The 121,896-nt window shown below is 53.0% G+C and overlaps 2 protein-coding genes across 4 annotated transcripts; one reads left to right on the forward strand and one right to left on the reverse strand.

Moving 5' to 3' along the window:
- The first annotated feature begins 35,658 nt into the window (after window positions 1-35,658).
- On the forward strand, window positions 35,659-66,943 carry slc46a1 (solute carrier family 46 member 1). Of its 2 annotated transcripts, XM_087977159.1 has the most exons (6): window positions 35,659-35,680; window positions 35,720-35,969; window positions 44,162-45,014; window positions 45,536-45,619; window positions 63,285-63,441; window positions 64,992-66,943. In XM_087977159.1, exons 2-6 carry the CDS (start codon window positions 35,730-35,732, stop codon window positions 65,131-65,133), a joined length of 1,476 nt encoding a protein of 491 aa, XP_087833285.1. In that variant the 5' UTR covers window positions 35,659-35,680; window positions 35,720-35,729; the 3' UTR covers window positions 65,134-66,943. The 2 variants fall into 2 exon arrangements, with proteins under 2 accessions (XP_087833285.1, XP_087833286.1); XM_087977160.1 differs by lacking the exon at window positions 63,285-63,441.
- A 4,825-nt stretch (window positions 66,944-71,768) lies between these two features.
- sarm1 (sterile alpha and TIR motif containing 1) lies at window positions 71,769-120,810 on the reverse strand. Of its 2 annotated transcripts, XR_015752314.1 has the most exons (10): window positions 120,389-120,810; window positions 107,768-108,383; window positions 107,203-107,415; window positions 105,485-105,576; window positions 100,733-100,968; window positions 97,427-97,529; window positions 94,772-94,961; window positions 86,185-86,306; window positions 73,219-74,859; window positions 71,769-73,107 (listed from the first exon to the last, which is right to left on the reverse strand). XR_015752314.1 is itself a non-coding variant. In XM_087977161.1 (9 exons), the coding sequence occupies exons 1-9, from the start codon at window positions 120,793-120,795 to the stop codon at window positions 74,730-74,732; spliced, it is 2,109 nt and encodes a 702-aa protein (XP_087833287.1). In that variant the 5' UTR covers window positions 120,796-120,810; the 3' UTR covers window positions 71,769-74,729. The 2 variants fall into 2 exon arrangements, 1 of the variants encoding a protein (XP_087833287.1); XM_087977161.1 differs by having other exon boundaries at window positions 71,769-74,859.
- Window positions 120,811-121,896: the final 1,086 nt, after the last annotated feature.

The raw sequence follows: 121,896 nt of genomic DNA on the forward strand, positions 1-121,896 counted from the left end.
CTCGGCACTGATCCTCCGACAGTGAGTCACTCCTCAGCACTGACCCTCCGACAGTGCAGCACTCCCTCGGCACTGACCCTCCGACAGTGCCCACTCCCTCTGCACTGACCCTCCGACAGTGCGGCCCTCCCTCGGCACTGATCCTCCGACAGTGAGTCACTCCTCAGCACTGACCCTCCGACAGTGCAGCACTCCCTCGGCACTGACCCTCCGACAGTGCCCACTCCCTCTGCACTGACCCTCCGACAGTGCGGCCCTCCCTCAGCACTGACCCTCCGACAGTGCTGCTCTCCCTCAGCACTGACCCTCTGACAGTGCGGCACTCCCTGAGCACTGACCCTCCGACAGTGCCCACACCCTCAGCACTGACCCTCCGACAGTGCAGCACTCCCTCAGCATTGACCCTCTGACAGTGCGGCACTCCCTCAGCACTGACCCTCTGACAGTGAGGCGCTCCTTCAGCACTGACCCCCCGACAGTGCGGCACTCCCTCAGCACTGACCCTCCAACAGTGCAGCACTCCCTCAGCACTGACCCTCCGACAGTGCAGCACTCCCTCAGCACTGACCCTCTGACAGTGCGGCTCTCCCTCAGCACTGACCCTCCGACAGTGCGGTGCTCCCTCAGCACTGACCCTCCGACAGTGCGGCCCTCCCTCAGCACTGACCCTCCGACAGTGCGGCCCTCCCTCAGCACTGACCCTCCGACAGTGCGGCACTCCCTCAGCACTGACCCTCTGACAGTGCCCACTCCCTCAGCACTGACCCTCCGACAGTGCGGCCCTCCCTCAGCACTGACCCTCCGACATTGCGGCGCTCCCTCAGCACTGACCCTCCGACAGTGCGGCCCTCCCTCAGCACTGACCCTCCGACAGTGCGGCGCTCCCTCAGCACTGACCTTCCGACAGTGCGGCGCTCCCTCAGCACTGACCCTCCGACAGTGCCCACTCCCTCAGCACTGACCCTCCGACAGTGCAGCCCTCCCTCAGCACTGACCCTCCAACAGTGCGGTGCTCCCTCAGCACTGACCCTCCGACAGTGCAGCCCTCCCTCAGCACTGACCCTCTGACAGTGCGGCACTCCTCAGCACTGACCCTCCGACAGTGCGGCACTCCCTCAGCACTGACCCTCCGACAGTGCCCACTCCCTCTGCACTGATCCTCCGACAGTGCGGCTCTCCCTCAGCACTGACCCTCTGACAGTGCCCACTCCCTCAGCACTGACCCTCCGACAGTGCGGCACTCCCTCAGCACTGACCCTCCGACAGTGCGGTGCTCCCTCAGCACTGACCCTCTGACAGTGCGGCACTCCCTCAGCACTGACCCTCTGACAGTGCGGCGCTCCCTCAGCACTGACCCTCCGACAGTGCGGCTCTCCCTCAGCACTGACCCTCCGACAGTGCGGCTCTCCCTCAGCACTGACCCTCTGACAGTGCGGCACTCCCTGAGCACTGACCCTCCGACAGTGCCCACACCCTCAGCACTGACCCTCCGACAGTGCAGCACTCCCTCAGCACTGACCCTCTGACAGTGCGGCACTCCCTCAGCACTGACCCTCTGACAGTGAGGCGCTCCTTCAGCACTGACCCCCCGACAGTGCGGCACTCCCTCAGCACTGACCCTCCAACAGTGCAGCACTCCCTCAGCACTGACCCTCCGACAGTGCAGCACTCCCTCAGCACTGACCCTCTGACAGTGCGGCTCTCCCTCAGCACTGACCCTCCGACAGTGCGGTGCTCCCTCAGCACTGACCCTCCGACAGTGCGGCCCTCCCTCAGCACTGACCCTCCGACAGTGCGGCCCTCCCTCAGCACTGACCCTCCGACAGTGCGGCACTCCCTCAGCACTGACCCTCTGACAGTGCCCACTCCCTCAGCACTGACCCTCCGACAGTGCGGCCCTCCCTCAGCACTGACCCTCCGACATTGCGGCGCTCCCTCAGCACTGACCCTCCGACAGTGCGGCCCTCCCTCAGCACTGACCCTCCGACAGTGCGGCGCTCCCTCAGCACTGACCTTCCGACAGTGCGGCGCTCCCTCAGCACTGACCCTCCGACAGTGCCCACTCCCTCAGCACTGACCCTCCGACAGTGCAGCCCTCCCTCACCACTGACCCTCCAACAGTGCGGTGCTCCCTCAGCACTGACCCTACGACAGTGCAGCCCTCCCTCAGCACTGACCCTCTGACAGTGCGGCACTCCTCAGCACTGACCCTCCGACAGTGCGGCACTCCCTCAGCACTGACCCTCCGACAGTGCCCACTCCCTCTGCACTGACCCTCCGACAGTGCGGCTCTCCCTCAGCACTGACCCTCTGACAGTGCCCACTCCCTCAGCACTGACCCTCCGACAGTGCGGCACTCCCTCAGCACTGACCCTCCGACAGTGCCCACTCCCTCTGCACTGACCCTCCGACAGTGCGGCACTCCCTCAGCACTGACCCTCCGACAGTGCGGTGCTCCCTCAGCATTGACCCTCTGACAGTGCGGCACTCCCTCAGCACTGACCCTCTGACAGTGCGGCGCTCCCTCAGCACTGACCCTCCGACAGTGCGGCTCTCCCTCAGCACTGACCCTCCGACAGTGCGGCTCTCCCTCAGCACTGACCCTCTGACAGTGCGGCACTCCCTGAGCACTGACCCTCCGACAGTGCCCACACCCTCAGCACTGACCCTCCGACAGTGCAGCACTCCCTCAGCACTGACCCTCTGACAGTGCGGCACTCCCTCAGCACTGACCCTCTGACAGTGAGGCGCTCCTTCAGCACTGACCCCCCGACAGTGCGGCACTCCCTCAGCACTGACCCTCCAACAGTGCAGCACTCCCTCAGCACTGACCCTCCGACAGTGCAGCACTCCCTCAGCACTGACCCTCTGACAGTGCAGCACTCCCTCAGCACTGACCCTCTGACAGTGCGGCTCTCCCTCAGCACTGACCCTCCGACAGTGCGGTGCTCCCTCAGCACTGACCCTCCGACAGTGCGGCACTCCCTCAGCACTGACCCTCCGACAGTGCGGCGCTCCCTCAGTAGGAGGCAGGCATCCCTGGAGTGCATACAGGAGGGTTGTGTAAACCAATACATTGAGCGTCCATCTAGTGAACAGGACACCCGGTATGACACAATGAGAAAGCAGTACGGGGAATGTGGCTGTGAGACAGCCCTTGGGGTGAATGACCATAACATGATCAAGGTGGAGAGTGGTATTGCTGACTACGGTGTTAGATATTCAGAAGGGCTTCTCCCATCGATGGGGTGTGTGTTTGCTGTGATGCATTGGGAAATGTTCCTGCTAGAAACAAAAACAGAAGTTGCTGGAAAAGCTCAGCAGGTCTGGCAGCATCTGAGGAGAGAAATCAAAGTTAACGTTTTGGGTCTGGTGACCCTTCCTCAGAGGCAAACCTTGGCTTATGGGGAAGTTAGAGATGGAAAAGGTGGCATACAAATTGGTAAGAAAAATGAATTGAACTGATTTGAATTTATTGTCACATGTACCGAGGCACAGTGAAAAGCTTTGTCTTGCGAGCAATACAGGCAGGTCACAGAGTTAAATAGTGTAGATAGTAAATAATAGGTAAACAGCGGCAAAAACAAAAACACAGGTACAGGCGAATGTTAAGAGTTTGTGAGTCCATTCAGTACTCTAACAACAGTAGGGTAGAAACTGTTACAAAACCGGCTGGTGCGTGTGTTCAGGCCTCTGGACCTTCTCCCTGATGGTAGAGGTCGTAGAAAAACATTGTCAGGGTGGGATTGATCTTTAATAGACCTGAAGGTTGGGAGGTGTTCAGAAGTCAGCAAGGGAGGATCAAGGTGAAACAACCCCACACAGGCCAGCATCCCATCACCAAGTCACCCTTTATTTACACATGAGCAGTCCTTGAATCGAGTACGGCCTCATCAAGAGGCTATCATTCCTGATGAAGGGCTTTTGCCAATGTTTCCTGCTCCTCGGATGCTGCCTGACCTGCCGTGCTTTTCTAGCACCACTCTAATCTTGACTCTAATCTCCAGTATCTGCAGTACCCACTTCTGCCTCATACAGAGTCAGCTCTCAGAGTGTCAGTTTCTGGAATATTCCCCTTTTTATCTGTCATTCAGGGCTCCCTAATGGGACCAGATTTACAGCCCCAATCAGAGAACTCCTATTCTATAAGGGTCCATCTGGCTGCCCTCGTTACAATCTCAACATAAGGGATTGATTAAGAAAGGGAAACTAGAGTCTAAGAATATGCATGTGGGAATCACAGGAACAGACTGTAAAAGCATCTGTAGATATGGAGGGAGAAAAGATTAGATTAGATTAGATTAGATTACTTACGGTGTGGAAACAGGCCCTTCGGCCCAACAAGTCCAAACCGCCCCGCCGAAGCGCAACCCACCCATACCCCTACATTTGCCCCTTACTTAACACTACGGGCAATTTAGCATGGCCAATTCACCTGACCTGCACATCTTTGGACTGTGGGAGGAAACCGGAGCACCCGGAGGAAACCCACGCAGACACGGGGAGAATGTGCAAACTCCACACAGTCAGTCGCCTGAGGCAGGAATTGAACCTGGGTCTCTGGCGCTGTAAGGCAGCAGTGCTAACCACTGTGCCACCATGCCACCCACTAAGGATTAGTGAAATCTAATGTGGGCCCCTTAGAGTCAGGAGAAAGTGAAGTCTGCAGATGCTGGAGATCAGAGCTGAAAATGTGTTGCTGGAAAAGCGCAGCAGGTCAGGCAGCGAAGGGCTTATGCCCGAAACGTCGATTTTCCTGTTCCTTGGATGCTGCCTGACCTGCTGCGCTTTTCCAGCAACACATTTTCAGCTCTTAGAGTCAGGAACAGGAGATATTTATAATGAGGAAGAAAGAAGTGGCTGACAAACTAAGTTCAAACTTTGTATCTGTATTCACAAAGGAGGACATAAATAAAATACCAAAAAAGGTGGGGAACACAGGATTCAGTGAGAGGGACTAACTGAAGCAAATATGTATTAGTAGAGAAATGGTGTTGGAGACGTTGATGGATTGATGGCTGATAAATCCCCAGGACTGGATAATCTACATCCGGTGTACTTATGGAAGTGACTTAGTGGATGCAATGGTGGTCATCCTCCAAGATTATTTAAACTCTGGAACAGTTCCTACAGATTAGAGGGTAACTAATGTAACCGCACTACCTCAAAATGGAGACAGATAGAAAACAGGGAATTATAGAGCAGTGAGTCTGAAGTCAGTAGTAGGGAGGATGCTACAGTCCATTACCAAGGATTTTATACCAGAGTACTTAGAAAACAGTGGTAGAAGCAGACATAGTTAGCATGGATCTACATCATGCTTGACAAACTTCCTGGATACCTTTGAGGATGTAATTGGTAGAGTTGATCATGGGGAACCAGTGATGTGGTTTATTTTGACTTTTATAAGGCTTTCAACAAAGTCCCATGTAAGTGATTAACGTGTAAAATTAAAGTGAATGGGTTTGGGCGTAGTGTATTGACATGAATAGAAAACTGGTCAGCGGAAAATAAACAATGAGTAGGAATAAATAGGGCTTTTTCTGAAAGGCATGTAGCCACTAGTGGGATACCATAGAGATCACGAGTGGCACGGTGGCACAGTGGTTAGCACTGCTGCCTCACAGCGCCCGGGTTCATTTCCCGCCTCAGGCGACTGACCGTGTGGAGTTTGCACATTCTCCCCGTGTCTGCGTGGGTTTCCTCCGGTTTCCTCCCACAGCCCAAAAATGTGCAGGTTAGACAATAATAGACAATAGGTGCAGGAGTAGGCCACTCTGCCCTTCGAGCCTGCACCACCATTCAATATGATCATGGCTGATCATCCTTAATCAGTATCCTGTTCCTGCCTTATCTCCATAACCCTTGATTCCACAATCCAACTCTTTCTTAAATGAATCCAGAGACTGGGCCTCACTGCCCTCTGGCGCAGAACATTCCACACAGCCACCACTCTCTGGGTGAAGAAGTTTCTCCTCATCTCTGTCCTAAATGGTCTACCCCGTATTTTTAAACTGTGTCTTCTGGTTTGGTGAATTGGCCATGCTAAATTGCCCGTAGTGTTAGGTGAAGGGGTAAACGTAGGGGAATGGGTCTGGGTGGGTTACGCTTCGGCGGGTCGGTGTGGACTTGTTGGGCCGAAGGGCCAGTTTCCACACTGTAAGTAATCTAATCTAAAATAAAATCAGTCCTAGGACCCCAACTGTTCACAGTATATGTTGATGATTTAGATGAGGAAACTGGAATGAAACATCTCAAAATGTGCAAATGACACAAAGCTGGGTGAAAGAATGTGTTGTGAGGGAGATGCAGAGATGTTGCAGCATGATTTGGACAGGCTGAGTGAGCCGGCAAATGCGTAGAAGATGTACTACACTGTGGATAAATATGAGGTTATCCACTTTGGTAGCAAAAATAGGAAGGCAGATTATTGTTTGAATGGCTGCAAATTGAAAGAGGGCAATGTGCAATGAGACCTGGGAGTTCTTGTGCACCAGTTGCTAAAACCATGCAGGTACAGTGGGCAGTAAAGAAGACAAACTACATATTGGCTTCCATAACGAGAGGATTCGCGTATAGGAACAAGAATGTCTTGTTGCAATTACACAGGGCATTTGTGAAACCACATCTAGAATATTCTACGTAGATTTTATTTCCTTGTCTGAGGAAGGATGTTCTTGCAAGAGAGGAAGTTCAGTGAAGGTTCACCAAATTGATTTGTGGCAAGGCAAGACCGACATGGGACAGATTGGGTCAGTTAGAATTGTATTCACCAGAGTTTAGAAGAATGGGGGGGGGGGGGGGGGGGGGAATAGAAACCTGTAAAATTCAAACAGGGCCCGACAGGGTAAATGCACAATGATCCCAATAATGGAGAGTCCAGAACCAGGTATCATCGTCTCAGGATACTGGGTAAACCATTTCACATGGAGACAAGGAGACACGTCTTCATCCAGAGAGTGGCAAGCCTGTGGAATTCACTGCCACAGAAAGTGGCTGAGGTCAAATCATTGCGGTTTCAAGGAGGTAGATATAGCTCTTGGCTAAAGGGAGCAAGGGATCCGTGGGGACAAGGCAGCATTAGAGTATGGAGTTCAATGATCAGCCATGATCATATTGAAAGGCAGGGTAGGCTCGAGGGGTTGAAAGGCCTCCTCCTATTTTCTATGTTTCTACACCTCTATTCTCTGACAATAATTCATCTGGAAATATTTCCCCTTTGTTCTCGGTACTAAAGTAATTTAGTTATAGTCTCATGTACTTAAGTTATAGCTTTCCACATATAACTGGACTTGTGGTGAATGTTTAACTCATCCATATAATGTTGCTCTGATTCACTGCCTAACACACAATCAATTAGCAATTCCACAACACAGAGTCTGATACCACACAACCTATAGAACATAGAACAATACAGCAAAGTACAGGCCTTTCGGCCCTCAACGTTGCGCTGACCTGTGGAATCTATCTGAAGCCCATCTAACCTACAGTATGCCATTTTCATCCGTATATTTATCCAATGATCATTTAAATACCCTGAAAGTTGGTAGGTCTACTACTCATAGAGTCATAGAGATATACAGCACGGAAACAGACCCTTCGGTCCAACCCGTCCATGCCGACCAGATATCCCAACCCAATCTAGTCCCACCTACCAGCACCCGGCCCATATCCCTCCAAACCCTTCCTATTCATATACCCATCCAAATGCCTTTTAAATGTTGTAATTGTACCAGCCTCCACCACTTCCTCTGGTAGCTCATTCCATACACATACCACCCTCTGCGTGAAAAAGTTGCCCCTTAGGTCTCTTTTATATCTTTCCCCTCTCATCCTAAACCTATGCCCTCTAGTTCTGCACTCCTCCACCCCAGGGAAAAGACCTTATCTATTTACCCTATCCATGCCCCTCATAATTTTACAATCTTCTACAGGGTTACCCCTCAGCCTCCAACGGTCCAGGGAAAACAGCCCCAGCCAATTCAACCTCTCCCTATAGCTCAGATCCTCCAACCCTGGCAACATCCTTGTAAATCTTTTCTGAACCCTTTCAAGTTTCACAACATTCTTCTGATAGGAAGGAGACCAGAATTGCACGCAATATTCCAACAGTGGTCCAACCAATGTCTTATACAGCCACAACTTGACCTCCCAAGGAAAGCATACCAAACACCTTCTTCACTATCCTATCTACCTGCGACTCCACTTTCAAGGAGCTATGAACCTGCACTCCAAGGTCTCTTTGTTCAGCAACACTTCCTAGGACCTTACCATTAAGCACCTTGTATTTATTTAAATTAAACTCCATCTGCCACTCCTCAGCCCATTGGCCCATCTGATCAAGATTCCATTGTAATCTGAGGTAACCTTCTTCGCTGTCCACTACACCTCCAATTTTGATGTCATCTGCAAACTTACTAACTATACCTCTTATGCTCGCATCCAAATTATTTATATAAATGACAAAAAGTAGTGGATCCAGCACCGATCCATGTGGCACTCCACTGGTCACAGGCCTCCAGTCTGAAAAACAACCCTCCACCACCACCCTCTGTCTTCTACCTTTGAGCCAGTTCTGCATCCAAATGGCTAGTTCTCCCTGTATTCCATGAGATCTAACCTTGCTAATCAGTCTCCCATGGGGAACCTTGTCGAACGCCTTACTGAAGTCCATATAGATCACATCTACCACTCTGCCCTCATCAATCCTCTTTGTTACTTCTTCAAGAAACTCAATCAAGTTTGTGAGACATGATTTCCCACGGGCAAAGCCATGTTGACCTATCCCTAATCAGTCCTTCCCTTTCCAAATACATGTACATCCTGTCCCTCAGGATTCCCTCCAACAACCACCGATGTCCGGCTCACCAATCTATAGTTCCCTGGCTTGTCCTTTCCACCTTTCTTAAATATTGGCACCACGTCAGCCAACTTCCAGTCTTACGACACCTCACCTGTGACTATCGATGATACAAATATCTCAGGATGCGGCCCAGCAATCACTTCTCTCGCCAATGTTGCAGGCAGTGTGTTCCACACCCCTACTACTCTCCGAGTAAAGAACCTACCTCTGACATCTGTCCTATATCTATCACCCCTCAATGTAAAGCTATGTCCCCTCATGCTAGTTATCACCATCCAAGGAAAAAGGCTCTCAACTCCTTCATTAATGTCACCGATTCCAACTGGTATCAGTCAGTGGATTACACACAAACACACACATACATATTTACATGTACACACACATTCTCTCTCACGTGCACACTGTCCTACAACCGAGGTACACACAGATTCACACTCATACATAAGTGAGCACATATGCACACACAAACACCTGTGCAGAGATTTACACACACTCACAGAGTACCACAGCACACACATGCACATGGGTGTGGAGAGGAGTGGTGGCAGCAAGATTTCCATCCCCATACCCAATTCAGTTTTAGATTAGATTAGATTCCCTATAGTGTGGAAACAGGCCATTCGGCCCAACCAGTCCACACCGACCCTCTGAAGAGTAAACCACCTAGACCCATTTCCCTCTGACTAATGCACCTAACACTATGGGCAATTTAGCATGGCCAATTCACCTGACTTGCACATCTTTGGACTATGGGAGGAAACCCACGCAGACATGGGGAGAATGTGCAAACTCCATACAGCCAGTCGCCCAAGGCTGGAATCAAACCTGGGTCCCTGGTGCTGTGAGGCAGCAGTGCTAACCACTGAGCCACCATACCACCCATATTCTTGGTGATGGTTGTGTCTCTAGCTTCTTGAGTCAGATTCCCAAACAAATGGCCACACCACTTCATTCTCACACAAATATGGGTGTCGCTGGCTGGGCCCAGCATTTATTGCCCGCCCCTAGCTGCCCCGGGGAAGGTGACAATGAGCTGCCTTCTGGAACTGCTGCAGTCCACTGTGGAGGGGGGTGGGGTGTAGGGGCAGTTACAGAGGGAGTTCCAGAACGTGAGACCCAGGCAGCTGAAGGCTCGCCCACCAATAGTGGGGCAAAGGAAACTGGGGAGGGTCAAGGGGCCAGAACTGGGGGAGAGTGTGGAGTAACTGGAGGGTAATAGGGGTTTGAGGAGATAAGAGAGATAGAGGGAGGGCAAAAGCCATGTAGCGATTTGTGAACAAGGATGAGAACATTCTGATCGCTGCCCTGATTGAGAGGCAGTTTGTATTATTGTGGCCTGTTCCTTTCCAGGTTAATGGTGGGGTTCATGGGTGTGACAGCCTTCCTGTCGATGTGGATCAGTAACACAGCAACCACTGCCATGATGGTTCCCATTGCCCAGGCCGTGCTAGACCAGCTCCACAAAGCAGAAAGAGGGCAGGCAACGGCCTGGTGGTATTATCACCGGACCGTTAAACCAGAATTCTAATTCAACCACCGTGGTGGGCGGCACGGTGGCACAGTGGTTAGCACTGCTGCCTCGCAGCGCCAGAGACCCGGGTTCAATTCCCGCCTCAGGCGACTGACTGTGTGGAGTTTGCACATTCTCCCCGTGTCTGCGTGGGTTTCCTCCGGGTGCTCCGGTTTCCTCCCACAGTCCAAAGATGTGCAGGTCAGGTGAATTGGCCATGTTAAATTGTCCGTAGTGTTAGGTAAGGGGTAAATGTAGGGGTACGGGTGGGTTGCGCTTCGGCGGGTCGGTGTGGACTTGTTGGGCCGAAGGGCCTGTTTCCACACTGTAAAGTAATCTAATCTAATCTAATCATCTGCCAAAGCAGGATTTGGACCCTGGTCCCCAGAACATTACCTGAGTCTCTGGCTTGATAGCTCAGTCCTCCCCACCTGCACAGCTCTGCTCTCTATGATAACGAAAGGGCAAGATACAACAAAGGATTTACAAGGAAGGAACCAGCCTTTGAGAGATAGCAGTTATCACAGAAGATTGGGCACGATGGAACTTTAATCTTTAGAAAAGACATACTTCAGCGATTGATTGAAAGTTATGAATGAGTTTGATAAAGTTGGGCGTCAGGAAAATGTTTTCACTTGTTAGAGAACTGAAAACAAGAGGACACAAGTACAAGACTTTCACAAACAAACCAACGGGAAATTCAGGAGGACAGTCTTTCTGCAGAGTGTGGTTAGAATGTGGAGCTCACACCCCACAAGGCATGTCTGGGGAGTAGGGTTTGGAAAGGAAACCGAAATGTACAAGAGAGGAGAGAGAATAGGAAGGTTTCTGAAGAGTCAGAGATACGGTTGATGGTAACGGGGTGTGAATTGTCTGAAATATAAACAGCAGCACTGGGGTGAATGCTCTGTTTCTGTGCTATATATACTCAGTACTTGTAATGAATAAAATAACAACATTTCAAAACTACATACTCTGTGTCTAAAAGTGCTTCTTAACATCTCTCCTGAACAGTCTGGCCATAATTCTCAGACTATGTCCCTTGTTCTAGAATCCCCAACCAGGGGAAATAGTTTATATTTACCTTCCTTGTCTTTTCATGTTCATATCTTGACAACTTGGATCAGATTATCCTTACACCGAGAGAAAACAGGCCTAATTTGTATAATCTCTCCTCGAACCTTAACCCCTGAACCCCAGGGATCATTCTTGTAAACCCATGTCGTACTCCCTCCAAGGCCAATGTATCCTCCCTGAGGTGTGGTGCCCAGATCCCAGTGGGATCTAACCAGGGTTCTGTATAACCATAGCGTAACATCTGTGTCCTTATACTCCAGTCCTCTCGATAGAAATACCAGCATTCCATTGGCTTTCTGTATTATTTTCTGTAACTCGTCATGACATTTTAAACATCTACACACCTGAACCCGCAAAGGTCTTTGGATATCCATTTATTTTAACTCCATACCGTCTAGAAAGTTCCCTGATCTGTCCTTTCTCAGTCCAAAATGGATAACCTCACACTTACATTGAACTCCATCTGCCACAGTTTTTCCCATTCACCTAATCTATCAATATCCCTGTGTAATTTTATGTGATCATCTACACTGTTTACAATGCCACCTAACTTTGTGTCTTCAGCAAATCTGGAGCATGTGACTTTGGAGGCCATTATCCAAGTCATTAAAAATAATGCGAATAATTGGCAGCCTAATACAAATCCTTGTGGAACACCACTGGTCACTGTTGTGATTGTAACAGGGTCAACTAACTTGACCTCGTAGAATAGGGGTTCCCTGATTGGGGCTGTTAATCTGGTCCAATCAGGGAGCCCTGGCTAACAAAAATAGACAGGAGTGTCAGCCATCCTGCTGACTCTGAGAGCTGGCTCTGAAGGAGCTGGATCAGTGTCAAGGACTTTCAAAGCATAAATAAAGGGTGACTTGATCACAGGATACCAGCCTCTGTGGAGTTATTTCAGTCACATCCTGCCATTTTGAGTACCTCCCCATTATCCCTGCCAGGTTAGTGACTTGTCCTCAATTCGTGGGCTGCTACTTTAGTTAACAAACTCTTACGTGGGACTTTATTAACTGCTTTCTGGAAGTCCATATAATCAACATCCATAAGCATTCCACTACTTCAGTCACCTCTTCAAAAAATGCAATGAGGTTTGTCAGGCATGACCTACCTGTCATGAATCCATGCGGGTTCTCCTGGATTAACTGGAAACTTTCAAGATATTCAATGACCCCCATCTTTGATTATAGACTCCAACAACTGCCCCACCACAAATGTTAGGCTAACTGGTCTGTAATTCCTTGATTTTCCTCTCTCAACCTTCTTAAAAAAAATGGAGTGAAATGCAATTTTCCAACGTGGAGGGATGACTCCTATATCTAGGGAGCTCGAAAAGCACATCTTAAAATCTGCTCCCCTCCTTCCTTTAACTCCCTCTGATGGAAACCATCAGGTCCTGGGGATTTGTCACTCTTTCATTCTATTAATTTCCTCAATACTGATTAGGTTAGATTCCCTATAGTATGGAAATGGGTCCTTCAGCCCAACAAGTCCACACCGACCCTCTGAAGAGTAACCCACCCCGACCCAATCCCCTAGCCTACATTTAGGTAAAAACAGGGTAAGAACAAGGACTGCAGATGCTGGAAACCAGAGTCTAGATGAGAGTGGTGCTGGAAAAGCACAGCAGGTCAGGCAGTATCCGAGGAGCAGGAAAATCGACGTTTCGGGCAAAGGTCCTTCATCAGGAATAGAGGCAGAGTGCCTCAAGGATGGAGAGATAGCTAGAGGAGAGTTGGGGTGGGGAGAAAGTAGCATAGAATACAATAGTTGAGTGGGGGAGGGGATGAAGGAGGTGATAGGTCAGGGAGGAGGATGGAGTGGATAGGTGGAAAAGAAGATAGGCAGGTAGGACAAGTCATGGGGACAGTGCTGAGCTGGAAGTTTGGAACTGGGGTGAGGTAGGGGAAAGGGAAATGAGGAAACTGTTGAAGTCCACATTGATGCCCTGGGGTTGAAGTGTACCGAGGCGGAAGATGAGGCGTTCTTCCTCCAGGCATCGGGTGGTGAGGGAGCGGCAGTGAAGGAGGCCCAGGACCTCCATGTCCTAGGCAGAGTGGGAGGGGGAGTTGAAATGTTGGGTCACAGGGCAGTGTGGTTGATTAGTGCGGGTGTCCCGGAGATGTTCCCTAAAGTGCTCTGCGAGGAGGTGTCCAGTCTCCCCAATGTAGAGGAGACCGCATCGGGAGCAACGGATACAATAAATGATATTGGTGGATGTGCAGGTAAAACTTTGATGGATGTGGAAGGCTCCTTTAGGGCCTTGGATAGAGGTGAGGGAGGAGGTGTGGGCGCAGGTTTTGCAATTCCTGCGGTGGCAGGGGAAGGTGTCAGGATGGGAGGGTGGGTTGTAGGGGGGCATGGACCTGACCAGGTAGTCACGGAGGGAACGGTCTTTACGGAAGGCGGAAAGGGGTGGGGAGGGAAATATATCCCTGGTGGTGGGGTCCGTTTGGAGGTGGCCGAAATGCAAGAGGATGATGCGGTTTATGCGAAGGTTTGTAGGGTGGAAGGTGAGCACCAGGGGTGTTCTGTCCTTGTTGCAGTTGGAGGGGTGGGGTCTGATGGCGGAGGTGCAGGATGTAGATGAGATGCGTTGGAGGGCAACTTTAACCACGTGGGAAGGAAAATTGTGGTCTCTAAAGAAGGAGGCCATCTGATGTATTCTGTGGTGGAACTGGTCCTCCTGGGAGCAGATACGGCGGAGGAATTGGAAATACGGGATGGCATTTTTGCAGGAGGTAGGGTGGGAAGAGGTGTAATCCAGGTAGCTGTGGGAGTCGGTGGGTTTGTAAAAAATGTCGGTGTCATGTCCGTCGTCATTAATGGAGATGGAGAGGTCCAGGAAGGGGAGGGAGGTGTCAGAGATGGTCCAGGTAAATTTAAGGTCAGGGTGGAATGTGTTGGTGAAGTTGATGCTCCCCACCTCGGGAGCACGAGGTGGCGCCAATGCAGTCATCAATGTAGCGGAGGAAGAGGTGGAGAGTGGTGCCGGTGTAATTAAGGAAGATGGATTGTTCTACGTAGCCAACAAAGAGACAGGCATAGCTGGGGCCCATACGGGTGCCCATGGCTACCCGTTTGGTCTGGAGGAAGTGGGAGGATTTGAAGGTGAAATTGTTAAGGGTGAGGACCAGTTTGGCCAAATGAATGAGTGTGTCGGTGGAAGGGTACTGTTGGGGACTTCGGGAGAGGAAGAAACAGAGAGTTTGGAGGCCCTGGTCATGGTGGATGGAGGTGTAGAGGGATTGGATATCCATGGTGAAGATGAGGCGTTGGGGGCCGAGGAAACGGAAGTCTTGGAGGAGGTGGAGGGCGTGGGTGGTGTCTCGAACGTATGTGGGGAGTTCCTGGACTAGGGGGGATAGGACAGTGTCGAGGTAGGCAGAGATGAGTTCAGTGGCAGGAGCATGCTGAGACAATGGGTCGGCCAGGGTGGTCAGGCTTGTGGATCTTGGGAAGGAGGTAGAACCGGGCAGTGCGGGGTTCCCGGACTGTGAGGTTGGAAGCTGTGGGTGGGAGATCTCCTGAAGTGATGAGGTTCTGTATGGTCTGGGAGATGATGGTTTGGTGATGGGGGGGTGGGGTCATGGTCCAGGGAGCGATAGAAGGAGGTGTCCTCGAGTTGGCGTTTGGCTTCAGCGGTGTAGAGGTCAGTGCGCCAGACTACCACTGCGCCCCCTTTATTTGCTGGCTTGATGGTGAGGTCGGGATTGGAGCAGAGGGAGTGGAGGGCTGTGCGTTGTGAGGATGAGAGGTTAGAGTGGGGGAGGGGGGTCGACAGGTTGAGGGGGTTAATATCTCGGTGGCAGTTGGAAATGAAGAGGTCGAGGGCAGGTAATAGGCCAGTGTGGGGTGTCCAGGTGGATGCAGTGTGTTGGAGGTGGGCGAAGGGGTCCTCGGAAGGTGGGCAGGAGTCCTGATTGTGAAAGTAAGCTCGGAGGCGGAGGCGGCGGAAGAATTGTTCGACGTCACGGCGTGTATTAAATTCATTGATGCGTGGACGGAGGGGGACGAAGGTGAGTCCTTTGCTGAGGACTGATCATTCGTCCTCAGTGAGGGGGAGGTCTGGGGGGATGGTGAAAACTCAGTAGGGCTGGGAGCTGGCACCTGTGTAGGTGTGGGGGTGGAGCCTGTAACTGGATGGGTGTGATGGTGGGGGGAATGGAGGTGGTGTCATGAGCAGGGGTAGTGTTCCCCTCAGGGTTCTGGGGGGGCGGGGATGGTGACAGTGGGATCTGTGGGGGGGCGTGTCAGCAGAATGCAGGTGAGTGGCGTTGGTGGGGGCAGAAGTGGTGGCAAACACGGCAGTAGGGGTGGCGGAGGTCACTGAGCATGTCCCTGACACTACGGGCAATTTAGCATGGCCAATTCACCTGACCTGCACATCTTTGGATTGTGGGAGGAAACCCACGCAGACACGAGGGAGAATGTGCAAACTCCACACAGACAGTCACCTGACGCTGGAATCAAACCCGCATCCCTGGTACTGTAAGGCAGCAGTGCTGAGCACTGAACCACTGTGCCATCCCTGATCTTTTACCTACTTTAATTCTTTTCAGGCCCTGTTCCTGATCCACGATTAATTTCCCCCAGACTTCAGGCATGCTGTCATCCTTTTCTACTATAAATACTGAGGCAAAGTAATTATTCAATATGTCTACAATTTCCCCATTATCATTGGCAATATTCCCACTTTCAGTCTTTAGTGGACGAACATTGTTCCTGATCACCCACTTTCCCCTAATGTAACTATAAAATTTCTTTTTAATTTTGATGTCCCTACCAAATTTCCTTTCATAATCCCTTTTAGTTGCTCTTATTTGTCTTTATTGGTCTTTGTATCTTTTTCATTCAGCAGGATCTTTGCTGATCTTAGCTTTTGTGTTGAAGTAAGTCCTTTCTGTTAGTTTGATGCTGTCCCTGATCACTTTAGTTGTTTGTTTTTGGGAAGTGCAGCTTTCCCCTCTCGGTGTTACCTTGGAGATGTACTCGGTTGAACCAAACTCTGGCGGATCTCCCAGCTCTATTTAAGAAACTCACAAACACGGTCAGTGTGTCTGAACAGGGACAGGATTAGGAGCAGGTCACACATACTCCATTGTTTGTTAATCAAACTATTCTCAAAGTTCAAACATTTATAATTATCACATTTATAACAGTGCAGTAAATCCCAACAATTCTGAACTAGTTGTCCTGGCTTCTAGTCTCAACCCATTCACATTTACTCACCATGCCATGGTCCCTTCGTAACAGAGAGTGCTGAGTATCCACATTTATGTTAAAAAAATCCCAAAAGAACTGCAGATGCTGGAAATCCAAAATAAAAATTGTTGGAAAATCTCAGCAGGTCTGGTAACATCTGCGGAGAGAAGTCAGAGTTAACGTTTCACATCTCATGACCACCGGTCAGAACTGAAGGGTTCTGAAGAAGGGTCACTGGACCCGAAACCAAATATCTGTTCATTTTTAATGTAATTAACCCCGTACTGTGAATGTCCTGGTAGCGTTTGATAGGGACAGTGTAGAGAGAGCTTTACTCTATATCTACCTCAGTGCTGTCCGTGTCCTGCGAGCGTTTGACAGGGACAGTGCAAAAGGAGCTGTACTCTGTGTCTAACTCCGTGCTGTACGAGTCCTGGGAATGTTTAATGGGGACAGTGTAGAAGGAGCTTTACTCTGTGTCTAACTCCGTGCTGTACGAGTCCTGGGAATGTTTAATGGGGACAGTGTAGAGGGAGCTTTACTCTGTGTCTAACTCCGTGCTGTCCCAGTCCAGGCAGTTTTCGATGTGGAACAGTATAGAGGGAGCTTGACTCGGTGTCTATAGATATAGAGTAAAGCTCCCTCGATACTGTTGCCTACAAACACTCCCAGAACAGGGACAGAGTACCTGAAACGTCACAGGTGGGAAGTAGGGGGCTTGTGGATGAGCTTTCACTTCAATGATTGAAGAACTGATTAAAGTATTCAATAAGCAAGAACAAGATGGAAGGGGGTACAGCTTTTCAGAATCAGTGATGACCAGTTTGTTGGAGAAAGGCTGTATCAAGTCTGAGCCACAGCATCCATAATGAGAGGTCACCCTAAATAACTGGGACAGTTCACAAACATTGGAGATCTAGAACTTGCAAAAGACATTTGATAAAGTTCTGCATGGAAGACTTCTTAATAAAGCTGCAGAATTATGTTCCAAAGATGAATCTGACATATTAAGCTCTGTGTTGTTATTCTTTATGCAAGAGGACAGAGTCTGTTTGGAAGCCTCTGAGTGTTACTATCTATGAAAACTAAAATGTTAGTTCATCACTTCTAAATGAGGCATAATTCTTGAGATCTGAGTTGTTAAAGTTTATGACCTGATAGAAATCCAAGGACAAAAGACAATTCTGAGGACACTTCCCTGAAAACAAACTATCTCATAAAACTGCTTAATGATCGTCAGCTACATTTATCTGACAATGTTATTGCTCGTGCCTGGTCTCTGCCTTCCAAACTTCCGAAATCTCAGCTCAGCCAATGCCCGCTCTCAGTACACACCCAGTCCTGCTCTCAGTACACACCCAGTCCTGCTCTCACCCATCACCTGCTACACCTGTAAGCCTACATCGACTCCCCATTATTATGGGACGTTACATATTTCCTGCTTTATAAGAAGGATGACATTTCCAATTGGCTGTATTGCAATTTGGGATGCTCTGAGGTAGCAAAAGGTGCTAGAGAAATGCAGGTTTTTCTTTCTATTTTCATGTTCCCAACGCTCCTTTGGATGTTGAACCTTTCCTTAAGCCTTACACAAAGGATTTGTTCCTCAATTTAGAAGAGAATATAGAAGGAAGGATTAGGTCATTCAGCCTTTGCAAGCCTGTAGTCTGTTCTCATAGCGAAAGCTCTCATCCTGGTATCATCACAAAGAATCTGTGCTGAGTGGAATGCAATTATTTACCTCACCGGGGCAAAGAGCTTGAGGAGCCTCAGTCAGCAATAACCTGTAAGAAGTTATTAACCAACTCAAGGGCCTGGCACAATCATCCAAAAAAGATTACACTTCTTTGTGTTATCGGAGAGTATGGAGATGACAGAATTTGGAACTGTGCCCTTATTCATTATAAAGTGTTTCATAACAAAACCTGGAGACAGGGCAGGGCAGCACTCGACTGAGTGTGGCATTAGCAAAACTGGAGTCAACAGGAACAGGGGAAAGCTCTCCCCTGGTTGGTGTCACACCAATCACAAGGTGCTACGTAAATGCAGTCTCCCCAACTTTGTTTCTCCAGGGAGAGTCAAATGACAATGTCAAACATTTCTGTTTTACTGGTTTGTAATTTGACCAGGTTTTAACAGATTCAGATCACTCTGATGGTAATTAACGTAATATTGCAGGAACCTTGAGAAGATAGTGTGGACGTTAATTCGCAGGATCAGTGAGTGGTATGCAGTGGGAGTGAGGGGAGGGGAGAGGTGGGTTTCACCACTGGTGAAGCTGAGATGCCTTGCCTCATGACAGAGTCCATCTCCCCAGAAGCATGAGTGACATTTCAAAAGTAACAGACAACTTCGCTAAAATGTATAAAGTCCCAAGGCTCTTTTTGGGACAACTGAATATACTTGTGGCATTGTTCGTGTTGTTGTGCTTTGATAAGTTTAGGGTGAGAGGGGAGAGATTTAAAAGGGACATAAGGTGTTACTTTTTCACGCAGAGGGTGGGTGCGTATATGGAATGAGCTGCCAGAGGAAGTGGTGGAGGCTGGTACAATTACAACATTTAAAAGGCATCTGGATGGGTATATGAATAGGAAAGGAATTGCTGGCAAATGGGACTAGATTAATCGAGGATATCTGGTTGGCATGGGCGAGTTGGACCGAAGGGTCTGTTTCTATGCTGTACATCTCAATGAATCTATGTGGAGAGGGTGTTTCTTAGTAATCTAGAAACGGGGTCACCATTTAAAAATCAATGGTCACCCATTTAAAACAGAGAAGGGATGACATTTTTTTTCTCAAAGAGGAACTTGTGTCTTTAAAACTGTCTTCCTGTAAAGGTGTTACAAGACAAGTCTGAATATTTTGGAGGCAGAAGTGGATAGATTGTTAGCAAGTTACAGATTGAAAGACAATCAGGGATTGGCAGGAATGTGGATTTCAAATGACAATCAGATATGATCTTATTAAATGGTGGAGCAAACTCATAATGATGTTGCTCTCTGAAGAACTTTTGTGTGTGCAAATTAGCTGTCAAGTTTTCTACATCACAACTTGGCTACATTTCAAAAGTAGGAGAAAGTGAGGACTGCAGATGCTGGAGATCAGAGCTGAAAATGTGTTGCTGGAAAACACATGACCTGCTGCGCTTTTCATCTACATTTGCAACACATCTACATTTCAAAAGTACTTCAACCCATCTGGTTCACTAATGTCCTTTTGGGAAGGAAATCTGCCATCCTTACCTGGCCTTGCCTCCACGTGACTCCAGACCCACGGAAATGGGGTTGACTCTTAACTACCCTTTGGGAAATTATGGATGGGCAATAAATGCTGGGCCTAGCCAGTGATGCTCACATCCCATGGATGAATTAAAAAAAATTGTAAACACTTTAGAAATGTCCTGAGGTAATGAAATGTGTAACAGATATGTACTGAAAACAACAAATGCTGGAGATCACAGATGGGTTTGGTTGGAATTATGGTGCAGCCATAATGATCCTACAGCCTTCCATCACCTACTTGCCTTTGAGCTCCAGTTCCAGTTCTGATGAGCAAGTCTCAGACAGACTGGCTCTGCCCCCATTGGAGTTTAGAAGATTCAGAAGTGATCTGATTAAAAGATCAGAGATCCTGAGGAGAGACTGAGATGGTTATTCCCCTGTTGGGGGACCCTTACCATGGGAACAGTTTGAAAAGTAAGGCCCTCCCATTTAAGATGATGAGAGAAACCTTTACTCTTAGGAGGGTCATTAATCCGAGTACTCTCGTCCAGAGAAAGCAGTAAAGGTAGGGTCACTGAATTTCAGTAGATTATTGATTGACAATGGCCTCAAGATGGGGGCGTTGTAGCGGCAGGGTAGTGGAGTTGAGGTCACAATCAGTTCAACCATAGCACAGCAGGTCAAGGAACTGAATGGCCTCCCTCCTGAAGAAGGGCCTGTGCCCGAAACGTCGAATCTCCTGTTCCCTGGATGCTGCCTGACCTGCTGTGCTGTTCCAGCAATAAAGTTTCAACTTTGATCTCCAGCATCTGCAGACCTCACTTTCTCCTCCCTCCTGACCTCTTGCCTTTGAGAGTCTTAGTTTTGGGAATGAAAGACACCTTGTCTCGGGACTCTCCGCTGATATGTGGAATGACAGCACAGGCCGGTAAGTATCAGTTACCCTGAAACATTTGCAATGAGGTGTGAAGGGGTAGGACACAAAGCTAAGCACATCACACGGTACTTTTATCAATAAGGAGCTCGGCCTCAGCTGGAGAATTGGGTTAAATTCTCAGGTCCATATTTTGGGAATGTGGTAATCCTTCTCTTTCCTCATCTTGATCACTTCTCCCCCTGACTGCCTTCCCAAAACCTCCACTGACTTCCCCAATTCCCCCAATGACTTCCCCAATCCCCCCCAGTGACTTCCCCAATTCCCTCCAGTGACTTCCCTATCCACCCGTTGACCACTGACCTGATCCTCTAGTTATAGGAAGAATATTATTAAACACGAGAGCATTCAGAAAGAATTTATCAGGATGTTGCTGGAAACGGAGGGCTTAAGGTATAAAAATAGGCAGGATAGGCTGGGACTATTTTCACCCAGAGCATAGGAGGTTGAGGGGTGACTTCATAGAAATTTATAAAACCACGAGGGGTAATAAATAGAGTTGATGGCGGTTGTACTTTCCCTAAGATGGAGAATCTCAAAAGTAAGGAACACATTTTTAAGGTGAGAGGAGAGAGATTTAAAAAAGACATGAGGCAAGTTATTTAACACAGAGGGTGATTCGCGTGTGGAATGAACTTCCTGAGGAAGTGGCGGATGTGGATACATTTTGTGATGATGCTGCACTTTTAACTAGGTCATTCTGTCCTTGGTTTTTTTGAGAGGGGTTGTAAATGCATAGGTTCCGATGTGTCTGGTTTGTATGGGTTTCAGGGCCAGTTTGATTATAGCTAACAGATACGACCAGGAGCAGGAGGGACCAGTTTGGCAACATGGTTGGTGTGGACTGGTTGAACTGAAGGGTTTGTTTTCGTGCCGTAAGACCCTATGATCAGACAATCTGCCCCTGACTGGCCTTGGCTGAAGTCCAGTCTGGGGCCTATCTTATTCACACTGATCAAACCAGGTTTTGAGGCACTCACATATACTCTCTATTTTCAGTGTCATTTTCTGATGAATCTTATCTTTATAACGGCACAAACACAAAATACATTACAGATCAAACTGCAGCCTCTTCCTGATCTGCAACAACAACTTTCATTTATGTACCACTCTTAACGTTTCAAAACATCCTTCCCAAGAGCAAATGAGGTTAGACAATGAGCCACATAAAGAGATATTAGGACAGAAAGCTTGGTCACGCAGATGGTATTAAGGGGCATCTTAAAGGATGAGAATGGGTGGAACGTTTTGGGGAGGCAATGCCAGAGCTTTTAATTTAGGAGATTAATTGTTAATGATGCATCTTTTGATAGCAAGATTGTTCTTCTGCAAGATTTGGAGGAGCCCAGTGATCCCTGCGGGTTATGGAGTTTGGTGGAGGAGATGACAGAGGAAGGGAGGGACAAGACAATGCAGGGATTTGAACACAGGGATGAGGATATTGAAAGTGTGAATCAACATAGACCAGCATGTCAGAGAGCGCGGGACTGGGTGTGTACTGAGAGCAGGACTGGGTGTGTACTGAGAGTAGGCATTGGCTGAGCTGAGATTTCGGAAGTTTGGAAGGCAGAGACCAGGCACGAGCAATAACATTGTCAGATAAATGTAGCTGACGATCATTAAGCAGTTTTATGAGATAGTTTGTTTTCAGGGAAGTGTCCTCAGAATTGTCTTTTGTCCTTGGATTTCTATCAGGTCATAAACTTTAACAACTCAGATCTCAAGAATTATGCCTCATTTAGAAGTGATGAACTAACATTTTAGTTTTCATAGATAGTAACACTCAGAGGCTTCCAAACAGACTCCGTCCTCTTGCATAAAGAATAACAACACAGATCTTAATATGTCAGATTCACCTTTGGAACATAATTCTGCAGCTTTATTAAGAAGTCTTCCATGCAGAACTTTATATCAAATGTCTTTTGCCAGTTCTAGATCTCCAATGTTTGTGAAGTGCCTTCATCATTTAGGATGTCCTAGAATCCCGACAGTGTGGGAGCAGGCCATTCAGCCCATCAGGTCCACACCCACCGTCCAAGAGCATCCCACCCAGACCCACCGCTATAACCCTGCATTGCCCTTGGCTAACCCACCTAGCCTGCACACTATGGGGCAATGTAGCCTGGCCAATCCACCCTAAACTACATATATTTGGACTGTGGGAGGAAACCAGAGCATCCAGAGGAAAACCACACAGACATGAGGAGAATGTGTAAACGTTACACAGACAGTCACCCGAGGCTGGAATCAAACCTGGGTCCCTGACACTGTGAAGCAACAGTGCTAACCACTGAGCCACCATGCCATTATTCCTGTGTGGTATGCTTCTGCTCTCCTCCAACCAACAGACAGCATCTTCTAAACCCACATCCACTTCCATCTAGAAGGACCAGGGCAGCAGATACATGGGAACACCACCCCCCCGCAGGTTCCCCTCCAAGCCACTCACCATCCTGACTTGGAATTATATCATCGTTCCTTTACGGTCACTGGGTCAAAGTCCTGGAATTCCCTCCCTAAGGTCTTTGTGGGTCAACCCACAGCACATGGACTGCAGCGGTTCAAGAAGGCAGCTCACCCCCACCTTCTCAAGGGGCAACTAGGGACGGGTAATAAATACTGGGCCCATTCAGCAACACTGAATTAATAATTATTAAAACTAGCTATTATTTATTCCTGCTTTTGATGTTACTCCTCTTTCCATTGTGTTTTTGTTTATTGAATAAATTAGTTAATTCTTCAATTATTGAATTCAAAGCTCAATATCAGGTCTCTGTTTCCCAAGTGTATTTCTCTGAAGTTTTTCTCCACTCTGATCGGAGGTCACCATTCTAAAATGTGAGCCATGTTTCTTTGTGGCCTGGTGACTCAGTGGTTAGCACTGCTGCTTCACAGTGCCAGGGTCCTGGGTTCGATTCTAGCCTCAGGCAACTGTCTGTGTGACATTTGTACATTCTGTTGTGGTTCTGTTCGCCGAGCTGGAAGTTTTTGTTGCAAATGTTTCGTCCCCTGGCTCGGCGACATCATCAGTGCTTGGGAGCCTCCTGCGAAGCGCTTCTTTGATGTTTCCTCCGGTGTTTATAGTGGTCTGTCCCTGCCGCTTCGCACTATAAACACCGGAGGAAACATCAAAGAAGCGCTTCGCAGGAGGCTCCCAAGCACTGATGATGTCGCCTAGCCAGGGGACGAAACATTTGCAACAAAAATTTCCAGCTCGGCGAACAGAACCACAGCAACGAGCACCTGAGCTACAAATCTTCGCACAAACTTTGAAAATTTGTACATTCTCCCTGTGTCTGCGTGGGCTTCCTCCCACAATCCAAAGATATGCAGGTTAGGTGAACTGGTTGTGCTAAATTGTCCCATAGTGTTCAGGGATGTGCAAGTTAGGGGCTTTGGTCAGGGGTAAATATAGGATAATAGAGTAGGGGAAAGGATCTGGGTGGGTCCCTCTTCGGAGGGTTGGTGTGGACTTGTTGGGCCAAAGGGCCATTTCCACACTGTAGAGATTATCTTTCTAAATGGGCTTGCTGAGTATCTTTCTGTTTGTGCTTCAGCACTCAGTGTTTTACTGCTGAAAAGCATCATGGAGCAGGAAAATTAGTCTCACCGAGAGAACGAAATTTCTGGAATTGTTATGCTTTCTTATTGTTTGCAATGATTTAATCTGCAATAAATGTCACTGATTTGTGATTTAGCTTTTTGGGTGTGTATACTGCGATCACACGCACCCTCCCTCTGCCTGTGTCAGGATAACCTCCATAGTCACAGTGTGGGTTGCTGAGTCTGTGATGTTAGCTTCACTGAATATAATGAATGTTTATCTTCCTCAGTACTAGAATTAACATAGTGACTCCTCACATTGAGAAACCCAGTGAAGACAGGTGAGGCTTGTTGTCTTCAACAGATTATTAAACATAGGAATATGACACATGCCTCTATGCAGCCTCTCCCATTATATTTGTGCTGGCTTAATCATTATGATACAGACTCTCCCCAAAGCCACAAAAACGTCTGGGAGAGGTGAAAAACTAGATAATAACCCAGGACTAATTAGCAGAGAGAATCTTAAAAATCACCTTGCAGGGGTGGGATGGTGAAGAGGTTGAGATGTCCTGATTTATAATACTACAGATACACAGGCCCCCTGTGTAAAGTCATCCTCACTATAGGATGTGCAGGTACTGGTGTTGGACTAGGGTGAACAAAGTTAAAAATCACAACACCAGGTTATAGTCCAACAGGTTTAATTGGAAACACTAGCTTTCAGAGCACTGCTCCTTCATCAGGTAATGAGTGGGGCAGGATCATTAGGCACAGAATTTATAGCAAAAGATCACAGTATCATACAATTAAAATGATATATTTTACAAACCTAGATTTTTAGATTAGATTAGATTCCCTACAGTATGAAAACAGGCCCTTCAGCCCAACAAGTCCACACCGACCCTCCGAAGAGTAATCCTATGTTTACCCCTGACTAATGCACCTAACACCTTGGGTAATTGAGCATGGCCAGTTCACCTGACCTGCACATCTTTGGATTGTGGGAAGAAACTGGAGCACCCGGAGGAAACCCACACAGACAAGGGGAGAATGTGCAAACTCCACACAGACAGTCACCCGAGGCTGGAATCGAACCTGGGTCCCTGGTGCTGTGAGGCAGCAGTGCTAACCACTGAGCCACCATGCCACCTCACAGATTATTATTAAGTCTTTTATCTTTTAGAATGGCTTGCAGGTTCTGATTCATTCATATGTAAATCCCAGAACTTCTTTTAAGTCACATTCTCAAAATAACTTAAGGTTTTTTAAAAACAAAAGTGACATCTCAGCTCAGACAATGTATTAAAGGTGTGAGGCTAGAGAGAGTGTGAGTGCGTGCGTGACTATCACACTAACACTCACTCACTCTCTCTATCCCTCACACGTATACACACAAGTTTATGGGGTGATTTTGCATTTGCAGAACTATATTTGCAGATACATTCTATTTTTACTCAAAAAGCACACAACCTGCAGGCAGTCAATCCATATAACATTTTATAAATTCCTACTTTGGAAATAAAACCAGTCTGACTCAAGACTGGGATACAGACAGACTCTAACCCTACGCCTTTAATACGTTGTCTAAGCTGAGATGTCACCTTTGTTCATGAAACCTTATCTTGAGAAGGTGACTTAAAAGAAGTTCTGAGATTTACATATTAATGAACTGAAACCTGCAACCCATTCTAAAAGATGAAAGACTTAACAGCAATCCAGGTTTGTTCAATATATCATTTCGGTTGCATGACACTGTGATCTTTTGCTATAAATTCTGTGCCCAATGATCCTGTCCCACTAGTTACCTGATGAAGGAGCAGCACTCCGAAAGCTAGTACTTCAAATAAACCTGTTGGACTATAACCTGGTGTAGTGTGATTTTTTTTTTCTTCGTTACAGACAGACCTAGCTCTTGTTTGAAGTGATTCACGTGATCATCATTATTACCATTATTCCCTGGAAAAGAAATCACTGCTTTCCCACTGAATGCTTTTTTTTAAAAAAAAGTTATACAATTGTCGAATGTGGGTGTTGTTGCCCTAATCACCCTGGAATTGTGATGTGGAGAGGCTGGTGTTGGACTGGGGTGGACAAGGTCAGAAGTCACAACCCCAGGTTACAGTCCAACAGGTTTGTTTGAAATCACAAGCCTTCGGAGCCCTGCTTCCACAAAAGTCACCTGACAAAGGAGCAGTGCTCCAAAAAATCATGATTTCAAATAAACCCGATGGATGATAACCCTGCTATCGAGTGAACTCTGACCTTGTCCATCCTGGAACTGATTAGCTCTCTTGGACATTTCCAATGGCAACTCAGAGTGACCTACATTACTGTGGGTCTGGAGTCACATGGAGGTCAGACCAGGTGAGGATGGCAGATTTCCTTCCCTAAAAGACATTAGCGAACCAGACCAGTTTTTATGACAAACAGACAGTGGTTACACGGTCAACATGAACCAGCCAACTGTCTTTGACTTTAATTGGTTGTATTGAATAAAAAGCTCATACCCCATGCAGGGATTTGAACCCACACCCAGGATATTTACCTGGCTTGGTGACTGAGGGGCTGGAAAAGCACAGCTGGTCAGGCAGCATCCGAGGAGCAGGAAATCGACATTTTGGGCATACACTCTTCATCAGGGAGTCCTTCGTAATGAAGGGCTTATGGCTGAAACGTTGATTCTCTTGCCCCTTGGATGCTGTCTGACCAGCTGTGCTTTTCCAGTACCACACTCTTTGACTCTGATCGCAGTTCTCACTTTCTCTTATTTACCTGCCTCCCTGCTCCAGTGACATTACCACTATGCTATTCTCTTCAGCTCCAATACTCACCCCTATTTAAAATCATGATCCCATTCACCCAGACACATATCAACACAGCTCAATCCCTTCACTAAATAATATTTTCTAATCAGTCTGTTCAGAGATGTTATGACACACTTTTGGAGCAAGTGGAAGTGAATCCAGGGCTCCTGACTCAGAGGTATGAACACTACCACTTCACAAGAGCCCTTTTCACAAATGAAAAGTAAAACTGTCAACATTCCCTCTCCACTAGGACCGTCTGAATGCAATGTCTAAAGTTAAATGAGATTCTGGAATCTTTGTGTATCCAAAGCAAACAGGAGAATTTGGAGTGCAGGATGACACAGACTAGGAAGCAATGGCTTAGTAATATTATCGCTAGATAAATAATCTAGAAACCCAGTAATGCTCTGCAGACCTGGGTTTGAACCCCACCATGGTAAAGAGTCATACAGCACAGAAACAGACCCTTTGGTCCAAACAACCCACGCCGATCATAATCCCAAACTAAACTAGTCCCCTTTACCTGTGTTTGCCCCATGACCCTCTAAACATCATGGCATAGACAGAGAACACAGGGGGCCAACACCTTCAACATATTGTCTAGCTATCACCATTGTTAACAGCTAACCCGAGAATGCAACTTTTTAAAAAAAAAGGTTTTGTGATTTACACATGAAAGAAGTGAAACTATCACTGTATTCTAACAGATGTAAGGCTTAACAGACAATCAATTTTTCAATGTATAATTTCAGTTACATCACACTGTAAATTTTTGCTATAAATTCTGTGTGTTAGGGTTGAGCCCTCCACTACCACCTGATGAAGGTGCAACGCTCTGACAGCTAGTGTGCTTCCAATTAAACCTGTTGGACTATAACCTGGTGTTGTGTGATTTTTAGGAGAAAGTGGGCTCATGCCTGAAACGTCGATTCTCCTGCTCCTTGGCTGCTGCCTGACCTGCTGCGCTTTTCCAGCAACACATTTTCAGTTGTGTGATTTTTAACTTTGTACACCCCAATCCAACACCGGCATCTCCAAATCTTTCCTAATCATGTACTTCTCCAAGTGTCTTCTAAATGTTGTAACTGTACTTGTATCCACCACTTCCTCTAGCACTTCATTCCACATATGAACCATTGTGTAAAAATGTTACCCAGCATGTCCTTTTTAAATCTTTCTCTGCTCACCTTCAAAATATGGCTCCCTGTTTTGAACTCCTCCACACTTGGCTATTCACCTTATCTATGCCCCTCATGATTTTATAAACTCATAACGTCACCAGACAACCTCCTGCGCTCCAGGGAAATTAGCCCCAACCTATTCAGCCAATTTTTATAACTCAAACCTTCCATTCCTGGCCACATCCTGGTAAATCTTCTTTGAACCTTCTCCAATTTAATAATATTCTTCCTCCAGTCAGTTCTGCTCTAAGGCACGTTTCTTCAACGAGATTGAAGAATTTAGACCACTATTTGTAGAACGTGAACTTTCCTTACCTGTATTGGCTATAACACGATCCTGGTCCACTGGTTTAAATGGTGCTGCTAGATTTTCTCATGGGTGAGGCCTGTACTAGAATAACTGTCATCATTAAACCTTGATGTCCTGTAGCTGCTCATCAAGACCCAAGGGAGCTATTCCACATCAGCAGGCACCACAGAGCAGAGACCTGGGACAATTGTCAGGGTGGGGGTGGAAGGGGAGAACCTGGGACTATTCAGCCAGGAAGGAAGGAAGGAAGGAAGGAAGGGGTGGGGGGATCACTCTAACAAAAGTTTATAAAATGGGGGTAACAACATGAGCAGGCCATTCAGCCTCTCAGTTGTGCTCTGCTAGCATCCAGAGTTTAATCCTGAATGACCCAGGACAGGGGCAACAGCTGAACCTGGAGGTAAAGGCGGGAGGGAGGGGAAGGGGGGGGGCTCATTGAGGCTGTGGTTTTATTCTGAGGCAACATTCCCCCTGGGGCTGGGGTTTACTCCGGATTTACCCCGGGAGTGTCTGACTCACTCACGGACCCGGATTAGTCCAGGTTCAGGGATTTATCCCGGGTTTTGGGGGATTTATCCCGGGTTTTGGGGGAATATTCCTGGGTTTTGGGGGATTTATCCCGGGTTTTGGGGGATTTATTCCCGGGTTTTGGGAGAATATTCCCGGGTTTTGGGGGATTTATCCCGGGTTTTGGGGGAATGTTCCCGGGTTTTGGGGGATTTATTCCCGGTGTGGGATATAGGTGAATTAATGTTATTTCTGCAATTATAAGTTCTGATACAGAGTAAATGAATTCACATTAGTTTGGGATTGTTTCGGACGAGAGCTGACTTAGCAAAAATGAGGAAACATATAATCCGTTAAAGATAATGGTATGTTAGCATGAGACGTGAGTACAGAACAATGGTGGATGTATGGGCAAACAGGAAAAACATCTGTTTCCCCACTTGTACAGAGACACAGGAACAAACCCCAATTAAAAGGGCTTAGTGATAAGATGCTGTGAGGGGCAGCGCAGATGGAGGGAGCAGATAATGGTAAGCAAAGGATGGGATGACGTCAAACAACCTTATAGGAGGCAGAGATAGACATTTGTCACTGACAAGGCAGGATAAACAGAAGTTGTGGGATCAGTCTTAAGGAAATGAGTGACGTAAGAGGAGGATGGGGGCAAACAATGGAACAAGGAAAACATATGGGGAAAAAAAAACTGTATAAATTTCGAGAGTTTGTTAGATTTGATGTGCATTTGTCACTGCCTTACCTGGCATTAGACATGGCACCCATTTGCAAGTGTACAAATAAACAACTCTGTTTCAGATTTTTGGTCTCGGACTGCAATTATTAAAGTGAGTGAGCTTTTGTTTCTCACACCGGGTTTGGGGGAATATTCCCGGGTTTTGGGGGGATTTATTCCCGGGTTTTGGGGGGATTTATTCCCGGGGTTTTGGGGGAATATTCCCGGGTTTTGGGGGAATATTCCCGGGTTTAGGGGGGATTTATTCCCGGGTTTTGGGGGATTTATCCTGGGTTTTGGGGGATTTATTCCCGGGGTTTGGGGGATTTATTCCCGGGGTTTGGGGGATTTATTCCCGGGTTTTGGGGGAATGTTCCTGGGTTTTGGGGGATTTATCCCGGGTTTTGGGGGAATGTTCCCGGGTTTTGGGGGATTTATTCCCGGGTTTTGGGGGAATGTTCCTGGGTTTTGGGGGATTTATTCCCGGGTTTTGGGGGATTTATTCCCGGGTTTTGGGGGAATGTTCCTGGGTTTTGGGGGATTTATTCCCGGGTTTGGGGGAATTTATTCCCGGGGTTTGGGGGATTTATTCCCGGGTTTTGGGGGAATGTTCCTGGGTTTTGGGGGATTTATTCCCGGGTTTTGGGGGAATGTTCCTGGGTTTTGGGGGATTTATTCCCGGGGTTTGGGGGATTTATTCCCGGGTTTTGGGGGAATGTTCCCGGGTTTTGGGGGATTTATTCCCGGGTTTTGGGGGAATGTTCCCAGATTTTGGGGGATTTATTCCCGGGTTTTGGTGGATTTATCCCGGGTTTTGGGGGATTTATTCCCGGGTTTTGGGGGATTTATTCCGGGTTTGGGGGGATTTATTCCCGGGGTTTGGGGGGATTTATTCCCGGGTTTTGGGGGATTTATTCCCGGGTTTGGGGGATTTATTCCTGGGTTTGGGGGGATTTATTCCGGGTTTGGGGGGATTTATTCCCGGGGTTTGGGGGATTTATTCCCGGGTTTTGGGGGATTTATTCCCGGGTTTGGGGGATTTATTCCGGGTTTGGGGGGATTTATTCCCTGGGTTTGGGGGATTTATTCCCGGGTTTTGGGGGATTTATTCCCGGGTTTGGGGGGATTTATTCCGGGTTTGGGGGGATTTATTCCCGGGGTTTGGGTGGATTTATTCCGGGTTTGGGGGGATTTATTCCCGGGGTTTGTGGGGATTTATTCCCAGGTTTTGGGGGATTTATTCCGGGTTTGAGGGGATTTATTCCCGGGGATTGGGGGGATTTATTCCCGGGTTTTGGGGGAATGTTCCTGGGTTTTGGGGGATTAATTCCCGGGTTTTGGGGGATTTATTCCCGGGTTTGGGGGGGATTTATTCCCGGGTTTGGGGGATTTATTCCCGGGTTTTGGGGGATTTATTCCGGGTTTGGGGGATTTATTCCCGTGGTTTGGGGGGATTTATTCCGGGTTTGGGGGGATTTATTCCCGGGGTTTGGGAGAATATTCCCGGGTTTTGGGGGATTTATCCCGGGTTTTGGGGGAATGTTCCCGGGTTTTGGGGGATTTATTCCCGGTGTGGGATATAGGTGAATTAATGTTATTTCTGCAATTATAAGTTCTGATACAGAGTAAATGAATTCACATTAGTTTGGGATTGTTTCGGACGAGAGCTGACTTAGCAAAAATGAGGAAACATATAATCCGTTAAAGATAATGGTATGTTAGAATGAGACGTGATTACAGAACAATGGTGGATGTATGGGCAAACAGGAAAAACATCTGTTTCCCCACTTGTACAGAGACACAGGAACAAACCCCAATTAAAAGGGCTTAGTAATAAGATGCTGTGAGGGGCAGCGCAGATGGAGGGAGCAGATAATGGTAAGCAAAGGATGGGATGACGTCAAACAACCTTATAGGAGGCAGAGATAGACATTTGTCACTGACAAGGCAGGATAAACAGAAGTTGTGGGATCAGTCTTAAGGAAATGAGTGACGTAAGAGGAGGATGGGGGCAAACAATGGAACAAGGAAAACATATGGGGAAAAAAAACTGTATAAATTTCGAGAGTTTGTTAGATTTGATGTGCATTTGTCACTGCCTTACCTGGCATTTGACATGGCACCCATTTGCAAGTGTACAAATAAACGACTCTGTTTCAGATTTTTGGTCTCGGACTGCAATTATTAAAGTGAGTGAGCTTTTGTTTCTCACACCGGGTTTGGGGGAATATTCCCGGGTTTTGGGGGGATTTATTCCCGGGGTTTTGGGGGAATATTCCCGGGTTTTGGGGGAATATTCCCGGGTTTTGGGGGGATTTATTCCCGGGTTTTGGGGGATTTATCCTGGGTTTTGGGGGATTTATTCCCGGGGTTTGGGGGGATTTATTCCCGGGTTTTGGGGGAATGTTCCTGGGTTTTGGGGGATTTATCCCGGGTTTTGGGGGAATGTTCCCGGGTTTTGGGGGATTTATTCCCGGGTTTTGGGGGATTTATCCCGGGTTTTGGGGGAATGTTCCTGGGTTTTGGGGGATTTATCCCGGGTTTTGGGGGAATGTTCCCGGGTTTTGGGGGATTTATTCCCGGGTTTTGGGGGATTTATTCCCGGGTTTTGGGGGAATGTTCCTGGGTTTTGGGGGATTTATTCCCGGGTTTTGGGGGAATGTTCCTGGGTTTTGGGGGATTTATTCCCGGGTTTTGGGGGATTTATTCCCGGGGTTTGGGGGAATTTATTCCCGGGGTTTGGGGGATTTATTCCCGGGTTTTAGGGGAATGTTCCTGGGTTTTGGGGGATTTATTCCCGGGTTTTGGGGGAATGTTCCTGGGTTTTGGGGGATTTATTCCCGGGGTTTGGGGGATTTATTCCCGGGTTTTGGGTGAATGTTCCCGGGTTTTGGGGGATTTATTCCCGGGTTTTGGGGGAATGTTCCCGGATTTTGGGGGATTTATTCCCGGGTTTTGGTGGATTTATCCCGGGTTTTGGGGGATTTATTCCCGGGTTTTGGGGGATTTATTCCGGGTTTGGGGGGATTTATTCCCGGGGTTTGGGGGGATTTATTCCCGGGTTTGGGGGGATTTATTCCGGGTTTGGGGGGATTTATTCCCGGGGTTTGGGGGATTTATTCCCGGGTTTGGGGGGATTTATTCCCGGGGTTTGGGGGGATTTATTACGGGTTTGGAGGGATTTATTCCCGGGTTTGTGGGATTTGTTCCCGGGTTTTGGGGGATTTATTCCGGGTTTGGGGGATTTATTCCCGTGGTTTGGGGGGATTTATTCCGGGTTTGTGGGGATTTATTCCCAGGGTTTGGGGGGATTTATTCCCGGGTTTTGTGGGATTTATTCCCGGGGTTTGGGGGGATTTATTCCCGGGTTTTGGGGGATTAATTCCGGGTTTGGGGGGATTTATTCCCGGGGTTTGGGGGATTTATTCCTGGGTTTTGGGGGATTTATTCCGGGTTTGGGGGAATTTATTCCCGGGGTTTAGGGGAATGTTGCTGGGTTTTGGGGGATTTATTCCCGGGTTTTGGGGGGATTTATTCCCGGGTTTTGGGGGAATGTTCCTGGGTTTTGGGGGGATTTATTCCGGGTTTTGGGGGAATGTTCCTGGGTTTTGGGGGGATTTATTCCGGGTTTTGGGGGAATGTTCCTGGGTTTTGGGGGATTTATTCCCGGGTTTGGGGGGATTTATTCCGGGTTTGGGGGGATTTATTCCGGGTTTGGGGGGATTTATTCCCGGGTTTTGGGGGAATGTTCCTGGGTTTTGGGGGGATTTATTCCCGGGTTTTGGGGGATTTATTCCCGGGTTTGGGGGGATTTATTCCGGGTTTGGGGGGATTTATTCCCGGGTTTTGGGGGATTTATTCCCGGGTTTGGGGGGATTTATTCCGGGTTTTGGGGGATTTATTCCGGGTTTTGGGGGAATGTTCCTGGGTTTTGTGGGGATTTATTCCCGGGTTTTGGGGGAATGTTCCTGTGTTTTGGGGGATTTATTCCCGGGTTTTGGGGGAATGTTCCTGGGTTTTGGGGGATTTATTCCCGGGGTTTGGGGGAATGTTCCTGGGTTTTGGGGGATTTATTCCCGGGGTTTGGGGGAATGTTCCTGGGTTTTGGGGGATTTATTCCCGGGGTTTGGGGGAATTTATTCCCGGGTTTTGGGGGATTTATTCCGGGTTTGGGGGAATTTATTCCCGGGTTTTGGGGGATTTATTCCCGGGTTTTGGGGGATTTATTCCCGGGGTTTTGGGGGATTTATTCCCGGGTTTGGGGGAATGTTCCTGGGTTTTGGGGGATTTATTCCCGGGGTTTGGGGGAATGTTCCTGGGTTTTGGGGGGATTTATTCCCGGGGTTTGGGGGAATTTATTCCCGGGTTTTGGGGGATTTATTCCGGGTTTGGGGGAATTTATTCCCGGGTTTTGGGGGATTTATTCCCGGGTTTTGGGGGATTTATTCCCGGGGTTTGGGGGATTTATTCCCGGGTTTTGGGGGAATGTTCCTGGGTTTTGGGGGATTTATCCCGGGTTTTGGGGGAATGTTCCCGGGTTTTGGGGGATTTATTCCCGGGTTTTGGGGGAATGTTCCTGGGTTTTGGGGGATTTATTCCCGGGTTTTGGGGGATTTATTCCCGGGTTTTGGGGGAATGTTCCTGGGTTTTGGGGGATTTATTCCCGGGTTTGGGGGAATTTATTCCCGGGGTTTGGGGGATTTATTCCCGGGTTTTGGGGGAATGTTCCTGGGTTTTGGGGGATTTATTCCCGGGGTTTGGGGGAATGTTCCTGGGTTTTGGGGGATTTATTCCCGGGGTTTGGGGGAATTTATTCCCGGGTTTTGGGGGATTTATTCCGGGTTTGGGGGAATTTATTCCCGGGTTTTGGGGGATTTATTCCCGGGTTTTGGGGGATTTATTCCCGGGGTTTTGGGGGATTTATTCCCGGGTTTGGGGGAATGTTCCTGGGTTTTGGGGGATTTATTCCCGGGGTTTGGGGGAATGTTCCTGGGTTTTGGGGGATTTATTCCCGGGTTTTGGGGGATTTATTCCCGGGTTTTGGGGGATTTATTCCGGGTTTGGGGGAATTTATTCCCGGGTTTTGGGGGATTTATTCCCGGGTTTGGGGGAATGTTCCTGGGTTTTGGGGGATTTATTCCCGGGTTTTGGGGAATGTTCCTGGGTTTTGGGGGATTTATTCCCGGGGTTTGGGGGAATGTTCCTGGGTTTTGGGGGATTTATTCCCGGGTTTTGGGGGATTTATTCCCGGGTTTTGGGGGGATTTATTCCCGGGTTTTGGGGGATTTATCCCGGGTTTTGGGGGATTTATTCCCGGGTTTTGGGGGATTTATCCCGGGTTTTGGGGGATTTATTCCCGGGTTTTGGGGGGATTTATTCCCGGGTTTTGGGGGATTTATCCCGGGTTTTGGGGGATTTATTCCCGGGTTTGGGGGGAATGTTCCCGGGTTTTGGGGGGATTTATTCCCGGGTTTTGGGGGAATGTTCCCGGGTTTTGGGGGGATTTATTCCCGGGTTTTGGGGGATTTATTCCCGGGTTTTGGGGGGATTTATTCCCGGGTTTTGGGGGATTTATCCCGGGTTTTGGGGGATTTATTCCCGGGTTTTGGGGGAATGTTCCCGGGTTTGGGGGTATTTATTCCCGGGTTTTGGGGGATTTATCCCGGCTCCCTCTCCGTGTCCCTGCCCTCCCCTGTTTTCGGGCGGAGTTTACTCTCACTGAGCCCCCGGCCCCGGTCTCTCCCCCCGGACTCCGGCCCCGGACACTCCCCGCCCTCTCCCCCCGGACTCCGGCCCCGGTCTCTCCCCCCGTCTCTCTCTCTCTCTCTCTCCCCGATGCCGGGCCTACACGAGTCGCACTGTCCGCCCTCGGGCTCGGGCCGGGCCCGGGTCCGGGTCCCCGGGGCTCGCCTGACGGTGGAGCCGCTTGTTTTCCTCAGCATGCTGGCGCTGATGCTGCAGGCCCCGCTCTCCACTCAGTACATCTTCCAGAGAATCAGCTCCGAGCTCGGCTTCAGCGGAAACAGGAGCCGAGGCTGCAACAAGAGCCAAGGGCGGGAGGCCGCACTGGAGGAGGTGAGGCTGGGGATTGGGGATCAATAATCAATAACCAGGGATCAGTGATCAATAATCGGGGATCAGTGATCTGGGATCAATAACCAGGGATCAATAACCAGAGATCAGTGATCAATAATTGGGTTTCAGTGATCTGGGATCAATAACCAGGGATTAATAATCAGAAATCAGTGATCTGGGATCAATGATCAGTGATCAATAACCAGAGATCAGTGATCAATAATCGGGGATCAGTGATCTGGGATCAATAACCAGGGATCAATAACCAGAGATCAGTTATCAATAATCGGGGATCAGTGATCTGGGATCAATAACCAGGGATCAATAATCAGTGATCTGGGATCAATCATCAGTGATCTGGGATCAATAACCCGGGATCAATAATCAGAAATTAGTGATCTGGGATCAATGATCAGGGATCAATAACCAGAGATCAGTGATCAATAATCAGAGATCAGTGATCTGAAATCAATAATCAGAGATCAGTCAATAATTGGGGATCAGTGATCTGGGATCAATAACCAGAGATCAGTGATCAATGATCAGTAATCGGGGAGCCATGATCAGGGATCAGTGATCAATAGTCAGGGATCAGTAATCAGGGAGCCATGATCAGGGATCAATAACTAGAGATCCGTGATCAATAGTCAGGGATCAGTAATCAGGGAGCCATGATCAGGGATCAATAACCAGAGATCAGTGATCAATAGTCAGGGATCAGTAATCGGGGAGCCATGATCAGGGATCAGTAACCAGGAGTAAGTAATCAGGGATTAATAGCCAGGAATCAGTGATCAATAATCAAGGATCAATGATCTGTAATCAGGGATCAGGGCTCAATAACCAACGATCAGCGATTGGGGAGCCATGATCACATATCAGTAGCCAGGAATCAGTAATCAATATTCAAGGATCAGTGATCAGGGAACAATAATCAATGGTCAGTAATTGGGGAGCCATGATCAGGGACCGGTAACCAGGGATAAGTAATCAGGGATCAATAACCAGGAATTAGTGATCAGTAATCAGAGATCAGTGATCAATAATCAGGGATCAGTATTGAATCGGTAATCAGAACAAAATCATCAATAATACAAAATCAGTAATAATTAATACAGCATCAGTCATAATCAGTAATAAGTACAGAATCCATAATAATCAAGGCAGAAAAGTCAATAGTCAATACAGAACCAAAATAATTAGTAATTAATGCAGGATCAATAAAAATCAGTGATCAACACACAAAGAACAATAGGACCCGGGGAAGCACCACGAATCAGAGAGGCATTGGTGTGCATGCCCCTTAAGGTATGGGGACAGATGGAGAAAGTGATTAAGAAGCATATGGGATACTTAACCTTTATTAGCCAAGGCATTGTGTTTAAAAGTGGAGAGTTTATGCTGGGATTTTATAAAACATTGATTGGCCTCAGATTTATGTGGGTGCTTCTGAAATCCACATTTTAGAATGGATGTGATTGCATTGAAGAGGGTGCAGAGGACATTTACCAGGATGTTGCCTGGGTTGGAGACTTGTAGTTATGAAGAGAGATTGGACAGACTGGGAAACAAAATCAGAAATTGCTGGAGAAGCTCAGTAGGTCTAGTAGCATCTGTGGAGAGAAAGGTTTATAGAGTATAGGCCAAACACAGGCAAGTGGGACTAGTTTCGTTTGGGAAATTTGGTTGGTATGGATGAGTTTGACCGAAGGGTCTGTTTCCACCCTGTGTGATCTGCTGAATGTTTGTAGCAATTTCTGATTTTGATTCTGATTTCCAAAATGTGCAATTCTTTGTATTTTTCTTTGGATAGACTGAGTTTGTTTTCCTTGGAGTAGGGGAGACAGGAGACATGATTACAGTATATAAAATTATAAGGAGCATCGATAGGGTAGACAGGAAGGAATTATTTTCCCTTGGTGGAGGGATCAGTGACCAGGGGCAGGACGTTTAGAGGGATGTGGGGAAACTGTTTTTACTCCGAGGGTGCTGGGATTCTGTAGCTTACTACCTTTCAGAGTGGTAAAGGTAGTAACCCTCCTGTTTTTACAAATATATTAAGGACAAAAGGGTAACTAGGGAGAGAATAGGCCCCTCAAAGATCAGCAAAGCGGCCTTTGTGTGGCGCCACAGAAAATGGGGGAGATACTAAATGAATATTTTGCATCAGTATTTACTGTGGAAAAGGATATGGAAGATATAGACTGTAGGGAAATAGATGGTGACATCTTGCAAAATGTCCAGATTACAGAGGAGGAAGTGCTGGATGTCTTTAAACGGGTAAAGGTGGATAAATCCCCAGGACCTGATCATGTGTACCCGAGAACTCTGTGGGAAGCTAGAGAAGTGATTGCTGGGCCTCTTGCTGAGATATTTCTATCATCGATAGTCACAGGTGAGGTGCCGGAAGACTGGAGGTTGGCAAACGTGGTGCCACTGTTTAAGAAGGGCGGTAAAGACAAGCCAGGGAACTATAGACCAGTGAGCCTGACCTCGGTGGTGGGCAAGTTGTTGGAGGGAATCCTGAGGGACAGGATGTACATTGTTTGGAAAGGCAAGGACTGATTCGGGATAGTCAACATGGCTTTATGTGTGGGAAATCATGTCTCACAAACTTGATTGAGTTTTTTGAAGAAGTAACAAAGAGGATTGATGAGAGCAGAGCGGCAGGCGTTCGACAAGGTTCCCCATGGGAGACTGATTAGCAAGGTTAGATCTCATGGAATACAGGGAGAACTAGCCAGTTGGATACAGAAATGGCTCAAAAGTTGAAGACAGAGGGTGGTGGTGGAGGGTTGTTTTTCAGACTGGAGGCCTGTGACCAGTGGAGTGCCACAAGGATCGGTGCTGGGCCCTCTACTTTTTGTCATTCACATAAATGATTTGGATGCGAGTATAAGAGGTACAGTAAGTAAGTTTGCAGATGACACCAAAATTGGAGGTGTAGTGAACAGCGAAGAGGGTTACCTCAGATTACAACAGGATCTGGATCAGATGGGCCAATGGGCTGAGAAGTGGCAGATGGAGTTTAATTCAGATAAATGCGAGGTGCTGCATTTTGAGAAAGCAAATCTTAGCAGGACTTATACACTTAATGGTAAGGTCCTAGGGAGTGTTGCTGAACAAAGAGACCTTGGAGTGTAGGTTCATAGCTCCTTGAAAGTGGAGTTGCGGTAGATAGGATAGTGAAGAAGGTGTTTGGGATGGTTTCCTTTATTGGTCAGAGTATTGAGTACAGGAGTTGGGAGGTCATGTTATGGCTGTACAGGACATTGGTTAGGCCACTGTTGGAATATTGCGTGCAATTCTGGTCTCCTTCCTGTCGGAAAGATGTTGTGAAACTTCAAAGGGTTCAGAAAAGATTTACAAGGATGTTGCCAGGGTTGGAGGATTTGAGCTACAGGGAGAGGCTGAACAGGCTGGGGCTGTTTTCCCTGGAGCGTTGGAGGCTGAGAGGTGACCTTATAGAGGTTTACAAAATTATGAGGGGCATGGATAGGGTAAATGGACAAAGTCTTTTCCCTGGGGTCGGGGAGTCCAGAACTAGGGGGCATAGGTTTAGGGTGAGAGGGGAAAGATATAAAAGAGACCTAAAGGGCAATGTTTTCACGCAGAGGGTGGTACGTGTATGGAATAAGCTGCCAGAGGATGTGGTGGATGCTGGTACAATTGCAACATTTAAGAGGCATTTGGATGGGTATATGAATAGGAAGGTTTTGGAGGGATATGGGCCGGGTGCTGGCAGATGGGACTAGATTGGGTTGGGATATCAGGTTGGCATGGATGGGTTGGACCGAAGGGTCTGTTTCCATGCTGTACATCTCTATGACTCTAAGTGTTTAGATGTGACCTAGTGATACCAAGGCATACAAGGCTACGGGCCAAGTGCTGAAAAATGAGATTAGAATAGTCAGGTGATTTGTTTTTAACCTGCACAGACTCAGTCAGCTGAAGGACCCTTTTCAGTGCTGCTGGACTCTAAGATTTGATGACTCTGTAATACAGCATCAATCAGTACAGAATTAACAATAATCTGTGATCAATACAGAATTAATCAGAACAAAACCATTAATAAACAATAGTGAATAATCAATAATTAATATAGAAAATCAGCAATCAATACAGAATAATTGTCAATAACCAATGCAGAATCATCAGTCATGAATACAAAATAATCAATACAGAATCAATAATCAGCCCAGAATCAATTAGCAGTCAGTACAAATCATCTACAATTAATACCAAATCATCAATATTCAATACAAAACATCAAAAATCAATACAGTATTACCAATATATGTGGGTTCATCATCAATCAACACAAAAACATCAACAATTAATACAGAATCATCAATAACCGTGCAGATTCTCAGCACAGAATCATCGATAATCAATACAGAAACATCAATAACATCAACAATCTATGCACATCGAGCCATTGGTGCAGAAGAATGATAGGGGATCATCAATAATCCTGAATAATCAGCCAATAGTGAGTAATTGATGAGCAATCAACCAATAATCAGAGCAGAATAATTAGGACATTAATCCCTCTGGAATATCAACCAACAGGATAATAATTGTAAGGGAGTACATACAGAATAATCAGTAAATTGTCATAAAGTAATCAGTTAAGTGCAAAATAACAGAGTCATCAAAAAATATAAGAACATTTGAATCAACAGCACAAATTGGCCATTCAGTCCTTCAAGCCTGCCCCACCATTCAATAAGATCATGGCTGAGCTGTTTGTGTTCCAAATCCCACATCCCCATCTATTCCCGATAACCCTCGATTTTCCCTTGCTGTGAATCGATCCACCTCTGCATTAAAAGTATCCAATGGCCTTGCCTTCTGAGGCAGAGGGTTCCAAAGCCTCTGAGATAAAAAAAACTCCTCTCATCCCGGATCTAAATGAGTGACCTCTAATTATCAGCCGGTGCCCCCTTGTTCTGGACCTCCTACAAGAGGAAACCTCCTTTACACATCCACCTTGTCGAGACCATTCAGGATCTTATATTTAAATCCTCATTCAGTGGCAACAAGCTCATTCTGTCCATCCTTTCCTCACAAGACAGCCAATTCATTCCAGATATCAATCTAGTAAAACTCCTCTGAACTGCGTCCAATGTACTTACATCCTTAAATAAGAACTCCAGAAATGTACTTGAGAAGTGGTCTCATCAGTACTTGTACAAATGAAGCATCAAACCCTTACCTTTATGTTCAAGTCCTCTCGTAATAAAGAATGTCACCCCATTAGGTGTTTTAATCACTTGCTGAACCTGCATTCTAACTTTGTTATTCACTCACTGAAGCACTCGGATTCCTGTGCACTTCAGACTTCTGCAGTTGTTCTTGGTTTAAGGAACACTGCTTTTTATTCCTCCTGCCAAAGTAAACAGTTTCACATTTTTCCATGTTATAGTCCATTTGTCACATTTTTGCTCGTTTGACATTTCTATCAACCTATTGCTACCAACCTGCTTAATGATCTATCTTTGTGGCATCTGCAAATTTAGCCATCATGCTTGCAATCCCTTAAACTTAGTCTTTAATATAAATTGTAAAATGTTGAAGGTTTAGTACAGACCTCCTGCAGGACTCGCCACATTCTGGCAATGCAAAAGACCCATAAATGCACTCTCAGGTTTTCTGCCAGCCCCTGTCAATCTTCTATCCATGTTAGTTTGTTAATTCGTGCACCGTGAATTCCTACTTTCCGTAAAACCCCTTGTTTGAGCGGTGGCCTTGCAGAAGTGTATAAAATCATGAGAGGTACAGAGGAGTTAGAGGGAGGTGTCTTTTCCATAGGATGGGGGAATTTCAAGACATTTTTGAAGGGGTGAGAGACATTTAAAAAAGACACAAGGGGCAAAATGTTTAGAGGGTGGTTCGCATGTGGGATGAACTTCCTGAGGAAGTGGTGGATATGGGCCCAGTTACAACATTTAAAAGACCATTTGGATAAATAGATGAATAGGAAACGTTTGGAGGGATATGGGCCAGGAGCAGGCAGGTGGGACTAGATTAGTTTGGGATTATGGTAGACATGAACTGGTTGGACCAAGGGGTCAGTTTCCATGCTGTGTGACTCTTAAATATCTTTCATGCCGTACATGCCTTTCAGATATCCAAGTGCAGTCAGTCACTGGGGCTCCCTTTTATCCATCTTGCACATTACCCCTTTAAAGAATTACAATATATAAGTTGAACACAATTTCCCCTCCATGAAACAATGCTGAATTGCTTGATTACCATAAATTTTTCCATATGCCCATCTGTAACCTTCTGAATGATCAATGCTAACAGCATAGTCACAACACTTTTCAGGCTAACTGACCTATAGTTTTTGTCCCCCACTCTCAAAAGAGACATTATATTTGGTACTTCCCAGTCTAATAGAATCTTTGCCAATTCTAGTAAATTTTGGAAGATTGACACCAACACATCCACTATCTCATTAGCCATTTCTTTAAGGTCTTAGGATGAATTCCACCAGGACCCGGAGAGTTGTTTACATTTCACGTCAAATATTCTCTGGTGCACAGAGCCCGAGGAATTATCCGTGGTTACCAGTCTCAGTATAATGTGGTAAGGCACACGGAGGAAATCTCTGTAGGAATGCTCAGGATTGGGGCTTGGGCTATCCACCCCGTCAATGTTATTTTTTATGACCCACCACTAAAATCACTCAAATGATCATGATGTGGAGGTGCCAGTTTAGGACTGGAGTGGACAAAGTTTAAAAATCACACTACGCCAGGTTATAGTCCAGCAGGTTTTTTTGGAAATGCTAGCATTCACTGTGCGCTCCGAAAGCTAGTGCTTCCAAATAAACCTGTTAGGCTATAACCTGGTGTGTGGTTGTTGTGTGATTTTTAAACTTAAAATAATCAACCAAACAGCTAATCTCAACGGGCACTGCCAAGCAGAGGTGGTGGAACCATTACTCAACTGAAGGAGGGTTTGGAAGCAGGGAGGGACCTGGAGGGGGAGATAACGCACTCCAGCCCCTGCAGCGCCCACCTCTCTCCCTCCCCAGTCCATGCTGTTTTAGGTAGCTTTGTCCAGGGGGAACTTCCATGAGCATAGATATCCAGTGACTCTCATCTTGGATCTTTTCAAATCAACTTGTTCAGACACGTTGTGACACACCTGGAGTAGGTGGGACTTGAACCTGGGACTCTTGGCCAAGAGTTAGGGGCACTACCACTGCTTCAGAAGAGCCCCAATTTTGTTTTTAGTAAATCTTCACTGACAAAACAAGCAATTTACAAGCATTACCCACTGGAGATAGTGCAGCGATTACAGAATAGGGGAGAGTAGGAAGAGAGGGAGGGGGTTAAATTCAAATGGAGTTGGAAGTGAAATGAAGCATTCCAAACCCCATGGTGCCCACCTCTCCCAACACAGTCAATTAATCGCAATTATCTCATTAAATAATTGCTCCATTAGCAAACACTGCCCTGAGGAGTCCTGCAGCAATGACCTGGGGCTGATCATTGACAACAATGACCATCATCCTCTATGTCTGGCCTGTCTTCAGGGATCTTCCCCTGATTCATTTGGATTGGCCAACACTGGTCCTGAAACCAGATAACACAAGTTGTTTGGGTTAAACCCAAGCGTCTGTGGAGGGTGACACAATTGAGATGTGATAGAGTCATAGAGATGTATAGCACTCTTTGGTCCAACTTATCCATGCAGTCCAGCTATCCTAAATTAATCTAGTCTCATTTTCCAGCACTTTGCCCATATCCCACTAAACCCTTCGTATTCCTATACCCATCCAGATGCCTCTTAAATGTTGTAATTGTACCAGCCTCCACCACTTCCTCTGGCAGCTCATTCCCTACATGCACCACATATGATAGATGGGATAGAATGTAAACCTATTGGTTAGAGAGCCCAGGACTGGCAAAGGTCATCTAAAGATAGGAGCCTTTCAAGACCATAATTAGGAAATAGATCTTCACAAGCGGCAATTAATGCTCCATCAATTGTTAATTTTAAACCTGAGATCGATAGTGTGTGGTTAACCAAAATCATTAATTGGAAACAAGGCAAAGGCAGTTATATGGACAGTAGAGAGTTTTGAGGGGCTGAATGGTCTCCTTTCATTCATTGGTTGGTGTGTTGGGATCTCCTGGAGGGAATCTCCTGAAAGTGATCTTGCTGCTCTCTCCTAGGAAGTAGAGACTTTGACCTCCCATTGGAACCTCTACATTAACGTCGGGGGCTTTGCTGTGGGACTGTTCTCTGCGACACTGCTTGGACCATGGAGTGACCGTGTGGGCAGGAGACCGATCCTGATCCTACCGGCTGTCGGTCTGTCACTACAGGCTGCAGTCTATCTTATTGTCATGTACCGGGAGCTGCCAGTCGGCTTCTTTCTGATTGGTCGCCTGCTGAGCGGTCTCCTGGGTGACTTTAACACCATCCTGGCCGGCTGTTTCTCATACATCGCAGACATCAGCGACAAACCATCACGCACGTTCCGGGTTGCCGTGCTGGAAGCGTGCCTGGGAATGGCGGGAATGTTTGGCAGCATTATTGGAGGCCAGTGGAGTAAAGCTCAAGGTTACATCAATCCGTTCTGGCTGGTGTTGGCACTGAACGTGGCCACTGTCATCTACGCTGTTGTTTTCGTTAAAGAGTCTGTGACCGCAAAGAGACCAGGCAAATTGTTGACCATGGAGCATTACCGCTCGGTGTACCGCCTCTATTCCAGCGGGCAGGAGACTGGCCGCAGGCACCGTCTCTGCCTGTATGCACTGTCCCTCTTTATCGTGGTGACTGTTCATTTCGGAGTCAAGGACATTCTCATCCTTTTTGAGCTGAGCTCCCCACTGTGCTGGCGATCCGATCAGATTGGATACGGCTCAGCCATTGAGCATTTGACCTACTTGAGCAGCCTGCTGGCTCTGAAGATGATGCAGTGTTGCCTTGCGGACAGTTGGATTGCTCAGATTGGGCTGCTGTCGAACATGGCTGGTTTGGTGACCTTCTCAATAGCAGTGACCAGCGCTGTCATGTTCACTGGTGAGTCAGTGCTTTGAGATTTGTAGACACTTCCCAACAGACATTCGGACTGAATCCTGAGATAATGAAGTGTCAGGTCACTCTTATAAATCCTAACACTCACTGGGATTGGGCTTGACAGCAGGGATAGGGAGCTCTGTGTTTATTTGTCCTTCCCTTTCACTTTCCAGGGTTTATACCTGGACAGTGCTGAAGCAATCCCCACTTTGAGCTTTGTTCTGTAACAGTTTTTCCCACCAACCTATGGTTGCAGTCTAGCTGGCTCTATTCTGTTCTAGTCCTAATTAGAGTTGGCTCACTTAATTATTCTGACCCTGGATTGGCCAATGTCATATTTCACCATCATCCTGAACCTTATGATGCAATGATTACTGTTCCCCAAATGTTCCCCCAAGATAACCTCGATCACATCAGTTTCTGGATGGTGTGACCCCATTCGCTTGTTTTCCACAAATGTCTGTCACTACATTGTGACAATTCAGTCTGTTACAAACCATGTCTTCCTTCTCCTTTTCCCCTAGGTTATGGGATACGGTTTCTTGCTATGGCGACTACACCAGTGATCCGAGCTAAATTATCAAAGTTAGCTGATGTGACAGAGCAAGGTAAGCTCAAAAACATGCACTCACTCAGAGAGCATGCTTTTACAATTTTGTTGAACAAAATCCTCCTCCTCAGAATCTTTACTGTATCTTTACTTATTCTTGCATAGGATGTTTTCATAAGCAAATGTTATGAGTCTGTGATAAAAGATAAAAACAGAAAGTGCAGGAGAAACAACAAGTCTGTCTGCCTTCAGAACTTCCGGGTTCTGAAAAAGAGTCATAATAGATTCAAAACATTAACTCCACAGATGGTGTCAGACCTTGTTGGGAGACATTGAGGTCTGCAGATGCTGGAGATCGGAGTCGAGAGTGTGGTGCTGGAATAGGACAGCTGGTCAGGCAACATCCAAGGAGCAGGAGAATCGACTTGTCAGGCCAGAGCCCTTCATCAGGAATGAGGCTGAGAGCCTTGGGGATGGAGAGATAAATGGGAGTGGGTGTGGGGCTGGGGAGAACGTAGCTCTTAGCCACCTTCTGATGATTCCTGATGAAGGGCTCCAGCCCAAAATGTCGATTCTCCTACTCCTCGGATGCTGCCTGACCTGCTGTGCTTTTCCAGCAACACACTCTCGACCCCAGACCTTTGTTGGGCTTATCCAGCACTTTATGTTTTCAAATGTTCAGCATTTGCTTTTGTGTGTTTAAAGGGTGTACTGTAATAGCAGAACATTTAAAAATACTTCTTATGATCAATCAGAGACCTGAAGGGGAGATGGTGCCTGTCACAGGTCAGTGCTGAGGGAGTACTATTGTGACCTTACCCCATTGTGATCTGCCACCCTGTCAACTGTTTCTCCTGAGGGTTAGGCTAAGAGGAGTGATCTTTATCAGCACTGTGATATGTCATACATTTCCTGCAAGTATTTTCTATGATGTGGAGGAGCCGGTGTTGGACTGGGGTGGACAAAGTTAAAAATGATACAACACCAGGTTATAGTCCAACAGGTTTAATTGGAAGCACTAGCTTTTGGAGCACTGCTCCTTTATCACGTAACTAGTTACCTGATGATGGAGCAATGCTCTGAAAGCTAGTGCTTCCAATTAAACCTGTTGGACTATAACCTGATGTTGTGTGATGTTTAACTATGTACTCTCTAGTCAGCCTTATACTTGCAGTAAAATACTTGAAGCATAAATAGTTTTATCAGTCAGAGCCATATGATAGGCAAAGGTTGCTCACTGCTGGTCTGATCAACAGATTTATTGGGATCTCATAAAAGTGAAGGTTTGCATAGAATCTGGAAAGGGGGAGTGGGAGAAGGGCAATATCAGTGACACCAACCCATTTCTGTCAGTAAGCTGACTTTGGGGGGGGGGATGAGGAGGGAGGTGGAGGGAGTACAAGCTATGTCAGATGTGAGACAGCTGCCTCTCACACACAAGGGAGTCCTGAGCTCCACTTCCAAGTGGAATTGTGCCAGGGTGGTCCAACACTGGCCATACTTTCTCTGGTACTCAGGATTTAGTGGGAATAAGGGGATGTATATGAAGGACCTGTGAAGGTTTGAGCATGTGTGCACCGGGAATGAGATTAGATCCACCCAGCCCTTCAAACCTGCTTCCCCATTGGATAAGATTAAGCCTGATCTTCTTGTCATCTTCACTCTTGTTTTTTTCTGACTGTTCCCCTTCCCTTCCCTTCCCTGTCAGTCTGAAATCTATCCAGTTCAACCGTGAACAACTCACCAGCCCAGCCTGTTCTGCTCTCAAGGGAACGGACTGACAACTTTCTGAGAAAGAGGATTTCTCCTCAGCTCCGTCTTCAAACGGCGATGTCTCACTCATAAACTCTGTCCCCAGTTCCAGTCTCCCAAACAAGAGGAACCACTCACTCGATGTCCCTCCATCCAGGTCCCCAAAGACTGAGAGTACATCCCCGTCCACCCAGATTAGTGCCTGCCTCAGGCACAGGTAACTTCCTAGCAGCCAATACCTCCATGAAGCAGGGGGAGGGGTGGGGATGGTGCTGGTGGTCAGGCTGCTGCAGAGTTTGGAGCAGAGTGAGTGGGTTTTATCTCAATGGGGATCAGAGATTACACCTGCAATGAGGAAGCAGCTGCCAGATTCTCAATCTCTGTGTTTATGGTGCTGATACAGCGGAAGTTATTGTTATAACTCAAGGTCATTCCGGGAGTTCACTGGAAGACAGAGTCCCATCCTGCTGCACAATTATCCCATGAATAACAGAGCAGCTTCCATTCCTGACCAAAGCAGTGTTGAAGGAGCTCTGCACATTGCTGCCTCACAGGACCCTGTCAGGCAATCAGCCCAAATCACTGGCGACTCTCTTTCCAGCTTAGCCAGTGAATGAACCCCGTTCAACCAGCGCAGGGAGGGAACACTGAAACTTTTTCCCAGGGGAACCTTCCAGAGCCAGGACAATCTGGGAAGGAGCCAACCTTGGACACTGGTCCTGCTGCATGCTCAGTTTCAGCCCACACGTCCCAGTGAGATTGGTCTCACTGAGACCTGAACTGGTGGGATGCTGGGGTAAGTGTCCATGTGAGGCACAGAACTAGGGAAGGTCTTAGAATACATACGGGGGACAAGTGATCAAATCTGGGGAGATGCGGTCATTCAAAGAAGATGGTCAAGGCCGAAGTTAAAGGTATTCGTACAGGAACTGGTGAATTGGCCGTGTCAGGAGGAGATAGACAGTCCAACTCCCAGAGCCAGCCAGTTAGACATTACCAAAATAATAAAAGGACATAATTAAAGGCTCTGCATCTGGGTGCACACAACAATTGGAACAAACCAGACGAATGGACAACTCAAATAGAAATAAAAGAATATGATCTGATGGCCATTGCAGGGACATGGATTGGGATCTGAGTATTGAATAGTCAGGACATTTAGGAAGGACAGGAAATTCGGGGAAAGTATGACAATGCAGCCCCTTTAATGTTATTTTGTCCTTGGTTTTTGTTTTGAGAAGTCAAGGTTCCAATATGTCTGGGAAAGAGCCCAGTTTAACAATGGCAGGGGAGCGAGCAGTTCTCCCAGTTCAAAAGTTTTTTCTAGTTTCTTTTAGTTGTAACCATGAGACACTGCTGCAGTCCAGAGAAAGGTTCCAAGCTTCAGCTTGACTAGTTTCTCTCTCTCTGCCTGTAAGAAACTGTGTTTGAATTTACCTTTTGCTAAGAGGTGTGTTTGTGGGATGTTACGGGAATTGGAACAGTTCCTTAGTTAAGTTGTGGTATTGAGTCAGTTGAGTTTTCAAATAGTTAAGTTATTCTAAATACTGTTTCCTTTTGTTCATGTTTCAACTGTCGTGTTTAAAAAAATTGGTTCGCTTAAAGTTTGACCATCTGCATTCCACTTCACATCTATCTTTAACATAAGAAAAAGTTCTGGTCGAGACTACCTTCTTACACTATTTTGAGGGGGTCTGGCCCAGTCTATAACAAAGGGCAAAGGACTTGGATCAGTTCATTAATGATGGTATTAGCTCAGGAGGGAGGGACAGACAACCTAAATTCAGGAAACTAAGAGTTGGAGACAGTTTGATTCAAGGTGAGATTTGAGAAAACTCGAGGTCATGTGTGAGAGTGATATACAGACCCCTTTGAAGTCACCACATGGAGGTTGGAGCATAAAGGAAGAGTTAATAGGAACCTGTTGGAAAGGGAAGGCAATAATCACGGAAGATTTTAATCTAGTTATAAACTAGAAAGGAGGACAAAGATTGCTGAGATAAGGAGTTGATAGAATGTTTTCCTGATAGTTTCTTAGGACAGCATTTTCAGAATTGACTAGAGATCAAATACTGGACCTTGTACTGCCTCTGTACTGTGAAATGATTATTGAATAATCTCATCATTTTCATATCATATCAGTAGTTAATGTTGTTCCTCTGTTTAAGAAGGGAAAGGGATAATTCAGAAGCTGTAGACTAGTGAGTCTCACCTTGATGGTTGGGAAGCTGTTGGAGAGAATTCTTAGGGATAGGATTTATGTGCATTTTGAAAAGCACGGCCTAATTAGGGACAGTCAGCATGGCTCTGTGCAGGGCAGATCATGTCTGACTAACAAGATTGAATTTTTCGAGGAGATGACAAAGGTGATCAATGAGGGTAGAGCAGTGGATGTTGTCTACATGGATTTTAGTAAGGCTTTTGACAAGGTCACTCGTGGTTGGCTCATCCAGAAGGTTAACATGCATGGGATCCACCATGGTTTGGTCACATTGATTCAGAATTGACTTGCCCATAGAAGACAGAGTGTAATGTGGAAGGCTGTTTTTCTGGGAGATCTGTGATTAGTAGTGTTGCACAGCGATCTGTACTGGGACCTCTGCTGTTTGTAATATATATAATTGACTTGGATGAAAATGTAGATGGGTGGATTAGTGAGTTTACAGATGATACAAAGATCAGTAGAGTTGTGGATAGTATAGAAGGTTGTCAAAGGATACAGTGGGATATAGATCAGTTGCAGATATGGGCAGATAAATGACAGATGGAGTTTAATCAGGGTAAGTGTGAGGTGCTGCACTATGGGAGATCAAATGTTAAGGAAAAGGATACAGTTAATGGCAAAACTCTGAACAGCATTCATGGACAGAAGGATCTTGGGGTTCAAGTCCATAGCTCCCTGAAAGTGGCCATACAAGTAGATAGGGTGGTAAAGAAGGGATATGGCATGCTGGCCTTTATTGTTTGGGGAATTGAGTACAAGAGCCAGGATGTCATGGTGCAGCTTTAAAAGATTTTGGTTAGGCTACTATTATGGACTAGGCCAGACCATTCAAAACATTCTTAAGCAGACAGCTCAGAAGATAACTTTGTAGTTTGTTTTGGTAAGTGTACAGGGAAAATTACCCCGATTAAGTTAACTGGATTGACTACCAGATTTTAAAACAGACAAGAATTTATTCACAAGATTACACAATGAAACATAAAGAACAGAATAAAGGACCCTGACAGAACTCAGTCTGTCCAACTAGACTTAACTATGCTGTTCCGAATATACACAACAGTCCCAATAAGCAAACTTCCTTTAAAACCCAGTATAAATGGAACACATGCTTACAGGTTGAAGATGAAAGGCAGAAAAGAGAGCGTTTCCACACAGCTTCCTGTTGAATTTCTCACCAGGTCAGACTGAACTAAAACTGCTCAGCTAGAGAGCTTACCACTCCCCTTTCATTATGCAGGTCCTTCTAAAACATGACCACTTTGGCCTGAAGTCTCATCTGTTTATATAAAAAAAAAGACCTCTCAAAATCCTTTCCATCTCTCTACCAAACCAGACTGATTGGAGCCTGGCCCGGTTTATTGCCCCTCTGAAAAAATGAAGGACAGAGTCTCCTTGAGCCAAAGAGCAGCTTTTAGAAAAAAAGGGACGAGCTTTGTGACACGACACGCTCAGTATTGTGTTCATTCTGGTTGCCACATTACAGGAAGGATGTGGAGGTTTTGGAGAGGGTGCAGAAGAGGTTTCCCAGGATGCTGCCTGGATTAGAGGGTACGAGCTGTAAGGAGAGGCTAGAAAAACTCTGGTTGTTTTCTCTGGAGCAACGGAGGCTGAGGGGAGACTTGATAGAAGTCTATAAAATTATAAGCTACATAGATAGGGTTTACGGTCAGAATCTTTTTCCCAGAGTTGAAATATCTAATACTGGAGGGCATGCATTTAAAGTGAGAGGGGGAAACTTCAAAGGAGACATGAGGGGCAAACTTTACAGAGAGTGGTAGGAGTCTGGGACATGCTACCAAGGGTGGTGGAGGAGGCAGATACAATAGGGACATTTAAGAGACTTTTAGGTAAGCACATGGATATGGAGGGAATGGACCGAGGGCAGGCAGAAGGGATTAGTTTAACTTGACGTCATGTTCGACACAACATTGTGAGTTGAAGGACCCATTCTGTACTGTTCTGTGTTCATACTGAAGGTGCCCATAGTAGCCAGTGACCCTAATATGGCTGAATTACATTCAGTTTGATGATCAGAAGAGTAAGTCCAATACTAGTGTTTTAAAGTTAAGTGAAACCAGAGCTGCCTGAAGAAAACTTGCAAACAATGTTAACACATACATCAGAAGTCACACGGCACCAGGTTACAGTCCAATAAGCTTGTGATTTCAAATAAACCTGTTGGATTATAACCTGGTGTCATGTGACTTCTGACCTTGTCCACCCCAGTCCAACACCAGCCTCTCCACATCACAGACCTGTCAGAAGTGATGTAGTGACAGAAATTTAAGGGGATGTTTTAGATTACACAGAATAGATATATTCCAACAAGAAAGAAATGTTGCAAGAATGGGACCTATCTCCAATAGTTAACAAAACGTTTTGCAGATAATGTCAAAAACAAAGTGTTAAATTGTGCTGGTTGGAACTAGGACAGAAAATTGGACAGAATGTAAAGAACAGCAAAGATTTCCAAAATAATGAAGAGGGAAAAATTAGAGTGAGAGAAAGTTAGCCAGAAATATGAAAATAGACATTAAGAGTTTCAACAGCTATTTTAAAAAGAATAGTGTTACAAAGTGTGAGTCTGGGGAATTAATAATGAAAAATAAAGAAATGGCAGATGAATTGAACAAGTGTCTTGCATTGGTCTTCATTACAGCTGGTGCAGGTAAGATTCCAGAAATAGCTGTAAATCAGGAAATAAAAGGGAACAAGGAATTCAAGTAAATAATAACCACCAGGGAAGGTGGAACTGAGAAAATAGTTGGAACTGTAACTGTCAAGCTGCACTTTCTCCTAGATATTGGAAAATAAAGAGATTGGTCAAATAGTTGCTGCAATATTTTTAATTTTCCAAAATTTGCTAGATTTGGGAAGGTTCAGTCTTTTTGAAACATCTTTATTCAAAAGGAATCAGAAAGCAGGAACCACAAGCCAGTCAGCTTAACATCTGTCTTCGAGGAAATGTTCCAAGCTATGATTAAGTAAGTTATTGCAGTGTATTTATGTACATTCAAGGTAATTGACCTGAGTCAAGTGTGGATCTTTTGTTAAAGAAATCTTGTTTAGGGGAAAAGGGGGTAATATCAGCATGAATAGACGATTAGTTCAGTTTTGTCTTATTCACCTGTGGGATGTGGGTGTCACTGGCTGGGCCCAGTATTTATTGTCCGTCCCTAGTTGCCCCTTGAGAAGGTGGGGGTGAGCTGCCTTCTTGAACCGCTGCAGTCCATGTACTGTGGGTTGACCCACAATGCCCTTAGGGAGGGAATTCCAGGATTCTGACCCAGCGACAGTGAAGGAACGGTGATATATTTCCAAGTCAGGATGGTGAGTGGCTTGGAGGGGACCTTGCAGGGGGTGGTGTTCCCATGTACCTGCTGCCCTGGTCCTTCTAGATGGAAGTGGATGTGGGTTTGGAAGATGCTGTCTGAGGAGCTTTGGTGAATTTCTGCAGTGCATCTTGTAGATGGTACACACTGCTGCTACTGAGCGTCGGTGGGGGATGGAGTGGATGTTTGTGGATGTGGTATCAATCAAACGGCTACTTTGTCCTGGATGGTGTCAAGCTTCCTGAGTGTTGTTGGAGCTGCCCCCATCCAGAGCAAGTGGGGATATTCCATCACACTCCTGACTTGTGCCTTGTAGATGGTGGACAGGCTTTGTGAGTCAGGAGGTGAGTTACTCGTTGCAGCATTCCTGGTCTCTGACCTGCCCCTGTAGCCACTGTGTTAATGTGGTTGAGTGTAATTGAGCTTCTGGACAGTGGTAACCCCCAGGATGTTGTTAGTGAGGGCTTCAGCTCAAAGAAGCAGAGTAGTAATAATTTCTGATTGGTGAAATTTAACGAGTGGTGTGCCACAGGAATCAGTGCTGGGAGCTCAGCTGTTTACCGTTTATGTAAATTGCTTCTTTGAAGGTATAATTGCTAAATTTGCTGATGACACAAAGATAGGTCAAAAAGTGAGTTGTGAAGAGGAATTGAAGGCGCTATACAAGAATGTAGCTGGACTAAGTGGATGGGCAAAGGTCTCGCAAATGGCAATTGTCAGGTGGACCATTTTGGAAGGAAGAATAAGAAAGAATATTCTCAATGTTGAAGGGTTTCTGAGATTTGAGATGCAGAGGGATCACAAAAGGTTAGTGTGCAGGTACAGCAAGTAGTTAGGAAGGGTAGATGTGAATTGAATACAAAATCTTCTGATTCAGTTATACAGGGGCATTGGTGGGACAGCTCCTGGGGTACAGTGTCCAACATTGGGACAGATCCTGAGGTACAGTGTCCAACATTGGGACAGCTCCTGGGGCACAGTGTCCAACATTGGGACAGCTCCTGGAGCGCAGTGTCCAACATTGGGACAGCTCCTGGAGCGCAGTGTCCAACATTGGGACAGCACCTGGGGTACAGTGTCCCACATTGGGACAGCTCCTGGGGCACAGTGTCCAACATTGGGACAGCACCTGGGGCACAGTGTCCCACATTGGGACAGCACCTGGGGCACAGTGTCCAACCTGGAGCGCAGTGTCCAACATTGGGACGACTCCTGGGGTACAGTGTCCCACATTGGGACAGCTCCTGGGGAACAGTGTCCAACATTGGAACAGTACCTGGGGTACAGTGTCCCACATTGGAACAGCACCTGGGGTACAGTGTCCAACATTGGGACGACTCCTGGGGTACAGTGTCCCACGTTGGGACAGCACCTGGGGTACAGTGTCCAACATTGGAACAGCACCTGGGGTACAGTGTCCAACATTGGGACGACTCCTGGGGTACAGTGTCCCACATTGGGACAGCACCTGGGACGCAGTGTCCCACATTGGGACAGCACCTGGGGCACAGTGTCCAACCTGGAGCGCAGTGTCCAACATTGGGACGACTCCTGGGGTACAGTGTCCCACATTGGGACAGCACCTGGGGTACAGTGTCCCACATTGGGACAGCACCTGGGGCACAGTGTCCAACCTGGAGCGCAGTGTCCAACATTGGGACGACTCCTGGGGTACAGTGTCCCACATTGGGACGACTCCTGGGGTACAGTGTCCCACATTGGGACAGCACCTGGGGTACAGTGTCCCACATTGGGACAGCACCTGGGTTACAGTGTCCCACATTGGGACAGCACCTGGGTTACAGTGTCCCACGTTGGGACAGTACCTGGGGTACAGTGTCCATCATTGGGACAGCACCTGATGTACACTGTCCCGGGGCGCAGTGTCCAACGTTGGGACAGCGCCCGGGGTACAGTGTCCAACGTTGGGACATCGCCTGGAGTACAGTGTCCAACGTTGGGACAGCACCCGGGGCACAGTGTCCAACGTTGGGACAGCACCCGGGGCACAGTGTCCGACGTTGGGACAGCACCCGGGGCACAGTGTCCAACGTTGGGACAGCACCCGGGGCACAGTGTCCAACGTTGGGACAGCGTCTGGAGTAGTGTACAACATTGGGACAGCACCCGGGGTACAGTGTCCCATCGTTGGGACAGCGCCCGGGGTACAGTGTCCCATCGTTGGGACAGCGCCCGGGGTACAGTGTCCCATCGTTGGGACAGCGCCCGGGGTACAGTGTCCCAAAGTTGGAACAGCGCCCGGGGTACAGTGTCCCACATTGGGACAGCACCTGGGGCGCAGTGTCCCACATTGGGACAGCACCTGGGGCACAGTGTCCAACCTGGAGCGCAGTGTCCAACATTGGGACGACTCCTGGAGTACAGTGTCCCACATTGGGACAGCACCTGGGGCACAGTGTCCCACATTGGGACAGCACCTGGGGCACAGTGTCCAACCTGGAGCGCAGTGTCCAACATTGGGACGACTCCTGGGGTACAGTGTCCCACATTGGGACGACTCCTGGGGTACAGTGTCCCAAATTGGGACAGCTCCTGGTGTACAGTGTCCCACATTGGGACAGCACTTGGGGCACAGTGTCCCACATTGGGACAGCACCTGGGGTACAGTGTCCCACATTGGGACAGCACCTGGGTTACAGTGTCCCACATTGGGACAGCACCTGGGTTACAGTGTCCCACGTTGGGACAGTACCTGGGGTACAGTGTCCCACGTTGGGACAATACCTGGGGTACAGTGTCCATCATTGGGACAGCACCTGATGTACACTGCCCCGGGGCGCAGTGTCCAACGTTGGGACAGCGCCCGGGCGCAGTGTCCAACGTTGGGACAGCGCCCGGGGCGCAGTGTCCAACGTTGGGACAGCGCCCGGGGCGCAGTGTCCAACGTTGGGACAGCGCCCGGGGCGCAGTGTCCAACGTTGGGACAGCGCCCGGGGCGCAGTGTCCAACGTTGGGACAGCGCCCGGGGCGCAGTGTCCAACGTTGGGACAGCGCCCGGGGCGCAGTGTCCAACGTTGGGACAGCGCCCGGGGCGCAGTGTCCAACGTTGGGACAGCGCCCGGGGCGCAGTGTCCAACGTTGGGACAGCGCCCGGGGCGCAGTGTCCAACGTTGGGACAGCGCCCGGGGCGCAGTGTCCAACGTTGGGACAGCGCCCGGGGCACAGCGTCCAACGTTGGTACAGCGCCTGGAGTACAGTGTCCAACATTGGTACAGCACCCGGGGCACAGTGTCCAACGTTGGGACAGCACCCGGGGTACAATTTCCAACGTTGGGACAGCGTCTGGAGTAGTGTACAACATTGGGACAGCACCCGGGGTTCCAACGTTGGGACAGTGCCTGGAGTACAGTGTCCAACGTTGGGACAGTGTCTGGAGTAGTGTACAACATTGGGACAGCACCCGGGGTACAGTGTCCAACGTTGGGACAGTGTCTGGAGTAGTGTACAACATTGGGACAGCACCCGGGGTACAGTGTCCAACGTTGGGACAGCGCCTGGAGTACAGTGTCCAACGTTGGGACAACGCCTGGAGTAGTGTACAACATTGGGACAGCACCCGGGGCACAGTGTCCCACATTGGGACAGCACCTGGAGCACAGTGTCCCACATTGGGACAGCACCTGGGGTACAGTGTCCCACGTTGGGACAGTACCTGGGGTACAGTGTCCATCACTGGGACAGCACCTGACGTACAGTGTCCCACATTGGGACAGCACCTGGTGTACAGTGTCCCACGTTGGGACAGTACCTGGGGTACAGTGTCCCAACGTTGGGACAGTACCTGGGGCACAGTGTCCAACGTTGGGACAGTGCCCGGGGTACAGTGTCCCAACGTTGGGACAGCGCCCGGGGTACAGTGTCCCATCGTTGGGACAGCGCCCGGGGTACAGTGTCCCATCGTTGGGACAGCGCCCGGGGTACAGTGTCCCATCGTTGGGACAGTGCCCGGGGTACAGTGTCCCATCGTTGGGACAGCGCCCGGGGTACAGTGTCCCAACGTTGGAACAGCGCCCGGGGTACAGTGTCCCAACGTTGGGACAGCGCCCGGGGTACAGTGTCCAACATAGGGACAGCGCCCGGGGCACAGTGTCCAACGTTGGGACAGCACCCGGGGTACAGTGTCCCAACGTTGGGACAGCGCCCGGGGCACAGTGTCCAACGTTGGGACAGCGCCCGGGGCACAGTGTCCAACGTTGGGACAGCGCCCGGGGCACAGTGTCCAACGTTGGGACAGCGCCCGGGGCACAGTGTCCAACGTTGGGACAGCACCCGGGGCACAGTGTCCCAACGTTGGGACAGCACCCGGGGTACAGTGTCCCACATTGGGACAGTACCTGGGGTACAGTGTCCCACATTGGGACAGCACCTGGGGTACAGTGTCCCACATTGGGACAGCACCTGGGGTACAGTGTCCAACATTGGGACAGCGCCCGGGGCACAGTGTCCAACGTTGGGACATCGCCTGGAGTACAGTGTCCAACGTTGGGACAGCGCCCGGGGCACAGTGTCCAACGTTGGGACAGCACCCGGGGTACAGTGTCCAACGTTGGGACATCGCCTGGAGTAGTGTACAACATTGGGACAGCGCCCGGGGCACAGTGTCCAACGTTGGGACAGCACCCGGGGCACAGTGTCCAACGTTGGGACAGCGCCCGGGGCACAGTGTGCAAAGTTGGGACAGCGCCTGGAGTAGTGTCCAACGTTGGGACAGCACCCGGGGTACAGTGTCCAACGTTGGGACAGCACCCGGGGTACAGTGTCCAACGTTGGGACAGCACCCGGGGTACAGTGTCCAACGTTGGGACAGCACCCGGGGTACAGTGTCCAACGTTGGGACAGCGCCCGGGGCACAGTGTCCAACGTTGGGACAGCACCCGGGGCACAGTGTCCAATGTTGGAACAGCACCCGGGGCACAGTGTCCAACGTTGGGACAGCGCCCGGGGTACAGTGTCCAACTTTGGGACAGCTCCCGGGGTACAGTGTCCAACTTTGGGACAGCGCCTGGAGTAGTGTCCAACATTGGGACAGCGCCTGGAGTAGTGTCCAACATTGGGACAGCGCCTGGAGTAGTGTCCAACGTTGGGACAGCGCCTGGAGTAGTGTCCAACGTTGGGAGAGCACCCGGGGCACAGTGTCCAACGTTGGGACAGCACCCGAGGCACAGTGTCCAACGTTGGGACAGCGCCCGGGGCACAGTGTCCAACGTTGGGACAGCACCCGAGGCACAGTGTGCAAAGTTGGGACAGCGCCTGGAGTAGTGTCCAACGTTGGGACAGCACCCGGGGCACAGTGTCCAACGTTGGGACAGCGCCTGGAGTCGTGTCCAACGTTGGGATAGCGCCTGGAGTAGTGTCCAACGTTGGGACAGCACCCGGGGCACAGTGTCCAACGTTGGGACAGCACCCGGGGCACAGTGTCCAACGTTGGGACAGCACCCGGGGCACAGTGTCCAACGTTGGGACAGCACCCGGGGCACAGTGTCCGACGTTGGGACAGCGCCCGGGGCACAGTGTCCAACGTTGGGACAGCGCCCGGGGCACAGTGTCCAACGTTGGGACAGCGCCCGGGGCACAGTGTCCAACGTTGGGACAGCGCCCGGGGCACAGTGTCCAACGTTGGGACAGCACCCGGGGCACAGTGTCCAACGTTGGGACAGCACCCGGGGCACAGTGTCCAACGTTGGGACAGCACCCGGGGCACAGTGTCCAACGTTGGGACAGCGCCCGGGGCACAGTGTCCAACGTTGGGACAGCGCCCGGGGCACAGTGTCCAACGTTGGGACAGCACCCGGGGCACAGTGTCCAACGTTGGGACAGCACCCGGGGCACAGTGTCCAACGTTGGGACAGCACCCGGGGCACAGTGTCCAACGTTGGGACAGCACCCGGGGCACAGTGTCCAACGTTGGGACAGCGCCCGGGGCACAGTGTCCAACGTTGGGACAGCGCCCGGGGCACAGTGTCCAACGTTGGGACAGCGCCCGGGGCACAGTGTCCAACGTTGGGACAGCGCCCGGGGCACAGTGTCCAACGTTGGGACAGCACCCGGGGTACAGTGTCCAACGTTGGGACAGCACCCGGGGCACAGTGTCCAACGTTGGGACAGCGCCCGGGGCACAGTGTCCAACGTTGGGACAGCGCCCGGGGCACAGTGTCCAACGTTGGGACAGCACCCGGGGTACAGTGTCCAACGTTGGGACAGCACCCGGGGCACAGTGTCCAACGTTGGGACAGCGCCCGGGGCACAGTGTCCAACGTTGGGACAGCGCCCGGGGCACAGTGTCCAACGTTGGGACAGCGCCCGGGGCACAGTGTCCAACGTTGGGACAGCGCCCGGGGCACAGTGTCCAACGTTGGGACAGCACCCGGGGTACAGTGTCCAACGTTGGGACAGCGCCTGGAGTAGTGTCCAACATTGGGACAGCACCCGGGGCACAGTGTCCAACGTTGGGACAGCACCCGGGGCACAGTGTCCACGTTGGGACAGCACCCGGGGCACAGTGTCCAACGTTGGGACAGCGCCCGGGGCACAGTGTCCAACGTTGGGACAGCGCCCGGGGCACAGTGTCCAACGTTGGGACAGCACCCGGGGTACAGTGTCCAACGTTGGGACAGCACCCGGGGCACAGTGTCCAACGTTGGGACAGCGCCCGGGGCACAGTGTCCAACGTTGGGACAGCGCCCGGGGCACAGTGTCCAACGTTGGGACAGCGCCCGGGGCACAGTGTCCAACGTTGGGACAGCGCCCGGGGCACAGTGTCCAACGTTGGGACAGCGCCCGGGGCACAGTGTCCAACGTTGGGACAGCGCCCGGGGCACAGTGTCCAACGTTGGGACAGCACCCGGGGTACAGTGTCCAACGTTGGGACAGCGCCTGGAGTAGTGTCCAACGTTGGGACAGCGCCCGGGGCACAGTGTCCAACGTTGGGACAGCGCCTGGAGTAGTGTCCAACGTTGGGACAGCGCCCGGGGCACAGTGTCCAACGTTGGGACAGCACCCGGGGCACAGTGTCCAACGTTGGGACAGCGCCCGGGGCACAGTGTCCAACGTTGGGACAGCACCCGGGGTACAGTGTCCAACGTTGGGACAGCGCCTGGAGTAGTGTCCAACATTGGGACAGCGCCCGGGGCACAGTGTCCAACGTTGGGACAGCGCCCGGGGTACAGTGTCCAACGTTGGGACAGCGCCCGGGGCACAGTGTCCAACGTTGGGACAGCGCCCGGGGCACAGTGTCCAAAGTTGGGACAGCGCCCGGGGCACAGTGTCCAACGTTGGGACAGCGCCCGGGGCACAGTGTCCAACGTTGGGACAGCGCCCGGGGCACAGTGTCCAACGTTGGGACAGCGCCCGGGGCACAGTGTCCAACGTTGGGACAGCGCCTGGAGTAGTGTGCAACGTTGGGACAGCGCCCGGGGCACAGTGTCCAACGTTGGGACAGCGCCCGGGGCACAGTGTCCAACGTTGGGACAGCGCCCGGGGCACAGTGTCCAACGTTGGGACAGCGCCCGGGGCACAGTGTCCAACGTTGGGACAGCGCCCGGGGCACAGTGTCCAACGTTGGGACAGCGCCCGGGGCACAGTGTCCAACGTTGGGACAGCGCCCGGGGCACAGTGTCCAACGTTGGGACAGCGCCCGGGGCACAGTGTCCAACGTTGGGACAGCGCCCGGGGCACAGTGTCCAACGTTGGGACAGCGCCCGGGGCACAGTGTCCAACGTTGGGACAGCACCCGGGGTACAGTGTCCAACGTTGGGACAGCGCCTGGAGTAGTGTCCAACATTGGGACAGCACCCGGGGCACAGTGTCCAACGTTGGGACAGCGCCCGGGGCACAGTGTCCAACGTTGGGACAGCGCCCGGGGCACAGTGTCCAACGTTGGGACAGCGCCCGGGGCACAGTGTCCAACGTTGGGACAGCGCCTGGAGTAGTGTCCAACGTTGGGACAGCGCCCGGGGCACAGTGTCCAACGTTGGGACAGCGCCCGGGGCACAGTGTCCAACGTTGGGACAGCACCCGGGGCACAGTGTCCAACGTTGGGACAGCGCCCGGGGCACAGTGTCCAACGTTGGGACAGCACCCGGGGTACAGTGTCCAACGTTGGGACAGCGCCTGGAGTAGTGTCCAACATTGGGACAGCGCCCGGGGCACAGTGTCCAACGTTGGGACAGCGCCCGGGGTACAGTGTCCAACGTTGGGACAGCGCCCGGGGCACAGTGTCCAACGTTGGGACAGCGCCCGGGGCACAGTGTCCAAAGTTGGGAGAGCACTCGGGGCACAGTGTCCAACGTTGGGACAGCGCCCGGGGCACAGTGTCCAACGTTGGGACAGCGCCCGGGGCACAGTGTCCAACGTTGGGACAGCGCCCGGGGCACAGTGTCCAACGTTGGGACAGCGCCTGGAGTAGTGTGCAACGTTGGGACAGCGCCCGGGGCACAGTGTCCAACATTGCGACAGCTCCCGGGGTACAGTGTCCAACATTGGGACAGCGCCTGGAGTAGTGTCCAACGTTGGGACAGCGCCTGGAGTAGTGTCCAACGTTGGGACAGCACCCGGGGTACAGTGTCCAACGTTGGGACAGCACCCGGGGCACAGTGTCCAACGTTGGTACATCGCCTGGAGTAGTGTCCAACGTTGGTACAGCGCCCGGGGCACAGTGTCCCAACGTTGGGACAGCACCCGGGGTACAGTGTCCAACGTTGAGACAGCACCCGGGGTACAGTGTCCAACGTTGGGACAGCACCCAGGGTACAGTGTCCAACATTGGGACAGCGCCCGGGGCACAGTGTCCAACGTTGGGACAGCGCCCGGGGCACAGTGTCCAACGTTGGGACATCGCCTGGAGTAGTGTCCAACGTTGGGACAGCACCCGGGGCACAGTGTCCAACGTTGGGACAGCGCCCGGGGCACAGTGTCCAACGTTGGGACAGCGCCCGGGGCACAGTGTCCAACGTTGGGACAGCACCCGGGGCACAGTGTCCAACGTTGGGACAGCACCCGGGGCACAGTGTCCAACGTTGGGACAGCGCCTGGAGTAGTGTCCCAACGTTGGGACAGCGCCCGGGGTACAGTGTCCAACGTTGGGACAGCGCCCAGGGTACAGTGTCCAACGTTGATGGGTCAGCGTTGGGAGTGCAGTGTCCAATATTGGTCATGTTATGTCACGAAGGATGAACCTGCTTTGTAAGCATTCAGAGAGTCGTTACCAAACTAAGCGCTGGAACAGGATGGTTGACTCGGGAGGAAACATTGGACGGGCTGGGCCTACACAGGAGTGTGGAAAACTGCGTGAACCAGCTAAGATCCTGAGGGGTTTTGACAGGGCAGATATGGAAGGGATGTCCCCTCCTGTCGGAGAATGTCAAACCTGGGTCGTAGCTTCAAAATCGAGGGTTGTTCATTCAAGACCGAGATGAGGGAAAATAATTCTCACTGAAAGTTGAAAATGTTTGGAACTCTCTTCCTCAAAAGGCAATGGATACACTGCCTGTGAATCTTTCTCAGGCAGAGGGAGGGAGAATCTTTCCCTCGCAATAAGGGAGTCCCAAACTAGAGGGCATAGTTTTAGAGTGAGGGGGGAATGATTTAAAAGCGACCTAAGGGGTAACTTTTTCACGCAGAGGGTGGTGTGTTTATGGAGTGAATTGCCAGAGGAAGTGGTGGAGGCTGGTACAATTACAGCACTTTGGATGGGCATATGAATAGGAAGGATTTAGTGGGATATGGGAAATGTGCTGGCAGGTGGGACTAGATTAATTTAGGATATCTGGTCGGCATGGACGAGTTCGTCTGAAGGGTTTGTTTCTGTGCTGTACATCTCTATGACTGGAAGAACTTCCTGTATGTGTCACCCAGTAAAACTGTAAAGATGTTTGAGACTATTTCCCATACGAGTGGATTCACATCAGATCTGAATGCCATCAACCCATCTCTTTTCCCTGTAATTCTCTAACCCAGTAAACATTTGTCAGAATCAGTTCTTTTGTTGAGCCCCAGTCTGATCAACTGTTTTGGGGAGAGAAGCTCCTGACTGCACTGCCCTTGTGTAAAGCAGTGCTTCCTGCTAGGAATGGCTAATTTCCTCAGTGTTCCCCTTTGGCCTGACCTGCTGCACCATGGGAAATAGTTTTCAAGATTAGGTTAATGCAGTCTAACTAGGAGAAAGTGAGGACTGCAGATGCTGGAGATCAGAGACAAGAAGTGTAGTGTCAGAGAAAGTGTGCTAGCAGCATCCGAGGAGCAGGGGAGTTGATGTTTCGAGCATAAGCTCTTCATCAGGAATCATCCCATCTCACATTTTTTGACTTTAATGTAGCCTAACCCTCAATCTTTGGAGTTGTCACGGAGCAACAGCTGAGGGAAGAGGTGTGTAAGAGATGTCGCTGTTCTCTCTGCAGGAGCACTGTTTGCCTCGGTGGCATGTGTGGAGAGTGCCTGTTCACTGGTGTCCACACTTGTCTTCAGCTCCCTGTATCCTGCAACACTGCACTTCATGAAGGGATTTCCTTTCCTGTTTGGGGCTGCCCTGCTCCTCCTTCCAGCTGGAATAATCGGGTAAGCAACATCACCACTTACTGGGTAATTGGGATTCGCCAGTGACCGAGTAATCGAGATTTACTAGGAATGGAGTTACTGCGGTTCACCAATAACCAGGTAATCGGGATTCACCAGTAACCATGTAATCAGGGTTTACTAGACGCCAGGTTACTACAGTTCACTAGTAACCAGTAATTGGGATTCACCAGGTAATCGAGATGGATTATCCTGTGGTTATGTCTGTGTAATATCAGGCCATGGTATTGGAATCAGCCTTGTGTCCCTGATGCAGAGTCCTCTGGTACAGTCAGTATTGACAGCAGCAGCTCGCTCAGGATACACTTTATCAACAGCGTGTGTGCATACAGCTATCGGGATTCTTATCGCTGAGCTCAACCTGGTGCAATGTTTCCATGCAAAAAACACTCCTCCCCCACACAGTGCTGCAGGCAGATAGAAATACCCAGACTAGGCAAAGAGCCACTGGCACTGAACAGGTCCAATAAACCCATCAGTGCAGCGTTACCAGCCTCAGAGCTCGGGTATGCAGCCAACAGGCACAGGAGACTAACTACAGAAACCACATCAGACCTTACCATCAGTCTGACTGAGATCCTGGGAAGGCAGGTAATGGAGAGACCAGGGTGGTGGGACACTGCATGTGAGGAGAAACAGACAGTGATCGAAGACTGATCAAGGTAAACCTCCCTGCACACAGACCTCATCAAACACTCCCAAGGACAGGGACAGCACGGGGTTAGATACAGAGTAAAGCTCCCTCTACACTGTCCCCATCAAACACTCCCTGGACAGGGACAGCACGGGGTTAGATACAGAGTAAAGCTCCCTCTACACTGTCCTCATCAAACACTCCCAGGACAGGGACAGCACGGGGTTAGATACAGAGTAAAGCTCCCTCTACACTGTCCCCATCAAACACTCCCAGGGACAGGGACAGCACGGGGTTAGATACAGAGTAAAGCTCCCTCTACACTGTCCCCATCAAACACTCCCAGGGACAGGGACAGCACGGGGTTAGATACAGAGTAAAGCTCCCTCTACACTGTCCCCATCAAACACTCCCAGGGACAGGGACAGCACGGGGTTAGATACAGAGTAAAGCTCCCTCTACACTGTCCCCATCAAACACTCCCAGGGACAGGGACAGCACGGGGTTAGATACAGAGTAAAGCTCCCTCTACACTGTCCCCATCAAACACTCCCAGGGACAGGGACAGCACGGGGTTAGATACAGAGTAAAGCTACCTCTACACTGTCCCCATCAAACACTCCCAGGACAGGGACAGCACGGGGTTAGATACAGAGTAAAGCTCCCTCTACACTGTCCCCATCAAACACTCCCAGGACAGGGACAGCACGGGGTTAGATACAGAGTAAAGCTTCCTCTACACTGTCCCCCATCAAACCCTCCCAGGACAGGGACAGCATGGGGTTAGATACTGGGTGCTGTAACAGGAGGAGATGATTTCAGTTGAAGTGAGTGTGTGATGTTGTCCTTGAACCGAGCCCCCCTGCTGATTCCCTTTCCTGATTTGTTTCTCCTTCAGTGTACTGGGCTGCCGTGAGAGGGAGGTGCCATATAGACGATTTGAAACCCCACCTGCAGCTGTCGCGAGTGATGCTGATCCTGCCTCCAACCACAATGAGGACATCCCCACTCCTGCTGCTGCTGCTGCTGCTACCTGCTGATTATATCATGGAGTTTTACAATGAAACTTGTGTCACCGCTGCTGTGTCTAGCTGTCACTGTGAGCTGATTCATTTGCTTTTTCACATGAAAGTTCAAATCTCCTAGAGACGACAAGAACAATTCAGTGCAGCGGGAGCCGTTGGCCAGTTGTGAGTGTGTTGGTGGTTTGGAAGATCATGCAAGTCTCTGTCTTCCAGAACCTTTCATCTTTTCAGGTGATCTTCCAAGTACCTTTTGAAAATTCCTATTTTTATTTTTTGTTGGTGTCTCTGACTGGGCCTGCATTTATTCCCCTCCCTAATTTCCCCAGAGGGCAGTTAAGAGCCAACCACATTGCTGTGGGTCTGAAGTCACATGTAGGCCAGACCAGGTCAGGATAGCAGATTTTGTCGAGTCCAAGAGCACAGAGAGGTCTGTCCAGTCCAAAACACACACCTCACTATTGTAATCTATTTTCCAGCACTTACCCCATCACCTTGAGATCACATCTAAATCCTTCCACAAAGTGATGAGAGTTTCTGCCTCTCACCCTCACAGGCAGTGCGTTCCAGGTGCCCCCCCACTCTCTGGGTGATAACATATTTACTTACGTCCCGTCTAAACCTCATGTCTCTTACTTTAAACCCACGCCCCCTAGTCATTGTTCCCTCCAGCCAGGGGAACAGTTCCTTCCTGTCTACCCGCGTCTATGCCTCACAGATTTTGAGACATCCCATTCATGTCCCTATCACTCTCCTGTGCTCCAAGGGAAACCTGCCCCCCTCTGTCCATGAAAACTCTCCAGGCCAGGCAACATGCTGCTATATTCCCAGGACATCTTCCCTAACCGGAGCAGAACTTGTGGGTGGCACAGTGGTTAGCACTGCTGCCTCTCAGCGCCAGAGACCTGGGTTCAATTCCCGCCTCAGGCGACTGACTGTGTGGGTTTCCTCCGGGTGCTCTGGTTTCCTCCCACAATCTAAAGATGTGCAGGTTAGTTGAATTGGCCGTGCTAGATTGCCTGTAGTATTAGGTGTAGGGGAATGGGTCTGGGTGGGTTGCGCTTCGGCGGGTCGGTGTGGACTTGTTGGGCCGAAGGGCCTGTTTCCACACTGTAAGTAATCTAATCAAAACTTTTATTTCAGATATTTCTCAAAATCAGATTTCTTCCTCTGTCATCGAGAGTGTGGTGCTGGAAAAGCACAGCAGGTCAGGCAGCATCCGAGGAGCAGGAGGATTGATGTTTCAGGCAGAAACCCTTCATCGGGAATGGTTTATGCCCGAAAAGTTGACTCTCCTGCTTCTTGGATGCTGCCTGACCTGCTGCGCTTTTTCAGTGCCACATTCTCAACATTGAATTTGAGTCCACCCAGTAACCAGGTGTCCTATTGCTGGGTACAGGATTTCCCCATTCACCCCATCACACTGTGCAGTATTTGCAATGTCTCAGTATTCCTATGCTTGACCCCACGCTGTCCTGGCGTGAATTTCAGGCATCATCATTTTCTTGTCAGTTTCCCAAGTCAAGAAAAAATTTGAGCCAATCTTTGAAAAGGCTTCCCGTAAATTGAACTCAAGACATGACCAGAGATCTAGAGTTTGAAAGTTTCAGCTGCAGCGTCACAGCACGTGCAGTAAAATACATTTCAGAATTTGCAATGCTTTACTGAAGTATTATCAACTTTATGGCCAAATCTAGTATTTTCAAATTTTGAATTTCTTGTAATTACAACTTGCAGCCTCTCTCTCTCCACATCTTAGACAGGGGAGGGAAGGAGCGGATGTATTTGAACAGATAATGATGGAAATAAAGTGATTATTGATTCTGTTTCACTGCGTTTTGTACATGTTACTTAATGAGTCCCATGACCATACCAGGTTGATAGGAGACACTAAAGACTGTTCCCTGAGGGAAATTGAGGAAAATCAAAGGTGACAGTCATACCTCAGTGGGTAGCCCATTGCCTCAGGATCAGAGAGGTTGTAGAGGGAGCGCCGCACTGTCGGAGGGTCAGTGCTGAGGGAGCGCCGCACTGTCGGAGGGTCAGTGCTGAGGGAGCGCCGCACTGTCGGAGGGTCAGTGCTGAGGGAGAGCCGCACTGTCGGAGGGTCAGTGCTGAGGGAGAGCCGCACTGTCGGAGGGTCAGTGTTGAGGGAGTGCCGCACTGTCGGAGGGTCAGTGTTGAGGGAGTGCCGCACTGTTGGAGGGTCAGCGCTGAGGGAGCACCGCACTGTCAGAGGGTCAGTGCTGAGGGAGTGCCGCACTGTTGGAGGGTCAGCGCTGAGGGAGCACCGCACTGTCGGAGGGTCAGTGTTGAGGGAGTGCCGCACTGTTGGAGGGTCAGCGCTGAGGGAGCACCGCACTGTCAGAGGGTCAGTGCTGAGGGAGTGCCGCACTGTCGGAGGGTCAGTGCTGAGGGAGCGCCGCACTGTCGGAGGGTCAGTGCTGAGGGAGCGCCGCACTGTCGGAGGGTCAGTGCTGAGGGAGCGCCGCACTGTCGGAGGGTCAGTGCTGAGGGAGAGCCGCACTGTCGGAGGGTCAGTGCTGAGGGAGAGCCGCACTGTCGGAGGGTCAGTGTTGAGGGAGTGCCGCACTGTCGGAGGGTCAGTGTTGAGGGAGTGCCGCACTGTTGGAGGGTCAGCGCTGAGGGAGCACCGCACTGTCAGAGGGTCAGTGCTGAGGGAGCGCCGCACTGTTGGAGGGTCAGTGCTGAGGGAAAGCCGCACTGTCGGAGGTCAGTGCTGAGGGAAAGCCGTACTGTCGGAGGGTCAGTGCTGAGGGAGCGCCGCACTGTCGGAGGGTCAGTGCTGAGGGAGCGCCGCACTGTCGGAGGGTCAGTGCTGAGGGAGTGCCGCACTGTCGGAGGGTCAGTGTTGAGGGAGTGCCGCACTGTCGGAGGGTCAGTGTTGAGGGAGTGCCGCACTGTTGGAGGGTCAGCGCTGAGGGAGCACCGCACTGTCAGAGGGTCAGTGCTGAGGGAGCGCCGCACTGTTGGAGGGTCAGTGCTGAGGGAAAGCCGCACTGTCGGAGGTCAGTGCTGAGGGAAAGCCGTACTGTCGGAGGGTCAGTGCTGAGGGAGCGCCGCACTGTCGGAGGGTCAGTGCTGAGGGAGTGCCGCACTGTCGGAGGGTCAGTGCTGAGGGAGCGCCGCACTGTCGGAGGGTCAGTGCTGAGGGAGCACCGCACTGTCACAGGGTAAGTGCTGAGGGAGTGACACACTGTCGGAGGGTCAGTGCTGAGGGAGTGCTGCACTGTCGGAAGGTCAGTGCTGAGGGAGTGACGCACTGTCAGAGGGACAGTGCTGAAGGAGCGCTGCACTGTCACAGGGTCAGTGCTGAGGGAGTGACTGACTGTCAGAGGGTCAGTGCTGAGGGAGAGCCACACTGTCGGAGAGTCAGCGCTGAGGGAGAGCCGCACTGTCGGAGGGTCAGTGCTGAGGGAGCGCCGCATTGTCGGAGGGTCAGTGCTGAGAGAGCGCCGCATTTAGATTTAGAAGTTTAGATTACTTACAGTGTGGAAACAGGCCCTTCGGCCCAACAAGTCCACACCGACCTGCCGAAGCGCAACCCACCCATACACCTACATTTACCCCTTTAACCTAACACTACGGGCAATTTAGCATGGCCAATTCACCTGACCCGCACATCTTTGGACTGTGGGAGGAAACCGGAGCACCCGGAGGAAACCCACGCAGACACGGGGAGAATGTGCAAACTCCACACAGTCAGTCGCCTGAGTCGGGAATTGAACCCGGGTCTACAGGCGCTGTGAGGCAGCAGTGCTAACCACTGGGCCACCGTGCCGCATTGTCGGAGGGTCAGTGCTGAGGGAGCGCCGCACTGTCTGAGGGTCAGTGCTGAGGGAGCGCCGCACTGTCGGAGGGTCAGTGCTGAGGGAGAGCCGCACTGTCGGAGGGTCAGTGCTGAGGGAGAGCCGCACTGTCGGAGGGTCAGTGTTGAGGGAGTGCCGCACTGTTGGAGGGTCAGCGCTGAGGGAAAGCCGCACTGTCGGAGGTCAGTGCTGAGGGAAAGCCGTACTGTCGGAGGGTCAGTGCTGAGGGAGCGCCGCACTGTCGGAGGGTCAGTGCTGAGGGAGTGCCGCACTGTCGGAGGGTCAGTGCTGAGGGAGCGCCGCACTGTCGGAGGCTCAGTGCTGAGGGAGCGCCGCACTGTCGGAGGCTCAGTGCTGAGGGAGCGCCGCACTGTCGGAGGCTCAGTGCTGAGGGAGCGCCGCACTGTCGGAGGCTCAGTGCTGAGGGAGCGCCGCACTGTCGGAGGCTCAGTGCTGAGGGAGTGCCACCCTGTCGGAGGGTCAGTGCTGAGGGAGTGCCGCACTGTCGGAGGGTCAGTGCTGAGGGAGTGCCGCACTGTCGGAGGGTCAATGCTGAGGGAGTGCCGCACTGTCGGAGGGTCAGTGCTGAGGGAGTGACGCACTGTCGGAGGGTCAGTGCTGAGGGAGTGGCGCACTGTCGGAGGGTCAGTGCTGAGGGAGCACCGCACTGTCACAGGGTAAGTGCTGAGGGAGTGACACACTGTCGGAGGGTCAGTGCTGAGGGAGTGCTGCACTGTCGGAAGGTCAGTGCTGAGGGAGTGACGCACTGTCGGAGGGTCAGTGCTGAGGGAGTGACTGACTGTCAGAGGGTCAGTGCTGAGGGAGAGCCACACTGTTGGAGAGTCAGCGCTGAGGGAGAGCCGCACTGTCGGAGGGTCAGCGCTGAGGGAGAGCCACACTGTCGGAGAGTCAGCGCTGAGGGAGAGCCACACTGTCGGAGGGTCAGTGCTGAGGGAGAGCCACACTGTCGGAGGGTCAGCGCTGAGGGAGAGCCACACTGTCGGAGAGTCAGCGCTGAGGGAGAGCCACACTGTCGGAGAGTCAGCGCTGAGGGAGAGCCGCACTGTCGGAGGGTCAGTGCTGAGGGAGAGCCACACTGTCGGAGAGTCAGCGCTGAGGGAGAGCCGCACTGTCGGAGGGTCAGTGCTGAGGGAGCGCCGCATTGTCGGAGGGTCAGTGCTGAGAGAGCGCCGCATTTAGATTTAGAAGTTTAGATTACTTACAGTGTGGAAACAGGCCCTTCGGCCCAACAAGTCCACACCGACCTGCCGAAGCGCAACCCACCCATACACCTACATTTACCCCTTTAACCTAACACTACGGGCAATTTAGCATGGCCAATTCACCTGACCCGCACATCTTTGGACTGTGGGAGGAAACCGGAGCACCCGGAGGAAACCCACGCAGACACGGGGAGAATGTGCAAACTCCACACAGTCAGTCGCCTGAGTCGGGAATTGAACCCGGGTCTACAGGCGCTGTGAGGCAGCAGTGCTAACCACTGGGCCACCGTGCCGCATTGTCGGAGGGTCAGTGCTGAGGGAGCGCCGCACTGTCTGAGGGTCAGTGCTGAGGGAGCGCCGCACTGTCGGAGGGTCAGTGCTGAGGGAGAGCCGCACTGTCGGAGGGTCAGTGCTGAGGGAGAGCCGCACTGTCGGAGGGTCAGTGTTGAGGGAGTGCCGCACTGTTGGAGGGTCAGCGCTGAGGGAAAGCCGCACTGTCGGAGGTCAGTGCTGAGGGAAAGCCGTACTGTCGGAGGGTCAGTGCTGAGGGAGCGCCGCACTGTCGGAGGGTCAGTGCTGAGGGAGTGCCGCACTGTCGGAGGGTCAGTGCTGAGGGAGCGCCGCACTGTCGGAGGCTCAGTGCTGAGGGAGCGCCGCACTGTCGGAGGCTCAGTGCTGAGGGAGCGCCGCACTGTCGGAGGCTCAGTGCTGAGGGAGCGCCGCACTGTCGGAGGCTCAGTGCTGAGGGAGCGCCGCACTGTCGGAGGCTCAGTGCTGAGGGAGTGCCACCCTGTCGGAGGGTCAGTGCTGAGGGAGTGCCGCACTGTCGGAGGGTCAGTGCTGAGGGAGTGCCGCACTGTCGGAGGGTCAATGCTGAGGGAGTGCCGCACTGTCGGAGGGTCAGTGCTGAGGGAGTGACGCACTGTCGGAGGGTCAGTGCTGAGGGAGTGGCGCACTGTCGGAGGGTCAGTGCTGAGGGAGCACCGCACTGTCACAGGGTAAGTGCTGAGGGAGTGACACACTGTCGGAGGGTCAGTGCTGAGGGAGTGCTGCACTGTCGGAAGGTCAGTGCTGAGGGAGTGACGCACTGTCGGAGGGTCAGTGCTGAGGGAGTGACTGACTGTCAGAGGGTCAGTGCTGAGGGAGAGCCACACTGTTGGAGAGTCAGCGCTGAGGGAGAGCCACACTGTCGGAGGGTCAGCGCTGAGGGAGAGCCACACTGTCGGAGAGTCAGCGCTGAGGGAGAGCCACACTGTCGGAGGGTCAGTGCTGAGGGAGAGCCACACTGTCGGAGGGTCAGCGCTGAGGGAGAGCCACACTGTCGGAGAGTCAGCGCTGAGGGAGAGCCACACTGTCGGAGAGTCAGCGCTGAGGGAGAGCCGCACTGTCGGAGGGTCAGTGCTGAGGGAGAGCCACACTGTCGGAGAGTCAGCGCTGAGGGAGAGCTGCACCGTCGGAGGGTCAGCGCTGAGGGAGAGCTGCACCGTCGGAGGGTCAGATACTTTCACACAACGAGGTTGACACCTTTCCAGTTGGCTGGAGTCTGAGCACCTTCGTCACTAACAGAGAAATAAGGAATCAGCTATGCAATCTCAGAATCTCTCCTGTAATGTCGACACTTTATTGAAGAGTTTGCTTAATACAATCAACTGTAGATTGACTTTTTCCATGTAAATTACATTATTGATAGTCCCTGCAATACGATGGGAGGTTGATTATTTCAGTATAATGCCCCTGAAACGAAAGAGAGGTTGAAGGCATTTGGAGTAAGTTCAGGCTGGGATCAGAATCTGATCTGTACTCACACCATTTCTGGCAAGTTAAACATATTCCCAGAGAGTTAATAAAGGCACAGGAAGGGGGCAGGGGGTCAATCAGGACAGCAAATCTCAGCTTATACCTGAGAAAGTAGCAGTGTTGGGTAAACATGCATAAAGTCCTTTGACACATTGACTGAGCTCACCAGGGGGATAGGATAACCAGCAACAGACACAGGAACCAACATGCAGATACAAGAGATGAAAGAGAATGGGAGGGACAGAGAAAGTCCATATGAAGGATAAGCAGAAAACAAAGAACCTGAGAGATGGAGTTTTCTGATTGACAGTTAATTGCCAAGCTTTCCTCAGGCATTCTCCATGGAAACACCTCTACCAATCATAGCTGACCAACCAACTATAGGCCACCAACCAACTATAGGCCACCAACCAACCATTGTGCACTAACCAATCATAGCCCACCAACCAACCATAGTGCACTAACCAATCATAGCCCACCAACCAACCTTAGCCCACCAACCAATCATAGCCCACCAACCAACCATAGTGCACGAACCAATCATAGCCCACCAACCAATCAGAGCCCACCAACCAACCATAGTGCACTAACCAATCATAGCCCACCAACCAATCATACCCCACCAACCAACCATAGTGTACTAACCAATCATAGCCCACCAACCAATCATACCCCACCAACCAACCATAGTGTACTAACCAATCATAGCCCACCAACCAATCATACCCCACCAACCAACTATAGTGCACTAACCAATCATAGCCCACCAACCAATCATAGCCCACCAACCAATCATACCCCACCAACCAACCATAGTGCACTAACCAATCATAGCCCACCAACAAACCATAGTGCACTAACCAATCATAGCCCACCAACCAACCATAGTGCATTAACCAATCATAGCCCACCAACCAACTATAGTGCACTAACCAATCATAGCCCACCAACCATAGTGCACTAACCAATCATAGCCCACCAACCAACCATAATGCACTAACCTATCATAGCCCACCAACCAACCATAGTGCACTAACCAATCATAGCCCATCAACCAACCAGATTGTACTAACCAATCATAGCCCACCAACCAACCAGTGTACTAACCAATCAATCATAGCCTACCAACCAACCATAGTGCACTAACCAATCATAGCCCACCAACCAACCAGTGTACTAACCAATCAATCATAGCCTACCAACCAACCATAGTGTACTAACCAATCATAGCCTACCAACCAACCAGAGTGTACTTAACCAATCATTGCCCACCAACCAACCAAACAGCGCTCTTCTTGTGTGAACAGTGTGAACATGTTGTTCCCCTTTACATTGGTATTTCTTGTGAATTGTCCAAGATTTAAAACTTCGATAAAATATGTTTTTCTTTAGCAAATGTTGAGTAATGGAGAATAATTAAATGTTTATTAAATCGTTCACTGATGGTCACACTTTAAATCTAATACCCCAGTCCACTTTAGCTAATTCATAGATGGCTGTAATTAGATTTAATACTTTCCCTTCAAATGAAGTATTTAACTCTGCACCAGAATCTGAGATTTTACCATTTTATGATCACTCTTGCCCAGGGGATCCCTCAGTAAGAGATGATGAACTAACTCTGTTTCATTAAGGTTGAGTTTCAAAATCGCCTCTTCCCTGGTTAGATTCACGTGACCAGGTGGTGGGAGGGACCCCCAGGGAATGAATGGCAGGGAATGGGACCCTGTCTGTGGCAGGGGGACTGGGAGAGGGCAGACGACAGGGACTGGTTGGGGGGGGGGGGTGGGGGGGGGGGAAGATTGTGGTGTCAGGGGGTGCAGAGGGGCACTCTGACTGGGGAGCTCTGTGTGGGGCACCTGAACTTGTGGGGTGTGGAACATGAGCTGTGAGAGCGTGAATGGCAGAGCGCAATGTGAGAGTGACCCTGAGTGTAAATTACAGTGGCTCAATGGTTAGCACCGCTGCCTCCCAGCACCAGGGACCCGGGTTTGATGCCAGCCTTTGGCGACTGACTGTGTGGAGTTTGCACGTTCTCCCCGTGTCTGCGTAGGCTTCCTCCGGGTGCTCCGGTTTCTTCCCACAGTCACCAAGATGTGCAGGTCAGGGTGGATTGGCCATGGGGAGTGCAGGGTTACAGAGATGGGGTAGGGGGTTGGTTTGGGTGGGATGCTCTTCAGAGGGTCAGGGTGGTCTCGATGGGTTCTACAGATTTGCCAGGTCAAAGCAGACGCCCCTTGGCTACCCTCATTGCCCCCTGAGGTATCTGCTGGTGGCAGGTATGTGTGCAGGAGTGGCACTGGGCTCACCAGCAGCAGGCTGTAATCCATCAGAGTCCCCCAGTAGAGGGTTCACCAGTTCCCTCACTAGAACCAGCAACACCCACTGCCGGAGTGACAGAGATTTAATGCGTTGCTGAGAAATCTCCCCTCCCTCCCTCCCCCTCACCGCTTTGTCAGCAAGAACAAAGGAAAACCACTCAGGAACCTACCCCCTCATTTCCTGATTCCAACTCCCTGAGAAACACTGAAGACCCAGTCCGAGACAGAGACAGAGGGAGTTGCCTCCCAGACATCACACTAATGCCAGCCACTGGCACCTGATTACACACGCGTGGCTGGTGTTGTCTTTGGCTGCTCTTGACACACACAGCACTCGCCATCAACGGTGTGGGGAGGAGAGGGTTGGGTTGTGGAGTAGGAGACTGAGAGCTGTCCTGGTCAATCACTGGTGGGTGGAGGGTAGGCTCAGGAACAAGCTGCGGCTAGCCGTGGTGGATCCCGACTGCTTTCAAGCCAGCGTCTGCCGGAACGGCTGGGCACGCTTTCTGGAAAGGAGCATGAAGGAAGCGTAAAATCTTCTCAATACTGGCATCCTGGTATTCGTGAGACCACCTGCATTGGGTTTGGTGGGGGGGAAGGTGAGGGTGAACACAAGCAGATGAAGACAGCACCTACAGTAACAGGAAAACAAACCCTGGTGGGTCCAAACAGTAAATAGAGAGGCTGCTCTGTACGGATCTTAGTGGGCACCAGGAGGCCATTCACCCCTTCAAGCCCATACTGTCATTCAGTGAAATCACGGTTGCGGAACTTTTCTTAAATTCAGTAATGGGATGTGGACTCAGCAGGCCAGGTCAATATTTATTGTCCATTCCTAATTGCCCAGAGGGCAGGTATCACTGTGGGTCTGGAGTCACGTATAGGCCAGATCAGGTAAAGATGGCAGTTTCCTTCCCCAAAGGGCATTAGTGAACCAGGTGGGTTTTCTGACAATCTGCAATGGGTTCATCGTCCTATTTGACTCAGACACAGGTTTTATTTATTGATTCAAACTGAAATAAACCTCAGCATTACAGTTTCATCACTCCTTCAGAATCAGTAATTACTCCTCTCAGTGGGAGCACATTCCTCCTTCTCCAGACCTCCATGTGGAGAACTGTTCCTGAACACCTCCCTGGACGAGCCTGATTCTGGTCATTTCCACAACTGCTGCTGTCAATACTGACTGTACCAGAGGACTCTGCATCAGGGACACAAGGCTGATTCCACAGGACACGAGCATCAATGAGGAGGTGGTCATTTCCTGAACTGCCCTTCAACTGGACAGACCTGGAGTCACGTGTAGGCAGATTGCCTTCCTTAAAGGGTCACCAGTCAATCCGGCGGTACTGAGAGTTTCACGCTCTCCTTCACTGTAACTAGCTTTACATTCCCAGGTTTATTATTTACATTTAACCAGTTATTCTGTGGGATTTGAACCCGTCTTCCCAGGATTACCTATCCAGTAGCATCATACCAACACACCTCCTTTGCCTTTCACACCACAATGAAATACATCTCTCTCTCGTCTCTCTCTTTCTCAATCTCTCACTAAATCTCTCATTCTCATCACTCTATCTCCTCTCCGACTTCAATCTCTCTCTTCTCACTTTCCCTCTTTCTCAACCTTTCTCTATCTCTCTCTCTCTCTCGCTCTCTCCCCCTCTCAAACACTCCCTTTGAAAATCCTGTTAAGATCAGTCAGATCACTGGATGGAATGTTTAAACTAGAGGCCATCAACATGAGACAATCCCGAACAAACCCAGTCAGAAATTCAAGAGAATCTTTCTCACCCAGAGAGTGGGAATGATGTGGGACTGGGAGGGAGTGAGGGGGATATGTCGATATGCTGAGAGAGGCGATGGAAGAATTTGAATCTAATACAAATCTGATATTCAAACTCATGATCATGAAACAACTGTGTGTTAATTAATGTCATTAAGGGAGGGAAACTGCTGTCCTTCCCTGGCCTGGCCTACACGTGACTCCAGACCATTAGTCCCTCAATTGCCTCAGAAATGGCCCAGTAAACCATTCAGCTATATGTGAGGCAACTGGTAACAGGCAATAAATACCATCCCAACAGTGATCCATGAGGACATATTGAAAGGTGAGGGTGAGCTGGATCGACACATCAGAGAGAGGAATATATTTTACAACAATGGCTTAATCTCAGGAGAAAGGAATTGGCTGTTTGGGATTGGGATGAGAAAATGTGTTTTTCACTCACTGGGGTTGTGAATGTTTGGAAGTCTGTCTCCGGTAGAGACTGTTTGATGGGGGAGTTGCGGGCGTGGGGGAAAATACAGGGAGACACTAGATCAGCCTCCACCTTCCTGAAACAGGAATCAGACTCGAAGGGCTGAATGGCCCGCTGTCTGCTCCTGTTTCGGATCAGGATGCTCCGACAGAGTGAAATGAGAGGAGGAGGGGTTAGGAGGAGCACAGGGCAGGTGGGCCCAACGGGCACCCAGAATAGAGCTGGAGGTGGTATCCAGGTCAGCTTCAGCTGATGGAGTGGAGACCACAGGAACCGGGATAGAGGGAACATGGGCCCGGGATAGAGGGAACGGGGGACCTGGATAGAGGGAACAGGGGCCTGGAATAGAGGGAACAGGGGCCCGGGATAGAGGGAACATGGGCCCAGGAGAGAGGGAACGGGGGCCTGGGATAGAGGGAACATGGGCCCGGGATAGAGGGAACGGGGGACCGGGATAGAGGGAACGGGGGCCTGGGATAGAGTGAACGGGGGCCCGGGAGAGAGGGAACAGGGGCCCGGGATAGAGGGAACAGGGGCCCGGGATAGAGGGAACGGGGGCCTGGGATAGAGGGATCGGGGACTGGGATAGAGGGAACATGGGCACGAGATAGAGGGAACTTGGGCACGAGATAGAGGGCACATGGGCCAGGGATAGAGAGAACGGGGGCCTGGAATAGAGGGAACGGGGGCCCGGGATAGAGGGAACATGGGCCCGGGATAGAGGGAACAGGGGCCTGGGATAGAGTGAACGGGGGCCCGGGATAGAGGGAACAGGGGCCCGGGATAGAGGGAACAGGGGCCCGGGATAGAGGGAACGGGGGCCTGGGATAGAGGGATCGGGGACTGGGATAGAGGGAACGGGGGACCGGGATAGAGGGAACGGGGGCCTGGGATAGAGGGAACAGGGGCCCGGGATAGAGGGAACAGGGGCCTGGGATAGAGGGAACAGGGGCCCGGGATAGAGGGAACAGGGGCCTGGGATAGAGGGAACAGGGGCCCGGGATAGAGGGAACGGGGGCCCTGGATAGAGGGAACGGGGGCCCGGGATAGATGGAACGGGGACTGGGATAGAGGGAACGGGGGCCTGGGATAGAGGGAACGGGGGCCTGGGATAGAGGGATCGGGGGCCTGGGATAGAGGGAACGGGGGCCTGGGATAGAGGGAACAAGGTCCGGGGATAGAAGGAACAGGGGCCTGGGATAGAGGGAAGGGGGGCCCGGGATAGAGGGAACAAGGTCCGGGGATAGAGGGAACAGGGGCCTGGGATAGAGGGAACAGGGGCCCCGGATATAGGGAACGGGGGCCCTGGATAGAGGGAACGGGGGGCTGGGATAGACGGAACGGGGGCCTGGGATAGAGGGAAGGGGAGCCCTGGATAGAGGGAACGGGGACCTGGGATAGAGGGAACGGGGGCCTGGGATAGAGGGAACGGGGGCTTGGGATAGAGGGAACAGGGGCCTGGGATAGGGGAACAGGGGCCTGGGATAGAGGGAATGGGGGCCTGAGATAGAGGAACGGGGGCCCTGGATAGAGGGAACGGGGGCACGGGATAGAGGGAATGGGGGCCTGATATTGAGGGAACGGGGGCCCGGGATAGAGGGAAGGGGGGCCTGGGATAGAGGGAACGGGGTCCCTGGATAGAGGGAACGGGGGCCCGGGATAGAGGGAACAGGGGCCTGGGATAGAGGGAACAGGGGCCTGGGATAGAGGGAACGGGGGCCTGAGATAGAGGGAACGGGGGACTGGGATAGAGGGAACGGGGGACTGGGATAGAGGGAACGGGGACCGGGATAGAGGGAACAGGAGCCTGGGATAGAGGAAACAGGGACTGGGATAGAGGGAATACATGGCCCGGGATAGAGGGAATGGGGGCCACGGATAGAGGAAACAGGGACCGGGATAGAGGGAACGGGGACTGGGATAGAGTGAATGGGTCCCAGGATAGAGGGAACGGGGACCGGGACAGAGGGAACAAATGGCACGGGATAGAGGGAACAGGGACTGGGATGGAGGGAACGGGGATTGGGATAGAGGGAACAGGGACTGGGATAGAGGGAACACAGGGCCGGGATAGAGTAATGGGCACCGGGATAGAGGGAACGGGGGCCTGGGATTGAGGGAACGGGGACTGGGATAGAGGGAACACAGGGCCCGGGGTAGAGGGAACGGGGACCTGGGATAGAGGAAACAGGGGCCTGGGATAGAGGGAACGGGGACCTGGATAGAGGGAATGGGGATCAGGATAGAGGGAACGGGGGCACGGGATAGAGGGAACACAGGGCCCAGGATAGAGGAAACAGGGACCGGGATAGAGGGAACGGGTCCCAGGATAGAGGGAACGGGGGACCGGGACAGAGGGAACACAGGGCGCGGGATAGAGGGAACGGGGACCGGGATAGAAGGAACAGGGGCATAGTATAGAGGGAATGGGGGCCTGTGATAGAGGGAACGGGGGCCCGGAATAGAGGGAACGGGGGCCGGGATAGAGGGAACAGGGGTCCGGGATAGAGGGAACATGGGCCCGGGATAGAGGGAACGGGGGACCTGGATAGAGGGAACAGGGGCCTGGAATAGAGGGAACAGGGGCCCGGGATAGAGGGAGTGGGGACCTGGATAGAGGGAACGGGGGCACGGGATAGAGGGAACACAGGGCACGGGATAGAGGGAACACAGGGCACGGGATAGTGGAAACAGGGACCGGGATAGAGAGAACAAAGGGCCCGGGATAGAGGAAGTACATGGCTCGGGATAGAGGGAACAGGGACCGGGATAGAGGGAACGGGGGCCTGTGATAGAGGGAACACAGGGCCCGGGATAGAGGGAACACAGGGCCTAGGATAAAGGGAACACAGGGCCCGGGACAGAGGGAACGGGGGCCTGGGATAGAGGGAACACAGGGCCCGGGATAGAGGGAACGGGGACTGGGATAGAGGGAACATAGGGCCCGGGATAAAGGGAACACAGGGCCCGGGATAGAGGGAACACAGGGCCCGGGAAATAGGGAACGGGGGCCTGGGATAGAGGGAACGGGGGCCTGGGATAGAGGGAACGGGGGCCCGGGATAGAGGGAACGGAGGCCCGGGATAGGGGGAACGGGGGCCTGGGATAGAGGGAACAGGGACCCGGGATAGAGGGAACGAAGTGCCCGGGATAGAGGGAATGGGGGCCCTGGATAGAGGGATCAGGGGCCCGGGATAGAGGGATTGGGGGCCCGGGATAGAGTGAACAGGGGCCTGGGATAGAGGGAACAGGGGCCCGGGATAGAGGGAACGAAGTGCCCGGGATAGAGGGAACGAAGTGCCCGGGATAGAGGGAATGGGGGCCCTGGATAGAGGGATCGGGGGCCCGGGATAGAGGGATCGGGGGCCCGGGATAGAGGGAACGGGGGCCCGGGATAGAGGGAACGGGGGCCTGGGATAGAGGGAACAGGGGCCTGGGATAGCGGGAACGGGGTCCCGGGATAGAGGGAACAGGTCCCAGGATAGAGGGAGTGGGGACCTGGATAGAGGGAATAAAGGGCCCGGGATAGAGGAAATACATGGCTCGGGATAGAGGGAACAGGGACCGGGATAGAGGGAACGGAGGCCTGGGATAGAGGGAACACAGGGCCCGGGATAGAGGGAACGGGGACCGGGATAGAGGGAACACAGGGCCCGGGATAAAGGGAAAACAGGGCCCGGGATAGAGGGAACGGGGGCCTGGGATAGAGGGAACACAGGGCCCGGGATAGAGGGAACGGGGACTGGGATAGAGGGAACATAGGGCCCGGGATAGAGGGAACACAGGGCCCGGGATAGAGGGAACACAGGGCCCGGGAAATAGGGAATGGGGGCCTGGGATAGAGGGAACCGGGGCCTGGGATAGAGGGAACAGGGGCCCGGCAGAGAGGGAACAGGGGCCCGGGACAGAGGGAACGGGGGCCTGGGATAGAGGGAACAAATGGCACGGGATAGAGGGAACAGGGACTGGGATGGAGGGAACGGGGACTGGGATAGAGGGAACACAGGGCCGGGATAGAGTAATGGGCACCGGGATAGAGGGAACGGGGGCCTGGGATTGAGGGAACGGGGACTGGGATAGAGGGAACACAGGGCCCGGGGTAGAGGGAACGGGGACCTGGGATAGAGGAAACAGGGGCCTGGGATAGAGGGAACGGGGACCTGGATAGAGGGAATGGGGATCAGGATAGAGGGAACGGGGGCACGGGATAGAGGGAACACAGGGCCCAGGATAGAGGAAACAGGGACCGGGATAGAGGGAACGGGTCCCAGGATAGAGGGAACGGGGGACCGGGACAGAGGGAACACAGGGCGCGGGATAGAGGGAACGGGGACCGGGATAGAAGGAACAGGGGCACAGTATAGAGGGAACGGGGGCATGTGATAGAGGGAACGGGGGCCCGGGATAGAAGGAACGGGGGCCCGGGATAGAGGGAACAGGGGTCCGGGATAGAGGGAACGGGGACCGGGATAGAGCGAACGGGGACTGGGATAGAGGGAACGGGTCCCAGGATAGAGGGAGTGGGGACCTGGATAGAGGGAACGGGGGCACGGGATAGAGGGAACACAGGGCACGGGATAGAGGGAACACAGGGCACGGGATAGTGGAAACAGGGACCGGGATAGAGGGAACAAAGGGCCCGGGATAGAGGAAGTACATGGCTCGGGATAGAGGGAACAGGGACCGGGATAGAGGGAACGGGGGCCTGGGATAGAGGGAACACAGGGCCCGGGATAGAGGGAACACAGGGCCTGGGATAAAGGGAACACAGGGCCCGGGACAGAGGGAACGGGGGCCTGGGATAGAGGGAACACAGGGCCCGGGATAGAGGGAACGGGGACTGGGATAGAGGGAATGGGGGCCTGAGATAGAGGAACGGGGGACTGGGATAGAGGGAACGGGGGCACGGGATAGAGGGAATGGGGGCCTGATATTGAGGGAACGGGGGCCCGGGATAGAGGGAAGGGGGGCCTGGGATAGAGGGAACGGGGTCCCTGGATAGAGGGAACGGGGGCCCGGGATAGAGGGAACAGGGGCCTGGGATAGAGGGAACAGGGGCCTGGGATAGAGGGAACGGGGGCCTGAGATAGAGGGAACGGGGGACTGGGATAGAGGGAACGGGGGACTGGGATAGAGGGAACGGGGACCGGGATAGAGGGAACAGGAGCCTGGGATAGAGGAAACAGGGACTGGGATAGAGGGAATACATGGCCCGGGATAGAGGGAATGGGGGCCACGGATAGAGGAAACAGGGACCGGGATAGAGGGAACGGGGACTGGGATAGAGTGAATGGGTCCCAGGATAGAGGGAACGGGGACCGGGACAGAGGGAACAAATGGCACGGGATAGAGGGAACAGGGACTGGGATGGAGGGAACGGGGATTGGGATAGAGGGAACAGGGACTGGGATAGAGGGAACACAGGGCCGGGATAGAGTAATGGGCACCGGGATAGAGGGAACGGGGGCCTGGGATTGAGGGAACAGGGACTGGGATAGAGGGAACACAGGGCCCGGGGTAGAGGGAACGGGGACCTGGGATAGAGGAAACAGGGGCCTGGGATAGAGGGAACGGGGACCTGGATAGAGGGAATGGGGATCAGGATAGAGGGAACGGGGGCACGGGATAGAGGGAACACAGGGCCCAGGATAGAGGAAACAGGGACCGGGATAGAGGGAACGGGTCCCAGGATAGAGGGAACGGGGGACCGGGACAGAGGGAACACAGGGCGCGGGATAGAGGGAACGGGGACCGGGATAGAAGGAACAGGGGCACAGTATAGATGGAATGGGGGCCTGTGATAGAGGGAACGGGGGCCCGGGATAGAGGGAACGGGGGCCGGGATAGAGGGAACAGGGGTCCGGGATAGAGGGAACGGGGACCGGGATAGAGCGAACGGGGACTGGGATAGAGGGAACGGGTCCCAGGATAGAGGGAGTGGGGACCTGGATAGAGGGAACGGGGGCACGGGATAGAGGGAACACAGGGCACGGGATAGAGGGAACACAGGGCACGGGATAGTGGAAACAGGGACCGGGATAGAGGGAACAAAGGGCCCGGGATAGAGGAAGTACATGGCTCGGGATAGAGGGAACAGGGACCGGGATAGAGGGAACGGGGGCCTGTGATAGAGGGAACACAGGGCCCGGGATAGAGGGAACACAGGGCCTAGGATAAAGGGAACACAGGGCCCGGGACAGAGGGAACGGGGGCCTGGGATAGAGGGAACACAGGGCCCGGGATAGAGGGAACGGGGACTGGGATAGAGGGAACATAGGGCCCGGGATAAAGGGAACACAGGGCCCGGGATAGAGGGAACACAGGGCCCGGGAAATAGGGAACGGGGGCCTGGGATAGAGGGAACGGGGGCCTGGGATAGAGGGAACGGGGGCCCGGGATAGAGGGAACGGAGGCCCGGGATAGGGGGAACGGGGGCCTGGGATAGAGGGAACAGGGACCCGGGATAGAGGGAACGAAGTGCCCGGGATAGAGGGAATGGGGGCCCTGGATAGAGGGATCAGGGGCCCGGGATAGAGGGATTGGGGGCCCGGGATAGAGTGAACAGGGGCCTGGGATAGAGGGAACAGGGGCCCGGGATAGAGGGAACGAAGTGCCCGGGATAGAGGGAACGAAGTGCCCGGGATAGAGGGAATGGGGGCCCTGGATAGAGGGATCGGGGGCCCGGGATAGAGGGATCGGGGGCCCGGGATAGAGGGAACGGGGGCCCGGGATAGAGGGAACGGGGGCCTGGGATAGAGGGAACAGGGGCCTGGGATAGCGGGAACGGGGTCCCGGGATAGAGGGAACAGGTCCCAGGATAGAGGGAGTGGGGACCTGGATAGAGGGAATAAAGGGCCCGGGATAGAGGAAATACATGGCTCGGGATAGAGGGAACAGGGACCGGGATAGAGGGAACGGAGGCCTGGGATAGAGGGAACACAGGGCCCGGGATAGAGGGAACGGGGACCGGGATAGAGGGAACACAGGGCCCGGGATAAAGGGAAAACAGGGCCCGGGATAGAGGGAACGGGGGCCTGGGATAGAGGGAACACAGGGCCCGGGATAGAGGGAACGGGGACTGGGATAGAGGGAACATAGGGCCCGGGATAGAGGGAACACAGGGCCCGGGATAGAGGGAACACAGGGCCCGGGAAATAGGGAATGGGGGCCTGGGATAGAGGGAACCGGGGCCTGGGATAGAGGGAACAGGGGCCCGGCAGAGAGGGAACAGGGGCCCGGGACAGAGGGAACGGGGGCCTGGGATAGAGGGAACAAATGGCACGGGATAGAGGGAACAGGGACTGGGATGGAGGGAACGGGGACTGGGATAGAGGGAACACAGGGCCGGGATAGAGTAATGGGCACCGGGATAGAGGGAACGGGGGCCTGGGATTGAGGGAACGGGGACTGGGATAGAGGGAACACAGGGCCCGGGGTAGAGGGAACGGGGACCTGGGATAGAGGAAACAGGGGCCTGGGATAGAGGGAACGGGGACCTGGATAGAGGGAATGGGGATCAGGATAGAGGGAACGGGGGCACGGGATAGAGGGAACACAGGGCCCAGGATAGAGGAAACAGGGACCGGGATAGAGGGAACGGGTCCCAGGATAGAGGGAACGGGGGACCGGGACAGAGGGAACACAGGGCGCGGGATAGAGGGAACGGGGACCGGGATAGAAGGAACAGGGGCACAGTATAGAGGGAACGGGGGCCTGTGATAGAGGGAACGGGGGCCCGGGATAGAGGGAACGGGGGCCCGGGATAGAGGGAACAGGGGTCCGGGATAGAGGGAACGGGGACCGGGATAGAGCGAACGGGGACTGGGATAGAGGGAACGGGTCCCAGGATAGAGGGAGTGGGGACCTGGATAGAGGGAACGGGGGCACGGGATAGAGGGAACACAGGGCACGGGATAGAGGGAACACAGGGCACGGGATAGTGGAAACAGGGACCGGGATAGAGGGAACAAAGGGCCCGGGATAGAGGAAGTACATGGCTCGGGATAGAGGGAACAGGGACCGGGATAGAGGGAACGGGGGCCTGGGATAGAGGGAACACAGGGCCCGGGATAGAGGGAACACAGGGCCTGGGATAAAGGGAACACAGGGCCCGGGACAGAGGGAACGGGGGCCTGGGATAGAGGGAACACAGGGCCCGGGATAGAGGGAACGGGGACTGGGATAGAGGGAACATAGGGCCCGGGATAAAGGGAACACAGGGCCCGGGATAGAGGGAACACAGGGCCCGGGAAATAGGGAACGGGGGCCTGGGATAGAGGGAACGGGGGCCTGGGATAGAGGGAACGGGGGCCCGGGATAGAGGGAACGGAGGCCCGGGATAGGGGGAACGGGGGCCTGGGATAGAGGGAACAGGGACCCGGGATAGAGGGAACGAAGTGCCCGGGATAGAGGGAATGGGGGCCCTGGATAGAGGGATCAGGGGCCCGGGATAGAGGGATTGGGGGCCCGGGATAGAGTGAACAGGGGCCTGGGATAGAGGGAACAGGGGCCCGGGATAGAGGGAACGAAGTGCCCGGGATAGAGGGAACGAAGTGCCCGGGATAGAGGGAATGGGGGCCCTGGATAGAGGGATCGGGGGCCCGGGATAGAGGGAACGGGGGCCCGGGATAGAGGGAACGGGGGCCTGGGATAGAGGGAACAGGGGCCTGGGATAGCGGGAACGGGGTCCCGGGATAGAGGGAACAGGTCCCAGGATAGAGGGAGTGGGGACCTGGATAGAGGGAATAAAGGGCCCGGGATAGAGGAAATACATGGCTCGGGATAGAGGGAACAGGGACCGGGATAGAGGGAACGGAGGCCTGGGATAGAGGGAACACAGGGCCCGGGATAGAGGGAACGGGGACCGGGATAGAGGGAACACAGGGCCCGGGATAAAGGGAAAACAGGGCCCGGGATAGAGGGAACGGGGGCCTGGGATAGAGGGAACACAGGGCCCGGGATAGAGGGAACGGGGACTGGGATAGAGGGAACATAGGGCCCGGGATAGAGGGAACACAGGGCCCGGGATAGAGGGAACACAGGGCCCGGGAAATAGGGAATGGGGGCCTGGGATAGAGGGAACCGGGGCCTGGGATAGAGGGAACAGGGGCCCGGCAGAGAGGGAACAGGGGCCCGGGACAGAGGGAACGGGGGCCTGGGATAGAGGGACCAGGGGCCCTGGATAGAGGGAACGGAGGCCCGGGATAGGGGGAACGGGGGCCTGGGATAGAGGGAACAGGGACCCAGGATAGAGGGAACGAAGTGCCCAGGATAGAGGGAACGGGGGCCTGGGATAGAGGGAACAGGGGCCCGGGATAGAGGAAACGAAGTGCCCGGGATAGAGGGAACGAAGTGCCCGGGATATAGGGATCGGGGGCCCGGGATAGAGGGAACGAGGGCCTGGGATAGAGGGAACAGGGGCCTGGGATAGCGGGAACGGGGGTCCGGGATAGAGGGAACAGGGGCCTGGGATAGAGGGAACGGGGGCCTGGAATAGAGGGAACGGGGGCCCGTGATAGAGGGAACGGGGGCCCGGGATAGAGGGAACAGGGGCCCGGGATAGAGGGAACGGGGGCCCGGGATAGAGGGAACGGGGGCCCGGGATAGAGGGAACACAAAGATCAGGATCTGGGCTCACATGATGCTGTTGAACTTGAGAATAGCCCTCATATCCTCAGGCAGGGAGTCTGGATCAGGCCAAGTGAAATTATCAGCCACTGGTACAATGTTCTTCTTCGAGGTCATCGCCATGACGATTTCCTTTCAGCACGTTCAGAAAAACATGAGTCAGTCCAAAATCCAGGAAAAACAGAACAAAGACATTGATTCAAATGACAAACACAGCACATCGCCATGGCGACGGGCTTTAAATCATCTCTCACGCACTCACACCCTCAAACTCCCCCACACACTGACCCTCACTGGGGTACAGTCCCTCACACACTGAGCCTCACTGGGGTACAGTCCCCCACACACTGACCCTCACTGGGGTACAGTCCCCCACACACTGACCCTCACTGGGGTACAGTCCCACACACACACTGACCCTCACTGGGGCACAGTCCCCCACACACTGACCCTCACTGGGGTACAGTCCCACACACACTGACCCTCACTGGGGTACAGTCCCCCACACACACTGACCCTCACTGGGGTACAGTCCCACACACACACTGACCCTCACTGGGGTACAGTCCCACACACACTGACCTTCACTGGGGTACAGTCCCTCACACACTGAGCCTCACTGGGGTACAGTCCCACACACACACTGACCCTCACTGGGGTACAGTCCCACACACACTGACCCTCACTGGGGTACAGTCCCCCACACACTGAGCCTCACTGGGGTACAGTCCCACACACACACTGACCCTCACTGGGGTACAGTCCCCCACACACACTGACCCTCACTGGGGTACAGTCCCCCACACACTGACCCTCACTGGGGTACAATCCCACACACACTGCCTCTCACTGGGGTACAGTCCCACACACACACTGACCCTCACTGGGGTACAGTCCCCCACACACTGACCCTCACTGGGGTACAGTCTCACACACACACTGACCCTCACTGGGGTACAGTCCCACACACACACTGACCCTCACGGGGGTACAGTCCCACACACACACTGACCCTCACTGGGGTACAGTCCCACACACACTGACCCTCACTGGGGTACAGTCCTACACACACTGACCCTCACTGGGGTACAGTCCCACACACACACTGACCCTCACTGGGGTACAGTCCCACACACTCAGTGCCCCTCACTGGGGTACAGTCCCCCACACACTGACCCTCACTGGGGTACAGTCCGTCACACACACTGACCCTCACTGGGGTAAAGTCTCCCACACACACACACACACTGACCCTCACTGGGGTACAGTCCCACACACACACTGACCCTCACTGGGGTACAGTCCCACACACACTGACCCTCACTGGGGTACAGTCCCACACACACACTGACCCTCACTGGGCTACAGTCCCAGACACAGTGACACTCACTGGGGTACAGTCCCACACACACACTGACCCTCACTGGGGTACAGTCCCACACACACTGACCCTCACTAGGGTACCGTCCCACACACACAGACTGACCCTCACTGGGGTACAGTCCCACACACACAGACCCTCACTGGGGTACAGTCCCACACACACACTGACCCACACTAGGGTACAGTCCCACACACACACACTGACCCTCACTGGGATACAGTCCCCCACACACTGACCCTCACTGGGGTACAGTCCCACACACACACTGACCCTCACTGGGGCACAGTCCCCCACACACTGACCCTCACTGGGGTACAGTCCCACACACACACTGACCCTCACTGGGGTACAGTCCCACACACACACTGACCCTCACTGGGGTACAGTCCCCCACACACTGACCCTCACGGGGGTACAGTCCCACACACACACTGACCCTCACGGGGGTACAGTCCCACACACACACTGACCCTCACTGGGGTACAGTCCCACACACACACTGACCCTCACGGGGGTACAGTCCCACACACACACTGACCCTCACGGGGGTACAGTCCCACACACACACTGACCCTCACGGGGGTACAGTCCCACACACACACTGACCCTCACTGGGGTACAGTCCCACACACACACTGACCCTCACTGGGGCACAGTCCCACACACACACTGACCCTCACGGGGGTACAGTCCCACACACACACTGAGCCTCACTGGGGTACAGTCCCACACACACTGACCCTCACTGGGGTACAGTCCCCCACACACTGACCCTCACTGGGGTACAGTCCCACACACACACTGAGCCTCACTGGGGCACAGTCCCACACACACACTGACCCTCACTGGGGCACAGTCCCCCACACACTGACCCTCACTGGGGCACAGTCCCACACACACACTGACCCTCACTGGGGTACAGTCCCACACACACACTGAGCCTCACTGGGGTACAGTCCCCCACACACTGACCCTCACTGGGGTACAGTCCCACACACACACTGACCCTCACTGGGGCACAGTCCCACACACACACTGACCCTCACTGGGGTACAGTCCCACACACACTGACCCTCACGGGGGTACAGTCCCACACACACTGATGTGCATTTTTCTGGCTGTAGGCCCTCTTATTTTTTAGCAGATGCTTTGTTAGTCTGTGCTGGCACTTTTAATGATTTGAAGAAATCAGGTTAAGATCAGCTGTGGCTGCCTAGTGTGACGCTGGGACACCCTGTGGCTCAATATTGTCCCCAGCTGTGTGTAGGTGGTATTGTACCTTCAACTGAACAAACATTTTACATTCTGTATTGTTACACTTACAGCCTGTCTGTAAGAAATTGTAATTTACTGTTTGCTTAACAACTGAATAATGCAGATCGCTGAGCTTTGGAAGCAGTGTCCCTTTAAACCCCGGAATGATCATTTACCGCTGTCAGGGAGTTACCGAGTTCCAACTGAGGGGCATGATCTTTACAGCGAGGGAAGGACGTTTTAAATGGGGTGGGGACTTTTTCACACAGAGGATGGTTTTGTATATGGAATCAACTACCTGAGGAAGCAGGAGATGCAGGAACAGTTGCACCATTTAAAAGGTTTAGAGGGATATGGGAAAGGCATCCGAGGAGCAGGAGCCCTCCATCAAGAATGAGGCAGGGAGCCTCTGGGGGGTGGAGAGATAAATGGGAGGGGGGGATGGGGCTGGGGAGAAGATAGCTAAGATGGCAATAGGTGGACAGAGGTGGGGATGAAGGTGATAGGTCAGGGAGGAGGGTGGAGTGGATAGGTGGGAAGGGAGATGGGCAGGTAGGACAAGTCATGGGGACAGTGCTGAGCTGGAAGGCTGGAGCTGGGGTAAGGTGGGGGGAGTGCGAAATGAGGAATGCCCTGGGGTTGAAGTGTTCCGAGGCGGTAGATGAGGCGTTCTTCCTCCAGGCGTCTGGTGGTGAGGGAGCGGCGGTGAAGGAGGCCCAGGACCTCCATGTCCTCGGCAGAGTGGGAGGGGGAGTTGAAATGTTGGGCCATGGGGCGGTGTGGTTGATTGGTGCGGGTGTCCCGGAGATGTTCCCTAAAGCGCTCTGCTAGGAGGCGCCCAGTCTCCCCAATGTAGAGGAGACCGCATCGGGAGCAACGGACACAATAAATGATATTGGTGGATGTGCAGGTAAAACTTTGATGGATGTGGAAAGCTCCTTTAGGGCCTTGGATGGAGGTGAGGGAGGAGGTGTGGGCACAGGTTTTACAGTTCCTGCGGTGGCAGGGGAAAGTGCCAGGATGGGAGGGTGGGTCGTAGGGGGGCGTGGACCTGACCAGGTAGTCACGGAGGGAACGGTCTTTGCAGAAGGCGGAAAGGGGTGGGAAGGGACCACCCTCCGAGGACCCCTTCACTCGCCTCCAACACACTCCCATCCACCTGGACACCCCGCGCTGGCCTATTACCTGCCCTCGATCTCTTCATTTCCAACTGCCGCCGGGACATTAACCACCTCAACCTGTCGACCCCCCTCCCCCACTCCAACCTCTCACCCTCACAACGTGCAGCCCTCCACTCCCTCTGCTCCAATCCTGACCTCACCATCAAGCCAGCAGATAAAGGGGGCGCAGTGGTAGTCTGGTGCACTGACCTCTACATCGCTGAAGCCAAACGCCAACTCGAGGACACCTCTTCCTACCGCCCCCTTGACCATGACCCCACCCCCCATCACCAAACCATCATCTCCCAGACCATACAGAACCTCATCACCTCAGGAGATCTCCCACCCACAGCTTCCAACCTCATACTCCGGGAACCCTGCACTGCCCGGTTCTACCTCCTTCCCAAGATCCACAAGCCTGACCACCCTGGCCGACCCATTGTCTCAGCATGCTCCTGCCCCAGTGAACTCATCTCTACCTACCTCAACACTGTCCTATCCCCCCTAGTCCAGGAACTCCCCACATACGTTCGAGACACCACCCACGCCCTCCACCTCCTCCAAGACTTCCATTTCCCCAGCCCCCAACGCCTCATCTTCACCATGGATATCCAATCCCTCTACACCTCCATCCGCCATGACCAGGGCCTCCAAGCCCTCCATTTTTTCCTCTCCCGACGTCCCCAACAGTACCCTTCCACCGACACTCTCATTCATTTGGCCAAACTGGTCCTCACCCTTAACAATTTCTCCTTCGAATCCTCCCACTTCCTCCAGTTAACTCTCCACTTTGTGTGTTTTGTTTTCCCTATCTGTGGTTTTCCATCCCAGTAATTCTATCAATTGGTCCGACTTGTGTCGGTTCTGTTTGTGAATGTGTTTGTGTGTATTTCGGTTTTGGAAGAGGAATAGTTTGAGTCACAATGTTGTAGATTAGTCATCCCTTTTCAGTTCCCTGTCATTTATGATAGAATTATTTTGTTCACGATAAATAGAATTATTTTCCTGTTATTGATGAAACCAACTGTTATTTACTTTGCTATTGTGTTCAGAAATTGGCCATCTTTAATTAATGGACACAGCCATTGTAATCAGGCTGTCCTTCCACATCATCGACACATTCACAAATACAACCCAATCAATGCACCACACCATTTATTGCAATTGTTCAAATGTTTGAGGTTAAAGAAGAACATTCAAGTGGTTTGTTATCAGTAGCTGCAAGTACAGCACGTGGGAATATTGAATCTTGGGGGGGGGTGGGACAGGGTTGAGGGGTGGGGTGTGGAGGTTGAGTGGAGGATGAGGGTCCCCGGACTGAGCCCATTGACTCCGACTGGGATCTGACCAGAGTCTCTTCCAAGGGGGGAGTGTCCATTCCCTCGCTCTGACCCTGCCCACCCTCCAGGTCACTGTCAGGAACTGGTTCTCACTCCGACCATCACTGGCCGTGGATCCCAAACTGTCTTCCTGCCCCTTCATGGTGAGAGACGGACAGGGAGAGGGGCAATCGGGGGGGGGGGGGGGGGGGGGTAAAACAGTGAGACAGAGAATGGGGCAATGGGGGGTAACACAGTGAGACAGAGAATGGGGCAATGTGGGGGTAACAGAGTGAGACAGGGAGAGGGGCAATGGGGGGGTAACAGAGTGAGACAGGGAGAGGGGCAATGGGGGGTAACACAGTGAGACAGGGAGAGGGGCAATCGGGGGGGTAAAACAGTGAGACAGGGAGAGGGGCAATGGGGGGGTAACAGAGTGAGACAGGGAGAGGGGCAAAGGGGAGTAACACAGTGAGACAGGGAGAGGGGCAATGAGGGGGGGTAACAGAGTGAGACAGGGAGAGGGGCAATGGGGGGTAATACAATGAGACAGGGAGAGGGTGCAATGGGGGTAACACAGTGTGACAGGGAGAGGGGCAATGAGGGGTAACAGATTGAGACAGGGAGAAGGACAATGGGGGGGTAACAGAGTGAGACAGGGAGAGGGGCAATGGGGGGGTAACAGAGTGAGACAGGGAGAGGGGCAATTGGGGGTAACACAGTGAGACAGGGAGAGGGGCAATGGGGGGGTAACAGAGTGAGACAGGGAGAGGGGCAATGGGGGGGTAACAGAGTGAGACAGGGAGAGGGGCAATTGGGGGTAACACAGTGAGACAGGGAGAGGGGCAATGGGGGGGTAACAGAGTGAGACAGGGAGAGGGGCAAAGGGGAGTAACACAGTGAGACAGGGAGAGGGGCAATGAGGGGTAACAGATTGAGACAGGGAGAAGGGCAATGGGGGGGGTAACAGAGTGAGACAGGGAGAGGGGCAATGGGGGGGTAACAGAGTGAGACAGGGAGAGGGGCAATGGGGGGGTAACAGAGTGAGACAGGGAGACGAGCAATGGGGGGTAATACAATGAGACAGGGAGAGGGTGCAATGGGGGTAACACAGTGTGACAGGGAGAGGGGCAATGAGGGGTAACAGAGTGAGACAGGGAGACGAGCAATGGGGGGTAACACAGTGAGACAGGGAGAGGGGCAATTGGGGGTAACACAGTGAGACAGGGAGAGGGGCAATGGGGGTAACACAGTGAGACAGGGAGAGGGGCAATGGGGGTAACACAGTGAGACAGGGAGAGGGGCAATGGGGGGGTACCAGAGTGAGACAAGGAGAGGGGCAATTGGGGGTAACAGAGTGAGACAGGGAGAGGGGCAATTGGGGGTAACACAGTGAGACAGGGAGAGGGGCAATGGGGGGTAACAGAGTGAGACAGGGAGAGGGGCAATTGGGGGTAACAGAGTGAGACAGGGAGAGGGGCAATGGGGGGGTAACAGAGTGAGACAGGGAGAGGGGCAATTGGGGGTAACAGAGTGAGACAGGGAGAGGGGCAATTGGGGGTAACACAGTGAGACAGGGAGAGGGGCAATAGGGGGGTAACAGAGTGAGACAGGGAGAGGGGCAATGGGGGGGTAACAGAGTGGGACAGGGAGAGGGGCAATGGGGGGTAACAGAGTGAGACAGGGAGAGGGGCAATAGGGGGGTAACAGAGTGAGACAGGGAGAGGGGCAATGGGGGGGTAACAGAGTGAGACAGGGAGAGGGGCAATGGGGGGTAACAGAGTGAGACAGGGAGAGGGGCAATAGGGGGTAACACAGTGAGACAGGGAGAGGGGCAATAGGGGGGTAACAGAGTGAGACAGGGAGAGGGGCAATGGGAGGGTAACAGAGTGAGACAGGGAGAGGGGCAATGGGTAGGTAACACAGTGAGACAGGGAGAGGGGCAATGGGGGGGTAACAGAGTGAGACAGGGAGAGAGGCAATGGGTAGGTAACACAGTGAGACAGGGAGAGGGGCAATGGGGGGTAACAGAGTGAGACAGGGAGAGGGGCAATGGGGGGGTAACAGAGTGAGACAGGGAGAGGGGCAATAGGGGGGTAACACAGTGAGACAGGGAGAGGGGCAATGGGGGGGTAACAGAGTGAGACAGGGAGAGGGGCAATGGGGGGGTAACACAGTGAGACAGGGAGAGGGGCAATGGGGGGGTAACAGAGTGAGACAGGGAGAGAGGCAATGGGGGGGTATCACAGTGAGACAGGGAGAGGGGCAATGGGGGGGTAACACAGTGAGACAGGGAGAGGGGCAATGGGGGGTAACAGAGTGAGACAGGGAGAGAGGCAATGGGTAGGTAACACAGTGAGACAGGGAGAGGGGCAATGGGGGGTAACAGAGTGAGACAGGGAGAGGGGCAATGGGGGATAACACAGTGCGACAGGGAGAGGGGCAATGGGGGTAACACAGTGAGACAGAGAGAGGGGCAATGGGGGCTAACACAGTGAGATAGTGAGGGGGCATTGGGGGGGTAAAACAGTGAGACAGGAAGAGGGGCAATGAGGGGGTAACACAGTGAGACAGGGAGGGGGCAATGATGGGTAACACAGTGAGACAGGGAGAGGGGCAATGGGGGGTAACAGAGTGAGACAGGGAGAGGGGCAATGGGGGGGTAACAGAGTGAGACAGGGAGAGGGGCAATAGGGGGGTAACACAGTGAGACAGGGAGAGGGGCAATGGGGGGGTAACAGAGTGAGACAGGGAGAGGGGCAATGGGGGTAACACAGTGAGACAGAGAGAGGGGCAATGGGGGGTAACACAATGAGACAGGGAGAGGGGCAATGGGGGGGGTAACACAGTGAGACAGGGAAAGGGGCAAAGGGGGTAACACAGTGAGACAGGGAGAGGGGCAATGGGGGTAACACAGTGAGACAGGGAGGGGGCAATCGGGGGTAAAACAGTGAGACAGGGAGAGGGGCAATGGGGGTAACACAGTGAGACAGGGAAAGGGGCAATGGGGGTAACACAGTGAGACAGGGAGGGGGCAATCGGGGGTAAAACAGTGAGACAGGGAGAGGGGCAAAGGGTAACAGAGTGAGACAGGGAGAGGGGCAATGGGGGGGTTACACAGTGAGACAGGGAGAGGGGGCAATTGGGGATAACACAGTGAGACAAGGAGAGGGGCAATGGTGGGGTAACACAGTGAGACAGGGAGAGGGGCAATGGGGGGGGTAACACAGTGAGACAGGGAGGGGGCAATGGTGGGGTAACACAGTGAGACAGGGAGAGGGGCAATGGGGGGGTAACACAGTGAGACAGGGAGAGGGGCAATGGGGGGGTAAAACGGCGAGGATGGAGGCCATTGTCCCAGTGAGATTGCTTTGCCTGTACAGGGCACTGGCACACCGTTCAGACAGTCACACACCCGCTCGCCCCCCCCCCCCTTGCCCCTCACTCCCTCCGTCCCTCCCTCTCACCCCCCTCACTCACCCTGTGCACCCAGTCTCTCTGCTCGGTGTCTCCCACACACTTGTCCAGACAATTGGCTGAAAGCACCAGGATGAAGTTCTTGGCTCTGGTCACACTCTGACAGAGCTTATCCTCAAACCGGCCGGCCTCAAGCTTCTCTACATCAATAAACACACTGAAGCCTCGATGCTGCAAGTGGACCTTCAGCAGACTGGGAGAGAGGGAAAGGGATGGGGGAGAGAGGGAAAGGGATGGGGGAGAGAGGGAAAGGGATGGGGGGGGAGAGGGAAAGGGATGGGGGGGAGAGAGGGAAAGGGATGGGGGGGAGAGGAAAGGGATGGGGGGAGAGAGGGAAAGGGATGGGGGGAGAGAGGGAAAGGGATGGGGGAGAGAGGGAAAGGGATGGGGGGGAGAGAGGGAAAGGGATGGGGGGGAGAGAGGGAAAGGGATGGGGGGGAGAGAGGGAAAGGGATGGGGGAGAGAGGGAAAGGGATGGGGGGGAGAGAGGGAAAGGGATGGGGGAGAGAGGGAAAGGGATGGGGGGAGAGAGGGAAAGGGATGGGGGGAGAGAGGGAAAGGGATGGGGGAGAGAGGGAAAGGGATGGGGGGGAGAGAGGGAAAGGGATGGGGGGGGAGAGGGAAAGGGATGGGGGGAGAGAGGGAAAGGGATGGGGGGAGAGAGGGAAAGGGATGGGGGAGAGAGGGAAAGGGATGGGGGGAGAGAGGGAAAGGGATGGGGGGAGAGAGGGAAAGGAATGGGGGGGAGAGAGGGAAAGGGATGGGGGGAGAGAGGGAAAGGGATGGGCGGGAGAGAGAGAGGGAAAGGGATGGGGGAGAGAGGGAAAGGGATGGGTGGGAGAGAGGGAAAGGGATTGGGGAGAGAGGGAAAGGGATGGGGGGGGAGAGAGGGAAAGGGATGGGGGGGAGAGAGGGAAAGGGATGGGGGGAGAGTGGGAAAGGGATGGGGGGAGAGAGGGAAAGGGATGGGGGGAGAGAGGGAAAGGGATGGGGGGGAGAGAGGGAAAGGGATGGGGGGGAGAGAGAGGGAAAGGGATGGGGGGGAGAGAGAGGGAAAGGGATGGGGGGGAGAGAGAGGGAAAGGGATGGGGGGAGAGAGGGAAAGGGATGGGGGGAGAGAGAGGGAAAGAGATGGGGGAGAGAGGGAAAGGGATGGGGGGGAGAGAGAGGGAAAGGGATGGGGGAGGAGAGAGGGGGAAAGGGATGGGGGGGAGAGAGGGAAAGAGAGTGAGGGACATAGAGAATGGGGGTGAGCAAGAAAGAGAGAGAGGGATAGAGAGAAAAGGATAGGGGGGAGAGAGGGAAAGGGTTGGGGGGGGGGAGAGAGAGCGCGGCGAGAGGGAAAGAGTGAGGGAGATAGAGAATGGGTGTGAGCAAGACAGAGAGGGAGGAGAGAGAAAGGGTTGGTGAGGGAGAGAGAGAGTGGGTAAGAAATAGGGAGGGGGAGAGACAGAGTGGGGGGGAGAGACAGAGAATGGGGAGAGAGGAAAAAAGATTATAGAGGGAGGGGAAGAGAGAGAGGTAGAGAGAGAATAGGGGTGAGCAAGAGACAGGGGGGATAGAGGGAAAGGAAAAGAAAGTGAGAGAGAGAGGAAGTGAGAGAGAGAGAATGTGGGAGAGAGGGAGATAGAGGAAAGAGTGAGAATGGGAATGAGTGAGAGAGAGAGGGGGAGAGAGAGAATGGGTGAGGGTGAGAGACAGACAGAGGGAGAGCAAGAATCATCACAAGTTGAAGCACCCAGGACACTCTGACCCCGTGCTCTCTCACAAACGGACCAGTCCTGGTTTACTTCAATCGGGGGATGTGAGGGGAAAGGTCAAGGGCACCTTCTATTGTGCAATGCTAATGGCTCCAATACACCCTGGGGGCCAGTCTGCTTTCAGAACTGCAACCATTGTGTGTGTGTCTGATAGCACCAGCTTACAGCCTGTCTCCAAGGTCACTGCGGGGACTGGAGTCACCTATGCAGCCAGACTGGGTCAGGACCAACCCTCCCTAAAGCACGTTACTGACCCTTTAACAGAGGGACGGTTCAGAGAGCAAGCGAGAGGAGATGTGGGGGAGTTCCTGATTTCAAAAGCTGCTGTCTCTGTCGGGCAATGTGACAGGGTATTGAGAGTTTACAAGAATCTGAGGAAATCGAACAGAAAGAAAGAGGATTATTTACGGGGCTCCCCAGTCAGTGCGGGGAGGACGGGTTCACCTCTCTGGGGCTTTAGGAGCTGAGAACACAGTCCCTGAAGGAATGAGATGCATGCAGTTCTTTCATTGAGAAGCTGGGAAATACTTCCAAGTCTCCAACAGCCAGGGCTGTGGAAGGTCAGTGATTAAACAGGAATCCATACGTTTCCAATATTCCAGACATGGAGGGCAGAGACGACAGCGGTTCAGGAATGCAGCTCACCCCCACCCCCCCCAACCTTCTCAAGGGGCAACTAGGGACAGGCAGTAAATGCTGGACCCGACAAGCAATGTCCATGTGTCAGGAGTGGATAATAAGACAAGAGGAATTATCCACATCAGAACTGAATCAGGAGGCAGGTGCTGACGGACCTGATTTTGTTTCCCGTGATCCTGCAGAGTTGAATATTCCCAGCTTGCCCACCAGGTATACCAACACAAACCATGATCACACACACACACACATTGACACCTACCTGGCCAGCTGAGAACCTGTCGTCCGTCGGTAACTGATAAAGACATCGGGGTCTTCAGAAGGGGGCTGCTGAGAGACCTCACTCACACAGGGAGGCAGCAACTCTGCAAGACCCAAACAGATTCCCATCAACCAACACACAGGCAAAATACCCTCACTGCACACAGGCCCCTCCCAACACAATCCACACTGAGGGAGTGCTGCACTGTCGGAGGGTCAGTGCTGAGGGAGCGCCGCACTGTCGGAGGGTCAGTGCGGAGGGAGTGCCGCACTGTCGGAGGGTCAGTGCTGAGGGAGAGCCGCACTGTCGGAGGGTCAGTGCTGAGGGAGTGCCGCACTGTCGGAGGGTCAGTGCTGAGGGAGTGCCGCACTGTCGGAGGGTCAGTGCTGAGGGAGAGCCGCACTGTCGGAGGGTCAGTGCTGAGGGAGAGCCGCACTGTCGGAGGGTCAGTGCTGAGGGAGAGCCGCACTGTCCGAGGGTCAGTGCTGAGGGAGAGCCGCACTGTCGGAGGGTCAGTGCTGAGGGAGAGCCGCACTGTCGGAGGGTCAGTGCTGAGGGAGAGCCGCACTGTCCGAGGGTCAGTGCTGAGGGAGAGCCGCACTATCAGAGGGTCAGTGCTGAGGGAGAGCCGCACTGTCGGAGGGTCAGTGCTGAGGGAGAGCCGCACTGTCGGAGGGTCAGTGCTGAGGGAGGGCCGCACTGTCAGAGAGTCAGTGCTGAGGGAGAGCCGCACTGTCGGAGGGTCAGTGCTGAGGGAATGCCGCACTGTCGGAGGGTCAGTGCTGAGGGAGTGCCGCACTGTCGGAGGGTCAGTGCTGAGGGAGTGCCGCACTGTCGGAGGGTCAGTGCTGAGGGAGGGCCGCACTGTCAGAGAGTCAGTGCTGAGGGAGAGCCGCACTGTCGGAGGGTCAGTGCTGAGGGAGAGCCGCACTGTCGGAGGGTCAGTGCTGAGGGAGAGCCGCACTGTCGGAGGGTCAGTGCTGAGGGAATGCCGCACTGTCGGAGGGTCAGTGCTGAGGGAATGCCGCACTGTCGGAGGGTCAGTGCTGAGGGAGAGCCGCACTGTCGGAGGGTCAGTGCTGAGGGAATGCCGCACTGTCGGAGGGTCAGTGCTGAGGGAGTGCTGCACTGTCGGAGGGTCAGTGCTGAGGGAGAGCCGCACTGTCGGAGGGTCAGTGCTGAGGGAGAGCCGCACTGTCGGAGGGTCAGTGCTGAGGGAATGCCGCACTGTCGGAGGGTCAGTGCTGAGGGAATGCCGCACTGTCGGAGGGTCAGTGCTGAGGGAGTGCTGCACTGTCGGAGGGTCAGTGCTGAGGGAGTGCCGTACTGTCGGAGGGTCAGTGCTGAGGGAATGCCGCACTGTCGGAGGGTCAGTGCTGAGGGAGCGCCGCACTGTCAGAGGGTCAGTGCTGAGGGAGTATCGCACTGTTGGAGGGTCAGTGCTGAGGGAGTGTCGCACAGTCAGAGGGTCAGTGCTGAGGGAGCACCGCACTGTCGGAGGGTCAGTGCTGAGGGAGAGCCGCACTGTCGGAGGGTCAGTGCTGAGGGAATGCCGCACTGTCGGAGGGTCAGTGCTGAGGGAATGCCGCACTGTCGGAGGGTCAGTGCTGAGGGAGAGCCGCACTGTCGGAGGGTCAGTGCTGAGGGAATGCCGCACTGTCAGAGGGTCAGTGCTGAGGGAGAGCCGCACTGTCGGAGGGTCAGTGCTGAGGGAGAGCCGCACTGTCGGAGGGTCAGTGCTGAGGGAATGCCGCACTGTCGGAGGGTCAGTGCTGAGGGAGTGCCGTACTGTCGGAGGGTCAGTGCTGAGGGAATGCCGCACTGTCGGAGGGTCAGTGCTGAGGGAGTGCCGCACTGTCGGAGGGTCAGTGCTGAGGGAGTGCCGCACTGTCGGAGGGTCAGTGCTGAGGGAGGGCCGCACTGTCAGAGAGTCAGTGCTGAGGGAGAGCCGCACTGTCGGAGGGTCAGTGCTGAGGGAGAGCTGCACTGTCGGAGGGTCAGTGCTGAGGGAGAGCCGCACTGTCGGAGGGTCAGTGCTGAGGGAATGCCGCACTGTCGGAGGGTCAGTGCTGAGGGAATGCTGCACTGTCGGAGGGTCAGTGCTGAGGGAGAGCCGCACTGTCGGAGGGTCAGTGCTGAGGGAGAGCCGCACTGTCGGAGGGTCAGTGCTGAGGGAGAGCCGCACTGTCGGAGGGTCAGTGCTGAGGGAGAGCCGCACTGTCGGAGGGTCAGTGCTGAGGGAATGCCGCACTGTCGGAGGGTCAGTGCTGAGGGAGTGCTGCACTGTCGGAGGGTCAGTGCTGAGGGAATGCCGCACTGTCGGAGGGTCAGTGCTGAGGGAATGCCGCACTGTCGGAGGGTCAGTGCTGAGGGAGTGCTGCACTGTCGGAGGGTCAGTGCTGAGGGAGTGCCGTACTGTCGGAGGGTCAGTGCTGAGGGAATGCCGCACTGTCGGAGGGTCAGTGCTGAGGGAGCGCCGCACTGTCAGAGGGTCAGTGCTGAGGGAGTATCGCACTGTTGGAGGGTCAGTGCTGAGGGAGTGTCGCACAGTCAGAGGGTCAGTGCTGAGGGAGTGCCGCACTGTCAGAGGGTCAGTGCTGAGGGAGCGCCGCAGTGTCGGAGGGTCAGGGCTGAGGGAGTGCCACACTGTCAGAGGGTCAGTGCTGAGGGAGCGCCGTACTGTCGGAGGGTCAGTGCTGAGGGAGTGCTGCACTGTCGGAGGGTCAGTGCTGAGGGAATGCCGCACTGTCGGAGGGTCAGTGCTGAGGGAGTGCTGCACTGTCGGAGGGTCAGTGCTGAGGGAGTGCCGTACTGTCGGAGGGTCAGTGCTGAGGGAATGCCGCACTGTCGGAGGGTCAGTGCTGAGGGAGCGCCGCACTGTCAGAGGGTCAGTGCTGAGGGAGCGCCGCACTATCAGAGGGTCAGTGCTGAGGGAGTATCGCACTGTTGGAGGGTCAGTGCTGAGGGAGCGCCGCAGTGTCGGAGGGTCAGGGCTGAGAGAGTGCCACACTGTCAGAGGGTCAGTGCTGAGGGAGCGCCGTACTGTCGGAGGGTCAGTGCTGAGGGAGTGCTGCACTGTCGGAGGGTCAGTGCTGAGGGAGTGCTGCACTGTCGGAGGGTCAGTGATGAGGGAGCGCCACACTGTCAGAGGGTCAGTGCTGAGGGAGTGCTGCACTGTCAGAGGGTCAGTGCTGAGGGAGTGCCGCACTGCCAAAGGGTCAGTGCTGAGGGTTTGGGGATGGTTTGAGCTTCGTTCTGTGCGATTGTGTCCATTTTGTGTTGCCCGATCCCTGCTGACCCCTTTACCCTGTGCTGCAGCAAGAATCCTGGATCGATGGAATCCTGTCTCAATGCGACAATCCATCTCGAGTTGTCTGTCTGTCACTCCGAGTAAAGTGGCCCTCTCAATCCCACAATGCACCAGATTATAGGTATACTGCCGATAGCCAAGGTCAATACTCCCCAACCAATCCGCGAGGTTACTCGGGTCACAGCTCGAGTAATTAGCATAAGTCTTCAATTCCCTCAATTCCCGAAGAAACCTGAAGGAGAGAAATAGTCTCTGTCACTTCAATCATCTTGCTCAAAATGACTGGTCACAGTCAGAGTAAAGTTCCCTCTTCTCTTTTAAGCTGAAAGCAAAGCTTCCTCTACACTGCTCCCCCCATCAAGCACTCCCAGGAAAGGGACAGCACCAGGTTAGATACAGAGTAAAGCTCCCTCTACACTGTCCCCATCAAACACTCCCAGGAAAGGGACAGCACCAGGTTAGATACAGAGTAAAGCTCCCTCTACACTGTCCCCATCAAACACACCCAGGACAGGGACAGCATGGAGCAAGATACAGAGTAAAGCTCCCTCTACACTGTTCACCCCGTCAAACACTCCCAGGACAGGGACAGCACGGGGTTAGAAACAGAGTAAAGCTCCCTCTACACTGTCCCCATCAAACACTCCCTGGACAGGGACAGCACGGGGTTAGATACAGAGTGAAGCTCCCTCTACACTGTCCCCATCAAACACTCCCAGGACAGGGACAGCACAGGGTTAGATACAGAGTAAAGCTCCCTCTACACTCTCCCCATCAAACACTCCCAGGAAACAGACAGCACGGGATGATATACAGAGTAAAGATCCCTCTACATTGTCCCCGTCAAACACTCCCAGGACAGGGACAGCACGGGGTTAGATACACAGTAAAGCTCCCTCTACACTGTCCCCATCAAACTCTCCCAGGAAAGGGACAGCACGGGGTTAGATACAGAGTAAAGCTCCCTCTACACTGTCCCCCATCAAACACTCCCAGGACAGGGACAGCACAGGGTTAGATACAGAGTAAAGCTCCCTCTACACTGTCCCCCATCAAACACTCCCAGGACAGGGACAGCACGGGGTTAGATACAGAGTAAAGCTCTCTCTACACTGTCCCCATCAAACACTCCCAGGAAAGGGACAGCACGGGGTTAGATACAGAGTAAAGCTCTCTCTACACTGTCCCCCATCAAACACTCCCAGGACAGGGACAGCACGGGGTTAGATACAGAGTAAAGCTCTCTCTACACTGTCCCCATCAAACACTCCCAGGAAAGGGACAGCACGGGGTTAGATACAGAGTAAAGCTCTCTCTACACTGTCCCCATCAAACACTCCCAGGGACAGGAACAGCAGAGGGTTAGATACAGAGTAAAGCTCCCTCTACACTGTCCCCATCAAACACTCCAAGGACAGGGACAGCACAGGGTTAGATACAGAGTGAAGCTCCCTCTACACTGTCCCCATCAAACACTCCCAGGACAGGGACAGCATGGGGTTAGATACAGAGTAAAGCTCCCTCTACACTGTCCCCATCAAACACTCCCAGGACAGGGACAGCACGGGGTTAGATACAGAGTAAAGCTCCCTCTACACTGTCCCCATCAAACACTCCAAGGACAGGGACAGCATGGGGTTAGATACAGAGTAAAGCTCCCTCTACACTGTCCCCATCAAACACTCCCCGGACAGGGACAGCATGGGGTTAGATACAGAGTCAAGCTCCCTCTGCACTGTCCCCATCAAACCCTCCCAAGACAAGGACAGCACGGGGTTAGATACAGAGTAAAGCTCCCTCTACACTCTCCCCATCAAACACTCCCAGGAAACAGACAGCACGGGATTATATACAGAGTAAAGATCCCTCTACATTGTCCCCCATTAAACACTCCCAGGAGAGGGACAGCACCAGGTTAGATACAGAGTAAAGCTCCCTCTACACTGCTCCCCCCATCAAACACTCCCAGGACAGGGACAGCATGGGGTTAGATACAGAGTAAAGCTCCCTCTACACTGTCCCCATCAAACAATCCCAGGACAGGGACACCACGGGGTTAGATACAGAGTAAAGCTCCCTCTACACTGTCCCCATCAAACAATCCCAGGACAGGGACAGCATGGGGTAAGATACAGAGTAAAGCTCCCTCTACACTGTCCCCCATTAAACACTCCCAGGACAGGGACAGCACCAGGTTAGATACAGAGTAAAGCTCCCTCTACACTGCTCCCCCCATCAAACACTCCCAGGACAGAGACAGCACGGGGTTAGATACAGAGTAAAGCTCCCTCTACACTGTCCTCATCAAACACTCCCAGGACAGGGACAGCATGGGGTTAGATACAGAGTAAAGCTCCCTCTACACTGTCCCCATCAAACACTCCCAGGACAGGGACAGCACGGGGTTAGATACAGAGTAAAGCTCCCTCTACACTGTCCCCATCAAACACTCCAAGGACAGGGACAGCATGGGGTTAGATACAGAGTAAAGCTCCCTCTACACTGTCCCCATCAAACACTCCCCGGACAGGGACAGCATGGGGTTAGATACAGAGTAAAGCTCCCTCTACACTGTCCCCATCAAACACTCCCCGGACAGGGACAGCATGGGGTTAGATACAGAGTCAAGCTCCCTCTACACTCTCCCCATCAAACACTCCCAGGAAACAGACAGCACGGGATTATATACAGAGTAAAGATCCCTCTACATTGTCCCCGTCAAACACTCCCAGGACAGGGACAGCACGGGGTTAGATACACAGTAAAGCTCCCTCTACACTGTCCCCATCAAACTCTCCCAGGAAAGGGACAGCACGGGGTTAGATACAGAGTAAAGCTCCTTCTACACTGTCCCCCATCAAACACTCCCAGGACAGGGACAGCACAGGGTTAGATACAGAGTAAAGCTCCCTCTACACTGTCCCCCATCAAACACTCCCAGGACAGGGACAGCACGGGGTTAGATACAGAGTAAAGCTCTCTCTACACTGTCCCCATCAAACACTCCCAGGAAAGGGACAGCACGGGGTTAGATACAGAGTAAAGCTCTCTCTACACTGTCCCCCATCAAACACTCCCAGGACAGGGACAGCACGGGGTTAGATACAGAGTAAAGCTCTCTCTACACTGTCCCCATCAAACACTCCCAGGAAAGGGACAGCACGGGGTTAGATACAGAGTAAAGCTCTCTCTACACTGTCCCCATCAAACACTCCCAGGGACAGGAACAGCAGAGGGTTAGATACAGAGTAAAGCTCCCTCTACACTGTCCCCATCAAACACTCCAAGGACAGGGACAGCATGGGGTTAGATACAGAGTAAAGCTCCCTCTACACTGTCCCCATCAAACACTCCCAGGACAGGGACAGCACGGGGTTAGATACAGAGTCATGCATCCTCTACACTGTCCCCCATTAAACACTCCCAGGAGAGGGACAGCACCAGGTTAGATACAGAGTAAAGCTCCCTCTACACTGCTCCCCCCATCAAACACTCCCAGGACAGGGACAGCATGGGGTTAGATACAGAGTAAAGCTCCCTCTACACTGTCCCCATCAAACAATCCCAGGACAGGGACACCACGGGGTTAGATACAGAGTAAAGCTGCCTCTACACTGTCCCCCATCAAACACTCCCAGGACAGGGACAGCACGGGGTTAGATACAGAGTAAAGCTTACTCTACACTGTTGTCATCAAACACTGCTAGGACAGGGACAGTACGGGGCTAGATACAGAGTAAAGATCCCTCTACACTGTCCCCATCAAACACTCCCAGGACAGGGACAGCACGGGGTTAGATACAGAGTAAAGCTCCCTCTACACTGTCCCCATCAAACACTCCCAGGGACAGGGACAGCATGGGGTTAGATACAGAGTAAAGCTCCCTCTACACTGTCCCCATCAAACACTCCCCGGACAGGGACAGCATGGGGTTAGATACAGAGTCAAGCTCCCTCTGCACTGTCCCCATCAAACACTCCCAGGACAGGGACAGCACGGGGTTAGATACAGAGTAAAGCTCCCTCTACACTGTCCCCCATCAAACACTCCCAGGGACAGGGACAGCACGGGGTTAGATACAGAGTAAAGCTCCCTCTACACTGTTGTCATCAAACACTGCTAGGACAGGGACAGTACGGGGCTAGATACAGAGTAAAGATCCCTCTACACTGTCCCCCATCAAACACTCCCAGGACAGGGACAGCACTGGGTTAGATACAGAGTAAAGCTCTCTCTACACTGTCCCCATCAAACAGTCCCAGGACAGGGACAGCACGGGGTTAGATACAGAGTAAAGCTCCTTCTACACTGTCCCCATCAAACACTCCCAGGGACAGGGACAGCACAGGGTTAGATACAGAGTAAAGCTCCCTCTACACTGTCCCCATCAAACAGTCCCAGGACAGTGACAGCACGGGGTTAGATACAGAGTAAAGCTCCTTCTACACTGTCCCCATCAAACACTCCCAGGACAGGGACAGCACAGGGTTAGATACAGAGTAAAGCTCCCTCTACACTGTCCCCATCAAACAGTCCCAGGACAGTGACAGCACGGGGTTAGATACAGAGTAAAGCTCCTTCTACACTGTCCCCATCAAACACTCCCAGGGACAGGGACAGCACAGGGTTAGATACAGAGTAAAGCTTGCTCTACACTGTCCCCATCAAACACTCCCAGGGACAGGGACAGCACAGGGTTAGATACAGAGTAAAGCTCCCTCTACAGGTCCATCTTTGGATCACTCACCTTCTGCGGGTTATACTGCATGATATTCCAATATCTTCCTGTAATTCCGAATCTGTAATCTGCAGCAGCAGATCCCCATCAACCTGTAGATCCTGATGCAGAAATGGATCTGATTATCAAAATGGAGAGTTCAACACTCACTCACACCCTCACTCACTCACACACACTCACACTCTCACTCTCACACACACCCACAAACACACACACACTCACATGCATACACTCTCTCTGATACACACACACTCACACTCTCACACACACACCCACAAACACACTCTCTCTCATTCACACACACTCACACGTGCGCACACATACACACACACATTCACACATACACTCGCTCCCTCTCACATGCACACACATACACTCTCTCATACACCCACACGCGTGCACACCCACACCCACGCACTCTTTCATACACCCACACACACACACTTCCTCATACACCCACACAGTGTTGTGTGATTTTTAACTCAGACGTAGATTGTCAGATCATTACAGTGACAATTGCCCATGTCATCCCTGCTCCCATATGTTAATTCTTTCATTCAGACAGACTCTAATTGTTAATCCTAACTAGATTAGATAAGATTCCCTACAGTGTGGAAACAGGCCCTCCAGCCCAACATGTCCACACTGACCCACCGAAGAGTAACCCACCCAGACCCATTTCCCTCTGACTAATGCACCTAACACTATGGACAATTTAGCATGGCCAATCCATCCTAACCTGCACATCTTTGGACTGTGGGAGGAAACCGGAGCACCCAGAGGAAACTCACGCAGACACAGGGAGAATGTGCAAACTCCACACAGACAGTCGAACCTGGGACCCTGGTGCTGTGAGGCAGCAGTGCTAACCACTGAGCCACCGTGCTGCCCCAACTGTTCACCATCGCTTCCATTCCTGTAACTGGTGCTTATTGCTGAAGCTTAGCACTAACTTTGTGTACTGTCATGCTGAGATTTGCCATTCAACACACACACACTCTTTGTGTGTCAGTATCTCTGTGTGGGAGTGTGTGTCTGTAACTCTGTCTGGGGAGGGTGTATGTAACTCTGTCTGGGAAGATGTCTGGGAGGTGTGTCTGTAACTCTGTTTGGGTGGGTGTGTGTCTGTAACTCTGGGAGGGTGTCTGGGAAAGTGTGTCTGTAACTCTGGGTGTGTGTGTGTCTGTAACTGACTGGGAGGGTGTCTGGGAGAATGTGTCTGTAACTCTGTCTGGGTGGGTGTGTGTCTGTAACTCTGACTGGGAGGGTGTCTGGGAGAGTGTGTCTGTAACTCTCTCTGGGAGGGTGTCTGGGAGAGTGTGTCTGTAACTCTGTCTGGGAGGGTGTCTGTAACTCTGTCTGGGTGGGTGTGTGTCTGTAGCTCTGACTGGGAGTGTGTCTGGGAGAGTGTGTCTGTAAGTCTGTCTGGGAAGATGTCTGGGAGGTGTGTCTGTAACTCTGTTTGGGTGGGTGTGTGTCTGTAACTCTGGGAGGGTGTCTGGGAAAGTGTGTAACTCTGGGTGTGTGTGTGTCTGTAACTCTGACTGGGAGGGTGTCTGGGAGAATGTGTCTGTAACTCTGTCTGGGAGGGTGTGTGTCTGTAACTCTGTCTGGGAGGGTGTGGGTGGTGGTGATGACCCAGAGAGTGGAGCACCACACAGTCAGTTCTGGGCCATGTCTTTGGTGCTGGAATTCCCCGGAGAATGCCATAATGCTGCTTCCCTCACCAGGAATCTCTCTCCGTGAACGCTGAATCCAATCTGCTGCAGCCAGGTGTGAACAGCAGCAGCTTTCCAGTTTGGGACATTAAGGGACAATGTCCAGGAGACCTCCTCCCCCATCAGCTCCAGTGCTTTCTTGGCCAGACTGGAGACAGTGGTATTGCTGGAGTAACTGACCAATCTCTTCAGACTTGGTATGGCTCCAATTTCATGGAATGTCTGAGACAGAAGAAGCTGATTGTTACAGAAAGAACAGTGAAAGGCTGTGCATGCATTTCCAAAATTACAAACTGAAACAGACACAAACAGATTCTTCACTTAAGTATAGTCATATCGACTCAAATCATCAACTCTCTGTATCCCCCTCCCTCTCACAATCTCTGTCCCTCCTTCTCTCTCTCTCTTCCTTGTTCTCTCTCTCACCCCTCACTCACTTTCTACCCCTGACTCACTCCCTGACTCTCTTGCCCCCACCTCTCTCTCCCCACTCACTCTACACCAGTCCCCCTCTAGCCCCCACCCCCTCACTCCATCTCCCCTCTCCCCCCCCCCCCCCCCCCCCCCCCCGTACCTGGGTCTGTTTCTGCTGCTGTTTAATGTCAGCTTCCACACACAGATAGAAAGTGGCCACACACTGGGCCTCCACCCTGGAGCTATCCAGGAGTTGCACCAATCGCTGGAGGTCACTGGCGTTGCGACCTTGGGCGTTGTCCCTGCTCTGCAGCCAGTCGTGGGCAAACTCCTCGGGGTGAAGGGAGGCGATGAAGGGCTCCACCAGGTCTAGGGTCCCTGAGCTCTCCACTTCTTTCTCCAGCTCCTTGTTGGTTGCCAGAACAGTGATGGCCAGGCAGGCATGAAACTGCACTAGCTCATCCTGAGAGAAGGCCAATGGGAACAGCCAATCAGCAGCCTTCTTCTCAATCATCAGCCTCTGATTGGTTGGCCCGCCATACATGGCACAGTTGGCGAGGGCGATGGCGCAGTGCTGTAGGATACTGGGATCCTGACTGCGGCACCAGTACAGGATGTAGTCCAGGCCCCCGTTGGTGATCAGCAGGTGGGAGGTACCCTCGGTGTGTTTGAACATGTGCTGCAGGATCCCGGAGACCGGCCTCGCCAGCTGGACATCTTCACGGTCATTGGCCAAATCCAGAATCACACCCAGGCCGGAGCGAGCAACCCAGTCCCTGTGTACAAATACATATCAGTCAGCCACGCACCTAAAACATGGGCCACACCAAAAACACAGCAATGTGCATTCTGCCAGAGTGCAGCAAGGTACTGCAGGCACTGGGACTCAGGGGTAAAACCAGGACTCAGTAACTGCACCTTGCTGAATTTTGTCAACAGCAGCAAGACCATCATTTTTCAGTCTTCCCCAACCCCACCCTGTTTCAGTCACTGCACTCAAAATGTTCCCTTTCTTTTTCTCTCTATGGGGGTTGCCTGAGTTTCTCCAATATGTAGTTATTATTTTACACCTTGGAATATTTTACACCATCAACTGTTGGAATAACAAACATCATGGCCCTTTCTCCTCTCTAACCCTTTTGGCTCAATCACTCTCCCTCTCTCAATCAACCTCAGTTCCTGGCACACCTTAGCCACCTTCATCATTAATTGTATTTAAGTTTAAATCACTAGTTTTTGACCCATTCTCCTCTCCCTCAAACTGCAGGTGATTATATTATGATCACTACTACACAGTACGATGCATGTTACCAGATGTCCTAGAGCCAGCTCTCTGGGTGGCTCAGGAATATGCAACTCTAAGAAACTCTCCTGAAAACGCCCCATGAACCCACTACCCAGGCTACATTCGACAATGTGATTCACCCAATCCAAATGCAGATTAAAATCATCCTGTGATTTTATTGCCAGACCTTTATTCATAAGACCACATCATTTTACACCGATTAGCCTGTCCTATAAGATACTCCCACAATATAATCCTTACCTTTGCTATTTCTCGTCGCTACCCAAACTGACACCAGATTAGAGTCCAACTGGTTGATTTGAAATCACAGGTTTTGGGTGCACTGCCCCTTTGTCAGGTGAAGTGAAGAACAGACAGCGCTCCAAACACTGGGGATTTCAAACAAAACCTGTTGGACCATAACCTGGTGTTGTGTGACCTCTGATCTTGTCCACCCCAGTCCAACACCGACACCACCAACATCATGAGAGTACATGTTACAATAAAGTTAATTTTAAAAATATAAATCGCCCCTTGCCCCTCTCTGAGTGTCCAATTGCCCCTTGACCTATTTGCCCCCAGCCCTGGTCTATTCGGCCCCAATCCAAGGTCTAATTGCCCCTCTCTGTGTTTATTTGCTGCATATACGCTCTATATTTGCCCCTCTTCCCCATCTATCTGACCTCTGTCCCCTCACTAACTGTACCAACTCACTCCACATCTGCGGCCATCCTCTCTGTTTCCCCCCCCCCCCCCCCCGCCCCTCTGTACCTGCCCCATCCGCTCTCTGCCCCTATCCCCTTTCTATCTACCCCATCCCCTTTCTATCTGTCCCATCCCCTCTCTATCTGCCCCATCCCCTCCCTATCTGTCCCATCCCCTCCCTATCTGCCCCATCCCCTCCTTATCTGCCTCTATCCCCCTCCCTATCTGCCCCATCCCCTCCCTATCTGCCCCATCCCCTCCCTATCTGCCCCATCCCCTCCCTATCTGCCCCATCCCCTCCCTATCTGCCCCCACCCCCTCCCTATCTGCCCCATCCCCTCCCTATCTGCCCCATCCCCTCCCTATCTGCCCCATCCCCTCCCTATCTGCCCCATCCCCTCTCTATCTGCCCCATTCCCTCCCTATCTGCCCCATCCCCTCCCTATCTGCCCCATCCTCTTTCTAACTGCCCCATCCCCTCCCTATCTGCCCCTATCCCCTCCCTATCTGCCCTATCCCCTCCCTATCTGCGCCATCCCCTCCCTATCTGCCCCTATCCCCTCCCTATCTGCCCCATCCCCTCCCTATCTGCCCCATCCCCTCCCTATCTGCCCTATCCCCCACCCTATCTGCCCTATCCCCCTCCCTATCTGCCCCATCCCCTCCCTATCTGCCCCTATCCTCCTCCCTATCTGCCCCAACCCCTCCCTACCTGCCCTATCCCCTCCCTATCTGCCCTATCCCCTCCCTATCTGCCCCATCCCCTCCCTATCTGCCCCATCCCTTCCCTATCTGCCCCATCCCCTCCCTATCTGCCCCATCCCCTCCCTATCTGTCCCATCCCCTCCCTATCTGCCCTATCCCCTCCCTATCTGCCCCTATCGCCCTCCCTATCTGCCCCATCCCCTCCCTACCTGCCCTATCCCCTCCCTATCTGCCCCATCCCCTCCCTATCTGCCCCCATCCCCTCCCTATCTGCCCCATCCCCTCCCTATCTGCCCCATCCCCTCCCTATCTGCCCCATCCCCTCCCTATCTGTCCCATCCCCTCCCTATCTGCCCCATCCCCTCCCTATCTGCCCCATCCCCTCCTTATCTGCCCCTATCCCCCTCCCTATCTGCCCCATCCCCTCCCTATCTGCCCCATCCCCTCCCTATCTGCCCCATCCCCTCCCTATCTGCCCCCATCCCCTCCCTATCTGCCCCATCCCCTCCCTATCTGCCCCATCCCCTCCCTATCTGCCCCATCCCCTCTCTATCTGCCCCATCCCCTCCCTATCTGCCCCATCCCCTCCCTATCTGCCCCATCCCCTCTCTATCTGCCCCATCCCCTCCCTATCTGCCCCTATCCCCTCCCTATCTGCCCCACCCCCTCCCTATCTGCCCCATCTCCTCCCTATCTGCCCCATCCCCTCCCTATCTGCCCCATCCCCTCCCTATCTGCCCCATCCCCTCCCTATCTGCCCTATCCCCCTCCCTATCTGCCCTATCCCCCTCCCTATCTGCCCCATCCCCTCCCTATCTGCCCCTATCCCCCTCCCTATCTGCTCCATCCCCTCCCTATCTGCCCCATCCCCTCCCTATCTGCCCCATCCCCTCCCTATCTGCCCCTATCCCCCTCCCTATCTGCCCCAACCCCTCCCTACCTGCCCTATCCCCTCCCTATCTGCCCTATCCCCTCCCTATCTGCCCCATCCCCTCCCTATCTGCCCCATCCCCTCCCTATCTGCCTCATCCCCTCCCTATCTGCCCCATCCCCTCCCAATCTGCCCCTATTCCCCTCCCTATCTGCCCCATCCCCTCCCTACCTGCCCTATCCCCTCCCTATCTGCCCTATCCCCTCTCTATCTGCCCCATCCCCTCTCTATCTGCCCCCATCCCCTCCCTATCTGCCCCATCCCCTCCCTATCTGCCCCATCCCCTCCCTATCTGCCCCATCCCCTCCCTATCTGCCCTATCCCCTCCCTATCTGCCCCTGTCCACTCCCTATCTGCCCTATCCCCTCCCTATCTGCCCCCTATCCCCTCCCTATCTGCCTCATCCCCTGTCTATCTGTCCCATCCCCTCCCTACCTGCCCTATCCCCTCCCTATCTGCCCCATCCCCTCCCTATCTGCCCCTATCCCCCTCCCTATCTGCCCCATCCCCTCCCTATCTGCCCCATCCCCTCCCTATCTGCCCCATCCCCTCCCTATCTGCCCCTATCCCCCTCCCTATCTGCCCCAACCCCTCCCTACCTGCCCTATCCCCTCCCTATCTGCCCTATCCCCTCCCTATCGGCCCCATCCCCTCCCTATCTGCCCCATCCCCTCCCTATCTGCCCCATCCCCTCCCAATCTGCCCCTATCCCCCTCCCTATCTGCCCCATCCCCTACCTACCTGCCCTATCCCCTCCCTATCTGCCCCATCCCCTCCCTATCTGCCCCATCCCCTCCCTATCTGCCCCATCCCCTCCCTATCTGCCCCCATCCCCTCCCTATCTGCCATATCCCCTCTCTATCTGCCCCATCCCCTCTCTATCTGCCCCATCCGCTCCCTATCTGCCCCCATCCCCTCCCTATCTGCCCCATCCCCTCCCTATCTGCCCTATCCCCTCCCTATCTGCCCCCATCCCCTCCCTATCTGCCCCATCCCCTCCCTATCTGCCCTATCCCCTCCCTATCTGCCCCTATCCACTCCCTATCTGCCCTATCCCCTCCCTATCTGCCCCCTATCCCCTCCCTATCTGCACCATCCTCTCCCTATCTGCCCCTATCCCCTCTGTGTCTGCCCCTATCCCCTCTGTGTCTGCCCCTATCCCCTCTCTAAATGTCTTCAAGGCAGAAATTGATAAATTCTTGATGTCACAAGGAATTAAGGGCTACGGGGAGAATGCGGGTAAGTGGAGTTGAAATGCCCATCAGCCATGATTGAATGGCGGAATGGACTCGATGTGCCGAATGGCCTGACTTCCGCTCCTATGTCTTATGGTCTTACGGATGGGACAGATAGGGAGGGGATAGGGCAGGTAGGGAGGGGATGGGACAGATAGAGAGGGGATGGGGCAGATAGGGAGGGGGATAGGGCAGATAGGGAGGGGGATAGGGCAGATATGGAGGGGATGGGGCAGATAGGGAGGGGATGGGGCAGATAGGGAGGGGGATAGGGGCAGATACGGAGGGGATGGGGCAGATAGGGAGGGGATGGGGCAGATAGGGAGGGGATAGGGCAGATAGGGAGGGGATAGGGCAGGTAGGGAGGGGATGGGGCAGATAGGGAGGGGGAAAGGGGCAGATAGGGAGGGGATGGGGCAGATAGGGAGGGGATGGGGCAGATAGGGAGGGGATGGTGCAGATAGGGAGGGGGATAGGGGCAGATAGGGAGGGGGATAGGGGCAGATAGGGAGGGGATGGGGCAGATAGGGAGGGGGATAGGGCAGATAGGGAGGGGAAGGGGCAGATAGGGAGGGGGATAGGGCAGATAGGGAGGGGGATAGGGCAGATAGGGAGGGGATGGGGCAGATAGGGAGGGGATGGAGCAGATAGGGAGGGGATGGGGCAGATAGGGAGGGGATGGGGGCAGATAGGGAGGGGATAGGGCAGATAGGGAGGGGATGGGGCAGGTAGGGAGGGGATGGGGCAGATAGGGAGGGAATGGGGCAGATAGGGAGGGGTTGGGACAGATAGGGAGGGGATGGGGCAGATAGGGAGTGGATGGGGCAGATAGGGAGGGGATGGGGCAAATAGGGAGGGGATAGGGGCAGATAGGGAGGGGATGGGGCAGATAGAGAGGGGATGGGGCAGATAGAGAGGGGATGGGGCAGATAGGGAGGGGATGGGGCAGATAGGGAGGGGATGGTACAGATAGGGAGGGGATAGGGGCAGATAGGGAGGGGATGGGACAGATAGAGAGGGGATGGGGCAGATAGGGAGGGGATGGGGGCAGATAGGGAGGGGATGGGGCAGATAGGGAGGGGATGGGGCAGATAGAGAGGGGATAGGGCAGATAGGGAGGGGATGGGGCAGATAGTGAGGGGATGGGGCAGATAGGGAGGGGATGTGGCAGATAGGGAGGGGATGGGGCAGATAGAGAGGGGATGGGGGCAGATAGGGAGGGGATGGGTCAGATAGAGAGTGAATGGGGCAGATAGGGAGGGGATGGGACAGATAGAGAGGGGATGGGGCAGATAGGGAGGGGATAGGGGCACATAGAGAGGGGATGGGGGCAGATAGAGAGGGTATAGGGGCAGATAGGGAGGGTATAGGGGCAGATAGGGAGGGGATGGGGCAGATAGAGAGGGGATGGGGGCAGATAGGGAGGGGATGGGGTCAGATAGGGAGGGGATGGGGCAGATAGAGAGGGGATGGGGCAGATAGAGAGGGGACGGGGCAGATAGGGAGGGGATGGGGAAGATAGGGAGGGGATGGGGCAGATAGAGAGGGGATGGGGCAGATTGGGAGGGGATGGGACAGATAGAGAGGCGATGGGGCAGATAGGGAGTGGATAGGGGCAGATAGGGAGGTGATAGGGGCAGATAGGGAGGGGATAGGGGTAGATAGGGAGGGGATGGGGCAGATAGAGAGGGGATGGGACAGATAGAGAGGGGATGGGGCAGATAGTGAGGGGATGGGGCAGATAGGGAGTGGATAGGGGCAGATAGGGAGGTGATAGGGGCAGATAGGGAGGGGATGGGGTAGATAGGGAGGGGATGGGGCAGATAGTGAGGGGATGGGTCAGAGAGTGAGGGGATGGGGCAGATAGAGAGGGAATGGGGGCAGATAGGGAGGGGATGGGACAGATTGGGAGGGAATAGGGGCAGATAGGGAGGGGATGGGGGCAGATAGGGAGGGGATAGGGGCAGATAGGGAGGGGATGGGGCAGATAGAGAGTGGATGGGGCAGATAGTGAGGGGATGGGGCAGATAGAGAGGGAATGGGGGCAGATAGGGAGGGGATGGGGCAGATAGGGAGGTGATGGGGCAGATAGGGAGGGAATGGGGCAGATAGGGAGGGGATGGGGCAGATAGGGAGGGGATAGGTGCAGATAGGGAGGGTATGGGGCAGATAGGGATGGGATAGGGGCAGATAGGGAGGGGATGGGGCAGATAGGGAGGGGATGGGGCAGATAGAGAGGGGATAGGGCAGATAGGGAGGGGATGGGGCAGATAGAGTGTGAATGGGGGCAGATAGGGAGGGGATGGGACAGATAGAGAGGGGATGGGGAAGATAGTGAGGGGATGGGGCAGGTAGGGAGGGGATAGGGGCACATAGAGAGGGGATAGGGGAAGATAGAGAGGGGATGGGGGCAGATAGAGAGGTGATGGGGCAGATAGGGAGGGTATAGGGGCAGATAGGGAGGGGGTGGGGCAGATAGAGAGGGGATGGGGGCAGATAGGAAGGGGATGGGGGCAGATAGGGAGGGGATGGGGCAGATAGAGAGGGGATGGGGCAGATAGAGAGGGGATGGGGCAGATAGGGAGGGGATAGGAGAAGATAGGGAGGGGATGGGGCTGATAGTGAGGGGATGGGGGCAGATTGGGAAGGGATAGGGGCAGATAGAGAGGGAATGGGGCAGATAGGGAGGGGATGGGACAGATAGAGAGGGGATGGGGCAGATAGTGAGGGGTTGGGGCAGATAGGGAGTGGATAGGGGCAGATAGGGAGGTGATAGGGGCAGATAGGGAGGGGATAGGGGTAGATCGGGAGGGGATGGGGCAGATAGAGAGGGGATGGGGCAGATAGAGAGGGGATGGGGCAGAGAGTGAGGGGATGGGGCAGATAGAGAGGGAATGGGGGCAGATAGGGAGGGGATGGGACAGATAGGGAGGGGATAGGGGCAGATAGGGAGGGGATGGGGGCAGATAGGGAGGGGATAGGGGCAGATAGGGAGGGGATGGGGCAGATAGAGAGGGGATGGGGCAGATAGTGAGGGGATGGGGCAGATAGAGAGGGAATGGGGGCAGATATGGAGGGGATGGGACAGATAGGGAGGGGATAGGGGCAGATAGAGAGGGGATGGGGCAGATAGGGAGGGGATGGGGCAGATAGAGAGGGGATGGGGCAGATAGTGAGTGGATGGGGCAGATATGGAGGGGATGGGGCAGATATGGAGGGGATGGGGCAGATAGGTAGGGGATGGGGCAGATAGGTAGGGGATGGGGCAGATAGAGAGGGGATGGGACAGATAGAGAGGGTGTGGGGCAGATAGAGGAGGGATAGGGACAGATAGGGAGGGGATGGGATAGATAGAGAGGGGATGGGGCAGATAGGGAGGGGATGGGGCAGATAGGGAGGGGATGTGGCAGATAGAGAGGGGAAAGGGGCAAATAGAGAGGGGATGGGGCAGATAGGGAAGGGATGGGGGCAGTTATGGAGGGGATGGGGCAGATAGGGAGGGGATGGGGCAGATAGGGAGTGGATAGGGGCAAATAGGGAGGGGATAGGGCAGCTAGGGAGGGGATGGGGCAAATAGGGAGGGCATTGGGCAGATAGGGAGGGGATGGGAAAGATAGGGAGGGGATGGGGCAGATAGAGAGGGGGATGGGACAGATAGAGACGGGGTGGGGCAGATAGGGGGGGATAGGGGCAGATAGTGAGGGGATAGGGGCAGATAGGGAGGGGATTGGGGCAGATAGGGAGGGGATAGGGCAGCTAGGGAGGGGATGGGACAGAAAGAGAGCGGATAAGGGCTGATAGGGAGGGAATAGGGGTAGATAGGGAGGGGGATGGGGCAGATAGAGAGGGTTTGGGGCAAATAGGGAGGGGATGGGGCAGATAGGGAGGGATGGGGGTAGATAGGGAGGGGATGGGGCAGATAGGGAGGAGTTGGGGCAAATAGGGAGGGGATAGGGGCAGATAGGGAGGGGATGTGGCAGATAGGGAGGGGATAGGTGCAGATAAGGAGGTGATGGGGCAGATAGGGAGGTGATAGGGGCAGATAGGGAGGGGATAGGGGCAAATAGGGTGGGGATGGGGCAGATAGGGAGGGGATGGGGCAGATAGGGAAGGGTTAGGGGCAGATAGGGAGGGGATGGTGCAGATAGGGAGGGGATTGGGGCAGATAGGGAGGGGATGGGGCAGATAGGGAGGGGATAGGGCAGCTAGGGATGGGATGGGACAGATAGAGAGGGGATAGGGGCAAATAGAGAGGGGATAGGGGCAGATAGGGAAGGGATAGGGTCAGATAGAGAGGGGTTGGGGCAAATAGGGAGGGGATAGGGGCAGATATGGAAGGGATGGGGGCAGATATGGAGGGGATATGGGCAGATAGAGAGGGGATAGGGCAGCTAGGCAGGGGATGGGACAGAAAGAGAGGTGATAGGGGCAGATAGGGAAGGGATAGGGCAGCTAGGGAGGGGAGGGGACAGAAAGAGAGGGGATGGGGCAGATAGGGAAGGGATAGGGCAGCTAGGGAGGGGATGGGACAGAAAGAGAGGGGATAGGGGCAGATAGGGAGGAAATAGGGGTAGATAGGGAAGGGATGGGGCAGATAGAGAGTGGTTGGGGCAAATAGGGAGGGGATGGGACAGATAGAGAGGGGATGGGGTAGATAGGGAGGGTATCGGGGCAGATAGGAAAGGGATGGGGCAGATAGAGAGGGGTTGGGGCAAATAGGGAGGGGATAGGGTCGGATAGTGAGGGGTTGGGGGCAGATAGGGAGGGGATGGTGCAGATAGGGAGGGGATAGGGCAGCTAGGGAGGGGATGGGACAGATAGGGAGGGGATAGGGACAGATGGGGGGTTTAGGGGCAGATAGGGAGGGGGATATGGGCAGATAGAGAGGGGATGGGGCAGATAGAGAGGGGATGGGACAGATATGGAGGGGATGGGACAGATAGGGAGGGGATAGGGGCAGATAGGGAGGGGATGTGACGGATAGAGAGCAGATAGGGGCAGATATAGAGAGGATGGGGCAGATAGAGAGGGGATGGGACAGATAGAGAGGGGATGGGCAGATAGAGAGGGGATACGGGCAGATAGAGAGGGGATGGGGCAGATAGGGAGGGGATAGGGGCAGATAGAGAGAGGTTGGGGCAGGTAGGGAGGGGATGGGGCAGATAGAGAGGGGATGCGGCAGATAGGGAGGGGATGGGGCAGATAGAGAGTGGATGGGGCAGATAGAGAGGGAATAGGGGCAGATAGGGAGGGGATGGGACAGATAGAGAGGGGATGGGGCAGATAGGGAGGGGATGGGGCAGATAGAGACGGGATGGGGTAGATAGGGAGGGGATGGGGCTGATAGAGAGGGGATGGGGCAGATAGGGAGGGGATGGGACAGATAGGGAGGGGGATAGGGGCAGATAGGGAGAGGATGGGACAGATAGGGAGGGGATAGGGACAGATAGAGAGGGGATAGGGACAGATAGAGAGGGGATAGGGGCAGATAGAGAGGGGATGGGACAGATATAGAGGGGATGGGACAGATAGAGAGCAGATAGGGGCAGGTAGGGAGGGGATGGGACAGATAGGGAGGGGATAGGGCAGCTTGGGAGGGGATGGGACAGCAAGAGAGGGGATGGGCCAGATAGAGAGTGGATGGGGCAGATAGAGAGGGGATAGGGACAGATAGAGAGGGGATAGGGGCAGATAGAGAGGGGATGGGACAGATATAGAGGGGATGGGACAGATAGAGAGCAGATAGGGGCAGGTAGGGAGGGGATGGGACAGATAGAGAGGGGATGGGGCAGGTATAGAGGGGATAGGGGAGATAGAGGGGGATGGGGTAGATAGAGAGGGGATGGAGCAGATAGAGAGGGGATACGGGCAGATAGAGAGGGGATAGGGGCAGATAGGGAGGGGTTGGGGCAGATAGAGTGGGGATGGGGCAGATAGAGAGGGGATAGGGGCAGATAGAGAGGGGATGGGGCAGATAGAGAGGGGATCGGGCAGATAGAGAGGGAATAGGGGCAGATAGAGAGGGGATACGGGCAGATAGAGAGGGGATGGGACAGATAGAGGGGGATCTGGCCCTATCCCCTCTCTATCTGCCCCATCCCCTCTCTATCTGTCCCGTCCCCTCTACCTGCCCTATCCCCTCCCTATCTGCCCCATTCCCTCTCTATCTATCCCAACCCCTCCCTACCTGCCCTATCCCCACCCTATCTGCCCCATCCCCTCCCTATCTGTCCCATCCCCTCCCTATCTGTCCCATCCCCTCCCTATCTGCCCCATCACCTCCCTATCTGCCCCAACCCCCTCCCTATCTGCCCCATCCCCTCCCTACCTGCCCTATCCCCTCCCTATCTGCCCTATCCCCTCCCTATCTGCCCCATCCCCTCCCTATCTGCCCCCATCCCCTCCCTATCTGCCCATCCCCTCCCTATCTGCCCCTATCCCCCTCCCTATCTGCCCCATCCCCTCCCTACCTGCCCTATCCCCTCCCTATCTGCCCCAATCCCCTCCCTATCTGCCCCATCCCCTCCCTATCTGCCCCATCCCCTCCCTATCTGTCCCATCCCCTCCCTATCTGCCCCATCCCCTCCCTATCTGTCCCATCCCCTCCCTATCTGTCCCATCCCCTCCCTATCTGCCCCATCCCCTCCCTATCTGCCCCTATCCCCCTCCCTATCTGCCCCATCCCCTCCCTATCTGCCCCATCCCCTCCCTATCTGCCCCATCCCCTCCCTATCTGCCCCCATCCCCTCCCTATCTGCCCCATCCCCTCCCTATCTGCCCCATCCCCTCCCTATCTGCCCTATCCCCTCCCTATCTGCCCCTATCCCCTCCCTATCTGCCCCATCCCCTCCCTATCTGCCCCATCCCCTCCCTATCTGCCCCATCCCCTCCCTATCTGCCCCCATCCCCTCCCTATCTGCCCCATCCCCTCCCTATCTGTCCCATCCCCTCCCTATCTGCCCCATCCCCTCCCTATCTGCCCCTATCCCCCTCCCTATCTGCCCCATCCCCTCCCTATCTGCCCCATCCCCTCCCTATCTGCCCCATCCCCTCCCTATCTGCCCCATCCCCTCTCTATCTACCCCATCCCCTCCCTATCTGCCCTATCCCCTCCCTATCTGCCCCATCCCCTCCCTACCTGCCCCATCCCCTCCCTATCTGCCCTATCCCCTCCCTATCTGCCCCCTATCCCCTCCCTATCTGCCCCATCCCCTCCCTATCTGCCCCATCCCCTCCCTATCTGCCCCATCCCCTCCCTATCTGCCCCCATCCCCTCCCTATCTGCCCCATCTCCTCCCTATCTGCCCCATCCCCTCCCTATCTGCCCCATCCCCTCCCTACCTGCCCCATCCCCTCCCTACCTGCCCCATCCCCTCCCTATCTGCCCCATCCCCTCCCTACCTGCCCCTATCCCCTCCCTATCTGCCCCATCCCCTCCCTATCTGTCCCATCCCCTCCCTATCTGCCCCATCCCCTCCCTACCTGCCCCATCCCCTCCCTACCTGCCCCATCCCCTCCCTATCTGCCCCTAACCCCTCCCTATCTGCCCTATCCCCTCCCTATCTGCCCTATCCCCTCCCTATCTGCCCCTATCCCCTCCCTACCTGCCCTATCCCCTCCTTACCTGCCCCATCCCCTCCCTATCTGCCCCATCCCCTCTCTATCTGCCCCCATCCCCTCCCTATCTGCCCCATCCCCTCCCTATCTGCCCCATCCCCTCCCTATCTGCCCCATCCCCTCTCTATCTGCCCCATCCCCTCCCTATCTGCCCCATCCCCTCCCTATCTGCCCCATCCCCTCCCTACCTGCCCCTATCCCCCCCCCCCCCTGCCCCCCCCCCCCCCCCCCCCATCCCCCCCTGCCCCCCCCCCCCTATCCCCCCCCCTGCCCCTATCCCCCCCCCCCCCCCGGCCCCGGTACCTGTTGCCCGGGGTGAGCACCTGTTCCAGGAGGGATGCTGCTGGGTACCGGTTGTGGGGATGCTCTGTCCGGCTCAGCTCCAGGAGCAGCGGGAGCACGGAGCCGAGGCGGATCTGCTCACAGAGGCCGGTGGCGAGCTCCCTGCCCCGGGCTGGTACAGCCCAGGCTCCCTGTACCAGGAGCTGCAGGTCCCGCAGGCACAGCCGCTGCTGCTCGGGGCAGGGAGCTGCTCTCAGAGCCCTGCACGCAGCTCTCAGCTCCGGGAGCAAGCTGTCAGCATCTTCCCGGGGACTGCATCCCCGCTCCGCCTCCCGCTCCGGCCCCGGTCCCGGTCCCGGTCCCGGTCCCGGCATCGCCACCAGGCTCCGGGCGGCCAGGAAGCAGCGCACCGCGGTCCCCAGCAGCATCCGGAGGGCGGCTCTCGGCAGCGGCAGCAGCTCACAGCGGACAGGGGGGGGGGGGGTCAATCCCAACACCTCAGCCTGGATCCCAGACAGAAACTGATCCCAATCCCACATCCCGGGGCAAAAAAAAAACCACTCCCAGATCCCACATCCTGATCCCAAACCCTCAGCCCAGAGCATCCTGATCCCTAATTCCAGAGCAAAACCATCCCCAAACCCTCAGCCCAGAGCATCCTGATCCCTAATTCCAGAGCAAAACCATCCCCAAACCCTCAGCCCAGAGCATCCTGATCCCTAATTCCAGAGCAAAACCATCCCCAAACCCTCAGCCCAGAGCATCCTGATCCCTAATTCCAGAGCAAAACCATCCCCAAACCCTCAGCCCAGAGCATCCTGATCCCTAATTCCAGAGCAAAACCATTCCCAAACTCGCATCCCAGAGCATCTTGATCCCTAATTCCAGAGCAAAACCATTCCCAAACTCGTGTCCCAGAGCATCCTGATCCCTAATTCCAGAGCAAAACCATTCCCAAACCCTCATCCCAGAGCATCCTGATCCCTAATTCCAGAGCAACACCATTCCCAAATCCTCATCCCAGAGCATCCTGATCCCTAATTCCAGAGCAAAACCACCCCCAAACCCTCAGCCCAGAGCATCCTGATCCCTAACTCCAGAGCAAAACCATTCCCAAACTCTCAGCCCAGAGCATCCTGATCCCTAATTCCAGAGCAAAACCATTCCTAAACTCGCATCCCAGAGTATCCTGATCCCTAATTCCAGAGCAAAACCATCCCCAAACCCTCAGCCCAGAGCATCCTGATCTCTAATTCCAGAGCAAAACCATTCCCAAACTCGCATCCCAGAGCATCCTGATCCCTAATTCCAGAGCAAAACCATTCCCAAACCCTCATCCCAGAGCATCCTGATCCCTAATTCCAGAGCAAAACCATTCCCAAACTCGCATCCCAGAGCCTGCTGATCCCTAATTCCAGAGCAAAACCATCCCCAAACCCTCAGCCCAGAGCATCCTGATCTCTAATTCCAGAGCAAAGCCATTCCCAAACTCGCATCCCAGAGCATCCTGATCCCTAATTCCAGAGCAA

Source organism: Chiloscyllium plagiosum, unplaced genomic scaffold (genome assembly GCF_037043375.1).
Source record: "Chiloscyllium plagiosum isolate Xiang-an unplaced genomic scaffold, Cpla_swu_hap1 HiC_scaffold_31, whole genome shotgun sequence".
NCBI lineage: Eukaryota > Metazoa > Chordata > Chondrichthyes > Orectolobiformes > Hemiscylliidae > Chiloscyllium > Chiloscyllium plagiosum.

Excerpts from the sequence above, each read along its gene's own strand:
- slc46a1 (XM_087977159.1), top strand. The coding sequence starts at position 35,730 with ATGCCGGGCCTACACGAGTCGCACTGTCCGCCCTCGGGCTCGGGCCGG. Across the intron at positions 35,970-44,161 it reads GGGAGGCCGCACTGGAGGAG|GAAGTAGAGACTTTGACCTC; the intron begins GTGAGGCTGGGG and ends GCTCTCTCCTAG. Across the intron at positions 45,620-63,284 it reads AGCTGATGTGACAGAGCAAG|GAGCACTGTTTGCCTCGGTG; the intron begins GTAAGCTCAAAA and ends TTCTCTCTGCAG.
- sarm1 (XM_087977161.1), bottom strand. The coding sequence starts at position 120,795 with ATGCTGCTGGGGACCGCGGTGCGCTGCTTCCTGGCCGCCCGGAGCCTG. Across the intron at positions 105,577-107,202 it reads TTCACGGAGAGAGATTCCTG|GATCTACAGGTTGATGGGGA; the intron begins GTGAGGGAAGCA and ends TTTCTGCATCAG. Across the intron at positions 100,969-105,484 it reads TGCAGTATAACCCGCAGAAG|GTTTCTTCGGGAATTGAGGG; the intron begins GTGAGTGATCCA and ends TCTCTCCTTCAG.